Consider the following 144179-nt stretch of genomic DNA (forward strand, 5'->3'; position numbering starts at 1 on the left):
AGTCATGGTCTATGGCGCTCACTGTGAGTGCCAGGTGTAGCAGAGCTGGAAGCATCATGGGACATCTTGTCGATTACGTTGGACCTGGAGGGCTGTTATAAGGGGTTAATAAAGTGGTGAAAGAGGGGGCTTTTTGTATTTTATTTCAGATAAAGGATTTTTGGGGTGTTTGTGCTTATTAACTTTCACTTACAGTTTAGTGATGAGGGGGTGTCATATCCTGCCTGCCATCACTAAACTAGGACTTAGTGGCAGCTATGGGCTGCTGCCATTAACTCCTTTATTACCCCAATTGCCACCGCATCACAGCAATGGGAAGAGCCGGGAAAAGTCCGGGACTGTCGCATCTAATGGATGCGGCAATTCCGGGCGGCTGCTGGCTGATATTTTTAGGCTGGGCGGCTCCCCATAAGGTGGGGATGTCCAGCCTGAGAATACCAGCCCCCAGCTGTGAGGCTTTATCCTGGCTGGTTATCAAAATTGGGGGGGACCGCACGCCGGGTTTTCTTAATTATTTATTTATTTTACTGTACGCTATAGACCCGCCCACCGGCGGTTGTGATTGGTTGCACTGAGACAGCTGTCACTCAGCATGGGGGTGTGTCTGCCTGCAACCAATTACAGCCACCGGTGAGCAGGGAAGGAGTGAATATGAGATTGAATAATGAGCCGGCTCTGGAAGATGAAAGAGCCACTGCGGGAGCAGTGTGACAGCCGCCCGGTCAACGGTGAGTATGAAGCGCTTGCTACTACCCCTTTGGGCTAGATTCTGTTCCCCATAAACTTTATATGGGTAGCAGCATCTGGCCAGATACCGGCGATCAATCCTCCGCCGACCCAGAGTCAGCGGGTGATTGTTCTGCCAGCCCTCGAAACCGCAGGGACCTGCGGAAAAGAAGTGACATGCAATTGTTTTTGCTGCGGGAATCCCGCAGCAAAATATGCAGCTGTTAAAATCCGCATAGTGCGCACAGCATTTTTTTCCCATAGGATTTGCTGGTGAATCACTGCAGAGATGTTATGAACATTTTCTGCAGCGAAACATGCAGCAAATCCGCAGGAAATCCGCGGCAAAAAACAGCAAGTGTGCACAGGGCCTAAATATTACATACAATCATGTTTCTATTAAGAAAGATAAGGAGTAAATGGCATAACAAATGACAAAAAAAATAACAAACAACAGAAAACCAACGAAAACAACCGTTTTCCACCACTCTGAATCTCCGTATTGGTTATATCAATTAAGCATTTTATAATATATATATCCACTAATGAACATGGAGATTAGAGTATTGCAAAAGGGAATATCTTTTTTAAGAACCCTTTTTTTTTGGTCTATATGTATTAACTAGAAGAATTATATTCATTCTTAATACTATATATTCGAAATATATGTTCTTTCTCATGACAGCTCTTTTTCTCCTTATTGAACCAAACAGGCTAATCCGAGGGGGAATAAGACAGAACAAAGGCAAGAGAGGGAGGCGAGAAAAAGAGAACATGGAGGGCTAGAGTTAATTTTAATAATTTTCATTATATGAAATCTTTTCCTGAGGGACAGGCTGTTATTTCATTTTTTTAATGTTTTTATTTTTATAGGAAAACGGACATATTATTACGGTCATTAAGACCTAAGGGACCCATAGCTTTTACATCTATTATCAGACGTGATTCTTTTTGTAGTACTCTTTTGCACTCTTTATATGCTCTTAAGGATTGTATAGTCCAAAACTGTCCCACTTCTCTCTCTGCCAAGTGGTTGATTTTATGCTCAAGACTTTTGCTGCTCAAGATATCTGTATCCAATGCATTGCTCCAGATTGAAAAAAAGTCTCCGCATCCTCTCTCCCCGTTAAAATATTCGGGTTATCTAAGTCCATATTCATAGAGTCAGAGGCATCCATTAAATACAGCTATAACTGCCTGTGTTACGGGCTAAAAAGGAGGCTGCGTGCTCTACAACAAAAAGAATTCAGTGCACACAAAATAAAAAAATGAAATAACAGCCTGTCCCTCAGGAAAAGATTTCATATAATGAAAATTATTAAAATTAACTCTAGCCCTCCATGTTCTCTTTTTCTCGCCTCCCTCTCTTGCCTTTGTTCTGTCTTATTCCCCCTCGGATTAGCCTGTTTGGTTCAATAAGGAGAAAAAGAGCTATGTCATGAGAAAGAACATATATTTCAAATATATAGTATTAAGAATGAATATAATTCTTCTAGTTAATACATATAGACCAAAAAAAGGGTTCTTAAAAAAGATATTCCCTTTTGCAATACTCTAATCTCCATGTTCATTAGTGGATCACACATATTCATATATATAAAAAAATGCTTCATTGATAAAACCAATACGGAGATTCAGAGTGGTGGAAAACAGTTGTTTTCGTTGGTTTTCTGTTTTTTTTTTTTTGTCTTTTGTTATGCCATTTACTCCTTATCTTTGTTAATAGAATCATGATTGTATGTAATATTTAAGCTTTCAGCATAATAATGCTAATGTATCTAATCATGCATGTTTTGTTGCAGTCTTGTATAGATAATCTGCTTCGTAGCAGTTATTTTCTTTTAACTTCACTACGTCAGCACCTATGACTCACATAAAGGAAGTCAGCTGACGGTTCAGACTAGGACATGTTAAAGCGCTAGCCACAGCGCGAAACGGCTGTCGTCCGTCTGCCGCCCCCGCACTCCCCTCTCCCCCATTCCGTGATGTCTGTACTTACAGAAAAAATTCCACTATTCCCCAGAGTGAGCTGCTGCTTTCTTTCTTCATTTGGATACACTACACATATATACTGAGGCCAAGGGAGTAACAACTGCAGTAGCAGAGATCACAACTGCGACCGGGCCTGGTAGGGTTGGGGGCCTGGCGCTGCCCTGCATAGAAACAGCTGGTTCCTCTCAGTGAGAGAGGAGCTGCGCCGTTCCTTTACTTTCAATCTGAGGTGTGGTCGCTCCGGGCCCTGTGCTCAGAGGTGACCCACCCACAGCTACACTTCCGTTAACTATATCGGCGTGTGCAGTGTGCCGATATAGCTAACCTCTGCAGTAGTGCCGGGAGAACAGATCTCCCTACACTGCCGCTGATGACAGCGATGAGCACAGGACATCAGAATCCCAGTGTTGTGACGTCCTCGCAAAGTGCGGGACTCTGATGTCTTGTGCATGCAATGACAGCGCTGTGATCAGACCCTGCTGGAGCCAGCAGGACCCTGGAGTAGGTGAGTATGGTACTTTCTGTCTTTTTTTTTAATGCAGTATGGGGGACATATATATACTAGGATAGGGCCCAGGCTGGGGAACATCTATATGCCAGGATAGGGCCCAGGCTGGGGGACATATATATATATATATATATATATATATATATATATTACACCAAGATAGGACCCAGGCTGGGGGAAATAAATATATTAGGATGAGGATGTTCCCCAGCCTGGGTCCTATCCTGGTATATAGGGATAGAAATGTTCGCCTGAGGAACATCTATATCCCAGGATAGGACCCAGGCTGGGGAACATCTATCTACTAGTATAGGACCCAGGCTGGGGGCCATCTATATACCAGGATAGGACCCAGGCTCGGGAACATCTATATACCAGGAGAGGGCCTAGGCTGGGGGACATCTATATACTAGGATAGGGACCAGGCTGGGGGACAGCTATATACCAAAATATGGCCCAGGCTGGGGGAGATCTATATACCAGGATAGGACCCAGGCTGGGGAACATCTATATACAAGGATAGGACCCAGGCTGGGGAACATCTATATACCAGGAGAGGGCCTAGGCTGGGGGACATCTATATACCAGGATGGGGCCCAGACTGGAGGACATTTACACACCAGAATAGGGCCCAGGCTGGGGAACATCTATATATATATATATATATATTAATTATATATATACATATACATGTATCAGGATGAGGCCCAGGCTGGGGAATATACATACCGGGATAGGGCCCGTGCTGGGGGACAAAAATATACCAGAATAATGCCAACGCTAAGGGACATATGCAGTATATATATATATATATATATATATATATATGTGTGTGTGTGTGTGTGTGTATATAGTACCGACCAAAAGTTTGGACACAACTTCTCATCTCTAGAACAAATATTAAGAGGAGACTTTGTGCAGCAGGCCTTCATGGTAAAATAGCTCCTAGGAAACCACTGCTAAGGACAGGCAACAAGCAGAAGAGACTTGTTTTATGCTAAAGAACACAAGGATTGGACAATAGACCAGTGGAAATCTGTGCTTTGGTCTGATGAGTCCAAATTTGAGATCTTTGGATCCAATCTTTGTAGAAAAGGTGAACAGATGGACTCTACATGCCTGGTTTCCACCATGAAGCATGGAGGAGGAGGTGTGATAGTGTGGGGGTGCTTTGCTGGTGACACTGTTGGGGATTTATTCAAAATTGATGGCATACTGAACCAACATGGCTACCACAGCATCTTGCAGTGGCATGCTATTCCATCCGGTTTGCGTTTAGTTGGACCATCATTTATTTTTGAACAGGACAATGACCCCAAACACACCTCCAGGCTGTGTAAGGGCTATTTGAATAAGAAGGAGAGTGATGGGGTACTACGCCAGATGACCTGGTCTCCACAGTCACCAGACCTCAACCCAATCGAGATGGTTTGGGGTGAGCTGGACCACAGAGTGAAGGCAAAAGGGCCAACAAGTGCTAAGCATCTCTGGGAACTCCTTGAAGACTGTTGGAAAACCATTTCCGGTGACTACCTCTTGAAGCTCATCAAGAGAATACCAAGAGTGTGCAAAGTAGTAATCAAAGCAAAAGGTGGCTACTTTGAAGAACCTAGAATATAAGACATATTTTCAGTTGTTTCACACTTTTTTGTTCAGTATTTCATTCCACATGTGTTAATTCATAGTTTTGATGCCTTCAATGTGAATCTACAATTTTCAGAGTCATGAAAATAAAGACAACTCTTTGAATGAGAAGGTGTGTCTAAACTTTTGGACTGTACTGTATATATACCAGGATTGGGACATATATATATATATATATATCAGGATGGGGGAGATTACTACATAATAAAGGGGGAGCAATACGCTTGTCTTTATAGGATTTAGAAAGCTACAAGGGCACGTACATCTGACATCAACATGCAGGGGGTGGGAATGGGGGGGCAGATCCAAATCTGGCACCAGAGTCCAGCAGGCTATAGTTATGCCACTGGTGTTGGGGGCACTTATACAGTGTGGGAGATAATGGGGAGCATTATACAGTATAGGAGAGAATGTGGGGGCTGTCATATACTGTGGGGACTACTTTGGATGTTCTCATACAGTGTGGGGGCTACTATTGAAGCCATTATACAATGTGGGGACTGCTGTGGAGACATCCAATCAGTGTGTTGGCTACTGTGGTGGCCATTATACAGTGTGTGGGCCATTGTTTTGGGGGAGCTGTGAGCCCATCATACTGTCTATAGGGGAGGTATAGTTGCATCATACTGTGTATAGGGGAGGTGTACATGGGGAGACTTAGGAGACATTAGTAAGTGTTAAGAAGGCACTTAAGAGCCATTACTGCTATAGGGGCACTCAGGGTATTGTGATCATCAAAAGAGCACATGGGACATTATTACTTTCTAGGAGCAAAATGTGGACACTTTTCTAGGGCACTTGCACAGGGCATTAATATTTTTTACCATCTTGAGGGCACAAAGGAGGCATTTTACCATGTAAGGGGCACAGTGGTGGCATTAATATGTGTGGCAGTAAGAGGAGCACAGTTTTTGTACTGCACAGCAGGTGCAGTAATACGAACACATATGGCAGAACCGGCTCACTATTGGGGTATTAGGAGGATGAGGAGTTTTTGCAGGTTGGGAATAGATGGGGCGGGATCGGAAATGTGAGAAGTCAAATGTGTCTTTTTTGTAATCTCTACAGATGAGTCATGGCTGGAAAAAGTTGTCATGTCAGTCTGGGCCAGATGGAAAAACCGGGAAAAGTGAATGACTCCATCCGAAAAAACGTCAGCTGTAATTCACTATCTATACCTGCACTGTAATCTCTTGTATGTCCTGAGGACTGGACACCTGGATACCAGGATGGTGAACATATATATACCAGGATGGGAGACATACATACCACGATTGGCGACATTATAGCATAATGAAGGGGGGGGGGGCAATTCATATGTCTTTATATGATGTAGAACGATACAGGTGCCTATACATCTGACCAACGTCCGGAGGGGGCCCTGGTCCAAATTTCACACCGGGGCTCATCGTATTCTAGTTATGCCAGGCTATATATATGGTATGTATATATATATATTTATATAGAGTGCATATATATATATATATATATATATACTCACTAAAAATGCATTGTATAAACATATACACCATATATATAAGTACATATATGTCATACATGCTGCGTCTACAGTCTACACATACACTGTGTATTTGTGTGTGTATGCAAATATTTATTTCTATGTATATATATTGTGAGGTAGCGACCACCAATGTGGTAAATGGTCGCTATATGTCGCAGTGGAGAAGGTCGCTGCGATATTAAACTGAAGAGGTTGCTATGGGACTTGTAGTTCCACACAGGCTTGTTTCTGCATATAAGGGTCAGGTTCCCTTTAATAATGCCTGTGTGCTGTGCAGGTCTGGAGAATCCACATACCCTTGCCTATGGGTGTGTCTGACACAGGTCTTAATTAGCTTGTTTGGCACATGGAGTCAGTGTGTGTTTTGGAGCAGTGTATGAGAAGCCCTGCATGAGGAGCAGCCTCAGGCAGGTAAAGAGGCTGCTATTCTCAGAGAGGTTGGAGCCTCTGGAAGGAACCTGCCTAAGGAAGCGTGGGTTGCCTTCAACCTTCTGAAACTGAGTGTGTGGAGGCTAAAGGAGCTCCACTCTGACACTTGTAGTGTCCAAACCTGAGCGGGCGGTCCGCTACAAAGACTGACCAGAAATCCGTGTCTCCTGGGGAGACAGCCATACCTTCACTATGGACATTTAAATGGACTTGAAGCCCACGGTATGTGAAGGTGTTTAGTTTACCTTTTACTTTAAGCCAGGAGAGGCTTCATTGTGTTTTGGAAGGGCAGTTTATGTTGGTTACTAATAAACTGCTGCATTTTGAGAAAGACTGTGTATGCCTAAGCTACCCTGCATCGCTGCAAGCGAGTAAACCCCCCCCCCAGGTTGCGAGGTGCAACGTTACAATATATACATATATATACATACATACAGTGTATATGGATACGCGTTTCGGACGTATGTGTCCTTAGTCTAGATAACACTATGCAAAATGACATGTTACGATAAGGGTAAGAACAGGAAGTGGTGGAACAATCAAGTCAAGTGAGATACACATGTTTCACAGATTTACCACAAGAGGAGGGAAAAAAAAAAGAAAAAGGGGGGAGAGTGAAATAATTTAGAGGACATTAGCAATCTCATTTTTCACATTCATGTCATGTGGCATTCTTGTTTTAAGTAAGAACATCCATTTTGCCTCTCTACGCAATAAAGTTTCCCCCATGTCACCACCTCTCTTTGGTAAAACAATTTTTTCAGCTGCAACAACTTTTAAAGAATCCAGGTTGCCCACATGCTGGCTCTGAAAATGTCTAGATACCGCAGATAAAGTGCAAGTGGTAGTGTGACTGACATCATAAACATGCTCGCATGTGCGTCTTCTTAGTGCACGTGTTGTGGATCCCACATACTGAATATGGCACTGTGTGCAAGTTACAACATATATCACACCACTTGTGCCACAATTTATCAATGTGTGGATTTTAAATTCCTGTTCAGACACACTTGAAACAACTTTAGTAGTGCCTGTCATGAACTTGCACAGTCCACAATTTTTTTTTGTCCGCACTTGTAAGAGCCAACAGTGGGCAACCAACTTTGCTGGGCATTTTTATTTCTGTTTTTAGCATTTTTATTTTGGTGGTTGCTAGGGGCAACCATATTTGCAATAGTTTTATTGTGTTTAGAAACGAATTTTACACAGTCTTTTAGGATGGTTCTTAAAGTGTCATCCACATACAGAATTGGCAAATATTTCTTTATGACACTAACAATACTATAAAAACCACTGCTATAATCAGTGGAAAAAACCACAGGTGAACAGTCCATTGAACTTGAAGAAGATATTTTTTTCGTTTGCAAATGCTGTTCTCTGGTTTTTCCATCTGATTTTTTTTCTTGGCTGCACTGATGATTTTAGATGAATAACCATCATCTAATGCATATTAAAATCAATGTAAAATCATAGAAGGACGTTTTAAAAGGAGAGGTTATTCATCTAAAATCATCAGTGCAGACAAGAAAAAATCAGATGGAAAAACCAGAGAACAGTATTTGCAAACGAAAAAAATATCTTCAAGTTCAATGGACTGTTCACCTGTGGTTTTTTTCCACTGATTATAGCAGTGATTTTTATAGTATTGTTAGTGTCATAAAGAAATATTTGCCAATTCTGTATGTGGATGACACTTTAAGAACCATCCTAAAAGACGGTGTAAAATTTGTTTCTAAACACAATAAAACTATTGCAAATATGGTTGCCCCTAGCAACCACCAAAATAAAAATGCTAAAAACAGAAAAAAAAATGCCCAGCAAAGTTGGTTGCCCACTGTTGGCTCTTACAAGTGCGGACAAAAAACAAATTGTGGACTGTGCAAGTTCATGACAGGCACTACTAAAGTTGTTTCAAGTGTGTATGAACAGCAATTTAAAATCCACACATTGATAAATTGTGGCACAAGTGGTGTGATATATGTTGTAACTTGCACACAGTGCCATATTCAGTATGTGGGATCCACAACACGTGCACTAAGAAGACGCACATGCGAGCATGTTTATGATGTCAGTCACACTACCACTTGCACTTTATCTGCGGTATCTAGACATTTTCAGAGCCAGCATGTGGGCAACCTGGATTCTTTAAAAGTTGTTGCAGCTGAAAAAATTGTTTTACCAAAGAGAGGTGGTGACATGGGGGAAACTTTATTGCGTAGAGAGGCAAAATGGATGTATTTACTAAAAACAAGAATGCCACATGGCATGAATGTGAAAAATGAGATTGCAAATGTCCTCTAAATTATTTCACTCTCCCCCCTTTTTTTTTTTTTTTTTTTTTTTTTTCCCCTCCTCTTGTGGTAAATCTGTGAAACATGTGTATCTCACTTGACTTGATTGTCCCACCACTTCCTGTTCTTACCCTTAGGCTGTGTGCACATGTTGCGTTTTTTACCGCGGAAACGCTGCGTTTAGAACCGCAGCGTTTCAGTGGCAAATTGCATGCGTTCAGCTTTCCCATCAAAGTGTATGAGAAAGCCGAAAAATCAGTGCACACGCTGCGTTTCTAAACGCAGCGTTTTGGATGCCAAAAATCGGTGCGGAAAGAAAAGCAGCATGTCACTTCTTTTGTGCGTTGTGGCTGCGTTCTCTCCCCCATTGAATCAATAATGTGGGTCAGAACGCAGCTACACCGCAGTGAGCTTCTTTCTTGTTGCGGTCCGCATGCTTTGTCGGCATGCCAGAACGCAGGCATTTACCTGGAAGTGAGCTCAAGAGGTTTCCTGTTGACCTCACTTCCTGGCAAAGTCCTTGAAAGCCCCCGGTATCGCCAAAGTGACCGCCCCGACCCCCCCCCCCCCCCCTCCCGAAAATCCAACATGGCCGTGCGCACAGTAGCGCACCGGCCGCCCTGCTCCTATGATTTCTGTCGCATGTGCCTTGAGACATGCGACAGAAAAATGTCACCCCCTATTCCCCCGGTATTCCCCCTTACCTGTCCGGTCGCAGCGCTGATCCCCCGCGGCCCCCTCCTCCTTCACAGCAGACACCGGCCGGTCACATGTGCAGAGCAGCTGACAGCAAGCACTGTGTTCAGTGTGAGCTGTGCTGGCTGCTCGGCACTCTGCAGCTGTGACCCGGGGAGAGTGGGTGCAGATTTTTGGCACCCACTCTCCTCAAATGGAGGGTCTGCCCTCCTAGAAAATGGGGGATACGTTCCCTGGCATATTCTTGATGCCAGGTGACATTACACATCTGGTATCAACCCCATTTATTACCCCGTTTGCCAACGCACCAGGGCACGGGATGAGTTGGGGCGAAGCGCCAGGATTGGCGCATCTAATGGATGCGCCACTTCTGGGGCGGCTGCGGCCTGCTATTTTTAGGCTGGGAAGAGTCCAATAACCATGGCTCTTCCCACCCTGAGAATACCAGACCCCAGCTGTCAGCTTCGCCTTGGCTGGTGATCTAATTTGGGGGGACCCCACGTTATTTTTTTTTTTTAACTCTTTATTTATAAATAAAAAAAAAAAGCCTGGGGAGCCCTCCAAATTGATCACCAGCCAAGATGAAGCTGCCAGCTGTGGTTTGCAGGCTACAGCTGTCTGCTTTACCCTGACTGGCTATCAAAAATAGGGGGGACCCCACGCCATTTTTTTTTTTTATTTTTTTTTGGATAAATACTAAGCTAGGCACACTTTAGTGCCACATGAAAGGTACTAAAGGTGCCAGCTTAGAATATGCAGGCGGGGGTGGGACGTTATATATATTTGACATCCCTTCATCCATTGACGCTTTTTAGGCTGTGTGCCCACAATCAGGGTTTGCAGCGTTATGGGTGTTTTCCCTGCATCCATAACGCTGCGTTGTGCACGAGAAGCACAGTGGAAGGATTTTTGGAGATACAATGCCCACTGTGCTTCTTTTCTCCGCAGCATAAACTGAGCGGTGGCGTGGCTTCCCGAGCCTCAGCATGTCAATTTATGCTGCGGAGACGAGAGAGTTCTCTGCAGGTAGCATAGAGCTCCATAGCAGCCTGAACCCAAATCGTGGGCATGGGCAGCTGCAGGAAGGCTGACACTGTGTACTAGACGCCGTGTCGCTGGATCATGGCCACATAGCCTTAGGCCTGTTTAACACGTCAGTGATTCTGGGACGTTTGTGCTTTTTTTTTTAAACATACCAGAATCACTGACATACGCAGACCCATTATAATGAATGGGTCTGCTCACACGTCAGTGATTTTACACTGCATGTGTCTCCATGCGGCGTACCCGCGTGTGCGTGATTGCCGCACGGAGACATGTCCATTTTTTTTCTGGCATCACTGATGTTCCACGGACCACGCAGTGGTGTGGTCCGTGAAACACGTGCCAGAAAAAAACGTGCTTTTGAAATAAAAATCATTTTAACTCACCCGGCTCCAGCGATGTCCTCTGCAGCCCGTGCAGCTTGCTGCTTCTGAGCCGGCTCATTATTGTCGCGCATATTCATGATGCGCGACACAGCCGACCCGGAAGTAGCTGCTGCGGGGGTCAGCACTAGTCAGATGCTGCACCGCGGGAGCGATCAGCACCATGGAGAGCGGGAGCGAGCGTAGGTGAGATGATTACTGAGTGCAATCACGGGCCACGGAGAACGGAGCCCGGATTGCACTTAGACAACCCACGTGTGCCGTGATTCACGGCACACGGAGGGACATGTGCGTGTTTTACATGCCAGTGAAAAACGTCAGTGTTTTTCACTGGCGTGTGAAACGGGCCTAAAAGTGAGAATATTGTTGCTACAGCAACATTTTGGGGGAAGTAGCTGTGGATTCAAAATGCTTAATATACTCCTGAATAAAATCCTTGAGGGGTGCAGATTCCAAAATGGGGTCACTTGTGGGGGTTTTCTGACGTATAGGTACTCAAGGGGCCCTGCTAATGTGACATGGTGCACGAAGTTTATTTCAACTTTTCCAAAATTCAAATGGTGCTCCTTCCATTCCAAGCCCTCCCATTTATCCAAACAGAATGTGGAGAAGGAAATGACATCACAGGGTTTTTTTTCCAAAGGTCTGTGTTCAACCAACTTTATTAACACTGACAAGTCTTAAAAAACGCACCTAAAAACGCATGCGTTTTCGATGCGTTGTTTCTCAAAAAGCATTGTTTACAATTCTCCCCTCTGCCAGAGGGTGCGTTTTTTTTCCGCGCTGAAAAAAATGCAACGTGTGCACATAGCCTTATAGTAACATGTCATTTTGCATAGTGTTATCTAGACTAAGGACACATACGTCCGAAACGCGTATCCATTTTTACACCTGCTATGATGCGCTTTTAATGCAACTATGGAACATGGAATTTTAACTTTATTCTGAATAAAATTGATGTTTTAAATTTCTGGAACTGGATGCTGGATTATCTTCCTCTCCCTGAACCTCGTGGTAACAAGGTCTAACTACCAAAGGTCCGTGCACCGTTCTGGCTGATGCTCTAAACTCCTGAAAGGGTGAGCTGGTTTTTTCTTCTTCTTGTCTTCATACATACAGTGTGTGTATATGTGTGTGTGTGTATATATATATATATATATAATACTTTTCTGAGACTTTGTGATGAGCTTTTCCTAAGGAGTCTGAGAAGATTAAATCTTCCATCTTCGGCATGGAGAAAATGGTTGTCTTGTTCGGCATCTAAGGGAACATATCTGCTGGGAAGAAGACTGCACTGCTCAAGTTATCGCCCACAACTGGTGCATGTGGAGGATTGAGCTGTTTCATAGTATCATAGTTTTTAAGGTTGAAGGGAGACTCTAAGTCCATCTAGTTCAACCCGTAGCCTAACATGTTGATCCAGAAGAAGGCAAAAAAAAACCAATGTGTCAAATAAGCTCCAATGGGGAAAAAAATTCCTTCCTGACTCCACATACGGCAATCAGACTAGTTCCCTGGATCAATACCCTGTCATAAAATCTAATATACATAACTGGTAATATTACATTTTTCAAGAAAGGCGTCCAGGCTCTGCTTAAATGTTAGTAGTGAATCACTCATTACAACATCATGCGGCAGAGAGTTCCATAGTCTCACTGCCCGTACAGTAAAGAATCCTCGTCTGTGATTATGATTAAACCTTCTTTCCTCAAGACGTAGCGGATGCCCCCGTGTTCCAGTCGCAGGCCTAGGTGTAAAGAGATCTTTGGAAAGGTCTCTGTACTGTCCCCCTCATATGTTTATACATTGTGATTAGATCCCCCCCCTAAGCCTTTGTTTTTCCAAACTAAATAGCCCCAAGTTTAATAACCTGTCTTGGTGTTGCAGCCCACCCATTCCTCTAATAATCTAGGTCGCTCTTCTATCTACCTGTAAGATTATGCTATTTATAACCTTCTATACTTTTGCTATCAAGAAAAGCATCCATTCCTCTCTTAAATTCATTCAGTGAGTTGGCCATCACCACTTCCTCAGGAAGAGAGTTCCAGAGCCTCACTGCTCTTACCGTGAAGAACCCTCTTCTATGCTGATGTAGGAATTTTCTTTCCTCCAATCGAAGAGAATGCCCCCTTGTTCTTGTCATAGTCCTTGGTACAAACAGATCATGGGAGAGATCTCTATATGGCCCTCTGATATATTTGTACATATTTATTAGGTCTCCCCTAAGTCTTCTCTTTTCTAGAGTAAATAGAACTAATTTTGATAATCTTTCCGTGTATTGTAATGCACCCATTCCATTTATTTTAGTAGCCCGCCTCTGAACCCTTTTAAGTTCAGTAATGTCTTTCTTCAGCACCGGTGCCCAAAATTGCACACAATACTCCAAGTGTGGTCTGACGAGTGATTTGTACAGAGGGAGAATGATGTTTTCATCTCGTGCCCCCAGACCTCTTCTAATGCATCCCATCAACCTATTTGCTTTGGTGGCTGCTGCCTGACACTGGGCACTCCAATTTAGATTCTTATTGACTAAGATGCCTAAGTCTTTTTCCATGTCTGATTTCCCCAGCGGTTTCCCATTTAGTAAGTAATTGTAGCATCTGTTTCTCCTTCCCGTGTGCATAACCTTACACTTATCTGTGTTAAACCTCATTTGCCATTTTTCAGCCCAATTCTCCAATTTACTCAAATCCATCTGTAGTTGCAAACTGTCCTCCTTTGTGTTAACTACCTTACATAGTTTTGTATCATCTGCAAATACTGATATTTTACTCTGTAAACCATCCACCAGATCATTAATAAATATATTAAATAGTAGGGGGCCCAATACAGACCCCTGTGGCACCCCACTAGTAACCCTGGCCCAATCTGAGTCAGGGTTAGAGTGTCATAATGTAGAAGACGATGATGTCATAAAGAGAGAAGCCCAGGACATAGCAATACCCCCTACAACAATTCATTATCCCCTTCACGACCGCGGGCCGTAAAATTACGTCCCTGCGTTCATAACCTTACTGCCCGCGGTCTGCCGGCAGCATCATGCTGCGATCGGCACACATCTCAGCTGATTTTCACAGCTGAGATGTGTGCCTGCTAGGCACAAGCAGAATCGTTATCTGCTCGTGCCGTTTAACCCCTTATATGGCGGTGTCAATATGTGACAGCGCCATTATAAGCGTGATCGCGGTAAAATTTTACTTACCGCCCGATACCGGAAGTCACGTGACGCGATCACGTGACTCCCGATAGTTGTCATGGTAGCACAGGGCCATGTGATGACTCCTGTACTACACCTGACTTGCTTTCACAGCGGCACAGCAAAAGAGTGTATCTGCTGTTTACAGCCTTGTAGCTGTGATCAGCAGATACTGCAGAGCGATCGGATTGCTGATTGCAATAGCCCCCTAGGGGGACTAGTAAAATAAAAAAAAGTTAAAAAAAAGTTTTAAAAAATTAAAAAAAAAACCAAAAAAACCTAAAAGTTCAAATCACTCCCCATTCGCCCCATTGAAAATTAAAGGGTTAAAAAAATAAAAAATATACACACATTTGGTATTGCCGTGTTCAGAAACGCCCGATCTATCAAAATATAAAATCAATTAATCTGATCAGTATACAGCGTAGCGGCAAAAAATGACGTTTTTTTGTCACCACAACTTTTGCGCAAAATGCAATAAGAGGCGATCAAAACGTAGCATCTGCGCAAAAATGGTACCGTTAAAAACGTCAGCTCGAGACGCAAAAAATAAGCCGTCACTGAGCCATAGATCCCAAAAAATGAGACCGTTACGGGTCACGGAATATGGCGTAAAACGTGTGCCACTTTTTTCGGACAAACTTCAATTTTTTTTTTTATTTTTTTTTTTTTCTCAACCCCTTATATAAAAGTAAACCTATACATGTTTGGTGTCTACGAACTCGCACTGACCTGAGGCATCACACCCACACATCAGTTTTACCATATAGTGAACACAGTGAATAAAATATCTCAAAAACCATAGTGCTATTGCACTTTTTTTGCAATTTTTCTGCATTTGGAATTTTTTTGCCGTTTTCCAGTACACTATATGGTAAAACTGAGGGTTTCATTTAAAAGTACAGCTCATTCCGCAAAAAATGAGCCCTCACATGACCATATTGACTGAAAAAAAAAAAAAAGTTACGTCAGTCAGAAAAAGAATGGCGGAAAAAAAACGGAAAGCGAAAAATCGGCCGGTCGTGAAGGGGTTATTTTCAGTAATCTGGAATATTTATTTGGTGGTTTCTTTCTGTTCCACACCCCCCCCCCCCCCCATCACACACAATACTGTTGTGTATATGATAAAATCTATAAATATGAACATCCTCGTACAACCATTAACCCTGATTTTGCCTGAATCCATGAACACTCTATTCCATGCATATATCTGCAGCATACAGTAAAGTCGGTGCTGATCCATTTCTTCATACAAGATATCTTAGTCCAAGGCTCTTCTATCTGCTGCAGAGATCTGAACTCTATAGATGACATGACGACTACCTGCAGCCACCAGCAGAGGGAGCACGGGAGCTGCAGAATACCTTCCATGTACTCTATGATGCTGCGCGCCGGCGGGCCCTTCCTCCTGCCACACTCAGGCGGTCACCGCTCTCCTGCTCACGGCTGTAGTACATCCCTCCCTGCTCTGAGAGAGTCCCCGGTGACAGGAGCAGAGGAGCGGGATCAGCCTCCGATTCCGACGTTACTTCAGCACGACCGTTGGGGGCCAGCGCGCGCGGAGGACGTCGGTCAGCGTGATGACATCATTGCATCGCGCCAGACTGAGACACGTGATAGAAGAGGAGACGGAGACTGCGTTGCGTCTAGAATGGAGACGACTTGTTGAGGTCCTCACTGCAGCCACTCCATTCTAGACGGCCGCTAATGAGGTGACTAGATTAGAGATGATTTTTTGAAGATCTCCCTGCATTCTAGACAGTCCAGGGCTGGAGTGAGGTCCTCAAAAAATCAACTCCGATCTACACAGCTCATCATAGAAACCACTAGAATGGAGTTGCTTCCAGGAGCTCCTCATATATGGACACACACACACGCTATAAAGTATATGCAAACACAGGTATACACACATACGTATACACACACACATATATACACAGGCGGATTATAATGAGGGCAATCTGGGGTACCGCCCGAGGCTCCAGGGGGCCCGTGCTCAGAAAAGTAAATTGCCCCCATTATAATCCGCATGAAACATTAAGCTGCTGGGTCATCCGCCCGCCCTGCAGCACATCGGGGGCCGCCATCAGGGTATTACAATCATGACTCCTGTAGGGGCCCCGTGAGCAGAAGCCAGGAGGGGGCGGGGCCGCTGACAGCCCAGGCTCCTCCCCTTTCTTTTATTTTATGCTCACCGGGCCCCAGGGGAAAGGGCCGCAATCAGGGCAGTGAGGGGGCCCGGGTCGCTCATAGAGAGCTGCCCTCTCTCTTCCTGCACTGATCTATTCTATGTGGTGATCGGTGCAGGACAGGAAATGCACTGGAGCAGAACGGAGGCTGAAATGAAGGACCTTGCCTGATCACATGACCGGAGAACTAGCAGGTCCTGTTATTCAGCTGCTTCAGTCTCCGTGCAGCTCCCAGTGCACGATCAAGAGCTGCAAGATGAGGTAATGTATAGTGTGTGTAAGGAAATGTGCCTGTTGTAGAGCTGTGTGTGTATATGTGCATGTAATCTGTCTCTTTCCCTGTCTGTCTCTGTCTTTCCATCTCTTTCCCTGCCTGGCAGTCTCTGTCTGTCAGTCTCTGCTGGCAGTCTCTGTCTCTTTTCATTGCTGGCAGTCTCTGTCTGTCTCTTTCCCTGCCTGGCAGTCGCTGTCATGTCTCTTTTCCTGGCTGGCAGTCTCTGTCTCTTTCCCTGGCTGGCTGTCACTGTCTTTCTCTTCCCCTTGCTGTCTGTCTCTTTTCCTGGCTTGCTGTAGCTGTCTGTCTCTTTCCCTGCCTGGCAGTCTCTGTCTGTGGTGTCTCTTTCCCCGCCTGGCAGTCTCTGTGTCTCTCTCTTTTCCTGGCTGGCAGTCTCTGTCTCTTTCCCTGTCAGTCTCTGTCTGTCTCTTTCCCTGGCTGGCTGTCACTGTCTCTTTCCCTGGCTGGCTGTCACTGTCTGTCTCGTTCCCTTGCTGTCTGTCTCTTTTCCTGGCTGGCTGTAGCTGTCTGTCTCTTTCCCTAACTGTCACTCTCTGTCTGTCTCTTTCCCTGCCCGGCAGTCTGTCTGTCTCTTTCCCTGGCTGTCTCTGTCTCTTTCCCTTTCTCTCTTTCCTTTTCTGTCCATCTCTCCACTGATATCATATTACCTTACACACAAGCTTCTTATACTAACAATGTCCTTCGTTACCTATAGCAACCAATCACCGCTCCTATTAATGACCTGTGGCTTCCAGCTCCATTGACTTTAATGTAAGTTTTTTGACGAATAACTATAGCGCGGTGTTCAATTTCCCATCAAAACATAGTCTATGACGTTCCCTGAGTTAAATGGGAGTGTTTGTGCAAAATATCGTGATTGTAAATCTGGCGGTGCGGATTCCTTTAGTGGACATACATACATACATACATACATACATACATACATACATACATACATACATACATACATACATACATATACACAGAATACATATACACACACATATACACACTCAGATTTTTATATTAGATATACGTATATGGCTGACGATTCTGACTGGGGCTCATCATTTTAATGACCTGAGAAATGGTGCATGCAGCTTTTTTCGGGCTGTCAAAATGACAACTAGCGGTTCATGTTTGATTGGTGTTTGCAGAATTGGAGATTTTCCACTGATGGTGGGACTGTGGAAGGTTGGAGGTAAGTATGCAGAGGAGGATCTCCGCTCACCCGGTAAATGCATCACCTGGGTCCTCTCTCTGGGGGACGGTGCAGGGAGGTCAGCTCCGTGTTCAAAGAGGCAAAGTCCGGCAATAGAAAAAAGTTGTTTCCAGAATCACGTCCAAGAAATAAGGTTAAAAAACAATTTTATTCCATAACTTGTGCAAATCTAACAGGATATGTCTAAGGCCTCTGCCACACTGTAAGGTTTTTGTCACGTACGTGTTAAAGGGGTGGTTTGTTCCCCATGTGCCGTTTTTGTGGCACGTACTTGTTCTCCGTGTGTTATACGTAATAAAACACGGAGAACGGAAAGCCCCGCCTTACCTGCTTCTTCCGGTGCTGTCTGCGGTGCTGAATGTCAGTGTCCGCCCAAGGCCACGCCCCGCTGACGCTGCTTCCGGCCCCCAGTGAAGGAGAAGCGCTGTTCAAATTCACTGGGGGACGGATGCAGGGGACAGCCGCGACAGAGACTGCAGGACTCGTGGAGGTGAGTTTGTGTTTTGTTTTTTTTTACCTGACACGTGTTTCTCTGGCGCGTGTCACATGGGGTCGCATCCACACTACATCCGTGTGGTACGGGTGCGGGCCGTGTGACACCCGTGCTGCCGGAGCAACACTGACATGTCAGCGTTTTTAACACACAGACACGTAAGTACGGAACGGACACAAGTTCCGTTCCTAAATTCTTATGTGTCTCCTAACCATTGGGATTATCTACAGTTAGGGCCAGAAATATTTGGACAGTGACACAAGTTTTGTTATTTTAGCTGTTTACAAAAACATGTTCAGAAATACAATTATATATATAATATGGGCTGAAAGTGCACACTCCCAGCTGCAATATGAGAGTTTTCACATCCAAATCGGAGAAAAGGGTTTAGGAATCATAGCTCTGTAATGCATAGCCTCCTCTTTTTCAAGGGACCAAAAGTAATTGGACAAGGGACTCTAAGGGCTGCAATTAACTCTGAAGGCGTCTCCCTCGTTAACCTGTAATCAATGAAGTAGTTAAAATTTCTGGGGTTGATTACAGATGTGTGGTTTTGCATTTGGAAGCTGTTGCTGTGACCAGACAACATGCGGTCTAAGGAACTCTCAATTGAGGTGAAGCAGAACATCCTGAGGCTGAAAAAAAAGAAAAAATCCATCAGAGAGATAGCAGACATGCTTGGAGTAGCAAAATCAACAGTCGGGTACATTCTGAGAAAAAAGGAATTGACTGGTGAGCTTGGGAACTCAAAAAGGCCTGGGCGTCCACGGATGACAACAGTGTTGGATGATCGCCGCATACTTTCTTTGGTGAAGAAGAACCCGTTCACAACATCAACTGAAGTCCAGAACACTCTCAGTGAAGTAGGTGTATCTGTCTCTAAGTCAACAGTAAAGAGAAGACTCCATGAAAGTAAATACAAAGGGTTCACATCTAGATGCAAACCATTCATCAATTCCAAAAATAGACAGGCCAGAGTTAAATTTGCTGAAAAACACCTCATGAAGCCAGCTCAGTTCTGGAAAAGTATTCTATGGACAGATGAGACAAAGATCAACCTGTACCAGAATGATGGGAAGAAAAAAGTTTGGAGAAGAAAGGGAACGGCACATGATCCAAGGCACACCACATCCTCTGTAAAACATGGTGGAGGCAACGTGATGGCATGGGCATGCATGGCTTTCAATGGCACTGGGTCACTTGTGTTTATTGATGACATAACAGCAGACAAGAGTAGCTGGATGAATTCTGAAGTGTACCGGGATATACTTTCAGCCCAGATTCAGCCAAATGCCGCAAAGTTGATCGGACGGCGCTTCATAGTACAGATGGACAATGACCCCAAGCATACAGCCAAAGCTACCCAGGAGTTCATGAGTGCAAAAAAGTGGAACCTTCTGCAATGGCCAAGTCAATCACCAGATCTTAACCCAATTGAGCATGCATTTCACTTGCTCAAATCCAGACTTAAGACGGAAAGACCCACAAACAAGCAAGACCTGAAGGCTGCGGCTGTAAAGGCCTGGCAAAGCATTAAGAAGGAGGAAACCCAGCGTTTGGTGATGTCCATGGGTTCCAGACTTAAGGCAGTGATTGCCTCCAAAGGATTCGCAACAAAATATTGAAAATAAAAATATTTTGTTTGGGTTTGGTTTATTTGTCCAATTACTTTTGACCTCCTAAAATGTGGAGTGTTTGTAAAGAAATGTGTACAATTCCTACAATTTCTATCAGATATTTTTGTTCAAACCTTCAAATTAAACGTTACAATCTGCACTTGAATTCTGTTGTAGAGGTTTCATTTCAAATCCAATGTGGTGGCATGCAGAGCCCAACTCGCGAAAATTGTGTCACTGTCCAAATATTTCTGGACCTAACTGTAGGTCCCCGTGTGCACGTGTCTCGGGTACGTGTAAAAAATGGCAAACACGTACCGGCGGCACGGATGTGTGTCGCAGGCCTAAGGCTGTTTTCACACTACGTTTTTTTAACATGCGTCCTGAACGTTTTTTAAACGTAAAAACGGATCCAGTGCAAATGCGTTTTCATTTCATTGCATTTGCAATGGACTTGCGTCAACATGCGTTCACCTAAGTTTGCGTGCAGTTTAGTCAGGATCCAGCGACTTGCAGTTTTTTAACTTTTTTCAAAAACGCTACTTGTAGCGTTTTTGAGCTGCGTCCAAATACTGCAAGTCGCTGGATCCTGACTAAACAGCACGCAAACGCATTTGAACGGTGGTATGCTGATTAAACAGGATCCTGTTTGGCCAGAAACCAGCCTGGCGTGATCAGTCTCTCTCCTCTCTTTTCTCTCTTCTCTCTCCTCTCTCCCCTCCCCCTCTCCTCTCTCCCCTCCCCCTCTCCTCTCTCCCCTCCCCCTCTCCTCTCTCCCCTCCCCCTCTCCTCTCTCCCCTCTCTTTGCCTCTCTCCTCCCTTCTCCTCTCTCCTCCTCTCTCATCTCTCCTCTCTCTTTTCTCACTCTTCTTCCACTCTCACTCTTCTCTCTCCTCTCTCCTCTCTTCTCTCTTCTCTCTCCTCTTCTCTCTCCTCTTTTCTCTCTTCTCTCCCTCTCCCCTCCTCTCTCTCTCTCTCTCTCTCTCTCTCCTCTCTTTGCCTCTCTCCTCTCTTCCCCTCTCTGCTCTCTCTTCCCCTCTCTTCCCCTCTCTTCCCCTCTCTTCCCCTCTCTTCCCCTCTCTTCCCCTCTCTTCCCCTCTCTTCCCCTCTCTTCCCCTCTCTTCCCCTCTCTTCCCCTCTCTTCCCCTCTCTTCCCCTCTCTTCCCCTCTCTTCCCCTCTCTTCCCCTCTCTTCCCTTCCCCTCTCTTCCCTTCCCCTCTCTTCCCTTCCCCTCTCTTCTCTTCCCCTCTCTTCTCTTCCCCTCTCTTCTCTTCCCCTCTCTTCTCTTCCCCTCTCTTCTCTTCCCCTCTCTTCTCTTCCCCTCTCTTCTCTTCCCCTCTCTTCTCTTCCCCTCTCTTCTCTTCCCCTCTCTTCTCTTCCCCTCTCTTCTCTTCCCCTCTCTTCTCTTCCCCTCTCTTCTCTTCCCCTCTCTTCTCTTCCCCTCTCTTCTCTTCCCCTCTCTTCTCTTCCCCTCTCTTCTCTTCCCCTCTCTTCTCTTCCCCTCTCTTCTCTTCCCCTCTCTTCTCTTCCCCTCTCTTCTCTTCCCCTCTCTTCTCTTCCCCTCTCTTCTCTTCCCCTCTCTTCTCTTCCCCTCTCTTCTCTTCCCCTCTCTTCTCTTCCCCTCTCTTCTCTTCCCCTCTCTTCTCTTCCCCTCTCTTCTCTTCCCCTCTCTTCTCTTCCCCTCTCTTCTCTTCCCCTCTCTTCTCTTCCCCTCTCTTCTCTTCCCCTCTCTTCTCTTCCCCTCTCTTCTCTTCCCCTCTCTTCTCTTCCCCTCTCTTCTCTTCCCCTCTATTCATTCTCTCTCTCTCTCGTAAAATAACACTTGCGTTTGCATGCGTTTTTCTTTGCAAAAAAAGGATCCGCTTTTGCAGCAAAAAATCGTTCATGAGGCATGTTAAAAAAACCTTTTAACCTTATGGCATAAAATTGGTTTTTAACCTTATTTCTTGCAGTATCGGGCTCGAAAATTCCTGGTGGCAGCCCTAGGTAGGATGTACTAGCAACATACAGGGTGCGGCGCGGCTGAGTGAGTCCTGCCCACCTGTCTGCTGAAGAGGAGTGTCCTCTGTAAGGGTATGTGCGCACGTTGCTTTTTACCTGCTTTTTACCTGCTTTTTTGCTGCTTTTTCTTCTGCGCTGTTTAATGCCAAAATGGATGTGTTCTTCTATTCAAGCAAAGTCTATGGGAATTTGGGTTTCTTGTTCACACTATGTTGTTCAAAATGCTGCCTTTTTGTGGCAGAACTTTGGTCAAAAACTCAGCTTTTCAAAGAAGCAACATGTCAATTGTTTTTGCCATTTGGGTTTTGCACTGCAAAGCTGAGTTTTTGACCAAAGTTCTGCCACAAAAAGGCAGCATTTTGAACAACATAGTGTGAACAAGAAACCCAAATTCCCATAGACTTTGCTTGAATAGAAGAACACATCCATTTTGGCATTAAACAGCGCAGAAGAAAAAGCAGGTAAAAAGCAGGTAAAAAGCAACGTGCGCACATACCCTTATGGTGACGGCAGACTGCGTTCTTGCAGGCCATGCTGGAGTCCAGCAGCCTGAAGAATGGAGATGGACCAGTGACCTGTTCTTTGGAGGTGCCTGCCGACCTGTTCACTAGCAGCAGGCAACGGCGGCACACTATGTGAAAGGGGGGGGAAATGGCGACACACTATCTTAAAGGGGGGCAATGGTGGCACACTATGTGAAAGGGGGGAATTGTAATTTTCTATAAGGTGGGCACGAGGGTGTCTTCTATCAGTGTTCTGGGGCATCTGATCTATGTAGTATCAATCCTCCATCCCCAATCCATACACATTATATATCGCTACGGCAGCGTCACACGTACTTACCTGCTCGGCGACGTCGCTGTGACCGGCAAACCGCCTCCTTTCTAAGGGGGGGGGCGGTTCGCTCGGCGTCACAGCGACGTCACTAAGCGGCCGCCCAATCAAAGCGGAGGGGCGGAGATGAGAGGGACGAACATCTCACCCACCTTCTTCCTTCCTCATTGCTGGCGTGTGGCAGGTAAGGAGAGGTTCCTCGTTCCTGCGGCGTCACACGTAGCGATGTGTGCTGCCGCAGGGACGAGGATCAACTTCACCGAAGCGACAGCAGCAATAATTGGGAGAGGACCCCCATGTCAACGAGGAGCGATTTTGGATGTTTTTGCAACGATCCAAAATCGCTCCTTGGAGTCGCACACAACGAGATCGCTACAGCGGCCGGATGTGCGTCACAAAATCCGTGACCCCAACGAGATTGCTGTAGCGATCTCGTAGCGTGTAAAGCCCGCTTTAGTAGTTTGAATTGGATACGATGGAAGATTGGGAGCCAATGGAGGGATTTGAGAGAGGAGAAGCAGGGTGGTATTGAGGAGAGAGGTGGATCATTCGGGCAGCAGAATTAAGGATTGACTGGAGAGGGGTGAGCGTGTAGGCAGGGAGACCACAGAGGAGGATGTTGCAGTAGTCGCGGCGGGAGAATATGAGAGCATGCACTAGTATTTTTGTAGATTGAGAATTGAGGAAAGGACGGATTCTGGAAATATTTTTGAGTTGAAGACGGCAGGAGGTGTTGAGGGATTGAATGTGTGGAATGAAGGACAAGGCAGAGTCAAAGGTCACTCCGAGGCATCGAACTTTGGGTGCTGGGGAGAGCGTGATGTTATTTATTGTAATAGGTAGATTAGGTAGAGAGTGTAGGTGAGATGGAGGAAAGTTGATTCAGTTCAGTTGTGGCCACATTGAGCTTTAGGAGGCGAGAGGAGAAGGAAGATATAGCCGATAGGCACTCTGGGATTCTGGACAGCAGAGAAGTGACATCTGGACCAGAGAAGTAGATCTGAGTGTCATCGGCATATAGGTGGTACTGGAAGCCATGGGACTTTGAGTTGTCCCAGGCCAAATGTATAGATGGAAAAGAGTAAGGCGGGCTTTGCACGTTGCGACATCGCAAGCCGATGCTGCGATGTTGCACGCGATAATCCCCGCCCCCGTCGCAGGTACGATATCTTGTGATAGCTGGCGTAGCGAAAATTATCGCTTCACATGCACTCACCTGCCCTGCGACCGTCGCTCCGGCCGGCGACCCGCCTCCTTCCTAAGGGGGCGGGTCGTGCGGCGTCATAGCGACGTCACACAGCAGGCGGCCAATAGCGGCGGAAGGTCGGAGATGAGCAGGATGTAAACATCCTGCCCACCTCCTTCCTTCCGTATAGCCGCCGGCGGCAGGCAAGGTGATGTTCCTCGCTCCTGCGGCTTCTCACACAGCGATGTGTGCTGCCACAGGAACGAGGAACAACATCATACCTGTCGCGGCAGCGTAATTATGAAAAAGTCGGAGCCTGCACCAATGATACGATAATGACGCTTTTGCGCTCGTTAATCGTATCATCTAGGATTTACACACAACGATGTCGAAAGTGACGCCGGATGTGTGTCACTTTCGATTTGACCCCACCGACATCACACGTGCGATGTTGCAACGTGCAAAGCCGCCCTAAGGGTCCCAGGACAGAGCCTTGAGGGACGCCAACAGAGAGATGGCGGTATGAAGAGGTTGTGTGGGAGTGGGAGACACTAAAAGTACGGTTGGAGAGGTATGAAGAGATCCAAGAGAGGGCGAGGTCTCTGACACCAAGGGAAGAGAGGATCTGTAGTAGCAGGGAGTGGTCGACAGTGTCAAAGGATGAGGATAGGTCTAGACGTAGCAGTATAGAGAAGTGGTTGTTAGCTTTGGCAGTAAGTAAGTCATTTGTGATTTTAGTCAGGGCAGTTTCAGTGGAATGATGTAGATGGAAGCCGGACTGTAGGTTGTCAAAGTGAGAGTTAGAGGACAGATGGGAGGAAAGTTCAGTATGGACGTGCTGTTCCAGGAGTTTTGAGGCAAATGGGAGTAGTGATATGGGGCGATAGCTGGTAGTAGAGGTTGGGTCGAGGGAAGCTTTCTTTAGGATGGGTGTGACTGTTGCATGTTTAAAAGCAGAAGGGAAGGTACCAGTTGTTAAAGATAGGTTGAAGAGATGGGTTATGGCGGGAATAAGGATAGTGGTGAGCTTGGAGAGGAGGTGGGATGGGATCAAGTGCATAGGTAGTGAGGTGCACATTTGAGAGATGTGCAAGCTCTCCAGTGATGGTGGGGAGGAAGTTTATGGGGGAGGGGCAGTGGTCTGTTATATGAAGGGGTTGTGGTGGTTGAGCAGAAAAACCTTGTCTGGTTTGGTCAATCTTTTTTCTTTGAAATGTGTGGCAAATTCTTCTGCGGAGATGAGGGAGGTTGGAGAGGGTAGCGGTGGGCGAAGGAGGGAGGTAAAAGTATTAAATAGTACCAATTGCAATGGACAAATCTTAGCGCTTAACCACAAAACCAAGAGATCTGCAGCTAGGTTTATAGGCAAAAAAAACCCTTAATTTGCCTGGAACCAGAAAACAATTTTTGAGGGTTTTTTTTCTAAAGTAAAAAACCCCAATAAACCAGCGCTGATAAAGGTTTTTTTTATAATTGATGTTTTATTAAATTGCTATCCCTGTTTTAGACACAAATTTATTCAGCACAATACACACAACATACAACACATAAAAGGTTGATTAACACAGACAATTACCAGAAAGCTGGTTGAAATGCCCTGGCCGGTGGCAAAATCAACTACTACAAACTAATAAAATACTAAAACGTTTCAAGGTATAGGACTTGCAATACTAGTAAGATTAACGCTGCAACACACTTTTTTAGAGGCTCAGAGCAATTATTAATTGCCGTAGGAAAAGTATTAGTAATGGCTTTAAATTGCAAGCAGTGATTTCAACAGTCAAAGTACCATTATTATGTATAAAGATACTGCGCTCCAGAATTATAGTGGTAATAGGATAGAGCCACGGCTCAACAAGGTATGTCCCAATAGGAGTTTATCTGCAGTCAGGTTCAAGAGTCAGGTTTCCATAGTTTGGATAGCTGCACGATACTTTCTCCTTTTGGTGAATATCAGAACGTTCCCGTGCAGGGGTCCTTAGTTGACGCTCCTAGACCAAACAGAGTAGAGCCAACAGAGCACTAGCCTGTGCTGGATCCAAAGACGATAATATAGCAAGTACACCGCTTCTCCTGCTTCTGCAGGGGTCCTTAATTTGCGCTCTTAAAACAACCAGAGCAGAGCCAATAAAGCACTGCCTGAGCTGGCTCCAAGGACGGTAGTACAATAAGTATGTAGCTTCTCCTAATCCTTCTGTGACAGCCCTGGCGTTTGCCGCATACAGACTAATGAGCTCCACAAGGGGGAGAGAGGCTACCAGGTTGCAATACACCGGACCGATGAGCTGAGCGAGAATCCACATCCGACGCGTGTTTCGGGGGCGTTACCGGTCCACTTCCTCAAGGATAGCCGCGGGAGGTTGGAGAGGGTAGCGGTGGGCGAAGGAGGGAGGTAAAAGTATTAAATAGCTGTTTGGAGTTGTGTGTTAAAGAGGATATGAGAGCGCTAAAGTAATCCTGTTTAGCAGAGGTAAGGGCCAAGCGAAATGTGTGAATTGCATTTTTGAATGTGGTGAAGTCTTCCTGGGAGTGCGTTTTCTTCCAGCACCGCTCTGCAGCCCTAGACACTTGCCGAAGCTTTTTAGTGAGGCTGTTGTGCCAGGGCTGTCTATTGATTCGTCCCACTCTGCCATGCGCAAGAGGAGCGACTGAATCAATATCTGATGTGAGAGTGGCGTTGTAGAAAGTGGTGACACTGTTTCTGTCGTGGAGTGAAGATACGGAGGACAGTGGTAGGATAGAGTCAGAAAGGGTGTGTATGTTGATGTGTGCAAGGTTTCTGCTGGGGTATGCTGGGGGGGGCAGGTGAGGAGGACAGGGCTGAAAAGGTCTGTAGATGGTGGTCAGATAAGGGGAGAGGGTAGGTTGTGAGGTTAGATAGCGAGCAGAGACGGGTGAAGATAAGGTCTAATGTGTGTCCATCTTTATGGGTGGCAGAGGCGGACCACTGAGTTAGGCCAAAATATGAAGCGAGGGAGAGGAGTTTGGAAGCAGCTGACTGGCGGGTGTCAGTGGGGATGTTTAAGTCACCCATGATGATAGTGGGAAAGTCAGCAGAGAGAAAGTGTAGAAGCCAGGCAGAGAACTGGTCGATAAAGGCAGTGGTTGGGCCCGGGGGTCTGTATATGACGGCCACTTGGAGGTTAGAGGGAGAATAGATGCTGACAGAGTGCACTTCAAAGGAAGGCAGGACAAGGGAGGGAAGAGGTGGGATTGGGTTGAAGCTGCAGTTGTTAGAAAGAAGGAGGCCCACTCCTCCACCCTGTCTATTGCCAGGGCGAGGAGTGTGGGTGAAGTGGTGGCCGCCGTAGCACAGTGCAGCAGGGGAGGCAGTGTTGAAGGGTGTCAGCCATGTTTCGGTGAGGCCCAGAAAGGATAGATTGCTAGAGGTAAAGAGATCGTAAATGATGTGCAGTTTATTACAGACAGAACGGGCATTCCAGAGCGCTCCAGAGAAATGGAGCGGCAGAGTGGGTGAGAGGGGAATGGATTTTATATTGTAGAGGTTGCGGTAGTTATTAGTAGGTGGGGAGCAATAAGGGGATGATAAAGAGGAGTGTCCCATCTGTGTTGGTCCAGGATTGGGAGATATGTCACCAGCAGTGAGGAGAAGTAGAGAAAGGGAGAGCAGATGGGAGAAGGAGAGTGGACGGCATGGTCTGTGTGGTATTAGGAGACATCTGAGATATAGGAGCAGGTCAGCAGATGAGGACAGGTGGGGAGGTAAGAGGGAAGGGGAGATGAATATTTGTTTGCAGAGTGCTAGGGTTTGGGGATAGCGAAGGAGAGTGAGGAGGAGTGGAGCAAAGACTGAGGGCATTGGTGAACATGGTGAGAATAAGGTTTACAAATGTGAATAACTAAAATGAAGGGGAAAAATGCAAGCGACAGACGCGCAGGTATATATACAAACACACACATATACACACACACAAATATACACATGTATATACACACATATACTGGGTGTGTATGTGTGTGTATATATATATATATATATATATATATATATATATATATATATATATATATATATAATTATACACACACACGCAAGCGCCATGGCAGCAAAGTCAATGTAAATGCTGACGTGCTGTGTGCATGTTATTTTTTTGACAGATTTAGTGCAGAAAATAATTTACAGCTTGTGAATTGTTAGTGCATTTTTCCTACACTTTTTAGGCCTTCAACCCATTGGCTACATTAAGAAAAAGTGGGACACAAAAACGTACCACAACGCATGTGTTTTTTGGAGCATTTTGGTGCATTTTTCTGTCAGAAGGTGTGCAGATTTCATGTAGAACACTAAATCTGCAATGTGCACATAGCCTAACAGAGCACAGCCGACAGTCGTCATAATTTATGTTCAATCTATTTTATTGGAAATTATCAGAATTGCAAAACAACAAAGTAACGTCAAGTAATGACATATAACACGTTATGTAAATAAAGAAGCTTGCTGAAGTTACATATACGTAGCAAATCGAATCTTAGGCATATTCAAGACCATTGAAGTATGTGTAATGAACAATAAACAATAAACAACAAGTTCGTTAATGTGCAGGTCCATACCATGCCGGTGCAGGATCAGCTCATAATTTATAACATTGGATTGGAGTTCATTTTTTGGAGGACCTCATTTTAGCAACTCCATTCTAGATGATTCACTAGTGAGCTGTCTAGATTAGAGCGGATTTTTTGAGGATCTCCCTGTAGCTTCCACTCTGGACAGGTCGATGCTGAGGTGACAAGAATGGAGTTGTTTTTTTTTGAAGATTGGGCAGAGCCCCACAGGGAGCAGTGTAAAAAAGCGCAGCAGAGTCATAAAAATTTACAATATTGGATTGTAGTTGATTTTTTGAGGACCTCACGTTAGCAACTCCATACTAGATGATCCACTAGTGAGGTGTGTAGATTGGAATGTATTTTTTGAGGATCTCCCCGTTGCCTCCAATCTGAACAGGTCAGTGCTAAGATGACTAGAGTGGAGTTTTTTGAAAATTGGGCAGAGCCTCACAGGGAGAAGCATAACAGAGCGCAGCAGAGTCATAACAATCTGCAATATTGTCAGGGCGTCCATAAGGTTCTTAGTGCGCTTCCTTGTTTTCGTTTTCCGGGTACAAATTTCTCTAATATATATCCAACGGACAAATGCCTTCATAGTGTCCCACACAATATGTTTAGATGCCGTACCATCATTTGTCATGAACAATTCCTGTGTAGTGTCAGTTAGGGTGCATGCCCACTGTCATATGTATCCAGAAAGGGTTAAGCCGCCATGGTACACCTGTCAGCTGGCTTTGCTCCCAGAGCCTGAGATGGACTTGCAGTGGGGAGTAATCTGATACCCCCTGGCCAGATATGTGACGGAGGTTACATATGGCAACAGCCAGGCGTTACCAATGGCTAAATCTATCTGGGACTGTAAAATAGTGAGTTTATGGAGATTGATTCATAGACTGGATTACATATATTCATAAATATATGTATATTTCCCCATCCCTTTAAGGATGCCTGTGAGTTGGAAAATGCTAACCAAGGTTTTTGACATTGTAGAACCAAAGTCATCTGCTAGTTGTTCATCAAAGCCATCTGACATTGTTTGTCAAAGTTGTCAGCATATTGCTATATTCTGTTTGGAATGTTGGGCTAAGAGCTGAAATAGCTATGGGAACCTTCTTACTGTTACTTTAAGGTCAAAGTCCAGCGAGCTTCAAAGGAATTATAAATAAGTTGAAGTAGGTTTTGTTACAAGTCTCTAGTGCGCAAGTACACTTATTTCGCGGGTAAAACGTACCACGTGACATGATGTAATGCTCAACCTAAAATAAGGATAGTTAGTTTTTGTGTTACCATGTAAAGAGATAAGGGCTATCAGGAGGAGGGGTTTTGGGTTATAAAAGAAGCCCACACTTCAAAGGTTGAGAGGGAGAAGGAGGGAGGAGAAAGACGGACTCATCCGACCAGACCATCTACAGATCATCCCGAGACGGCTTACACACTACAGCGATGTAAGATATATGAACTGTTATTTTTTCTATCTGTCTCCATCTATTAACTCAAGCCAAGACAGTTATTTTTCTCTAATGACTGTAACCCTCCAACTCTTATCTGAATAAATTCATATGTTTTTGACCTATCTTCGCTCCAATCATTATATACTGGCTATGCAGTTGTCGCCGTAATCCCATTATTTAACATTTGGCGAGCACCAGCCTGAATGATTGTGATACACAGCTGTTTTCTGTGAGAGGTGATTTTTTTTCACGCTGCCTATTCTTGCAGTAGGACTCTTTTTTTTTTTTTTTTTTTTTTTTTCTTTCTCACGTCATTCCCTGCCCTTTGTCCGAGAGGGGGGGTCAGTGAGTAAAACTCTCTGTCCAAGCTGCAGGCGAACGACGATACACTGTGTCCACATCAGAACCTAAGAGAGGGTTAACGTGACAAGCTGCACGGAGGTCGTATGTGTCAAAGCCATTCCAGGACCATCCATCCATAAGACGGTTGAAGCCATCTCAGGACCATCCATCCATAAGACGGTTGAAGCCATTCAAGGACAAGCATCACATATTGGTGAGAAATGGATTTTATTCATGATTATTCTAGTAACTGTCATGTAGAGTATTCATTTGATCATACACATAGTGACGCACAGTTATGGTCAAATTTGTACCGGCAATGTGAACTTGAGAATACTAAGCTAGATAAAAAGTTTTTTACTGTGAATCGGTTGCAGAAAAAGATACAGAATGTATTGGGTATGGTATACACTTACAACTCCATGGTGGGTGGGGCACAGCCATATGCACACACTATCTGCATGGTGACTGACACACCCATAACAACAGGCACGCCCAATACAACAGACACACACGTCACAGATTCAGAAACAACAGATTGTCCAAATTGTTCGATATTAGCAGAACATATCGAACATCTGGAGGATCAGTTGGAAACAAGAGCAGATTTAATATCAAAACTACGGAAAGATATTAAATATGTATCTGTTAATACGAGACAGAACAAGACAGATGCTTCCGCATCACCTGGTTCAGGTTCAGACATTCCGGACAGGCTGGATACGGCCGAGGACGAGAGTCTGAATGAGGGGGAACTTCGGAAAAAGAAGTTACATGATAAGGCTGCCCGTCTTAACATTAAAATCCATGACCAATTAATGAAAATCATTAAAGACATACCGAAATATGATGATAAAATGGACGCCTTCCATAATGCGGACATTTTTGAGTCACATTCCGATAAATATAATCTAACAAATGAACAGAGAAACAAGATTTACAGGGTATGGCTTCCCTCCCACATGGCAAAAAGGTTACAAGCAACACCTAGGACTGACGAACACAATGACCTGATCCATGACACAAAGGAAGATAGGCTGAGACAGTTAATTCTCTTTACCACAGGAGAGACTACCCCAACAGTCGAATTGTTAGAAAACCTTAAGACACACATACAGGAGGATCCGTTTGTCTTCTTAGTGAAATTCGAGCAAGGATATCGTTTGATAATGGAAATCGGATCTGATCAAGAACCGCCTTCCATGATCAAGGCCTTTGTTAAAAAGTTTAAATATTTGGACCCTGCTTCATTCGAAATAGCTTCTAGGATGGAAAGTCTACAAGAGGTCACGTCATTTATTGATAGAATACGTAGACGAATGAAGCAAAATCAGGTAAAATCAAAAATAGCCATGATAGAAGGGAACACTGACACATTAGTATCCCAGGAAAAACAGATCAAAAACAACAAAAGACCGGTGTTGAATTCTAAAAACAAGAATTCAGGGGGGGGTAACAGGAAAAGCACAATTCATTGCTTTTTTTGCGGCCAACCCGGACACCTGAAGTGGGAATGCAAGAAATTCCTGAGGGCGGGAGCTGAGGAAAGGCTGGGTAAGGAAAATGGACTGATGCCAAACACATCCAGTGCACCTCCCCCATCTTCAGCACCCCCACCAATATACACGCCCACTCGTACTGACAACAGAAATAACCAATCACCATATGCACCACTGACCAGACAGATAAGGGAAATGACCATACAGGGATTGGATGGAAGGGGCAAGACACCTGCTGCTCTTCTCCCTTCTCCATCCTCCTGACTAGCAAAGCCGGTCCCCAGGCTCCATCCACTGGAATTCGTCACTCGAGTTTCAATGGATAGCTGTGGTCGACCATTTTTAAAGGTAAATCTTGACGGTCAGGAAGTAACATTTCTCCTTGATACAGGTGCGCAATTGAGTGTCACAAATGTTGATTTACATTTAAAGCCAGATGCACAATTGTTGGTTTCAGTGGTAAAAATGGAACAAAGGTGACTTTAGCGCAGGATGTTTCTTTGGAAATACCTGATTTTTTGAAAACGAAAATGGATATTTGGTGTTGTCAGGATACTGAGAATATAATTGGCACTGATTTTATGGAAAAGCATGGCTGGATTATTGATTTGGGTAACAAAACAGTATGGAAAGATTCTAACGGTTGTAAGGCGGTAGTTATTGATCCAAATGAATATAGTCATGTCGGGACCATTTGTTTGACCGATGTAGTGTCAGCAGATCATTTGTGGCCTGAAACTGATGGTGATGAAGTATTGACTGAGTTAGTACAGCGGTTTCCTTCTTTATGGGCTCAGTACAGGAATGAGGTTGGAACAATGAAGGATGTAGTTGTCAAAATTGAAGGCCGAGACCCACCTCCACAGCGTCAGTATAAGTTGCCTCCGGAGTCAGTTGCTCCGATGTCGAAGATTATACAGGAATTGTTGGCTCAAGGTGTAATACGTAAGGCAAATTCTGTCTGTAACAATCCATTGTGGTGTGTTCTGAAAAGCGATGGTAGCTATAGGATGTTGTTGGACTTGAGGATGTTCAATAAGTGTACTCCCAATGTAGCACCGATTGTAGCTGATACACATGACATGATGTCGAGATTGGATGCTAAGGCAAGGTATTTCTCAGTATTGGATATCAGTAATGGTTTTTTCAGTATACCGATTGAGCAAAGTTGCCAATATCGATTTGCATTCAACCACCTCGATCAGCAATATGTATGCTGTCGGCTTCCTCAGGGGGCTAGTATGTCGCCAAGTATTTTTCATCAGGCGCTAGCGAACGTTTTGTCGAAATTTTCTCGTCCGGAATGTTTATTGCAATATGTGGACGATATCTTGTTGAGCACGGAGGATGAGGAGTCGCACGTGATTTTGCTTGCAGAATTGTTTGAGCTGCTGCATGATGCAGGTTTAAAACTGAATACCAAAAAGGTCAAGCTGATGCAGACTGAGGTCAGGTTTTTAGGAGTTCTGCTAAGTCCAGGTAAACGGCGACCCCTACAGGACAGAATAGAGGCAATTGCATCTCTTCCAATTCCAACATCACACAAGGCACTAAGACATTTTTTAGGGCTTGTAAATTACTCAAGGGATTTCATTGAAAATTTTGCTGACAAAGCCAGACCTTTGTATGATCTTTTAAAAGGTGACAATGATGATTATTTTGGTCCCTGGAGTGTTGAACAGGAAAAAGCCTTCACACAATTGAAACATGATCTACAACACGCACCTGCGTTAAGTATGGTGGAAAAGAACGCACCTTTTGCGCTTCAAGCACACACTTCAGAGACAAGCATCTCTGTGGTTTTGCTGCAGCTGCAAGGGGGGGAATGGAGAATCTTGGGGTACTTCTCTAAGCTTCTCTCACCTGTTGAGAGGGGGTTTGAGGTGTGCGCAAGACACCTGGTGGGAGTGTATTTTGCAATAAAAATCACTCAACACATCATCGGGTTCCAAAAGGTTATTCTCCAAACGCCACATTCCACACTGAAACTTCTCTTTGAGAAAAACATCCCAGGTGTGTCAAATCAGAGATTTGCCCATTGGTTGCTCTCATTGTCTCCAAATCAAATTGAGGTAGATTATAAGGCCAAGTATGTTCTTCCTCAATTGATGCAGTATGAAGGACAAACCCATGATTGCATAGAAACGTTCCATGAACCAAGTCCATCTCTCTTCAGACGACAGTCGGAAGACGCAGATGAACCTGTGTTTGTAGACGGTTCTAGATTTTTTCTGGAAGGACACTATCACACAGGATATGGAATTTTCTATTCCAAGCGAGGACAAGTGGTAAAACACAAGTTACCAAGTCATTTCTCAGCTCAAAGGGCAGAGATAGAAGCGGTAAGAATGGTCCTACAGCTGAATGAAGCTGATGATCAAACTCCAATGGTAATCTACAGTGATAGCTCCTATGTTGTCAGATCCCTAACCGATTACCTGCCTGTTTGGGAAAGGAGAGGCTACGTGGACTCGTCCAACAAAGCCTTGTTGCACCGCGAAACTCTAGAATCAATTTTTGAGATGGCATCTAGGGCCCCAAATAGATTTGCTATAGTGAAAGTCGCTGCACATCAAAGATCTGATGATGAGTTATCTGTAGGAAATGCAACCGCAGATGCTCTAGCCAAAGAAGCTGCCCTGACAGGAGAGGAAGTGTTTGACTCTGAACCTTCTGAGATTTCAGCGGTTCAAAGAACAGACACGTACATACCTTCATTTGCAGAAGAACAGAGAAAAGATCCTTCTCTTGTTATTTTTCTGGATGATCCAAAGCCTCCTTTCATCTGTGAAAATGGGGTTTTGTGTCACAGTTCAAATGGAGAATTGCGTCCAGTTGTACCAAAACATCTACAGGTAGAATTCACTCGATACAACCATGAGAGTTTAGGTCACTTGGGACAACAGAAATTGTTAGTCATTCTCAAGGAGAAATTTTATTGGGAAAAAATGGACGAAACAGTTCAAAGTGTTGTACTATCATGTCTCATTTGTGCCCAAATAAATCCAAGACCTAAAGGACAGAAGCCACCACTTCTACGGATCGCACCTGCAGATGGTCCATGGTCTACACTGCAGATAGACTATATTGGTCCTTTACCCTCAGGTAAACATGGTCTCAGGTATGCATTGATTGTGGTAGATGTGTTCTCAAAATGGGTAGAAATATTACCTGTTAGGAAAGATGATGCTTTGTCCACAGCAAGGGAATTGGTACAACATGTCTTTTGTACTTGGGGGATCCCAAGGATGATTACCTCCGATCGAGGTAGCCACTTCACAGGTAAAATCATGCAAACTGCTTGTGCTATTCTAGGGGCGCGACAGCAATTTCATGTCTCCTATCATCCACAATCTGCGGGAATTGTGGAAAGAATGAATAGGACAATCAAGTCCAGAATTGCAAAGATGCTTTTGGACAAAGGTAACACTTGGGTTGACAAGGTTCCTTTCATACTGATGAGTATAAGAGGTTCAATCTCTTCTACAACTCAATTCACTCCGTTTGAGTTGATGACGGGAAGAAAAATGCCATTGTGGTTTCCACATGAGCCATTTTTATCCACTCCACAAAAAGATGCTATCTCAAGGTCCCAATGGTTGAGGTCGCTGCAGGAGAACCTGAAAGCGATTCTGCCATATGCGGCATCGAGAATGCAGAAAATGGAGCCACCCTATGAGTCCAAATTCAAGAAAGGTGCTCTAGTCATGATCAAAACCTTTCGCAAGAGTGGTCCATGGGAGTGTAATTGGGAAGGTCCTTTTGAAGTCCTTGAGACTATGGGACAAGTCATGATTCTTGTGCACCGAGTGTCAAATGTGGTAAAAAAGACCCGGAAAACACAAAGTGTGGGTTCACGTTGACCAGTGCAAAATATTTGTGACAAAATAATGATACTGCATTTCTTTCCAGGAAGAAATGGATTCCTATACGAACTGGAATAAAGAACCTAAAGACTGTGAAGGAAAGATGACATCAAGCCTTCTGGAGAAAGAACATCTTCCCAAGCTCAAGACAAGCTTCTACGTGATGGGATCTACGTTCCTGCTGCTTTGCTTTATTTTCGTCATTGTTTACATGTTACATCAAGGAACAATCGCCAATGATGTGAATGAACAGACTAGAGAGATTCAACATTCTCGAAGACCAAGAGGATCAGATACACGGAACTTACTGACAGAGGACATCACGGACGATTCTGTGGAGATAACAGGAAATATCTGCATGGGATATGGAACAAAATGTTGCATTGAATTACATTTCATACACGACACAGACATAATATTACATGCGGTTGCAGGACCTAAAACTAGATTCACACAATTACAAGGAGAATATGTACACAATAATAAAACTGGTACATGGGAATGTTTTCCTACAGATGTACTATACTGCAACATAGAGATCAGAGGTGATGAACCTGCTGTATGGTCCGGTGATATTACAAATGACATGATTGCAAAGGGAAAGGTTGGAAGATCCAAAACAGAAATTTTGTTAAAAACTCAGGTTTTTGGGAAAATTCTGGATCCTTCTTTACTCTCCATTTCAGAAGGAGATAAAGATTGGGTCAAAACATGGAATTTCCAGATAACACGGGAACCTGTGCAAGTTCAGGTATCTGTAGTGTTTACCGTTACTAACACTATAGTTCCGGAAATAAGGGTTTCACCACAGACAGTACATAATAAAGTAAATACATTACCCATAATGTTAAAATGTAACACAAGGTTGAAATTGCCTTCTGAGTCTTTGTTGACGTGGACCAAAAATTCATCGTTTTTGGGAAGTTTTTTAAACAGTCCAACTAATGTCATTCACAGAGGTCAGATTGGTAATATCAGGTGGATGGATGATACATTCATTTTTTCCATAGAAAATCCATCTTCCAGGGACTCTGGAATTTACCAGTGTTGCGTTGAAACAAAGACACATTACAGACATTGTAAAGACGTTAGTGTGAATATTTGGTCAGCAGCAGATAGTGCATGCACAAACACGAGGTTCATGCCGTCTACTCCTTTCCAAATTAATCAATTTCAGTCCAAGTCCTTATTAAGGGATGGAGAATTTATGACAATGGTGTGGACTTTCAATATGTCTCATTGGAAGATCTCTACCGGGTTTCCTCAGTGTCAATCACATCTCATAAACATGGAGATGGGGATAGAACAGTGGTTTGGGAAAAGAACTTGGTGGAAGAGTTTTAGTAAATCTGTACATTCCTGGTCTCAGTCATCTTTTCAGTCAGTGGTTGGTAATGTTTTATTTAATCCCATCATAATCATATTTTTATTAGTTTTGATGTGTATTATATATCAAGTTTTTGTGATGTGTAGAATTCAGAAGATATATAAGAATGTAAAAATAGAAATGAAAAAGGAAGATAACATTCTTAGAGGAATGTTAAATCGCAAGATGACTTTTTGACAGAAAGTTGCAGATTGGTTTATCAAGTCAAATATTGGTCTAGAATTTCCAACAAGAATGTATGTGATACGAATGATGACACGATTGAGTTAGGGTTTCCCGGGTTCATCAAACTTCCATATAAGGGGGGGACTGTAAAATAGTGAGTTTATGGAGATTGATTCATAGACTGGATTACATATATTCATAAATATATGTATATTTCCCCATCCCTTTAAGGATGCCTGTGAGTTGGAAAATGCTAACCAAGGTTTTTGACATTGTAGAACCAAAGTCATCTGCTAGTTGTTCATCAAAGCCATCTGACATTGTTTGTCAAAGTTGTCAGCATATTGCTATATTCTGTTTGGAATGTTGGGCTAAGAGCTGAAATAGCTATGAGAACCTTCTTACTGTTACTTTAAGGTCAAAGTCCAGCGAGCTTCAAAGGAATTATAAATAAGTTGAAGTAGGTTTTGTTACAAGTCTCTAGTGCGCAAGTACACTTATTTCGCGGGTAAAACGTACCACGTGACATGATGTAATGCTCAACCTAAAATAAGGATAGTTAGTTTTTGTGTTACCATGTAAAGAGATAAGGGCTATCAGGAGGAGGGGTTTTGGGTTATAAAAGAAGCCCACACTTCAAAGGTTGAGAGGGAGAAGGAGGGAGGAGAAAGACGGACTCATCCGACCAGACCATCTACAGATCATCCCGAGACGGCTTACACACTACAGCGATGTAAGATATATGAACTGTTATTTTTTCTATCTGTCTCCATCTATTAACTCAAGCCAAGACAGTTATTTTTCTCTAATGACTGTAACCCTCCAACTCTTATCTGAATAAATTCATAATATGTTTTTGACCTATCTTCGCTCCAATCATTATATACTGGCTATGCAGTTGTCGCCGTAATCCCATTATTTAACAGGGACAATGACCGATAAGAGCTGAAATAGCAGGAGAACAGTCCTGGCATCTCTGATTGGTTGCAATCAGAAAGCGCCCCAGCCTTTGTGACAGTGAGTCTGACTGCAACCAATCAGAGGCACTGTGTCTGCGTCTAGATTGTCAGGATAGTCGCATCCATTAGAAGCTTGTTTAACCTAATAAATAATTTAAAAACTGACTTGAGGTCCCCCTTATTTTTGATAATCCTCAAAGGTAAAGTAGACAGCTAATATTACCCAGCTGAGAAGATCCATGGTTATTAGGCCTTTCCCAGCCTAAAAATACCTTCCATCAGCCACTCCAGAAGTGGTGCATCACATTAGATGCGCCAATTCTCGCCTTTCACCTTGGCTCTTCCAAATTGTTATTTACACTGTCCCCTTATACTGCCCAGTCTTTATACTGTGCCTTCATCACACTCCCCCCTCCTTGCTATAACCTCACACTGTCCTCCCATTCTGCCCCCTCTCCATACCACCCCCTCCACTACCCAGTCTTTATTCTGTGGCCTCTCACATTCTTCTCATCCCTTCCTGTCTCCTCACTACCTCCTCTGTGTCCATATACTTTTCCACCTCACTCCCCATCCTGCCCACTTGCTCCTCATACCATGTCACTCTTTATTCTGTGTCCTCAAAATTTCTTTCCAGTTTGCTCCACATCCTCTCTGTCCCCATGCATCACCCCTTATCCTCTCTGCCCCATGCATGAAACCTCATCCTCTCTCTCCCCATACATCCCCCCCTCATCCTCTGTCCCCATGCATGAAACCTCATCCTCTCTCTCCCCATACATCACCCCTCATCCTCTCTACCCATGAATGAAACCTCATCCTCTCCTCATACATCACCCCGTATCCTCTCTGCCCCATGCATGAAACCTCATCCTCTCTCTCCCCATACATCACCCCTCATCCTCTCTCCCCATGAATGAAACCTCATCCTCTCTCTCCCCATACATCACCCCTCATCCTCTCTCCCCATGAATTAAACCTCATCCTCTCTCTCCTCATACATCACCCGTCATCCTCTCTCCCCATGAATGAAACCTCATCCTCTCTCTCCCCATACTCTGTCCACAGATAGTTCCCTCCCCCATCCATACTGTGTATATACATATTGCCCCCTCCCACCCTCTGTCCCCCCCCATAGTATGTCCACAAATAGTTCCCTCCTCCACCCTCTCCCCCATACTGTTTCATAAATACTCCCCTCTTACCCCATAATGTTCCTCCGTCCGTGTCTTCTTCAGCTCCACAGTGGAGCACTTCTCAGCATTTCTCTGCCGCCTCTGCGCTGGCTTCCGGGTCAGCAGTCTGATCAGCTGACCTGATCACATGACAGCCGCCGCGCTGACCCGGAAGTCAGTGCCGGCGTCACCTCTCCAATTTTCCTCGCGTCTGACAGATGCAAGGACAATTGAGCAGAGCCGCTCGCTGTACTTTCTATGAGTGCGGCTGTCAGCGTGACAGCTGCGCTCAGAGAATAGCAGCTCCCACCCGGCAGACTCCCACACCGCCGCATCAGGCAGCCCGACAGCGCCCCGTGGAGACGCCTCTGGCTTGTGCCTTCACTCCACATGGCTAATTTGTATAGTTTGCAAATTAGCTATCTGGACAGAGCCAGAGGCGCTCTTCAGATTTTCCGGTACGGCGTACCGGCGCGTACCACCGCAAAAAAAGCACTGGTCTGTGTAGTTCTATAAAAAAAAAAATGGCATACTCCATTGTACAGAATCACTCTACACCAACATGCGCAATAATTCTGCAGTGTAAGTTGTATTGTAGAGGATTTTTTTTATTATTGATCAACTAACTATGTTCTCAATCAACCCAAAAGACTCATAAATATCAAAGCTTAATATTATTGGAAGGTGGAGTGTTTTTTTTTTTAGATTTGGCTATCTTAGGAGGATATCTGTTTGTGCAGGTAACTATGTGCAGAATTATTAGGCAACTTAATAAAAAAACAATTATATTCCCATCTCACGTGTTTATTTTCACCAGGTAAACCAATATAACTGCACAAAATTTAGAAATAAACATTTCTGACATGCAAAAACAAAACCCCCAAAAATTAGTGACCAATATAGCCACCTTTCTTTATGATGACACTCAACAGCCTACCATCCATAGATTCTGTCAGTTGCTTGATCTCTTTTACGATCAACATTGCATGCAGCAGCCACTACAGCCTCCCAGACACTGTTCCGAGAGGTGTACTGGTTTCCCTCCCTGTAGATCTCACATTTTATGAGGGACCACAGATTCTCTATGGGGTTCAGATAAAGTGAACAATGGGGCCATGTCATTATTTTTCATCTTTTAGACCTTTACTGGCCAGCCACGCTGTGGTGTATTTGGATGCATGTGATGGAGCATTGTCCTGCATGAAAATCATGTTTTTCTTGAACAATACCGACTTCTTCCTGTACCACTGCTTGAAAAAGTTGTCTTCCAGAAACTGGCAGTAGGTCTGGGAGTTGAGCTTCACTCCATCCTCAACCCAAAAAGGTCCCACAAGTTCATCTTTGATGATACCACTACTCCACCTCCACCTTGCTGGCGTCTGAGTCAGAGTGGAGCTCTCTGCCCTTTACTGATCCAGCTTCTGGCCCATCCATCTGGCCCATCAAGAGTCACTCTCATTTCATCAGTCCATAAAACCTTTGAAAAATCAGTCAAGATATTTCTTGGCCCAGTCTTGACGTTTTATCTTATATTTCTTCTTGAAAGGTGGTCGTTTTTCAGCCTTCCTTACCTTGGTTATGTCCCCGAGTATGGCACACCTTGTGCTTTTTGATACTCCAGTAACGTTGCAGCTCTGAAATATGGCCAAACTGGTGGCAAATGGCATCTTGGCAGCTTCATGCTTGATTTTCCTCAATTCATGGGCAGTTATTTTGGACCTTTTTTTTTCCAACATGCTTCTTGCGACCCTGTTGGCTATTTGCCATGAAATGCTTGATTGTCCGGTGATCACGCTTCAAAAGTTTAGCAATTTCAAGACTGCTGCATCCATCTGCAAGACATCTCGCAATTTTCAGAGCCCGTCAAATCTCTCTTCTGACTCATTTTGCCAAAGAAAAGGAAGTTGCCTAAGGCTATGTGCGCACGTTGCGTAAATACATGCAGTTACGCTGCGCTTTGTAGCGCAGCGTAACTGCATGCGTCCTGCGTCCCCTGCACAGTCTATGGAGATTGTGCAGGGGCTGTGCGCATGTGGCGTTTTAGAGCGCAGCGCTTCGGCTTCTGGGCTGCAGTGCTGGGGCCGCCGCTGCGGTCTTGTAGGCTGCCGTCCCTTTAAATCACATGTGCTGTTTGGGCAAACCAATGGGCTCTCCCGCTGTCCAGTGTCAGCATGCTCAGCGGTGTGTGCCCGCCCCTCTGCCCTCTGGAGCGGTATCCCCACCCTACTGAAGGTCTATTTGAAGGTTTAGCTCCACTTTCTCCATGTGACCAGTTAGTGCTCATTGTACTCCTTTTTTTGTCCTATGATGAGTATGCTGGATTAATGTTGCCAGATCTATTTGACTGGTTGTTTGTGGTCATAATTGTAATAAAGACCCCCATCTAGGCAAGTAAGTAGTAAGTATGTGTGTAGGGAGGGGGGCAGCATATCTGCAATTGTTTTTTGACAGCATGTAATAAAAACCATTGAGGTTTTTATTACAAATATAGTCCTGCCTCTTGCCAGAGTTCCTTTAAGAACAATCTACATTTTTTGTAGGGCGACTTAAATTACATATAGTGTAATTCTGCCTTTACAGCAGTTTGGACTCTGTAATTGTGCTATAGACCTCAAGCAACCCGCAAACAAACAAATATACTTCACATTCACTTCATAGTAGGTGGGCCTGTCTGCTCTCAAATGCCAGGGATGATTTTCAGTCCCAGTCCGGCCCTGTCTGGTGCTCTACGGTGGTAAAGGAGTTAATAAACATCCAGTGGTTGTCTAAGCTGGTTATGGGTAGCACCCAATATTTCTGGTGGTTAAGGGGGCTGAAAAAAACCTATTGTGCCATATTTGGCAATACTGTTTAATTCGTATTCCCTAAATCTTATGGACACTGACCCTCAATAGACAGACTTGTTTTGCCACTCAAGGATAGTGAAAGAAATGCAGACAGACACCAGCAGCAGTTCAAGTGAATTTTACTCACTAGAAGGCGTCAAGCTTGATTTACAATTTTTTTTTTTTAAGAGGCTCGAACAAAAGTAAAAAGTTGGTGTACATTAAATAGAGACACTTTTGCTCGTACTTGCAATATACTGTAGGCAATCATGTTGCCAGCAATTTCTTCACATAGATACAATCTTTTTGTTTCCTTCACAGTGCTGCACAAAATACACACATGGTGTTGGTCCCAGTTCCCTCTCATGGTCCCCTCTTTTGGTAGTGGCTCACTGTAGTAGTTCTTCACTGGCACCTTGAATGCTTGTGACCTAGTCAATCAGTTATCACATCATAACTCCTCACACACTGGTACTTTTATCTGTCTGTCTCTGATGTAGTAATTCTCTTCACACTTTAGCTCAAGACACTTTATGTCTGGCCAACCTCACAGTCAGGAATAAGCCTTGATTTATCTTCTGTATACTCTCTGATGTATCTAATTTTCACTTTAATGGCTGCTATCTTCGCTTTGTCAGTAGACTCAAGGGTGCTTTACACGCTGCGACATCGCTAACGATATATCGTCGGGGTCACTGTGTTTGATGCACATCTGGCGTCGTTAGCGACATCGTGTGTAACACCAAGGAGCGACCTTAAACTATCGCAAAAGAGTTAAAAATCCTTGGTCTGTGACACGTTGTTCATTTACCAAAAATCGTCTGGTCAGTAGCGAGGTTGTTCGTTGTTCCTGCGGCACCACACATCGCTACGTGTGACACCGCAGGAACAACGAACATCTTCTTATCTGCCGTCCACCAGCAATGAGGAACAAAGGAGGTGGGTGGCATGGTCCGGCCGCTCATCTCCTCCCCTCCTCTGCTATTGGGCGGCCGCTTAGTGACGCCGCAGTGACGTCGCTATGACGCCGAACGCACCTCCCTCTCGAAGAAGAGATTCTTCAGCGGTCGCAGTGACGTCGCTGAAAGGGTATGTGCGTGTGACGCTGCTGTAGCGATAATGTTCGCTACGGCAGCAATCACCAAATGTCGCACGAACGACATGGCGGGTGCTATCGCGCACGACATCGCTAGCTATCGCTAGTGATGTCGCAGCATGTAAAGCACCCTTCACTCTACACATTAGAATAAGACTTTTTTTTCCCAGTGTGCTAACAATCCTCACCATATATCTCTAATGGTGGCTCCCTTATCCGGGATGGTTTATTTTTACCTCTTGGAGTGGACTGCAGCCAATTTAGCACAGAAGGGAATATTTTACATGTAGCAGTAACTTATTCCATGGAGTGTACACCATTTGGCAAGTGTTACATACCCCTACACCTCTTCGCCTTTTAAAGTGACTGGTGCCTAGGATCTACATAAACTATGTATAATTTATTATTGTTCACTTTGATCTATGAATTACTTTTAGCCAACTGGAATGATATTGCTGTACTGTAAGAGAATCTCTACTAATAAGCCACGCATCATTTTCCCGAATTTTAAGCCTATGGTATGGGCTTGGAGTGACCCAGCAGTCTAGTGTAACCTGTCTATTTAAGTATCTCCTGCTCGTTCATATAGTTTCTGCCTCTACGCATTTCAACTCATTTATAGCACTGAGACGCATCAGGAGGCTAACTTGGACACCCTACTACCTATGATTTTCAGGAGCACATAATTTCTCGAGGCACAGGTATGCCTCAGTAAGTTTGCATTGTCAGTCGCGTGGCTGAAAATGATGCGTGGCTTATTAGTAGAGATTCTCTGACAGTACAGCAATAACATTACAGCTGGCTAAAAGTAATTCATGGACCAAAGTGAATACTAATAAATTATCCACAGTTAATGTAGATCCTAGGCACCTTTTATAAGGAGAAGAGGTGAGGGATGTATGTATATAATGAACTGATGGGGTGGATGAGTGGTTATACTGCAGTGGCGAAGTGAAACCAATATTAAAACACTGCAGTACTTTATAAGAAAATATTATATTTTATAGTGTTTGGTCCTGATAATAGGTATTATAATTAGTATCTGAGCCCCTGTTCTTGAAGATATTCTGTGGGACTCAGATACGCTTCAGAAATACAGTCAATTAGTTCTGCAAAAAAATTAAATGTAGTTAAATAAAAGTTATTTTTTAACCTTGTAGTTCACGTAAGCCCATGAATTATCAAATTAATGTTTGCAAATGCAAACAGGAACAAAGACCTTAATTTTTGGAGACATGTCCTGTGGTCTGACGAAACTAAAATTAAACTGTTTGGCCATAATGACCATCATTACGTTTAGAGGAAAAAGTGAAAAGCTTTAAAGCCTAAGAACACCATCCCAACTGTGCAACACAGGGGGTGGCAGCATCATGATGTGGGGTTGTTTTGCTGCAGGGGCGACTGGTGCACTTCACAAAATAGATGGCATCATGAGGAAAGAAGATTATGTGGCAATACTGAAGGAACATCTCAAGACATCAGCAATGAACTTAAAGCTGAAGCGGAAATGGGTCTTCCAAATATACAATAACCCGAAGCATACTGCCAAGCTGGTTACAAAGTGGCTTAAGAATAACAAAGTCTATGTTTTGGAGCAGCCATCACAAAGTCCTATGATGAAAAAAGTATTAGCAAAGCTGAAAAAGCAGGTGCGAGCAAGTTGACCTACAAACACAGCTCAGTTACACCAGTTCTGTCAGGAGGAATGGGCCCAAATTCTTACCAACTATTGTGAGAAGCTTGCAGATGGAGATTCAAAACGTTTGACCCAAGTCATACAGTTTAAGGGCAATGGTATCAAATACTAATGAAATGTATGTAAACCTTTCACTTTGCAGAAAGTAATAAAAATGCCTTAAAACATATTCTCGCTCTCATTATTCTAGTATTTGGTAATTATAAATAATTTTGGTTTCTAATTGACCTAAAACAGGAAAGGTTTATTCTGATTTCATGTCAGATGGTGAGAAAAACAGGCCTATATGTCCTTTTAGATAGTGGATGGAAACTTCTGGTTTCAACTGTACATATAAACACATGATATAGTGCAAAACACTGTATTATACATAACACCATATCGTAACATCACCATGGCATTAGAACAGTCTCAACAAGTCAACGAGTAGGAATGGTTATATACTGTATATCACAACCATCTGTGGTATTTAGAATTTGGCAGCAAACCCATATTCAATCCTCATACATTCCCAAGACTGGCAAAAGTCAAGGCCGTAGATTAAGATTCTTTACCTTTTTTATACATATATAATTTAGCCTACTGTAGACATTGAGGTGGCAAGAGCTAATGGGAGATTTCAGCTCTCAAGGTTGCAGAATTTTGAATGCAGACCTGGGTTGTATTAAAAGCTGCATCACATAATTACTACAATATATATATATTTAAACATTTAGTATGAATTTGTGCCATCACATCCAAGTTAGTGACTATTGTAAAGTTTAGTTTGTATTCTTGTGACTTGGAATGCTGCTACCGTAGTGCTGCACTGTTTGAGGGAACTTTGTAAAGTCTTTGAGGTCAGAGGTGGGTGGAACAAGCCCTGTAAAAGTAAGACAGCATCTATCCTCTGAACACTGCCTTTTCCAGTGCATCTTTCTCATTCATGTATTCCAGGACTGAAGGATAATTTGTGCAGTCATATCGTCCACATGTTCGCACATATTCCAGGAAATCTGGGGCACCTGGAACGATGACATTGTCTGCGAGAAGAACTGAGCCCTTTCTTAGTAGGTTGCACTTCTGCAGAAAAAAACAAACAAACAATGATCATGAGAGAATCCTAATTAAAGCATCTATTGTTTAAACATAAAACCGCAGCTTAATTGTTCACAGGATTGATAGACATGTTATTGATATGCAAACATTCATAGTTATGATATATTGATAGTTTTAAAAATATATTTGCCAATCCATTGGAAACTAGGAAGTGTCAAAATATGAATGTAATCTTTAGTTTGCCATAAATTGAAAATGTCAATGGATTGATGGTTTAGGCCAATCCTCAGATCCTACAATGGCAAAGTCAGTTTTCAAAAATGACTCCTACAACTACAACAAATAGTGTATATCTTTGCTACTCATCATATGGAAATTGCTGGTGTTCATCTTTTTTTCTCTCAGGAGGAGTGTGTAAATTTAATTCCAAATATTAAAAACCATAAACAGAAAAGCATTTTTATCATTACATCTTAGAGGCATTTGTGGCGCCCCTGAGGCTTCAGTCGCCACAGGGTACTGCACCTCACTTAAGGTGCAGTACTTATCCCGGGTCCAGAGGAGGTCGGTGCAGGTTTCATACACATTACATTCAATACATACAGTAGGCTGCCCTCCCCACCGGGAACCGGGCTAGGGTCGGTTCTTAAGGTTGCTAACCAAGTACTGGGGCATCCACCAACTAGCGATAGGGACCCAGGGGAGGAGGAGCCACCAAGGGGAGGTAGGAGCCACACATGCTGGAGGAGTTGCGTTCCGGGAGGGAACAGGACAGGAGCTGTCGACCGGTAGCTCCTGTAGGACAAAGAACAAATCGGTTGCTGAGGTGAGAGCTTCATTGCTCCCTCAGAAGCGGCGCTGTGCAGAGTGCAGAGCCCTAGGGTGGAACATACTACACATTGGACCACCAGAATCTGCCGGACAGTGGGATTCCACGTCTCCCTGACCACTTTTCCCCAGAGCACAGTGGCACATAGGGTCTGAAGTCACGATTACAGTCAGACCCCATAGCGGATCCGCTGAATTACATGGACCGAAGTCCCCAAGTAGCTTCAGGCCATGGGTTTCCAACACGAAAGGTGCTCCATGAAGCTCCACAGGACTTATGCGGGTGTCACACGGTACGATCTATTGTGCGATTGCATGAGTGATCGTACCCGCCCACGTCGTTTGTGCGTCACGGGCAAATCGCTGCCCGTGTCGCACAAAGTTGTTGTGCTGAGCGACCTCGCTGTGGGCGGCGAACATCCACTTCCTGAAAGGGGTGGGACGTTCGGCGTCACAGCGACGTCACACAGCGGCCGGCCAATAGAAGCGGAGATGAGCGGGACGTAAATATTTGGCCGGCGGGAGCCGCGGTACGCATGTAAGCTGTGTTCATCGTTCCTGGGGTGTCACACACAGTGATGTGTGCGACCCCGGGTACGATGAACAACCGGCGCCATGAAAAATAAACGATTTTTTAAAAATAAGCGACGTGTACACGACTCACGATTTGTGACCAATTCAGCGTCGCTCGGAGGTGTCACACGAAACGACGTCGCAAACTATGCAGGATGTGCGTCACGAAAACCGTGACCCCGACGATGCATCGTAAGATAGATCGTCTCGTGTGATGCCCGCATTAGAGCTACATGAGGGATATCTACTACCAGTAAGCTGGCCTTTTTACTTTTTATAATTTTTTTGTTAGAAAGCTTAAAAGTTTATCACCAATTACTAATTTTTCCGACAAAATTTACAAAACCAATTTTTTTGGGACCATTTCACATTTGAAGTGACTTTGAAGGGCCAATGTGACAGAAAACATCCAAAAGTGACACCATTTTAAAAACTGCTCCCCTCAAAGAGCTCAAATTCGCATTCAATAAGTTTAACCCCTTAAGGACGAAGCCAGTTTTGTACTTAATGCCCAGGCCATTTTTTGCAATTTTGACCAGTGTCACTTTATAAGGTTATAACTCTGGAACGCTTCAATGGATCCCGGTGATTCTGAGATTGTTTTTTCGTGACATATTAGGCTTCATGTTAGAGGTAAATTTAGGATGATATTTTTTTTATTTTATTTGTGAAAAAATCTGAAATTTGACAAAAAAATTAAAAATTTTGCAAGTTTCAAACTTTTTAATTTTTATGCCCATAAACCGGAGAGTTATGTCACACAAAATAGTTACGGTAATAAATAACATTTCCCACTTGTCTACTTTAGATCAGCGCAATTTTTGAAACAAATTTTTTTGGGGTTAGGAAGTTAGAAGGGTTCAAAGTTCATCAGCAATTTCCCATTTTTTTCAACAAAATTTACAAAACCATTTTTTTAGGGACCACATCCCATTTGATGTGACTTTGAGAGGCCTGGGTGACAGAAAATACCCAAAAGTGACACCATTCAACCTGCACCCCTCAAGGTACTCAAAACCACATTCAAGAAGTTTAGTTCCTGTGAAGCACCTGAAGGGTTAATAAAGTAATGTGGAATGAAAAAAAATAAAAATTAACATTTTACCTAAAAATGTTACTTTAGCACTAATTTACTTACTTTTTCAAGAGGTAACACCAAAAATTGGACCTCACACTTTGTTACCCACTTTCTTATGAGCGCGCCAATACCCCACATGTGGTCAGAAACCTTTGTTTGGGTAAATGGGAGAGCTCGGAATGAAAGGAGCAATATTTGAATTTTGGAAAGCAAAGTTGGCTGAAACAGATTGCGGGCACCATGTTGCTTTTACAGATCCCCTAAGGTACATAAACAGCAGGAACCCCCCTCAAGTGACCCCATTTTGGAAACTAAACCCCTTAAGGCTTCTATCGAGGGGTATACTGAGCATTTTGGACCCACAGGTACTTCACAGATTTTGATAACGTTACTTTGTCATATTGAAAATTGTAATTTTTTTCTCAAATGTTGCTTTCGCATCAATTCTCTCACTTTTTCAAGAGGTAATTCCAAAAATTTGACCCAAATGTTTGTTACCCACTTTTTTATGAGCGCGGTGATACCTCACATGTGGTCTGAAACCTTTGTTTGGACAAATGGGAGGGCTTGGAACGAAAGGAGCAATATTTGAATTTTGGAAAGGAAATTTGGCTGAAAAAGATTGCGGGCACCATGTTGCATTTGGAGGACCCCTAAGGTACGTAAACAGCAAAAAACCACCACAAGTGACCCCATATTGGAAACTAGGCCTCTCAAGGAATTTATCTAGATGTTTGGTGAGTACCCTGAACCCCCAGGTGCTTCACAGAAGTTTATAACGTTGAGCCATGAAAATAAAAAAATAAAATTTTACCACAAAATTGTTACTTCAACCAGGTAGCTTTTTTTTTCACAAGGGTAACAGGAAAAAAATCACCATGAAATGTATTCTGCAATTTCTCCTGAGTTTGGTGATATCTTATATGTGGTGGAAATCAACTGTTTGGGCACACGGCAGGTCTTGGAAGGGAAGGAGTGCAATTTGACTGAACATTTGGCTGGAATAATTAGTGGACGCTATGTCGCATTTGGAAAGCCCCTAAAGTGCCTAAACAGTGGAGGCCCCCCACAAGTGACCCCATTCTGGAATCAAGACACCTCAAGGCTTTTATCTAGGTGTATATTGAGCATTTTGAATCCACGAATACTTCACAGAATTTGATAAGCTTAGGTTGCCATATTTAAAATTTTCATTTTTTTCACAAAAATGTTTCTTTAGCATCACATTTCTCACTTTTTCAAGAGGCAACAACAAAACGTGGACCCGACAGGTTGTTATCCAATTTCTTGTGAGCGCAGGGATACCCCATATGTGGCCAAAATCCTCTGTTTGGATATGTGGGAGGGCTTGGAATGGAAGGAGCACCATTTGAATTTTGGAAAAGTTGAAATAAATTGCGCGCACCATGTCACATTAGCAGGGCCTCTTGGTTACCTATACATTAGAAACCCCCCACAAGTGACTCCATTTTGGAAACTGGACCCCTCAAGGATTTTATTCAGGAGTATAGTAAGCATTTTGAATCCACAGGTACTTCACAAAAATGTTGCTGTAGCAACAAATTTCTCACTTTTAGGCTATGTGGCCATGTTCCAGCGACACGGCGTCCAGTACATAGTGTCAGCCTTCCTACAGAGATGTGAGTGTTGTCCACGGGAGAACGCAGCTGCCCATGCCCAGGATTTGGGTTCAGGCTGCTGTGGTCTTTAGTTCTATGCTACCTGCAGAGCACACTCATCTCCGCAGCATAAATTGACATGCTGAGGCTCGGGAAGCTGCGCCAGAGGTCGGTTTATGCTGCGGAGAAAAGAAGCACAGTGGGCACGGGATTTCTAAAAATCCTTCCACTGTGCTTCTACTGCACAACGCAGCGTTATGGACGCAGGGAAAACACTCTGCGCCCAAAACGCTGCAAACCCTGATTGTGGGCACATAGCCTAAAATGCTACAATGGATGAATGGATAGATGTCAAACATATATAACGTCCCACCCCCCTGCATATTCTAAGCTGGCGCCCTTTAGTGCCTTTCATGTGGCACTAAAGGGTGCCTAGCCTTGTATTTAGCCCAAAAAGAAAAAAAAATAATTAAAATAAATGACGTGGGGTCCCCCCTATTTTTGATAGCCAGCTAGGGTAAAGCAGACAGCTGTAGCCTGCAAACCACAGCTGACAGCTTCACCTTGGCTGGTGATCAATTTGGAGGGCTCCCCAAGCTGTTTATTTATAAATAATTAAAAAAAAAAAATTAAAAAAACAAAACAAACGTAGGGTCCCCCCAAATTAGATCACCAGTCAAGGTGAAGCTGACAGCTGGGGTCTGGTATTCTCAGGGTGGGAAGAGCCATGGTTATTGGACTCTTCCCAGCCTAAAAATAGCAGGCCGCAGCCGCCCCAGAAGTGGCGCATCCATCAGATGCACCAATCCTGGCGCTTCGCCCCAACTCATCCCGCGCCCTGGTGCGGTGGCTAACGGGGTAATAAATGGGGTTGATACCAGATGTGTAATGTCACCTGGCATCAAGCCCAGCAATTAGTTATGTCACAGCGTCTATTTGATACCAGACATAACTAATTGACAGTAATAATAAAAAAAATTGACAACAAAAAAAAAATTTATTTGAAAAAACACTCCCCAAAAAACTTTCCCTCTTTGGCCAATTTATTGAAAAGAAAAAAAAAAAAAAATCAAGTCCCTGCTGTAATCCATTGTGAAAGTCCCGCGGCGATTCTGGACCTTCTAGAATATGGGGGTCACGTTCAGGGAACGTATCCCCCATTTTCTAGGAGTGCAGACCATCCATTTGAGGAGAGTGGGTGCAAAGAATTTGCACCCACCCTCCCCGGGTCACAGCTACAGACTCTGTGCAAGCAGCAGCCAGCGTCTGAGTCACAGACACAGGAAGCTGACAGCCGCGCTCTGCACGTGTGACCGGCGTGCATTGTGAAGGAGGAGGGGGCCGCGGGGGATCAGAGCTAACAGGTACGGGGGACACCGGGGAACACCGGGGTGGGGATAGGGGGTGACTTGGCAGGGCCTGGGGAGCAGGTTTCTGTCGTATGTGTCATAGCACATGCGACAGAAACCATAGGAAAGGGGGAAATGCGGCCGGCGCGCTGCTGTGCGCGCCGGTATGTGCAGCGCCATGTTAGATTTTCGGGAGGAAAGGGGGGTGGGAGGACACTTTAGCGACACCGGGGGACCGGAGAGGACCGGGGGATGAGATTTATCTCCCATCTGACATGTTTGTTTATGCCAGATGGGAAATAAATGATTTTTTACCGGCGCGGTCATTTACTGTAACCTGATCATCGGTATACGGTGTATAACGGTCATCAGGTGAGCGGGGACCAGAAAAACCGGCCAGAATCATGATCTCCAGGGTCTCAGCTACCCCCGGCAGCTGAGACCCCGGAAATTTTCTGACTCTGGGGGGCGCTAGACCCTTTTTTCCGACCGCCGTTAAAAAGCGGCGGATCAGAAGAAGTACCCTAATTTGTCGCCGTTAAAAGGCGTATCGGCGGTCGTTAAGGGGTTAATAACCCTTTAGGTGATTCACATCAATTAAAGCCAAGTGGAAAGAAAGCAAAAAAAAATTTACTTCCGCAAAAATATTGCTTTAACCCCAGATTTTTTCATTTTCACAAGGGTAACAGGAATAAATGCACCATATAATTTGTTGTCCAATTTCTCCTGAGTATGCCAATTCCCCATATGTGATGAAAAACTACTGTTTGAGTGCACTGCAGGGCTCGAAAGGGAAGGATCACCATTCAACTTTAGGATCGCATATAGACGCCTGGCTTGTTTGCAGAGCCCCTTATGTGCCTAAACAGCAGAAACCCACCATAAGTGATACATTTTGGAAACTACATCCCTCAGCATCTTGAAGAGTTCTGAGCACCTTGAATCCACAAGTGCTTCACAGCAAAACTAAAATTGGGAGCAGAAGGGATGGTTCACCATTTGACTTTTGGAGTGCAAAATTGTCTGGAGTAGATAGCGGACGCCACGTTGCATTTGCAGAACCCCTGATGTACCTAAATAGTGGAAACCACCCATGGTTTGGAAACTACACCCCTCAAGGAATTTAGTTAGAGGTGTGGTACGCACCTTGAACCCACGGGTGCTTCACAGAATTTTATAACATGAATATGAAAAAAATACATTTTTTTCCCACAAACGTTAGTTTTGCCCCAAATTTTTAAAGTTTCCAAGGGTAACAGGAGAAAATGAATGGTACAATTTGTGCAATTTCTACTGAATATGCCGATTCACCATATGTGGTTGAAAAATACTTTAAGGCCCTGTGCGCACAATGCGTTTTTGCCGCGGATTTGCCATGGTTTTTGCTGCAAAAAAGGTGCAGTTTTTGTTCATAACCATCCTGCAGTAGTTCCCCAGAAAAATCTATGAGAAATTCAAAATGCTGTGCGCACACTGCGTTTTTTCCCCTCAAGGTTTTGCTGCAGAATTTGTGCAGAGAAAAGAAGTAGCATGTAGCATGCCACTTCCTTTCCACAGGTACCTGTGGTTTAGCCATTAAATAATGGTTAAAAACCGCAAGGACCAACCCGCGGAAAAACCGCAACAAAACCGCAACAAACTGCGGTAAAACCGCATGCAGATTTTGAGTGCGTTTTTGGTGCATTTTTTGTTGCAGGTGCGGAATTTTGCCAGAGGGTGCGGATTTTACTTAAGAAACACATTTTCCCAGTGCGCACAGACCCTAAAGGCACAGTACAAAGCTAGTAAGGGAGAGAGTGACATATTGGAGTGCAGATTTTGCTGGAATGGTTTGGGAGGCCATGTCACATTGGCAGAGCCCTTGAGGTGCTAGAAAAGAAGCAGAACTCCCCCCCCCCCCCTTGACCCCACTTTACAAAATATACCAGTCAATGAATTCATCAAGAGGTACAGTGATCATACTGACACCACAGTTGTGTCACAGAATTTTATACCATTGGGCGGTGAAGAAATAATTACATTTTAACACAATATTTTTGTTTTAGCCATAGATTTTACATTTTTATATGGAGAAGTGGGTAAAAATTGCACCAAGATTTGTCACACAATTTCTGCTGAACATGGCAATAGATCAAACATGGCTGTACTGTACTGATTAGCCACACAGCGAGACTTGTGAGGTAAGGAGCGCTATTTGACTCTTGGAGCACAGATTTTTTTAGAAGAATTTGCGGACTACATATACAGAGCGTCTAAGTTCCAGAAAAGCAGAATCCTGGCCTTAAAGTGACCCCATTTTGGAAATTGCATCCCTCTGGGAATTTATCTACAGGTGTAGTAACGATTTTGACTCTGAGTATAAGTGATAAGATGGCTTTATTCTTCTGGTCTATATGATTACAGTGGTACTAGATTCATATAGTTTTTTATGTTTAGCTATCATGTACAATCAGCATAAGGCATCACTGAGCAAGCGGCACTTGTCGATGGCAAACATGGAAATTGGTTTAATTAACATAATACAAGCAAGCCCATGGATCCTCACAACTGAGCATCCACGATGAAGAGTCCTACTTCACTATCCACAAACATAGAAATTCTCTCAGTCCTGCTCTCTAGCACTATCTCTGCTGTCAGGACAAACTGAGAATTACATGTAGAAGACAAATACACACCACAATTGTCCACCCCCAGACCACCAAAGGTAAGCCGTGTCCCAGATTTTCCTTTCTGCTTAGGAACCGAGTGGCAGAGTCCAATAAAATTACCTTTTTTACCACAAAAAAACTCATTTTTTTGCGATCTCAGTGGAAACATGTGAAGTAGTGGCTCTCCGTAGCTGCCTGGGCCCCTCCAAACCCATGAGTGATGGTTCACCCTCTGATTGCGCCCCGTTGTCCCCCAGCAATGGTCTCATTAAGCTATCTCGGAAGCCTTAAGCCACACGTCTAGCCAAGGACATTAGGGACTCAGGGGTCTCATGAATAACCAAAGCATCTTCCAACCTTTCTGACAGTACCTGAGAAAATTGGCTTCTAAGGGCTAGATCACTTAATTTGTTGTCAGTTGCCCATCTGCACAATTCAGAACAATAAGTCTCTGCTAACTAATTTCCCTGCTGATGGTGACGTAGCTTGGATTCAGCCAAGGAGGCTTGGTCAGGATCATCATAGATGACCTAAGGCCTCAAAAAATCCATCCAAATACAGGAGACAACCATAGCCAGGTGGCAGGGAAAAAACTCAGGATTGGGGACCCCTTTGCAGTAGTGAGATCACAATCCCCACCTGCTGCTCCTCATCCCCAGAGTCAGGGCTGGCGTCAGCACCCGGCACACCTGTGAAAGTGTTCCGGTGCCCTGTACAGACGGACAGGACAATTAGCCATTGGCAAATGAAAAAACAGTCATCTGAAAGAGGCCTAAAAGATTTTATTTTCAGGACAGGAACAAGTGGGCTAGTAAGTATATAATAATTCTTATTTCTATAGCACCAACATATTCTGCAGCACTTTACACTTCAGTCTGATAACATAAGTTGATATATCATCTTTGCAACCTATGCTGTTTCATGGTGGCTATGTGGGCAAAGGGGTGAACTTTTACTTAAAAAGATAATAGTGCTTCCTACAGTGTCAAGTGGGTTTCCAGAGAGCCATGAATGACGTGACTTATGGTTACTACTCCTCTCCCCTGTTATATAAGTATAAATGAACCATCCTGATTGGGTACATAATGTCTCATTAAGATGATGATTTCCATTTTTTTTCATCGAAAAAAGCATAAGTAAGTACGTTTGTTTTTTTTTGCATGTGTTACTATTTATTTATTGACTACTGACTGTTTCTACAGTATGTTGTCACGCTCCCCGGCTCCTCTGCCATGCTCACCGGCTCCCCTTCCACGCTCTCCGGCTCCCCAGCCACGCTCCCCGGCTCCCCTGCCACGCTCCCCGGCTCCTTTGCTAGGCGTCCCCCGCTCCACGGCCTCCATGCATACTCACCTGCGTCCTCCAGGCAACCCGATCCTCGGTCCCGGCGCCCATCTGCGATGCTGAACGCTCCTGCCTCCTGTGCACCGCTCCCTGCTCTGGCTTCTGGCACCCGGGCCTCGCGCATGCGCATTAGGGCGCACGCGCGGTCATTGACCCTCTCTTAAAGGGCCAGCGTCCTCCAAACAGGATATTGCAGATTCAGGTGCAGGGTATATAGGGGGTTCCTTTCCAAGTGGGCGGGGCCTGTTCTTCGTGTTTCCTAAGCTAGGAGTCAGGTCCCCTTGTGTCTGTGATATACTTACCTATCTCTCTTCTAGAGCCGCTCCTGCCTCGCCATCCGGTCCTGCCGATTCCCGAACCCCGAACGCTGACTATCTGCCATCTCGTCAGTCCGTACCATCTCTGATCCCTGTGGTGATCCGTCCTCTCGCTCCATCGGTTCCGGACTCTGCCTGACAACATCTCGGCCTCTGAACCTGAGCTCCGTCACCCGGACTACCATCAGTGACTCCGTGGTCCCAGGGACTTCTCCATTCCACTCATTTGAACGGACTGTCCTGCTACGTGTAGTGCTCCGGCTACCGGACCCCTTGCCTTCAGTAAGGTGTTCGGCCCAGTGGATCCACCTCCTGGGTCTGCCCGTCCACCTGGCCCTAACATATGTATTGTTTTAATTCTAGTTTATATTTGTCTGTTATTGCCACAGTGCATTTGGGCACCTACATGTTACCCTTATACTAACAGATGTGCTGGTCCTTGTTTTTGGTTTAACATTTATGAAAAGACTATATGCTTATTGAATGCGAAGAATTAGGTAAACCTTAAGATATCTTAAATCATATCTGAAGAACTAGTAAATACACAATAATGCAGTGCACCGCTTACCTCCAAAAGCTTAGTATCTTCTGCATATTTCTCCTTCCAATGATCCACAAACACAAAGTCCAGTGTTTCTATTTCATATTTCTTCTTCAGCTGAGGAATAATGTCTTGTGTACTCCCCTCTATTAATTGTACCTGGAAAAAAATTGATTACTTTTTTTTTTTTTTAAATTTAATAAATGGCCACTGATGACTTTTGTTATCTATTGGCAGAGTGCAGTGGACAAGCTGTATGACATGCATCTGTTCTGAACAGCTTCTTTAGACTGTGGGTTACATGTACTAAGACAGTTGTGTTGAGGTCAGTGAAAGTGTGTTAAAGGGTGTTTCTGAGCTTCAGCTAAATTTCTGCAGTCGCTCTGTATGACAGCAGATTGCTGAATCCTGACAGTGTGCAATGTGCACAATATCAGGATTTTCACTGTGTTGCCAGCTCAAGCAGGCAGTCATGTGGACACAAGTATGTGATCTGCATAGTTGTGGTCACATGATGACTAGCTTCTCATCTGATTCTCTCAATGGAACAATGGCGAATTAAAAGAATATACTGAGTGAAGCCTGAAAAGTTGATAGTCGCTCAAGCAGGTAATGGAGCAGAATCCTTACAGTGTGCTGGCTATCTGCAGTCACAAAGAAGAATGTTGAAATTCTGGAAAAAAACTTAATTGATACTTATTCTAACATCAACTTACGCAATGTCCTAACAAAAATGAAATTACTTTTGCAATGTATCAATCGTAACACTTTAAGAAAAATGCATATGCTACTTTCATGCTTTTTCCTAGCTTTCAATGTCTACCCTTTGAATTGTATATGATTATGTCTATCTTGGCATTTAGTTAATACTAGTTGTATCACCCGGCGTTGCCCGGGATAGTACCTGTATTTCTGTCTCTCTCCCACTCTCCCTCTCTGTCTGTCTCCCTTCCTCTGACTGTCTGTCTGTCTGTCTCTCTATTCGTCTCTCTCCCTGTCTGCCTCTGTCTCTCTCCCTGCCTGCTTCTGTCTCTCTTTTTCTCTTTCTCTCTCTCTGTCTCTATCATTCTGTCGGTCTCTGTTTGTATCTCTGTCTGTCTCTCTCTATCTGTCTCCCTCTGTCTAGCTCTCTTTGTCGTTGCCTGTCTCTTTCTATCTGACTCTCTACCGAAATCATATTACCTCACACATAAGCTGTCTTATACTAAGAATGCCTTTGTTGCCTTCAGCAACCAATCAAAGCTCCTATTAATGACCTGTAGCTCCCAGCTCCATTGACCAATTTAAGAAGGTTTTTTGCCGAATAACTGTAAAATGCGGGGTTAACGTTTCCCCTCAAAACATAGTCTGTGACGTTCCCTGAGTCAAATGAGGTGTCTGTGCAAAATTTCGTGATTGTAAAAGCAATGGTGCGGATTCCTTTAGCGGACATATACGCACACATACACACACACATACACATATACATACACACATACATACATACATACGCTCAGATTTCTATATTAGATGTCTGTGTTTTTATTTCAGAACAGAATCGAGCTGGATGCTATATGAGAACAGTTGTTTTTTCTTCATTGAATTGGTCGGTGGTTGACCCCCACCTTGCCGTGCACCCCAATTTGGGTTGTATTCCACCTGTCTTGATTTTGGCAATTGGTGGCTGTTCACATTCAGTCGTCAAGGCCTGCCCACAGGCAATTTACTTCAAGCAGCATTTGCTTGGGCCTGTCCCACCCACAGCCATGATTCACTCATGGGTACAGGATTGAAAAGCACCAGGTAAATCCTGCTAAGAACAATTCTACTTTTTCCATATGTGAGGCAATATGGCACATTTTAAATAAAAATAATTTAGAGTAGGACTGCCCCAAAGAGATTTGCCGTGACGTGGCGGGGTAGCTCAAGAAATGTCATTTTTTTGCCAAAAATCCCAAATTTTAATAATAAGTACAGTTTGGAATTTTTAGTGCACTAGTGAAAAAAAAAATGTTTAAAAGAACGGAGAGTCCTCAGTGGTTGATACCTTTTAATGGCTAACTGAAAAGATGGTAATAATTGCACTAGTGCACATTTAGTGCTTGCTATCTGTCATGATCCAGGCCGGCTTTTTCCTGCTGCTGGTTACACCCAGCACTGACCTGGTCATGTCAGGGGTTAACTTCCCTTACCTCGTTCTGGATCCCAGAACGCTATATATTGCCTCTCTACCTATGGCTCAGTGCCAGTGATATTTCTGCCTTGCAGCTTGTATACTGGTTCTGGTGAGTGTTCCTGATCTCTTCTACTCTTCTACCTCCCTGCTACTGTGTCCTGACTTTGACCCTCCCCCGTTTGTCTGCCTGTTCTGCTCCCTGATTTCCCTCTCCTGTCTGTTGTTTGTGTTTCCCTCTGCATACCTGATCTCCCGCCTTCTGACTTGGTTCTGCTTTCAGACTTTGATATTGATCCTCCTTTTGCAGTGACTCGACTTTCCTGGCTAGACCCTGACTGTTTGACTACTCTTTTGTCCCCCGATGATTCGCCTGTTAACATTGCTGAAGTTACTCTGCTATACTTCAGCTGCCTTTCCGTTAGTGTTTCTTTGTCTCTCCTTCACTACTTTGCTGCCACCTAGTGGGGATTACGCTGTACTGCCTCTTACTAGCCTTTGTACAGCGTGACACTATCTTGTTTTTTCTTCATGAGAACAGTTGTTGTGCATCTGGTCTGGTAAAATGTGCATGCCATTGAGGAGATTGGCCATTCTAATGTATTGGCAGAGCCATCTTCATAAAGTGAACAGCTTGGGTTTAGAGAAAACAAATTTTCCAGATAAAATATATAGAAATACCTTGTCATTAACACCTGCAAATGCTATAATCTGTTTAGCTATTGCAGCATATGTTGGATTAAATTCCACAGTAAATAAATGGGCTCCAGGCTTTAATAGCCGTGCAATGCGGACAGCTGAGTAGCCACAATATGTACCCAATTCCAGGACTAGATTTGGATTAGTCTCTTTCACAACATTATCGAGGATCAGCCCTGTAACAGAAAACATATATATGAATAGAATATATAGAAAAGTAAAAAAAATGCTCAAGCTTTTCAGTGTATATGAATAATGCAAATCTTATAGGCCTAATGCCGGCAGCTCCATATCTACTACTCATTATTTTCCATGACAACACTTCGGATAATATCCATACCATTAGTTGCATAGCAACCATTAAGAAAAGATGATGACTTAAATCAACAGACTTTCCATTGACTAGCCTGAACTTCCAGTACCAAGAAGAAGCTGGTGTCTTAGGGACAATGGAGGACTTTCGGCTTATAATTTCATAAAATAATATGGTGAAGAAGTGAGCTATTAACGACTGTGTGCAAGTGATTTGTTAAAGCATCACTCCAGCGTTTTGTTTTATTTTTACTGCACCTCTGGAGTGGCGCGTTAAATGTAAGTCCCCTGCCACCTGTCTTATACGCACCTTCCGGGGCCTTCATCTTCAATCACCGCTGCTCGGGTCAGTCTCCGGCGATTTGTGACCTGCCGGCAACTCCAGTGTTTCATGGAGCACGCCAGAGATCACAACTCAATGTATCTCTATAAGAGTCTTGTTCTGGCCTTGTTCTGGCTTTCATAGGGCTGCATTGGGAGCTTATGATGTAACTTCTGACTTTCGGCCAGTTAGAAGTTAGACACAAGATGGCACCGTGGGACCAGAGAGGTGTCGGTAAAAGGTTAAGCTAGAGGGTGAATATAAGACAGGGGGGCAGACAGCTCAAACTTAAGGCGCCACTCCAGCCCTGAACGCCCTCGGTGGAGTAGTACTCTGAGGGTATACTTTTTTTATTCTTTGCCAGCATTTTATTTTTTTTTACAGAGAGGGCTTTAAAGAGAAAATAACTAGTGACTAGCAAACAATGGGAAAATGCTAATCTCCTTCTTTCTTTGTTGTAATTCAACATACTTGGGTCACGCAAACAAATTTTTGCCTCCAGATACACCGCACATTTATAACGTGTAGCCAGCGTTCCCCCTTGAAGACACTACTATGTTATGTTATTGTTAGGATATGTAATGTATAATGTGATAAGTGTCAATGATGTATAATGTGAATTGTGACATTTGTTAGTGATCCACACACAAAATCATGAAAAAAACAGATATGATAAAATATTCTAATATTTATTGTAAACATTTTAAAAAAATAAGATTAAAATAGTGGGGAGTGCACAAACAATAGGTAAATTACGAAAGTAAATCTGGATAATGGTGAACATGAAGTCCTATATACAGTATATAAATAATGGTGTAATAACATTTTATAGAAATAAATGAATGAGATACATCTAAAACAGCCAAATGCAATAATAGATAAAGTACAATAGTAAAAATGTATCACATACCATAAATAATCTAGACTTTCACCAATTGAAGGCCCACAGACTTTGACGCACGTTTTGCACAGTGCTTTTTCCCTGTAGTGACTAAGGTATCCAGACAGGGAGTATATAAAGGATGTACCAACCAAAGAGATTAGTGTAATCAAGAGATAAAGTACAGCTGTCTGAACCGCGGATTCTGTTTATTGAGAAGTTCGATTGTTGAGCGCGCGCAGGCGCCGTATTTACCCCTTGTGGCCATGGTGCCTGGCGTGCATTCCACAATGGAACACAATACTGCTCTGCACACACTCCTTCCATGACACGGCCACTCTTTATGGAACCTTTTATGGTCATTTTCGCACACACATGACTATTTTACTATTTATTATTAAATCATTAAAATGTATGTATTTCTGTGTGATTTTTATGGTTTATGTATATGACATATATATATATATATATGACTCTCACCAATTCAAGGGGTCGTTTATATTATGTGGTCACAACATATATTTCCTCCTTATGTGTTTATCCAATCCATGCTTTTTTAGACAGCTGTACTTTATGTCTTGATTACACTAATCTCCTTAGTTTTTACATTCTTTAAAAAACGTACTTTTTGTTTTATAAGATGCACAGGATAATAAGATGGACCTCAAATTTAGAGAGAAAAAGAGGGAAAAGGGTCCGTCTTCTAATCCGGTGCTGTCTTACCGGAGGGGGGGCAGCAGTGGTGGAGCTGGGTCACAGGAGGCAGGGGCAGTGGTGGAGTAGGGCGATACTGCGGGTGGTGCAGCGGGTGTCTCAGATTCTCGCTGCAGGCACTGTGAGGCTGAATGAGCATCCAGAAACTATCGGCGGTGCGGGCTTTAAAGAAATCGTGCCCGAACAATGAGAAGCCGAGATCTTATCTGCGCATGCGCCACCTTCGGGGTCCACATTTTCCTTAAGTCCACTGCAGGCAATCGATGGGCCAGACGCTCAGATCTTGAGGCGAGAGCTCCATCTGCGCCGACTCCGGGTGCCATTATTTGAAGCCCGCAACGCCGACATTTTTAGAATGGTGGCCCCTGCTTCACCACTCGCAGCACAACACAGCACAGCAGCACAGCACAGCACCCAGCACTGCCCGCAGTAAGCCCGCAGCACAGTGCCTGCGGCCCGCAGCATCTCCCCTGCCTCCTGTGACCCCTCTCCATCACCCCTGGGAGGCTACATTCGGATTATAAGATGCACCCTTCATTTTCCTATCAAATTTTTGAGAGAAAAAGTGCATCTTATAATCTAAAAAATACGGTACTTCTTCTCTAGATACCTTAGTCACATCTGTGAAACAGCTCTGTGCGAAATGTGCATCAGGGTCTGTTGGCCTTCAATTGATGAAAGTCTTGATTATATATGGTATGTGATACATTTTTACTATTGCACTTTATGTACTTTATAAAATGTTATTACACCATTATGTATATACTGTATATATGACGTCATTTTTACAATTATCCAGATTTACTTTCGTTATTTACCTGTGTTTGTGTACTCCCCACTATTTTAATCTTATTTTTTAATTTATTTTCATTGTTTTATTTCTATATGACATTACTAGACCATTATTTACATAGATGAAATAATTTTCACCATTATGCCCATATCCAGATTTATCTTCGTTACTTACCTATTGTTTGTCCACTATTTTAGTTTTATTTTTTTAAAATGTTTACAATAAATATTGGAATATTTTATTGTATCTTTGGGTATCTTTCATAATTTCGTGTGTGGGTTAGTTTATTAAGGTGAAGGTCCCTACATTATTTTGGGTAAAACTATTATTATCTGTGTAGTCTATGTGTTAGTGATGTTGTATGGTGTTGTGCCAGATAGTAGGGTAATAAGGAGTTAATTTAGGGAACTAGCCCAGAGTAAGAGGGGCTAGATTGAAGGGACAAAGATGGTTTCCTGTTACAAGAGCAGATAGAGCCCAGCATGCAGTAGTGACCGACCTAAGGTCTGGCTATTGAGCGGAACCACATACCTTGGGTGTCCCAGGTTTGAGTGGAGACCGAGGAGGTGCCTAGCGTTATCCAGAGAGCAGAGAGAGAGAGGATAGACAGGATACAGATGATAGACGAGATACAGAGTGATTGAGAGGAGTCGGGTCAGAGCAATTGGTTGAAAGACCAATTGAGCAACTGGAGACGGGTCTTGGGACAGTATGCCTATCAGTATGGCCCCGAGTTGATAACTCTTAAAGTTAAACAGGCCAGGACAACAGAAATGTGAGATAAAGTTTACATCAGCATCAGGAAGCTTGAAGCTAAATTCGACCATATTGGCAAATCTGCTTCGTTAAGATGAGAAAAAGAAGCGATCCAGCCGGTGGAGAAAATTACTTTTACGGACTGTATGGTAGTGCTAAGGTGGGTGATGGTAAAGCAAGCTAGACTATTGGTGGCAAGCAAAAGTGAGGTTGAAGATGTAAAGAATCTGTGTGTAAAGATGTACTGTATAGAAAAGAAATATGTGAGAAGTTGTGTGCATTGCTGTCTACTGTACATAGTTGGCATCCAATGGCTGTTTAGTAAAACATAATTTATTTAAAACTGGTGGTCTCCCTCATTGAACTGGTTAACATCGGATCCTGACCAGCTGAGGTCAACCGCATCATGCGGCCTGTAAAGGCATATTGCCTCCATATCTGGACATAAGAGATGACTCTCTCACCCTCAGCTAAAGCCCTACGCCACGATGTCCTGTAACAAAACCAAATTTATGTACTTTCTCCAACTCATATCATCTCTGTAATGCTCATGTGGTGCACAAGGAAATCATTTAAAAAAAAATGCACTGAATAAATATAACAGGATCTGGGAGGCATGGTTGGAAACCCCCTGGTCTAAAGCTCGCTTTACACACTGCAGTGTATCTTACAATGTGTCGGCGGGGTCACGTCGTAAGTGACGCATATCTGGCATTGTAAGGTACATTGCAGTGTGTGACAGGTACGTGCGATTGCGATTGAACGGTAAAACGTTCATCGCATACACATCGTACCTGTCTCTGGAATTGCACGTCAGATTGTTCATCGTACCCGGGGTAGCACACATTGTAGTGTGTGATACCCCGGGAACGATGAACAGATCTTACCAGCGTCCTGCGGCTCCCGGCCCACAATGCGGAAGGAGGTGGGCGGGATGTTTACGTCCCGCTCAGCTCCGCCCCTCCGCTTCTATTGGCCGGCTGCTGCGTGACATCGCTGTGACTCCGAACGTCCCTCCCACTCCAGGAAGTGGACGTTCGCCGCCCACAGCGAGGTCGTATTCAAGGTAAGTATGTGTGACGGGGGTTACTCGTATGTGCGGCACATTCAACAAATTGAACGTGCCACACATACGATGGGGGCGTTGCAAATCGCATACAAGATTGTATGCGAAATTGCAACGTGTAAAGCGGGCTTAACATCTTCCGTTCTGCTTTACGATAGAATGATAGACAAACTCTCTGTCTTTTTACATTTTGTTCCTCAGTTCTACATGGGGAAAGTCTGTTGACTTGTTCTAATTACACTCCTTTCCACTAACACTAGAAGTTAGCAATGTTGCTGAAACTTAATCTACCTGTACTCTCTGATCTCAGGATGAATATGAATGTGTGATGCCATAACTGACCTGTCTATCATTATAAGGGTTTTGGGGAGGGGAGGGTTGTTTGGATTCTGTTATATACTTAAATGCAAATTAGTTATTTTAAATTACCCTAATGCACATCTCCCAATACACTGTACCTGATTCTATATAGTTAGGTCCAGAAATATTTGGACAGTGACACAAGTTTTGGCATTTTAGCTGTTTACTAAAACATATTCAAGATATACCTTAAGCTCAATCAATATGGGCTTAAGGTGCATAGTCTCAGCTTTAATTTAATGGTATTCACATCCTAATTGAAATAATGGTTTAGGAATTACTCTTTAATATGCAGCTTCCTATTTTTCAAGGGTCCAAAAGAAATTGGACATTTATCATAAAAGCTCTTTAATTGGCTGCATGGACTATTACCTCGTTAATCCAGCGTCTACTAAGCTGGTAAAAGGTCTGGAGCTCATTCCAGGTTTGGCATTTGTGTTTTTAAGCTGTTTATCTGAACCACAACATGTGGTCAAACAAGCGCTCAATGGAAGAGAACAGACCATCATTAGACTGGAAAAAAGGAGACATATCAGAAATCTAAGGAGTGGCCAAAACAACAGTTTTGTACATTCTTAAACAAAAAATAAAAAAGCACACAGGTGAGTCTGGAAACTTGAAAAAAAAACTTTGCTAAAAAACATCTAAAGAAGCCAACCCAGTTCTGGAAAAGCTGTGGTCAGATGAAGTTAAGATCAACCTGTTCCAGAATGATGGGAAGATAAAAGAATGTATAAGGCATGGGACGACTCAAACTAAGTGAATCTGGACTGTAAAAGTTTCAAAGATGCCCGGTTGCCAGACCCGGATCTGGGATGCCAGGTGCACGATCCGGATCTGGCACTGATGAAAATAATTGAAAAATAAAGAAAAACAGAAAAAAAACAGCGTTTCATACTTACTGAGACTCTGTGTCATGGCGGCACACTGCTTCCGGGTCGTGCATTCACTTCTTATAGTGTGCACCGTATACACACAGCTTTCCTGTTTTCCTCGCCCACCGGCCATCCTCTCATTGGTGATTGGTTGCAGACAGACGCGCACCCATCCTGTTACAGTATCTGACTGCCGTGCAGTCATCGCGGCTCAGTCATTGTCTGCACAGCCAGCGGTCGCGCTCTATGTTATGTAGCACAGCTGAAGCAGCGTGGGACCTCGTGTGGATTACGCCAGACCTGCAGGGTGCTGGGGGTTAATATTAATAAAGAGGTGAAGGAGGGTGTGTGTCTTGTACTTTATTCAAAATAAAGGATTTTTCTCTATGTCTGTGTTTATTTACTTTCATTTGCAGGTTAGTGTGATGCAGGTATCTCATAGACGCCTGTGCTATCACTAACCTAGGGTTTAGTAGCAGCTGTGCGATGCTAGTAACCCGTTATTACCCCGATTTGCACCGCTCCAGGCCAACTGGAAGAGCCGGTAAAGCCCCGGGATTGTCATATCTAATAGATGCGGCAATACCCGGTGGCTGCGGGCTGAAAATACCAGCCCCCAGCTGGCTTTATCATGGCTGGCTATCAAAATTGAGGGGACCGCACGTGTTTTGTTTTTTTTAAATGTTTTATTTAAATAATAAAAAAAGCTGCATGCAGTTTCTTTTAGGTCAGAGTCACACTTGCGAAGGACTCCCGCGAGTCTGACATCGCAGCATAGCTGCGCACACTTCTGACAGGAGCGTGCATGCATTTCTAGGTACATGCACGCTCATGTTCAGAGAGCGGCAGGCTGTGCCGGGTGCTGTCATGCCTGACTTGCACGAGTCTGACATCGCATCACTGGCACAGCCGCACACACTTCTGACAGGAACGTGCATGTGTTTCTGAAACTCCTACCCCCCTATCCCCTCCACAAACATTTTTAATCTCAAGATTCTGGTCCCCATAGACTTAAACGGGCACCGGAATCCGGAGCGGATCCAAACTTTTCAATCCGGCAGTGATCCGCCCGTCCTGGATTTTGGCAGGTTCGATCAACCCTACTCATGATCCAAATCACACCACATTCTATATAAACATAGTGGAGGTAGTGTGATGGCATGGGCATTTATGGCTTCCAACAGCACTGGGTCACTAGTGTAATTGATGACGTGACTTGGGACAGAAGCAGCCCGATTAATTCTTAGGTGTACTGGGCTATACTTTCTGCTCAGATTCATTCAGATGCAGCAAGGTTTATTGGATAGCGCTTCACAGTACAGATGGACAATGACCCAATACATACTGTAAAAGTAAACCAAGAGTTTTTTTGAAAGCAAAGAAGTAGAATATTCTGTAATGGTCAAGTCAGTCACCAGATCTCAACCTCTTAAGCCAGCTTTACACCTTACAATTAGGTATGCGATCTCGTATGCGATGTGACACGCCCAGGTCGCATATGCGATCTTATGAGATTGCACGTAGGTCGTTCATTTGCTGTCACACGTGCGTTAGTAGTCTATGTTAAATTGATCAATTTTGTGTGCGATCCTTTAGATCATGTGTTCTGTGACGTATGCATTGGGCACCTTTTTTTTTTTTTTATTTATTGACTTGCCAAGCGTGTGTAATGTGTAGGGATGCGTTTTTACTATGTCATCTGCCATTCAGCTCTGCTACATGGCCGCTGACAGCAGACACAGACAGCCATGTAGCAGAGCTGAATGGCAGATGACAGCAGACACAGACAGAGCCGCACTGTCAGAATGAACTCGGGTGAACCTCACCCGACTTCATTGTCATGCTGCGGCTCTGTCTGTGTCGCGTCCTGATTAGCGGTCACCTGTGAAGGACTAACCGGTGACCGCTAAACTCCTGAGTAACTGAATTGAGCAGCCCTCTCTCATATACTCACCGATCCCCGGCGCTGCACGGCGTTCACACTGCTCCGGCGGCTTTTACTGTTTTGAAAAAGCCGGCCGCCCATTAAACAATCTCGTATTCCCTGCTTACCCCGCCTACCGGCGCCTATGATTGGTTACAGTGAGACACGCCCCCCACGCTGAGTGACAGGTGTCACACTGCACCCAATCACAGCAGCCGGTGGGCGTGTCTATACTGTGTAGTGAAATAAATAATTAAATAATAAAAAAAAACGGCGTGCGGTCCCCCCCTAATTTTAAAACCAGCCAGATAAAGCCATACGGCTGAAGGCTGGTATTCTCAGGATGGGGAGCTCCACGTTATGGGGAGCCCCCCAGCCTAACAATATCAGCCAACAGCCGCCCAGAATTGCCGCATACATTATATGCGACAGTTCTGGGACTGTACCCGGCTCTTCCCGATTTGCCCTGGTGCGTTGGCAAATCGGGGTAATAAGGAGTTATTGGCAGCCCATAGCTGCCACTAAATCCTAGATTAATCATGTCAGGCGTCTATGAGTCACCCTCCATGATTAATCTGTAAATTACAGTAAATAAACACACACACATGAAAAAATCCTTTATTAGAAATAAAACACACAAACATATTCCCTGGTTCACCACTTTAATCAGCCCCAAAAAGCCCTCCTGGTCCGGCGTACTCCACAGTCCTCCAGCGTCACATCCAGCGCTGCTGCATGGAGGTGACCGGAGCTGCAGAATACACAGCCACTCCGGTCACCTCCACACAGCTAATGAAGACAGCCGCGCTATCGGCTGAGCTGTCAGTGAGGTTACCCGCTGTCACTGGATCCAGCGGTGGATGCAGCGGTGGCCGCGGGTAACCTCAGTGACAGCCCAGCTGATTGTGCTACTCACCTCAGTTGCTGACTGGAGCTGACCGGAGCGGCGGTGAGTAGCGCGATCAGCTGAGCTGTCACTGAGGTTACCCGCGGCCACCGCTGCATCCACCGCTGGATCCAGTGACAGCGGGTAACCTCACTGACAGCTCAGCCGATAGCGCGGCTGTCTTCATTTGCTGTGTGGAGGTGACCGGAGCGGCTGTGTATTCTGCAGCTCCGGTCACCTCCATGCAGCAGCGCTGGATGCGACGCTGGAGGACTGTGGAGTACGCCGGACAAGGAGGGTTTTTTGGGGCTGATTAAAGTGGTGAACCAGGGAATGTGTTTGTGTGTTTTATTTCTAATAAAGGATTTTTTCGGGCGTGTGTGTGTTTATTTACTGTAATTTACAGATTAATCATGGAGGGTGTCTCATAGACGCCTGACATGATTAATCTAGGACTTATTGGCAGCTATGGGCTGCCAATAACTCCTTATTACCCCGATTTGCCAACGCACCAGGGCAAATCGGGAAGAGCCGGGTACAGTCCCAGAACTGTCGCATATAATGTATGCGGCAATTCTGGGCGGCTGTTGGCTGATATTGTTAGGCTGGGGGGCTCCCCATAACGTGGAGCTCCCCATCCTGAGAATACCAGCCTTCAGCCGTATGGCTTTATCTGGCTGGTTTTAAAATTGGGGGGGACCGCACGCGGTTTTTTTTTAATTATTTAATTATTTATTTCACTACACAGTATAGACACGCCCACCGGCTGCTGTGATTGGGTGCAGTGTGACACCTGTCACTCAGCGTGGGGGCGTGTCTCACTGTAACCAATCATAGGCGCCGGTGGGCGGGGAAAGCAGGGAATAGGAGATTGTTTAATGGGCGGCCGGCTTTTTCAAAACAGTAAAAGCCGCCGCAGCAGTGTGAATGCCGTGCAGCGCCGGGGAACGGGGATCGGTGAGTATGAGAGAGGGGGTAAGAAGGATAGACTGACATGGACAGAGAGAGGGACAGAGATAGTGACGGACTGACAGAGATTAGTGATTGACAGATATTGTGAGGCGCTTCAGAACGCAGCTTTTCAGCTGCGCTCTGAAGCAGACCTTTTTTAAGCTGCGGTGCAGAGCGCACACCTGCGCACATAGCCTCAGACACCGAAATCGTATGAGGGATGTCACACGTTACAATTCACTAGTTTCGTACTACCAAACGTCCAATGTATGAGGAATAAACGACGTGTATGCGATCACCGTATTTTCGTTCAATCTTGATCGCACGTAGGTGTCACACGCAAATACGTCACGAACGATGCCGGATGTGCGTCACTTACAACTTGACCCCGACGACGGATTGAAAGATCTATTGAAGTGTGTAAAGCAGGCTATAGAGCTGCATTTCACAAGACAAAATTTAAGGAGAGTCTCACAAACATGACTTTAGGCAGTCATTGCTTGCAAAGTTTTTTCTACAAAGTATATTTATGGTAAAGTTACTTTGTCCAATTACCTTTGAGCCCCTGAAATGAGGAGGATTCATAGAAAAATGGTTGAAATACCTAAACATTTCACAGTATTTTTGATCAACCCCTTCAATTGAACCTGAAAGTCTCCACTTCAATTACATCTCAGTTGTTTCATTTTAAATATAAAATAGTGGTATGGACAACCAAAATTACGAAGATTCAGTCACTGACTAAATATTTCTGGGCCTAGTTGTATATGTATCTTGTTTTGTACTACTATTTTGTCTCGGGGAAAAAAATGGGTGTTGAATTAAAATTGACCTGATTGAAAAAGGAAAAATGACAATGTATATTTATGTTCTAGCTGTATGTGACATGAACTCCTGGAATGGAAATATAGATATCGTGGGCATCTGGATATTTAATATTTGAAGCATATACTGAACAATCACAAACTTCCAAGATAGCTGCAAGGTACTCTGTCCTAGAACGGGCATGCAAAAATACAGTGTTTTGTAATATAGAATATTTTATCACGATTAATCATTAGGAAATGCACATGGAATGTGTAATCAACCATGATACTAGCTTATCTTTACAGCTTCATGTGAGCAAATATCACTAATGAAAAGACCACTTGTAGCGCTGGCGTGCCTGCAGGGACCCCAACTTACCGCCCCAGCCGGGTTGCTTCCTCACCCGCTGCCCAGTGGCTGTCCACATGTGCTCCTGCTTCCTCCTCCTCCCAGGGCCTGTGCACACAGCTTAGGTCTTCTGGGAGTATGCTTAGGGCACACACGTGTGCACCGGCCCACCTCTTAAAGGGCCAGACCACTAATTCCAGGAAATGCCTCTCAGGCTATGGCTAAGAGGCACTATGTATTTAAGGCAGACGGGAGAGGAGGTGCCTACGCAATGCCTTTAATTAGTCAGTATTCAGTCTGCTAGCTAGTTAGTTGTCAGGTCCCGAGCTCCTGTCTCACTATCCCTGTGTCAGTCACCTGCACATGCCTCCCCATACCTATCTGTCCCAGCCGTGCCCACCATATCTGTCTATACCCGCCTGCCTGTCTGCCTCAGTCATCCCAACTGTACCTGCCTGCATCTGTGTTGGTACCTAAGTCCATCTCCTGTCCTAGGAGTCAGCTGCCACAATCCGGTCACTGCCCTGGGAGTGGTACCTGGCTTCTGCCTTGCGGTACACAGTTAGTTAAGCCCCTCTCAATAAAGGGTAAGCTTAGGTCCCTCCTGTGGTCCAGTGAATCTACTAACCCTGCTCACTGCCCCTACACCGGCCGTAAGCGTTACACCACCTTTTAGTAAGACCATATTTTCTGTGACAAATGTGACAAATGTTCAGCATATCATATATCTCATGGTCATTTTCGTTGAGAGGACCAACTCTCTATAAACCAATTTCAATGCAATTTTATACAGTTGTTTCATAGAAGATTCACTATGTGTACCACATAGTAAAATCCCTTAAAGAGAACTTATTAGCCACCCTATTTCTGAAGCCACAAAATCAGGAAAAATCAATTTTTAAAATGATGCACAATTTATGCTAATTACCAATGACTAGTCATCTGGGTTTTTACAAAACCTGGAAAGTTGGACTGTATGGTCTCCAAACTATCCCCTTCTGGCTTGAAACCTGCAGCATGAGTGGAACCAAACTGCCTGATAGTTTAAGGGGTTAAAACAAGGCAGGGGCGTATCTAGGGGGGGGCTGGCGAGGCATCTGCCCCGGGCGCAACTGTGAGGGGGGCGCGGTCGGGAGCCTGATGCAGCGCTGTGAAAGTCTCCACGTGAGCTGCGGTTGCAGCTCTGCAGTCACACTGACAGCCGCACTCATAGAATCTGCAGCGCGCGGCTCCCACTGCTCAATTGTCCTCGTATCTGTCAGACGCGAGGACAAGTGAAGCGGTGATGCCAGGCGCTGACTTCCGGGTCAGAGCGACGGCTTTCATGTGATCATGTCAGCTGATCACACTGCTGACCCGGAAGTCAGGCCCACAACGCAGAGGCGGCAGAGAAACGCTGATAAGTGCTCCAGTGTGGAGCTGAAGACATGGACGGAGGAATATTGTGGGGTGAGGGGGGAGGTATCTATGCACACGGAATGAGGGGACAGAGGGTGGGGAGAGGGAACTATCAGTGGACACATTATGAGGGGATAGAGGGTGGGAAGGGGGCAGTATCTAAAGACAGTATGGAGGAGAGAGGATGGGAAGGGAGCAGTATCTATAGATACAGTAAGGGTAAGGGGGAACGATCTTTTGACAGTATGGTGGGAAGAGAGGTTGGGGAGGGGGAAGCATCTTTGGCCACAGTATGGGGAGAGAGATGATGAGGGATGATGTATGGGGAGAGATATGATGAGGGTTGATGTATGGGGAGAGAGATGATGAGGGATGATGTATGGGGAGAGAGATGATGAGGGATGATGTATGGGGAGAGAGATGATGAGGGATGATGTATGGGGAGAGAAATGATGGGTGATGTATGGGGAGAGAGATGAGGGATGATGTATGGGGAGAGAAATGATGAGGGGTGATGTATGGGGAGAAAAATGATGAGGGATGATGTATGGAGACAAAAATGATGAGGGATGATATATGGAGAAAGAAATTATGAGGGATGATGTATGGGGAGAGAAATGATGAGGGATGATGTATGGGGAGAGAAATGATGAGGGGTGATGTATAGGGAGAGAAATGTTGAGGGATGATGTATGGGGAGAGAAATGATGAGGGATGATGTATAGGGAGAGAAATGATGAGGGATGATGTATGGGGAGAAATATGATGAGGGATGATGTATGGGGAGAGAGATGATGAGGGGTGATGTATGGGGAGAGAAATGATGAGGGGTGATGTATGGGGAGAGAGATGATGAGGGGTGATGTATGGGGAGAGACAGGATGCGGGGTGATGTATGGGGAGAGGGAGGATGCGGGGTGATGTATGGGGAGAGGGAGGATGCGGGGTGATGTATGGGGAGAGGGAGGATGCGGGAGATGTATGGGGAGAGGGAGGGGTGAGGGGTGACGTATATAGACATGGTATGGGGAGCAAATGAGAGGGAGTGTGTGGGGCATGTAAGATAAGAGGGACAGTGTGGGTCATATTTTGTGCAGAGAACACAGTGAGGGGCCATTATTTATTCTGGGGCACAGCGTAGGGCAGATATTTTTAAATAGAAGTATTATAATTATTCTACTATTTTAGGGGCATCGTGATGAGATGTGCTGCAGAAGACCGGAGAAGATTTAAATCTGCAGAGATGAGATGTGAATGTGAAAAGTCATCATGGCGTCAGGACAAGGTGAATAGAAAGAAACGACTCAGAGACAACATCATCTATAAGGTACCTGAATGTAAATGTTTATTTGTGATACTGACTATGTCCCATCATTAGGCCTTAGTCCCACTTGCGCATTGCTTCTGATGTGAGCACAATGGGACCCCCACTGATCAGCTGCTCTTGATGCAGGTGGCCAGAAATGCTTATTTCTGTATCTGCTCCGTCCTCTGATGGTGTCCGCAGCCGGGTACTCCACATCCACCTCATTGATTTTAATAGGAACCTGCTGCCACTATCAGAAGACGGAGCAGATCCAGAACTGAGCACTTCCGGCCACCTGCCACCACCTGCACCTAGTGTTGGGAATTGGCGGGGGTGCCAGGTGCTGGATCCCGACCAATCAGACATTGGTGACCTATCCTAAGGAAAGGTCTTCAGTGTTAAAGTAGTGGACAATCTCTTTAATAAGTCTTGTGCCGTCTGACAAGTTAAGGGTTACTATGTTTTTATTTATGTTGTTAGGAGCATTAAAGGGGTTGTCCAAGTTTGTGATGAGCCTGGAGTCACTCTGTGTGTAAATCTATGTGACTGCAGACTTCTGAATTCTCACAGTGTGCACACTGCACGCTGTCAGGATTCTCTGATGCCGGCAGTGACAGTTGGAGGTTATGAAGCTGCAAGGATGCGATTTACATAGATGTGGTCACGTGCTGAACAGACATGCTCAATGAAAATGAATTGACTGAGGCTGGACACATCAAATCAGAATGTGGCCAGAAGTCTACAAATCTCATACTTGTGCTCACATGATCGTCCATTGTCGTGTCACTGGCACCGGAGAATCCTAAAAGTGTGCAGAGCATGCATTGTAAGAATTCAGAAGCCTGAAGTCACGAATAGAGTCACTGCAGATTTTCATCTCTAATCTGTACAATCCGTTTAATTACAAAATTAAGTAGTGCAGTATCCTCAGTTCTAACAGCGTGTAATATACCCACTGTCACAATTCAGCTCTGCTCGCTGGTCACCACATGGCCACTCCACTCATGTGATTTTCATACTTGCATGTGACAATTAGCTTTTCTTCATACGTTTCTCATTGAACATTGAGAGAATTATTAAGAGAAGCTCATTACCACATGACTGTAAGTGTGCAAATCACATATGAGTGATTGGTCACATGATGACCACCCAAATTGCTTGGTGAGGGGGGGGAGCGCCAAACTGAATTCTTGCCCCGGGTGCTGGAAAGCCTAGATACACCTCTGAACAAGGTTCTCTTTAAAAGGTGTCAAATTATTTATCAAATAGTACAAAATGAAAATTTAATCAACTACCGTATGTAGGCGACATGTAGAGTATCATGTAGGTTACATAGTACATAGCATTTAACATTGTATTACTCTGTGTTGCATTTTTTTTATATTACATTGAGACTTGGAGCTAAGGCTAGTTTCACACTTGCGTTGAACGGTATCCGTTGCATTGCGTTGTGTGACGGATGCAACGGATGTGTTGCATATAGTGGCACAACGGATGCAACGGATGCTTCAAAACAACGGAATTCCTTTTTAATTTTTTTTTTTTTACAGTTTACCGGCGGCAGACTATTGTGAACGATCAACCGGTTGATCAGCTGATCGCTCCCAGTAGCCGGCCGCCGGGTGATCAGCTGATCGCTCCCAGTGTCGGTCGCCGTGTGATGAGGTGATCGCTCCCAGTAGCCGGCCTCCAGGTGATCAGCTGATCGCTCACAGCAGCCAGTTGCCGGATGATCAGCTGATCGCTCCCAGTAGCCGGCCGCCGGGTGATCAGCTGATCGCTCACAGCAGCCAGTTGCCGGATGATCAGCTGATCGCTCCCAGTAGCCAGCCGCCGGGTGATCAGCTGATCGCTCCCAGTAGCCGGCCGCCGGGTGATCAGCTGATCGCTCGGCCGCCGAGAATGTGTGCGGGGGGCGGAGTGAGGAGTGGGTGGAGCCGAGCGGGGCCATGGCGCTGAGGACAGGTGAGTGTGCGTGTGTGTATGTATATGTATGTGTGTATTTGTGTGTGTATGTACATACATGCGGAGTGGAGTCCGGGAGGGGACGGAGCCAAGCGGGGAAGTGTCGGGCTCCCTGCACATGTAGTGAGGATAAATTTCGGCAAAGCACTTTGCTTGGTTACCCGATATTTACCTTGGTTACGGATGCAGGGAGCCAGAGAGGGCATGCGCAGTGAAATCCAACGGATTGCGCTGCTCAAAAAAACGTTACATGCTGCGTTTCTCCCGCCCGGCGCAGCATCAAAATAACGACGCTGCGTCGTCCAGCGGATGCAACGCTGACACTTGCGTTACAGTGCGTCGTCCATACAAGTCTATGGAGAATAGCGCAGTGCGTTAACGGACTGCCCTATTCTCCATAGTGACGGACTCCACTGAACCCAAGTGTGAAAGTACCCTTACATGGGTTTTAGTGTTTTGAAATGCGATGCAACTTTTGAGTTTGGACTATATATATACATGGAAAAAAGGCAATGATATTTACCAGCCAAGGTAACAGAAACAAATGTGCAAACAGGATGCAGCAGACCTCCATAATAAAGGGGGTTACACATGCAAGATACTGATGAAACAAGTACTTTGAAACATGTGAAGCACAGTGCCTAGCCAACAGTCTATTACACTAAACTACTATTTGATTATGAATCTGCCAGGCAAAGTTATTATAGTCACTTTTTTGCTTGACTATACTTCTTATTTATACATATACATGAATGCATTTAATTTATTTACATAATCTTACCCTTTTGGTCCCCCACATTCATGGCCCATTCCTTTTGGTTACAGTATAAATCAATATTGTCTACGACAGTCTGGGGGTCTCCACGCGTTGCATTATCCAGCACATACTGTAAAACTCTTTGTTCCTTGGTCTGATTTATGAAAAAGATTTTGACTCCTTCTATTACTTCGTGTAAGACAATTCTAGCAAAGGCTCGTCGTGGACCATGTAGAACTATGTACAAAGTGAAAAAGAGCAAGATACTTGCTGCAAATAGGAACAGTAGGCTGAGATCTATCATCTGCATGAGAAAAAAAGACAGTAAATTACTAAGCAAGCTATTTACTTACTCTAAACGGGCAGGCTCATCATAACAATTTTCTATATACTATATACTAGGTTAAAATTCAAACTAGACAATTATTTATATACTAGAAGGTGTCCCGATTCTAACGTATCGGTTAGTCTAGAATGTGTATGTAGGTTAGCAGATTGAATAATAATATAATGAGTAAGTCTTGAATAATGATGGTTCATTTTTTCCTCGTTGGTCTCCTGCTGTGCAGCACACATCTGCATGTTTGACAGTGGGAGACCAACAATCTGAATGGGCAGGCAGCCGGGGTAAGCTAGTAACCATGGTACACATCGGGTAACTATGCAAAGCGGTTTCCATAGTTACCCAATGTGTACGCTGGTTAACAGCCTCTGGCACACGTGTGCCAAGAGCCGGGGTAAGCTAGTAACTATGCTACACATTGGGTAAATAAGCAAAGCGGTTTCTATAGTTACCAGATGTGTACCATGGTTACCAGCCTACGCCGGCTCCGGCACACGTGTGTAGGCTAAAAGTCACTGCATATCACCCCAAAAATACCATATCAACACTGATGTTTGAACATAGGAACATGTTGTGGAGCTGTTGTTAAGCATATGGCACTGGCAAACTTCATATAACTGAATGAAGGAAGGATGAATGGATAAATGTACTCAGACATTCTTGATTAAAATCTGTTGTCATCTACCAGAATGATGAAGATGCAACAGGGGTGGACATGTAATCAAAACAAATGATTCCAAACATAAAACCAATGAAACTCTCAATTAGTTTCAGAGAAAGGAAATAAAGCTGATAGAAAGGCCCAGCAAATCACCTGACCTGAATCCAATAGAAAATTGAGGGAAGGAACTAAAGCTCAGAGTTCATAGAAACCTCAGGATTTGAAGTGTGTTTGTGTGGAATAATGACCCTAAATCACATCTGAGCAATGCATGTGACTAGTATATCCATACAGGAGGTGTCACTGCATTGGTACTGCTTTGCTCCTGGTGTTTGAAGTGTTTTTTTCCCCTGTATACTACAAATTAAAACCTGTTCTCACATTCCCTACTAGTTTAGTGTGTTATTAGGGTGATTCCCCAGCGAAAGGTCACTGGTTCAAATTGAGGTGCAGCCATCAAGAAGTTTTCCTAATAAACGAAAAACAGCATTATCCAGATTATCGATGGCGGTCTCTCAGCAAAGAAAATTGCAAACATGCAATGAAGTCCGTCCTTACATTCAAAAGCCAAGAAGTGGACAACTAGGCAAAATATCAGAGTTAACAAGTCGGCTCATCACAAGAACTATAAGTTCTGGCACAGCAGGTGGAGGTGGCTCATATGCTTCTAATAGTGAGATCATAGACATCTATTTAAGTACCGTGTGATGTACATTATGAAAAGTGGACAGTAGACAATTGGAAACTGGTGATTTGGAGTGATGAAATGAAAGTCAATAGACTAGGCTCTGATGGGTGCAAATAGGTCTGGAAGAAACAAGGGAAAAAGGGGCTAATGGATGGAGAAATTGAAGAAACTGTCAACTTCAGTTGAAGAAACTTGTTGATATGGCGTTGTTTCACAGCAAAAGGCATTGGATACTTCACCAGGATCGATGGTGGTCTCAGTGTTGAGCTATATGTGAGTATCTAACAAGGCAAGTTACTTTGTATACTTGAGTACTTTGGGTATGAAAAGGACAATATAGTGTTCCAGTAGGCGCTGGATTGGCCCCACAGTCCCTAGACCTCAAGCCAAAGGAATACTTGTGGGTAGAGTTGAAGAAAAAGCTGCATACATATTTAAGTGAGTTGAACAGTATGCACCAACATTGGCAACGTGTAGAAGAAATCTTGGATGAGATTTTGGTTGAGACATGCTTGAATCTAATACAGAGAATGCCCACAAATGATCAGGAAGTGATAAAAGCCAAAAGTGGACTTACAAAATACTAACTAAATAATGAAAATTTAAATTTTTAGGAGCAAAACAGTAACAATGCAGTGACATGACAAGAATCTGCATAAGTAATCATATGCTAATGTCCTTGGGTGGCCATTGCCCAGTTCCGTGACACTGGGGTCGCTCCAAAAAGGGGGTATTTACAGGGGAGATAAAATAAAAGTTTTTGTCGTGACAACACTTGCGGGTTGCGGCTATTTAAGTGGAGCCGCCGCTGCACAGTTCTCAGTACTGGGGCTGGTGTTGGTGGCAGCCTGGATGTTGGGCCCTCCGCAAGTAGGGCCAAGCCCCAGGGGATAAATAGTGTTGTTGGGCGGTAGAAGGTAGACCACACAAGGGATTGCAGTATCACTGGTTCCTTTACTCACAGCGTTGTTATGGCTGGTAACCCGAGGAAGGCTGGTCCTTAGTCCCAGTGCCAGTTTGGTAACCTGGTGGCTTCTTTCCCCTTCACCTGTCTCTGGTTGGTGGGTCCCCGTGGCTTGAAGCGTCTGGGGGTCCCCTCCAGGTTCTTGTTCAGTCTTAGTCCATATAACAGGTAGCTTGAACCCTGTGGGGACGGTTTCTCTGGTCCTGTCCCCGGTTCTCCCGTTGCTACTGTGTCCCGAACTTTACGATTAGTGAGGTCCTGGATGGTCCCCTTACTGTGCAGATTTTATCAGGTCTGCCTGGAGCGTTTGCCTGACCTAGGATTCTGTACCCCATTGGTGCTACGGTTCCGGGAGTACTCCACCGTACTCCATCGGCAACCGCACGCCTGGGCCATCAGGTCACCGTTACACTCTCCTCTCAGTGCGGTTACATCCGGTTCCTCTCAATTCCACTTACTGACCGTCTGACCCCTCCTCACTGGTTGTCGTCTAGTGGACTGGATCGGCTCCACCCCTAGGTGGCCATCCATTAGGTCCAACCCTAGCCTGTCACCAGTCTTTGGAAAGGGAAAAACAGGGATTATAATGTGTTTTGCTGTTCCTGGCACTGGTCTTCTGGGTCCCTTGGGGTAAGCCCTGCATCTTTGACAGGATGCAGTACCTTGTAGCTCCTGATGGCTTCAGGGGCACTACATTCTCTGGTTGAAATTCATCTGACACTGGAATTGACAGGAAGAGAAGCTGATTTTTATAAAACTGTGCAGTGATCTCTTAATTTTTTCCAGAGCTATATATTGTATATAGAGTATATATGGTAAATACAATACAGACATCACATCTACACTTACAGTAAGTCACATGCAGACGAGTAGGTACGGGGAAATACAGAGCGAATAGCAAAATGGAAGGGGAGGGAAAAAGGAAACCTTGCGTCTAGGGTTAGGGGAGATGGTGACCCCTGATCAAATCTTCTGCTGGCCCCTGGCTCCCCTGATGTTCCTCAATAGGTTCTGCACCAATGCGCCAAGCAGGATACCTGACCCTAGCTGACCCTGAACTGGACCCTGGGTAATGAACGGGCAGGATGAGCAGTAGCAAACCCCACTTAAGCTGGTGTCACACATAACGACGACGACGACAACGACGTCGCTGCAACGTCACCATATTCGGTGACGTTGCAGCGACCTCAACAGCGACGTCGCTGTGTGTGACACATAACAACGATCAGACCCCTGCTGCGAAATCGTTGCTCGCTCCTGAATGCTCAAAGTCATTTTTTGATCGCTGCTATCCCGCTGCGCCATGCTGATAAGCTGATAATCCTTGTGTTTGACACCGCAGCAGCGACGCTACGCTACGTCTGAAACCACACAACGACAGTCGACGTCGCTATGATCGCTGCTCCGTCGCTGCTTTTTCTAACATGTTTGACAGCTTACTAACGGTCATCTATGGTCGCTGCTACGTCACAGAATATGGTGACGTTGCAGCGACGTCGTTGTCGTCGTCGTTATGTGTGACACTAGCTTAAGTCCTAAAGAACACACACAGGAAAAACAAACAGGGGAAAGCAAACAAACAATGTATCTCCAAGATGACTTAGGGATAAGAACAACAACATACAACGTTTCTCCAGATGATTACAAACCGACTGCTGGTATAGAAACTAACTTTATCGCCAGCCAAGGGGAAATGCAGGTATAAAAAGACACAGAGGGTGAAGGATAATGATTAGCAGCTGAAAGGTTAAGATCTCCACAGGGTCCTAAGGTGGAAGAGTAAACCCTGACACAGAAGACGCACAAAACACCATTCACATCACAGAGGAAAGGCTGGAATATCAAGAAACAGTCTTTTACAAGTGGTCTCTGGACACTCAGGGCCAGGTTTTTCTGGATAGGAAGCATGAAATGAACAAACTAATCTTGTGGCATTCACATCACATCCTCTCTGTAACTCCAGATGAAATGTTAATGGATTATTGACGGCGATTACTTTATAGGGACCAATAAACCTTGCTTCCAGCTTCTGGACCAATAAACCTAGGTCCCAGCTTCTAGAAAGGAACTTTCCACTTAAGATTCCTGGTAGACAACAACTCATAATCATTCCACTTAGGTCCAGAACTGGTAAGCGTCCTACAGGGGAAAGAGTAAACCCTAACAGAGAAGACACACAAAATTCCATTCACACCACAGAGGAAATGATAGAATATCAAGGAGCAGTTTATGCAACCAAATGTATTGACCTTCTGCAACCGGACACCACAGGGTTGTCTGTCAACTGTGATACACCTGTGACAGTTTACCTCAATATTTGTAATACAAAACCAGAAGTGAACCAATCAGAAGAAAAGTATAATACAAACACGAGCACCATTTCTACATTTTTTTTTTACCCATTCCTGGTTTTGGTTTACAAATACTGAGGTAAAAAACTCATCAAATACTCAACGTGTGTACGTGGCCTTACAGTTTCTGTCATGCATGAAACCAGTGTAGTAAAGCCACTGAACCCTCACTAAATTCTCTATGTGCAAGTATCTTCACATCAGCTGATAGAAAAGACATCTCTATGTATAATCACAGATCTTTTTGTATACTTGAAATGTCCCTCCTCCTTACAGCTGATTGGACAACTCAGTCCAGTCATCATTCGCTCAGACCTGCAATGAAGTCTCTAGCCCAGCGCTCCCTGGCACTTGCACAGTAGGTTGGCAGCAGGAAAATGATAAAGCTTACTGCGCAAGTGCTGTAATCACTTCTAGCACTTGCAAAGAAATTGAAGGAGGAGAAGGGCCTACTGGAGACTGGGCGTGGCATCAGTTATGAAGTTATCACTAAACTCCAGACATTAAAACACCACTAGTCGGGGTGTGACCAGCTCCTCTAGAATCAGGAGTGAGGCTGGTCACACATTAATGTTTAGTATCTAGGCAACGGTGCAGAATGCTGACAGTGAGTATATTACAAACTGTAAGCATTCTTTACCCTAGTTCCAAACATAAATTATAAAGAACGCCTGGACAACCTAAGTCTGTCATAATCATTGGAAAGGAAGAGGGGAGAGAAACATATCCAGCACATCTTTAAAAAAACTAAAAAAACTTCAAATTATTAATTCCAAGTAAAAAAAAAATTCTTATATGGACTAAAACAATCTCTCCATATGCCTTATAGCGCCTTACATGTTTCAGAGAAGAACTCCTTAATCATTCTGGGTTCTTATTATGAGGGATTTCAACTATCCAGACATTCAGTGTAAAGGCCCCGTCACACTAAGCAAAATCGCTAGCAACATCGCTGCTAACGAACAACTTTTGTGACGTTGCTAGCGATGTTGCTGTGTGTGACATCCAGCAACAACCTGGCCCCTGCTGTGAGGTCGTTGGTTGTTGCTGAATGTCCTGGGCCATTTTTTAGTTGTTGCTGTCCCGCTGTGAAGCACAGATCGCTGTGTGTGACAGCGAGACAGCAACAACTAAATGTGCAGGCAGCAGGAGCCGGCTTCTGCGGAGGCTGGTAACCACAGTAAACATCGGATAACCAAGAAGCCCTGTCCTTGGTTACCCGATATTTACCTTTGTTACCAGCCTCCGCCGCTCTCACTGTCAGTGCCGGCTCCTGCTCTGTGCACATGTAGCTGCAGGACACATCGGGTTAATTAACCCGATGTGTGCTGTAGCTAGGAGAGCAGGGTGCCAGCGCTAAGCATTGTGTGCTGCTCCCTGCTCTCTGCACTTGTAGCTGCAGCACACATCGGGTAATTAACCCGATGTGTGCTGTAACTAGGAGAGCAAGGAGCCAGCGCCAAGCGGTGTGCGCTGCTCCCTGCTCTGTGCACATGTAGCTGCAGCACACATCGGGTAATTAACCCGATGTGTGCTGTAACTAGGAGAGCAGGGAGCCAGCGCTCAGTGTGCGCTGCTCCCTGCTCTCTGCACGTGTAGCTCCGTGCGCTGGTAACCAAGGTAAATATCGGGTTGGTTACCCGATATTTACCTTAGTTACCAAGCGCAGCATCTTCCACGCGGCGCTGGGGGCTGGTCACTGGTTGCTGGTGAGCTCACCAGCAACTCGTGTAGCGACGCTCCAGCGATCCCTGCCAGGTCAGGTTGCTGGTGGGATCGCTGGAGCGTCGCAGCGTGACATCTCACCAGCAACCTCCTAGCAACTTACCAGCGATCCCTATCGTTGTTGGGATCGCTGGTAAGTTGCTTAGTGTGACTGGACCTTAACATAGAATCATCTGGTTGTGCTAAAAGCTGCAAGTTCTTATATACAATCCAAGACAATTACCTTTCTCAGATGGTAGATGAACCAACCAGGGGAGATAATTTGCTAGATCTGGTACTGTCAAATAGACCGGATACAATTTCAGATCTACGGGTCTGGGAGCACTTGGGCACCAGCGATCATAATATGGTAAGCTTCAAAGTAATATTCAATAGAACATTTCAAAGGGGAAATGCTAAAACCTGGAATTTTAGGAAAGCTGATTTCAACAAATTGAGGGAAGAGCTTAAATGTGTAGATTGGGACAATGTTATGGTAACTGGGGATACTGAACATAAATGGGGTAAGTTTAATGATATACTGCTAGAGTCCTGTAGAAAAAACTCATACCCTCTGGTAATAAAATGTCCAGGAATAAAAAGAAACCACTATGGATAAATACAGTGCCTACAAGTCTACAAGTAGTATTCAACCCCCTGCATATATAGCAGGTTTACACATTCGGAATTAACTTGCCATTGTGACATTTGGACTGTAGATCAGCCTGGAAGTGTGAAATGCACTGCAGCAAAAAAGAATGTTATTTCTTTTTTTGTTTTTTTGTTGTTTTTTTTTAAATTGTGAAAAGTTTATTCAGAGGGTCATTTATTATTCAACCCCTCAAACCACAATAATTCTGTTTGGTTCCCCTAAAGTATTAAGAAGTATTTCAGGCACAAAGAACAATGAGCTTCACATGTTTGGATTAATTATCTCTTTTTCCAGCCTTTTCTGACTAATTAAGACCCTCCCCAAACTTGTGAACAGCACTCATACTTGGTCAACATGGGAAAGACAAAGGAGCATTCCAAGGCCATCGGAGACAAGATCGTGGAGGGTCACAAGGCTGGCAAGGGGTACAAAACCCTTTCCAAGGAGTTGGGCCTACCTGTCTCCACTGTTGGGAGCATCATCCGGAAGTGGAAGGCTTATGGAACTACTGTTAGCCTTCCACGGCCTGGACAGCCTTTGAAAGTTTCCACCTGTGCCGAGGCCAGGCTTGTCCGAAGAGTCAACGCTAACCCAAGGACAACAAGGAAGGAGCTCCGGGAAGATCTCATGGCAGTGGGGACATTGGTTTCAGTCAATACCATAAGTAACGTACTCCACCGCAATGGTCTCCGTTCCAGACGAGCCCGTAAGGTACCTTTACTTTCAAAGCGTCATGTAAAGGCTCGTCTACAGTTTGCTCATGATCACTTGGAGGACTCTGAGACAGACTGATTCAAGGTTCTCTGGTCTGATGAGACCAAGATCGAGATCTTTGGTGCCAACCACACACGTGACGTTTGGAGACTGGATGGCACTGCATACGACCCCAAGAATACCATCCCTACAGTCAAGCATGGTGGTGGCAGCATCATGCTGTGGGGCTGTTTCTCAGCCAAGGGGCCTGGCCATCTGGTCCGCATCCATGGGAAGATGGATAGCACGGCCTACCTGGAGATTTTGGCCAAGAACCTCCGCTCCTCCATCAAGGATCTTAAGATGGGTCGTCATTTCATCTTCCAACAAGACAACGACCCAAAGCACACAGCCAAGAAAACCAAGGCCTGGTTCAAGAGGGAAAAAATCAAGCTGTTGCAGTGGCCTAGTCAGTCTCCTGACCTTAACCCAATTGAAAACTTGTGGAAGGAGCTCAAGATTAAAGTCCACATGAGACACCCAAAGAACCTAGATAACTTGGAGAAGATCTGCATGGAGGAGTGGGCCAAGATAACTCCAGAGACCTGTGCCGGCCTGATCAGGTCTTATAAAAGACGATTATTAGCTGTAATTGCAAACAAGGGTTATTCCACAAAATATTTATCCTAGGGGTTGAATAATAATTGACCCACACTTTTATGTTTAAAATTTATTAAAATTTAACTGAGCAACATAACTTGTTGGTTTGTAAGATTTATGCATCTGTTAATAAATCCTGCTCTTGTTTGAAGTTTGCAGGCTCTAACTTATTTGCATCTTATCAAACCTGCTAAATCTGCAGGGGGTTGAATACTACTTGTAGGCACTGTAAGACTGTACAAAGTATAGTAAAAAAAAACAAAGGGCGTTTAAAATCTTAAAGGCTGAGAATACAGAAATAGCATTTCAGGAGTATAAAGATATCAATAGGAAATGTAAAAAAGAAATCAAGCAAGCAAAATTAGCTACTGAAGCAAAAATCGCTAAGAACATTAAAATAAATCCCAAAATCTTTTATAAATACATTAACTCCAAAAGGAAAATAAAGGATAGTATTTGCCCCTTAAAATATAATAACATGTTAGTTATAGAGGACAAACAAAAGACTGAGATATTAAATAGGCATTTCTCATCTGTGTTCACCAAGGAACTGACTGTACCAGGGATCATTCAACAAGTGAAAAATCAAAGTTCCCCACCCAATATAATTAATTTAACACAAGAAGAAGTACGCCTACGTCTGAGTAAATTAAAAATTGACAAATCCCCAGGGCCAGATGGCATTCATCACCGAATATTGAGGGAATTGAGCTCCGTAATCAACAGACCGCTGTATCTCATCTTTTTAGACTCGCCTGTAACAGGTCTGGTGCCTCAGGATTGGAGGATTGCTGATGCGGTACCGATATTTAAGAAAGGTAAGAGGGTAGATCCAGGCAACTACCGTCCAGTAAGACTGACATCAGTAGTATGCAAAGTTTTTGAGGGAATTTTAAGGCATGACATGCAAAAATATATTGCAGAAAATAATATAATAACTGACAAACAGCATGGATTCATGACAGATAAGTCATGTCTAACTAACCTGTGGGGTTCTATGAGGGGGTAAGTGCAAACCTGGATATTGGTAATGCAGCTGATGTGATTTATTTGGACTTTGCAAAGGCATTTGATACTGTACTACATAATAGCCTTTTACTAAAGCTCCAAAAGCAAGGACTAGGGGGAACTATATGCAACTGGGTAAGGAACCGGCTAAAAGATAGGAAACAAAGAGTAGTCAGATATGGTACATTCTCTAAATGGGCAATAGTCAGCAGTGGGGTACCGCAGGGATCTGTGCCAGGACCGATTCTTTTTAATCTCTTTATTAATGACCTTGTGGATTGATTGATAGTAAAGTGTCAGTCTTTGCTGATGACACCAAACTATGTTGGATATTAAAAACTGACCTTGATAGTACCATATTACAAAAAGATCTGGATAAGATGTCAGAATGGGCAGATACTTGGCAAATGAGATTTAATGTTGATAAATGTAAAGTAATGCACCTAGGACGGAGTAATCCTATAGCTGCGTATACATTAAATGGAAGTAAACTCGGGACTACAGAACAGGAGAAGGACTTGGGTATTCTTATTACAAATAAGCTGAGCAGCAGCACTCAATGTCAAGCAGCAGCTGATAAAGCAAACAAGATTTTAGGGTGTATAAAAAGAGAGATTAGATCCCGTGATCCCAACGTATTGTTTCCCCTCTATAAATCACTTGTAAGGCCACATCTGAAATATGGCATCCAGTTTTGGGCTCCACATTTTAAAAAGGACATTCAGAAGTTAGAGTCAGTTCAAAGGCGGGCAACTAGACTACTACAAGGAATGGAAGGCCTCCCATATGATGAGAGGTTGAATAAATTAGATATGTTTAGCTTAGAAAAAAGATGTCTCAGAGGAGATCTCATTTATTTGTATAAATACATGTGTGGTCAATATAAAGGGCTGACATATGACTTATTCCTACCAAAGACAATACTAAGGACCAGGCGGGCATACACTGCGAGTGGAAGAAAAGCGATTCCGGCAGCTTAATAGAAAAGGGTTCTTTTAATGGCAGATACTATAACAGCTTTTAAAAAAGGGCTGGATGATTTCCTCAGTACACACAACATTGTTGGTTATAAATGACTTAGGGGTACTTTGCACGTTGCGACATCGCTACTGCGATATCGTCGGGGTCAAATCGAAAGTGATGCACATACGGCGCCGGTAACGACGTCGCAACGTGTAAAGCCTAGGAGAGAAGATGAACGAGCATGAAACAGTAAAAAATCGGTGATCTGTGTCATGTCGTTCATTTTCATAATGTCTGTGCATCCGCAGGTACGATGTTGTTTGTCGTTCCTGCAGCTCCACACATCGCTGTGTGTGAAGCCACAGGAGCGACAAACATCTCCTTACCTGCGCCCGCCGTCCATCGGCAATGCGGAAGGGAGAAGGAGGGCGGGATGTTTACATCCCACTCATCTCCGCCCCTCCGCTTCTATTGGCCATCTGCTGTGTGATGTCGCTGTGACGCCCTTTAGGAAGGAGGCGGGTTGCCGGCCAGAGCGACGTCGCAGGCCAGGTAAGTGCGTGTGAAGCTGCTATAGCGATAATGTTCGCTACGGCAGCTATCACAAGATATCGCATGTGCGACGGGGGTGGGTACTATCGCGCTCGGCATCGCTATCATCGGCTAGCGATGTTGCAGCGTGCAAAGTACCCCTTAGTGACCAAATGTAGAACTGGTGGAGGAAGGTTGAACTAGATGGACCTAGGTCTTTTTTCAACCTAAGTAACTATGTAACTGTAACTATAGGCCAATATGGCAAATATGAGTCCTGAAGTTTTATTAAAGACATGGTGCTGGATATGTTTCCCTCCCCTCTTCCTTTCCAATGATTGTAACAGCTGTGGACGCCAGCCATGGATACCGTGCACCGACCCAGGAGGAATCTAGACACAGAGACTGGTGAGCTGGATATATTGTATTTTTGTTATTTTTACTAAGTCTGTCATAGACCATCAGATCAAAAATGCTACCTCAGACAGACTGCCACTCCGTCTAGCAGGTTCTAGGGGATGCGTCCCGTCCCCACTCTTCATTCTATACAGAAATATAGACTTACTATGGGCCCCATTGGGCTGCGTCCATGGAGTAGCTGCTGGGGAGGAGCAAGACAGAGGCAAAAAATGGTCACACAAATCCAAGTCGGTAAATCAGGAAAGACTGAACTTGGAAGAGAATAAGAATACAAAACCACAGTCAGAGGAGTAGATTGGGGTTAGTTACAATGAGATCAGTCCATAAAAAGAATCAGTCAAGCCAGGGTGAAAATTAGGAGGAATTACAGAGACAGATATTGTCAAGGTGCAAGCGGAGTCCATATTTGGATAAACACAATACATTAGGATAAACACAATAGGGAACAGCAACAGACTACAAGGATAAATCCAAGCACATTAACAGGCAACTTCCTGCACTATGCCAGAAGTTTAGGTAGAAGGTGGTACAATCCCATTGGCCACCATAGGGAGTTGAATACACCTGTTGACCTGCTAGACGGCACAGATACCAATTTTGTTTAAGAGAGTTGCACCTGGTCCCAGAAACATCAGTTTTTTATAACTAGACGTTTGTGAAATCCAGTAATATAGGTCTCGATTAGAGATGAGCAGACCTGTGGTTGTTCAGGTTTGCCGAGTTTCGACTCGGGAACCAGACTTGATCTAAACTTGACCCCAGACTCCGAACCCCAAACAAGTCAACGGGGACCTGAATTTCTGTGCTGATAAATGGCTGCAAAATGGTTGTATTAAAGGCTAGGGGACTGGAAAAGAAAGGAAAAATGGGGGTACGAGCATGACAATTGCCCTGCAAACAAATGTGCATAGGAAAAGAACTTAAAGGGGTTCTGTCACCATAGCAATAATTGTTACATAGGAAGTAAATGAATAAACTAAAAATTTTAATAGTAATGCAGGCGTCACACGGTACGATCTATCGTGCTATCGCATGAGAGATCGTACCCGCCCCCGTTGTTTGTGTGTCACGGGCAAATCGTTGCCCTTGTCGCACAAAGTCGTTAAACCACCGTCACACGTACTTACCTGCTGAGCGACCTCGCTGTGGGCGTCAAACATCCTCTTCCTGAAGGGGGAGGGACGTTCGGTGTCACAGCGACGTCACACAGCCGCCGGCCAATAGAAGCGGAGGGGCGGAGATGAGTGGGACGTAAACATCCCGCCCACCTCCTTCCTTCCGCATAGCCGTCGGGTGCCGCGGGACGCAGGTAAGCTGTGTTCATCGTTCCCGGGGTGTCACAATGCAATGTGTGCTGTCCCGGGTACAATGAACAACCGGCACCATGAAAACTAAATGATTTTTTAAAAATAAGCGACATGTACATGACTCACGATCTGTGACTGATTCAGCGTCGCTCGGAGGTGTCACACGAAACGACGTCGCAAACGATGCCGGATGTGCGTCCCGAAAACCGTGACCCCGACGATGTATCGCATGATAGATCGTCTCGTGTGATGCCCGCATAACCCCAAGGAGACAGATTCCAGATTTTCTCCACACAACAACAATTTAAAAAAAAAAGGCACTTATAATGTGACGCCCCTGCACTAGTCAGGGTGTCACAGGGAACTGCACTCCTTTCCTTATAGTGCAGAACCCACCCTCCTTGGTTCCACGTTCCACCCAGTGGTATTGCTACCAACCACATTCAAACCCCCAATCCACACTCACACTAGTACAGGACAGACAAGCCAGTCGGTAGGTCTAGAGAGGAAAGGGCCGCCCACCGAAGGGTTAAGCAGACTGGTGGGAGGTGACAAGTCAGTGAGCTCCAGGGGAGCAAAGGGAGAAGTGCAGTAGAAACTCTCAAATGGAGAGGGAACCGGGGGTTGAAGCCCCCAGGAAAAGTGAAGTAGTGCCCCTCATAGTGTGAGGGGCTGGGGAGTTGAAGCTCCGGAGAAGTCGGACTAAATTGGGACATAAATCCGGACATAGCAAAAGCAATACTATTGGGAGCGTATACCTGGACGTGCTCTCCTTCCCAAGCAGCAGTGGTGCACTGGGACTTTTGGTTCATCTGCAGCATGTGTGTGTAATGACTTTACAAAATATCATCCAGCACCACGATAACCGTCCTGAGTGAGTACATGGTCATACCCTGCTTCCAGCAAGCCTGCGCTCCCCTGCACCCCACCATCCAGAGCCCTGGGGCCTTCCCTACCCATGGAGAAAAAACATCATCTAGCTGCCTCCATTCCATCAACCCAAGTACTCCCATCGGCAGTGGCGGTACTCTCCATTACCGCACACTACGGGTGGCATCACGAACTATATCTCCCCTGTAAGTAGCCCCTTCTTCATTTGAGTGTGGCCCCTGGCCCCCGGTTCCGGAGACCCTCGAGCCACGAGTAACCATCCTGGACCCAAGCAGTTCAGCCGCTGCAGGGGAGGCACACCTCAAATTTGGCATCACGAACAGGATTCGGACAGGAACCACTAACCTGGGTGACGTGCGTCTTGAAAATCCAAGCTGCGGTGTCAAGATCCCGGTCCCGCCATTTTCCGCCATCTTTGGCGCCAAAACGGCATCTTTTAGACCAAAAGCACGCAAAGCCGAAGCCCCGCCCTTCGTCCTGAGAGTGTGGCCAGAACCGGAAGTTCCCAGGGGTCCCCAGCGTGAAAGTCAGTGGCTGGCAAAAAACCAAGGGAGCGTGACGGGAAGTGGAGAAGGATGCCAGGACTCTGCCATAACGTTCCTAGACACCACAGAGGCAAGATAGCAGCAGCAAGGGACTGGGCACCGGAGCGCGCTGCTCCTGGGACCACGGCCTAGATAGAGCAGGAGACCGAGCAGCTCTGCAGGAGGATGCAGATGCAGTTCCTCTTCATTCGTAATCATTGGAGGGAAGAGATGAGGAGCCTGGCTGTGGCGGTACGAGCCCGTGAGATAAAAGTCCCACGCGAGGAGCGGGTAAGCAGCTACCCAGTCCCGGTTGATCCGGCCTACCTGGCTGTTGGATCCGGTCTGCCCCCCGCCCATTGCAAGCATCCAGCCACCGTCACCCTCGGCGGATGCCGAGCCACTATCCCCAACACTGGCAGCGGAACCTTCAGCCCCAGTCTACGAAGAGCAGGCTGCGACACCTCCGGCCTCACCACCAGCCCGACCAGACCCGGCCGCATCACTGGGCCCGTACCCCGATACGGAGCACCCGGACTCTGAAATCCCGGCGGCAGAACAGCCGGTTTCTTCATTCACCACAGCGGAGGTGAAGCCTGCCTGTTAAGATGCCGGTTCCACCGCCGCGCGGCCGCCCGGTAGTTGCCGGAGCTGCAGGAATCCGTATGCAGTAGCGGTAGCTGAACCAGGATGCCTATCCACCAATTTTTTTGAAAGTTTGAAAAATGACTGTTCAGGACTTGTCACCCTTGTTGAACCTTTCCGTGTTAATTGGAGAAGGCCATCTGGACCCCCAGGTGGGGGGTGGAAAAGGAGTTAATGTTTCAAGAGGCGCCATCCTTGTTGAACCTTTTTATAATGCTTTGTTAAAAATAAAAAGGCCTCAGGGCCCGGAGAGGTGTGCCATGAGGAGGTGGCACCAGAGGCCCTTGGTGGGGGATGGTGCAAAGGGCAATGGCTGTACGGGTTTACTCAGTTCGTCTGAAGGACTGAAAGCAGCTGCACCCGTCACCACGGACAACTACAAGGAACTCCAGACAGTGCAGCACCGTGAGTGAAGGTGGCACTGGGGATATGGGTGGTTGGGGTGGCGGGTTGAGGGAAGGAAAGCTGCAAGAGGAGGTTGCCCCAGCAGCTGTTGCTTAAAGTTGTTGACTGTTCTTGTTTCTGCCCAGACTTCAACTCCATCACAAAACCCAAGTAGGAAGTGTACCGCCCCGCAGGCTCGGCTGCGACCGCCAATCCGCTCAGATGTGCTCGTACGGTGGGTGGTGGCTCGAGCCTCTCACGGACCTGGGGGTCACGTCGCTCTGCAAGGAAGTTGGCGCTACATGCAAGGACTTGACGCGGAGTTCCACGGCCGGGGCCGCGGTGGTTTAGTTTGGGATATAAGTTCATGACGCCACCCACGGGTTGTGGTGAATAGATGGACACCACCACTGCCATTAACTAGGCCTCCCGGGGACGGTGTTGCACAGCTTGGTGTTGACCCCTCAGTGGGTAGGGGAGCGATGGTCCCGGGGGCCCGAGGGAGGTGCTGAGGCGTGGGAGCGGGTGCGTGCTGGGTGCTGATGCTGTGCGGTGCGCAGCCCGTAGGCACTGGTGTACTCACTATGACACAATACACTGGAGTCTCCGGTAAACCAAATGGGGTGATGAACGGGGCCTGCAGCCGGCTGCAGCTTCTCCCAGAATAGGTTGGTGATTTCTGCCTTTCTCCTGCACCTCTTTGTATGAATGTTTGACTCCTATGCCTAAGCAACGGTAGTCCGCTCCCCAACTGGTATATGCCGTAGGAGCCTGTTTGCTCGCAGACGCTGGCCCTTTGGGTCTCTATGCCTTGGCGGTGGCTTTACCCTGTATGGTTGGACTGTTGTCTTCTAACAGGTCTTGTGTGGGATAGGTCCTTAAGTCCAGTCCTCAATCAGTTGATTTGACTCGTCCCTGTCGGTTCAGGGCTTTGTACTGGGTCTGAGTACCCCTCCTGGTGCTCTGGTTTCCAATCGGTTCCCCGGTTCGGTACCGGCGGGCCACCGTCCGACCCCGGTCCCTACGGTTCCACCTGCTGTAATCCCAGCTCCTGCAGGCGGCCACCACCGTCTGCCTCCTTGCCAAAGGTGACTGGGCTCCAACCCAGCCACCGGAGTAGTCTGTTGGCAGGCCTGGTCACAGGTCTGCCCTTGAACTCGTCCTCCCTCCTTCACTGTCAAGGTTACTCCTCACACTCTGCTCTAGAACTTCTGTCTGAACTGTGTCTTTCCCGCCTCCAGGCCTGTGAACTCCTCGGTGGGTGGAGCCAACCGCCTGGCTCCGCACCCCTGGTGTGGACATCAAACTTGGAGGGTGGTGACAAGGGTTACTTGGTTGGCTGCTGTCACCTACTCGGGGAGGGGGTGGTGTGTGTGTGTGACTACCTGGGACGACCTGGCTAGTCCAGGGCGTCACAGAAGCAGCGGGTTTAGGTTGTTTGGGTGGCGGGATCCGGGACACAGGGAATGTGGACTCCGTGAGTTTTCTTTTGCAAGGTTTAAGAATATGCCCCTCTGTGTGGGATGAGAAACTGTTATTAAAATGTTACCCCATTTTCTCCTTACAGGAGCAGTTTTAATAAACCTCAGTGTGTCCTGTAGCTCGGGTACCAGACTTGATCTAAACTTGACCCCAGACTCCGAACCCCAAACAAGTCAATGGGGACCTGAACTTCTGTGCTGATAAATGGCTGTAAAATAGTTGTAGTAAGGGCTAGAGGACTGGAAAAAAAAGAAAAAATGGGAGTATGAGCATGACAATTGCCCTGCAAACAAAGGTGCATAGGAAAAGAACTTAAAGGGGTTCTGTCACCATAGCAATCATTGTTACATAGCAAGTAAATGAATAAACTAAAAATTTTATCAGTAACCCCTCGACAGATTTCAGAGTTTCTCCGCACACCAACAATTTAAAAAAAAAAAAGGCACTTACAATGTGACGCCCCTGCACTAAGTCAGGGTGTCACAGGGAACTGCACTCCTGTCCTTATAGTGCAGAACCCACCCTCCTTTGTTCCAGGTTCCACCCAGTGGTATTGCTTCCAATCACATTCAAACCCCCAATCCACACTCACAGCAGTACAGGACAGACAAGCCAGTGGGTAGGTATAGAGAGGAAAGGGCCACCCACCAAAGGGTTAAGCAGACTGGTGGGAGGTGACAAGTCAGTGAGCTCCAGGGGAGCAAAGGGAGAGGAAGTGCAGTAGAAACTCGGAAAGGGAGAGGGAACCGGGGGTTGGAGCCCCCAGGAAAAGTGAAGTAGTGCCCCTCATAGTGTGAGGGGCTGAGGATTCGAAGCTCCGGAGAAGTCGGACTAAATTGGGACATAGCAAAATCAATACTATTGAGAGCGGATACCTGGACGTGCTCTCCTTCCCAAGCAGCAGTGGTGCACTGGGACGTTTGGTTCACCTGCAGCATGTGTGCGTAATAACTTTACAAAACATCATCCAGCACCATGATAACTGGCCTGAGTGAGTACATGGTCATCCCTTGCTTCCAGCAGGCCTGCACTCCCCTGCACCCCACCATCCAGAGCCCCGGGGCCTTCCCTACCCGTGGAGGGAAAACGTCATCTAGCTGCCTCCATTCCATCCACCCCGGTACTCCCATCGGCAGCGGCCGTACTCTCCGTTACAGCACACCACGGGTGGCATCACGAACTATATCTCCCCTGTAAATAGCCCCTTCTTCATTTGAGTGTGGCCCCCAGCCCCCGAGTCCGGAGACCCTCGAGCCACGAGTAATCATCCCGGACCCAAGCGGTTTGGCCGCTGCAGGGGTGGCCCAACAAGATAGTTCCTCTTAAGAACAAGTTTAACAAAAATCCCCCACATAGCTTGTTTTCAGACCTGACCCACACAGATAAGATTGGCAGAGTTCCTTCATAAAGCAACAAGTTTAACAAAAGGCTCATATATAGGCTTTATTACAAGTTCATCCCCACAGCCAAGATTGGCAGAGTTCCCTGACAGAGCAACAATTTATAAAAAGGCCCTTACAGAGCCTGTATTCCCAGTTCATCCGCACAGTCAAGATTCGCAGTTTCCCCACAGAGCAACACATTTTAAAAAAGCCCCTACAGAACCTGTATTTCCAGTGCACCCACACAGTCAAGTCAGTCAGAGTTCTCCCACAATACAATAAGTTTAACAATAATCCCCAACAGAGCCTGTATTCCCAGTGCACTCACACAGTCAAGAATGGAAAAGTTCCCCCACAGAGCAACCATTTTAACAAAAGGCCCCTACATAGCCTGTTGTTACATTTGACCATCTCAGCCAAGATTGGAAGAGTACCCTCACAGATCAACAATTTAAAAAAAAGGCCTCTGGGGAGCCTGTTTTCCAATTTCCCTCTACAGAGCCTAATATTCAGCTCCTGTTGGGTACACTATAGAGGTTCCAGTTAAAAAGCTTGTCATTGTATTTTGAATTGAGCTGGTGGTTCGCCAGATAGCCTTGCTACTGGTAATCCCATCCCCTTTGCCTTTGTGCACCTTCCCAATGCTGATGCGTTGAGTGTCTCCCAAAGCATTTCCGTTGAAAAAATTGTTGTTCAAAGCAGGCAGCCATGCCTAAATACGACAGCTATGAATAATGGAATAGCACTCTGTTTTGATTGATGTTGGTAATGGGGCCATGATTAAGGCAGGTGGAAGACAAAGTGAAGGAACTGTAACTACATTAGGAAGACCCATCACTCAGTACATTCAGGCCGGGTCATGTGGTGGGCTGGCCATTCACAGCAATGACTCCAGATACCTTATTCAGATGTGTATGCTATAGCTCAATAAAGATCTTATAGCGGCAGCAGAAGACTACATTTCTGTGGCAGAATACAAATTTCCCCCCAAAAAACCCTTTCTGAACACTTGCTCTTCATTCCCATGACATGATCTCATGTTTCCTTTGGTGCTGAATATACTGCATTGTGCCTGAGTGATAAACCCAACACTTTTGTCAAACTTCACCCTAAAGATCTACAATTCAGCTCAGACTTGTTGCGGCTACAAGACGAGATATAAACTGCTGCAGAATTCTTGGAATTATGGAATGTATGGAAAACCAGGTCTAAAGTAGCATAAATACAGCTGCTCATTTGTCAGGGTCTTATTTTCAGGAAAAAAAAAAAAACATTATGAAGCCAAACGAACATTCCACACAGCTATGTAAGACGGTTAGGGAAATGTAGGAGTCATGGACTTCAAGTTTCCATCTACTGAATATCTTTTAGAATATATTCATTGGGATTTTCACAGATATTTATGACATCCCTGGAGTATAAGCCATAAATGTCTTAAAGGGATTGTCCAATACGTATAATGCCCTATAAAAATATCTATTTTTAAAGGTTTTTCCCCACAAACATATGTAATTAATTTTAAAGTTGATTTTAATCAATAGATCTTAGAATAATAATTATTTCCACAATTGGATGTGTTTAAAAATGTTTCCGTGCTGAGATGATCTTATGTATATATGTCCCTGCTATGTACTGTATAATGGCCGTGTCTGACTGTACAGGGACATGGTCTAATCATACACATCTCCTGGGCCGGGGAGGAAGCAAAAGAGTATGTAGATAGAAAAGCATAGGATCATATCTGATTCTTTTTTTTTAAGGTAAAGCATTTCCCTGCCTCTTATTTAAAAACTACTTTACCTCATAGAAAGAATAACTTGCAATCCCAAACTGTAATGTCTGTATACTTTATTACTTACTCCCCTGCCCAGTAGCTGTGGTATGATCAGACCATATCCCTGTACGGTCAGAAACAGCCATTACACAGCACATAGCAAGGACACATACTGTATATAAGATTATCTCAGCACAGGAACTTTTTTTAAACACATCTAATTGTACAAATTATTATTATTGTTATTATTATAATAATTATTATTATTGTTATTATTATAAAGATCTATTGATTAAAATAACTTTAAAATGAATGATGTTTATGGAAAAAAACCTTTAAGCCCTAAGCACTTTTGTAATGTGCTTTATGAAAAAAATTACCTACTATTCTCCCTATACAGCTATTCCCTATACATGTTTTTTTAATTTACTTCCTATAATGTTTCGTTTGAATGGAAAATGAAATAGGATGTCACATGCTCACATCTTCCGTGTCCGCCACCCGCATCTTCAGTGGTCACTGCCACAGTCCCTGTTTCTGACACCACAGCCTCTTTCTCTGAAATGCATCGTCATCAGGGAAGGTGATAGAAGCAGTATGAGCGACAGCAGATCTGATTGACAAATCTCTCACGATGTACATACATTGGAGCGACCTGTCAATCCCATGAAGCAACTTGTGGCGGCGTCAGACTGGTCGCTTCTTTGCTTACGGTACATACCTTTTCTTCTAGCTATATGTTTCTCCCAAACACCGAAGAATTTGAGAGAAAAATATACCTGGCTGCAATTGTGCCTCCAGGCCGTGAATCATGCTGCCTGTGGTTTGGCCAGCATGAATCAGCTAACAGGTTTCCTTAAAAAATTGAATTCAGGCTTTTCAATGATTCCTTATGTCACAGCCTGGTGTACAACATTAAAGGGAACCTGTCAGATGGAAAAATGCTATTAACCTACAGATGTGGGGTTAGTCTGCAAGTTATTAGCATTCTAAATCTCCAGGACGAATTTTTGGCGAAACGCGTCGAGGTGCAGGGCGGTGTGATCCATATACTAATATGACGACAGTTGGTGGGTAATCTACTGAGAAATATTGTAAACCTCAACCACTGTCAGATAACCTTCGTGAGCTCTGCTATACTGATCCTTTGCATTATTTATGATGATACACGGTGATAAATGAAGATAATTATGTATGTCATTCATCTGCACTATGCTAAGCACTTTAATACATGAATTTTTATGCAATTGATTACTAAGTTAACTTATGTGTGAAATACAGTGGAAATTTTGCATATAATTGCTGTTATGGTTAATATTTTATATTAAGTTTGATTATCATTTAAGCAATTTATATATCTATATATCTTTGATAATTTTGTACTTTTATATTAGCTTCATAAGTGTTATTCATAAAAGCAATAACACAGGGTGTACTCTTTGTTATAAAGATGCTTTTGTCTCAAATGTCTTTGTTAATGAAGGTCCAGAAAACTGGACAGAACTAGATTTTTAGGAATGCAGCAGGATCCATAATTTACGATTTTATTTCCAACTTTCATTCCATTTTTGGTCATGTACTAAGCCGTCCCCTTATCTTTTGTGGTTGTAATAAACTACTGTTTGGGCATCTGAGATTCAGACAAAGCCTGGTACACGGACATTGACTGTGTTCTTGTGTTTGTCTCCGATGCATCGCTATTAATTGGACCAACATTGGCAGATCTGGAGATCCCTTGCATCTCACCCTAAATTAGCTCTCCCAAGAAAGGGGTTTCCACGACAGAACATGGTGCAGAAACCTGGGATGGTTAACTGGACCTCTCTGTGACCCGACTACAAAGACCTTCCCAGGAACCACTGAACAAAATCTGCGGTGAGTAACCCATTATGTTACAAATGTTTCAGTGCTTTCTGGAGGTCCGAGACGGGTACGTAGTGGTCCAACAAGACCATTCTTATCAAACCTCTGCCAGTGTTTGGATTTTGTGTGTATGATTGAAATAATAGAGATATGCCATCTGTGATCTGTTATATGTATCAATGTGTTTTTAAATGTGCGAATGATTGTTGAAGGAAATTGAATGAAGAGTATATCATCTCAGCAGTTGAAAGATTATATGTTGTCCTGTGTTTTCTATATGACTGTTATGTCTGGAATTATATTTTAAGCTATGAGGATCCTTTAATGTGGGACTGATTGATCTTTGAGTGACGGATGTATTGTAAAAAATCTGATAAACCATTGTGCTGGTGTTTATGTTCTCTTGCATTTGCATTTAAGATAGGAATTGGCTTAATAGGAGGTGTAGTTTTTAATCGTCCAGTTTATCCAGACAAAGAAACATATAGCCATAGAGGGAAAACTTATTGTAGATTTTATTTTTGGAGCTGCGCTCTCTACAGGACAAGAAAGGGAACTTGTTTGAGTAGTTGAAATCTGATATGCTCTGGTCTGGATACACTGTCTCTTTTGTGTTTGATGTAATCTGTTTGAGTCAGAGGTAGATGGAGATTTTGTAGGAAATTAGCTTAGTCTCCCATGATATATTATATTGAGAAGTAGAAGTAATCCCAATAACTGTTGGTAGTAGAGTTTATGAATTGTTATTTGTTTGGTTCTGTCTCAGAATTGTACGGGTACAGAGGGCTGGTAACCTGATGCTTCCTAGAAATTCTTCTCTTGCGAGAACAGTGGTTCTGAGAGTAGAAATCCTTCTCTTGCGAGCAAATTGGTGCTGGGAGAAGAGTAGAGTCTTCTGCGGTTAAGACTCTGTGGCCCATTTAAGTTCTACAGTTAACTGTGGGCATTGAAGTTACAGTCAGAGGACTGGCAGCTATAGGATGTAATCAGCCTCAGAGGTACCACCCATGTCCCTACAAAGGATATAGAAGAAAGACGAAAAGGGAATGAAGCAATGGATTGATGCAAAATGTTATTGGAATTTTTTTTATTTGGGAGATGTTTTTTTCTGCAAATGTGAAGACTGTTTGAAAGATAAAAACAAACAGGTTAGAATGTGGTAAAGTATCCAAGCATCTCTCACTGAGTGACCATAAATCAGATTAAACCATTCATGGTGGTGTATATGTAAGCTGTGATAGTATAAAGGCCCAGGGAACGCTGCAGTCTCTATAACTGATGTAAAACCTGCGCTGCCTCCCCCCTTCAGCACCCCTGCCATATGCAGGATCATTGGGATAGACCTGCAGACACTGTGGCCAACACAGTCCCTCTGGAGCTAATATTGCGTGTCCTGTGTTTCCCCATGCCCAGGTATATTGCCCTTGCTACCTAGATCCTGAATCTCCTGTAAAATTACCCTTACATTTAGAACATATCTCCAGGATATTCAGGAGGTATATCTGGCCACATAGGAAAACCTAATCTTGGTAACTTTCCAGAGAATGGAGTTTAACAGAGGATTAGACACTGGTTTTAGGCAGAATAAGCGACAAGATCTGTTGCAGATTGTAGCATGGGACCATACTCAGTTTTGGGTATGAACATAATGATAAGAATCATGGACTATTGCTGCGGTGTGTTATAAATGCCCATAGACCTGCAGTCCAGGGCGCTGTACCAGTCTCCCAAAGTGGAGCAATATGAAATGGATGTATTTGAGGGAAATATCCCCTGGGGAGCTGAACTAGAAAGGAAAGCGTTAATTTGGCCCCCCTGCAGCCAAGTAGAAGAAAAGGGAGACGTAGAGGGGGAATCCACCACAAGAAGGAGATAAGAGACTAAACTACAGGAATACACAAAAGAGTGAGGAGAAAAAAAAAATAGCCTATATGTAACCATTATAGAGGAGAAATAACACAATAATGTTTATTGATAACAAGTAAAATGGTGCAGTGGGTACAACCGAGAAAGGGCAGCATCACAACAATCAAAATACGTAAAAGGAATATTTATAATGTTGTATTATAAAGGAATGTTTATAATGATGACCACAATGTGAATAGACCCGTATTGACCTATAATGATACAAAAAGCAGCATGAGTTATAAAAAGTAACATGCTGCGTGTGTATGTAAGGCAATGCGTTTATAGAACAGAATGGAATGATGGTGAAGTATATTACAGCAGCAATGTATGAAGAACCATACAAAAGTGAATGGTGTAAATGTAAGGTGCTTAAAAAAAAAACCCACCAAAATATAATGAGAAAATGTGCAAGCAGTAGCAATGGTAAATGTGTCAGCTAACAAGACTGAAGGTATGTCAGCCATGCTGAATAGGAAGATAGCACAATGTGTGAGAGGATGGTACCTCGCTACGGACATCTTGTTAGTGTGTGATGTCCAGAACCAATGTGTGGTTTTGTGATTAGTGTCACCTTCATCAGGGTGTGGGGTTGTCGCAGCCCTAGAGGCTTTAAAGGCTTAGACTACAGCAATGTAAAAGGTTGGGCTTGTGGGCAAAAAGGGTTTGTTTGTTTTATTGAGGGGACAAATGTCCCAAAAATGCAACAACTACTATCATGACCCCCACCACCATAGGAAACTGACAATTTAGATGTCTCCCACAACCCCATTGTCATCCCCCGGGGACTACATTCACTGTTCCTATTTTGTGACCCAGGTTTTAGTTTTCTCATATTCACTTATTAATTTAAGGACAGACGTGTTGCAGAAAATTGGGACCTGCATAGAATTTACCCTAATTGGGCCCAAGGTGACCACCCCCCTTAAAAGAAGGCGCCCTGTGTAGTCTCCGAATCCTGACTGACAATTCCCAAAGCTAGTTGTTTGACTCGAGAATAAACCCAGACAGTTGTGGTCACATAAGCAAAATAGACGTGGGAAAAACCTTTAACCCTTTACCGCCACAAGCAGGTTGGACATATAGCCGGCGTCCTCACCCAAGAACACGGTGTCAGACAGCACCCTCCAGAGTATTACTCTGGGATACTACATTCAGTTATTACAGTGACCCCTGCTTGTGTAAGAGCTGGGCAGCTGTTTCAGGACTCTATTAGAAAGACAGAGGACATAGTGTTAAGCTGCCCCCTCACTCCAATCTCCTCATGCTGTATCTGAAAGACTCCAAGAGGCTCAGACCCACCATCTTTCAGTATAAAGGCCGAACAAATATTAAGCTTTTCCCTCTTTACATTCCCCCATAATGCTCTCAAACTGTAATGGTCTAAATCCAGCTGCATGATTAACAGTGGATTGTAGAAAAGGGAGGAGAATATTTGGATGGGGAAGTGGGAGGGACCGTGAGCCAAGACCTGCCCCTGAGGGAGGGACCATGAGACAAGACATGTCCCTGTGGGAGAGACCGTGAGACAAGACTTGCCCCTGTTTTTCAAACTAGCAGATAAAGAAGTTCAGTTTGATATGACACATGACTGTCAGGCATTGGTGGAGGCAGAAAAAGAGGACTTGACAAATATCACTGATGTACCACTCACTAACCCCTCTGCTGAGTATTTTATAGATGGTTCCAGAGCTTTGGACAATGATCAAGGACTGTTCATCACCGGGTATGCAGTAGTCCACAATGGTAAGGCAGTAAGAACCACACCCCTCGAGCTACTCTGCGCAAGAGGTTGAGCTGAAGGCATTCGCTGTAATGTGCTGTCTGGGAAAAGGTAAGAAGAGTAATGTATTTTCTGACTCACAATACGCTTTTGGGGTAGCACACGACTTTGGCGTCATTTGGCGGAGCCGTAATTTCCTGAAGTATGCGCAGGCGGTAGAGCAGTTACTCGCAGCACTCACCATTTCCCAAAGGGCAGCCATAGTCAAAGTATCGGCACACGCACGGGAACAAACTCCCCTTGCAGTAGGGAATGCACTGGCCGATAAGCCGGCTAAAGAAGCAGCAAGACTACCTCTGACAGGAATACTGGCCATAACAGACATAGCCCTCTAAGGGAGCTTAGTGACCGAGAGTGCGGGGCGCCACCTTTCAGCAAAGGAGGCTGGCACCGTACCGGCCCCAGTGGCCGTTGATCGTGAACTGTTTCGGGTCTTCCAGACCCAGGCCCCCTCAAACGAACAGAATGCAATGCGCTGTACGGTCAGAGTCAGTGGTATGGCAGGTAAACACCCGGATTTGCCTCCCTCGCTGCCTGTTCCCCATGATGGCTGCCCTGGCACATTCTCCGGTGCAAAGGTGTGACGTGTGCGGTAGTGCTGCAAAACTGATGTGCCCAAGGGTTCCCGAATATGGCTGCAAAGTATGTCTTGTTTGTGCAAAACACAGCCCCGGTAGGCCTATTTGAGTTCCGCAGAAATTCAGCACCAAAACCAGATTACTCATTTCAGAGACTGCAGGTGGACTACATACTGCTACCTAAGGTGGGTACTTATGAATATGTCCTGGTATGTCTGAAGCTTAGACCGTGATGAAAGATAACACAAAGACCACAATTACCATCAAGAAAGTAATAAGTAAGGTGGTTTGCAGATATGGGTTTCCCAAAACTATAGAAAGTAACAGAGGTGCTTACTTCAATGGAGAATTAAATGAAACAGATCGTGGCTACTTTGGGAATAGAACATGCTTTCCACGTTCCCTATGACCCACAAAGTAGTGGGAAGGTGGAACGCTTTAACGGTACTCTTAAATTAAAGTGCATGGAGGAAACACACTTGTCCTGGGTAGATTGCTTGCCCATCGCATTGCTTTCAGTGAGAACTGCCCGAAGAGGTATAAAGAAGCTGTCCCCATATGAATTAATGTTTGGTAGTATTCCTGAGACAGAATTATATTTCCCACAGCAATTGCAGGCCTCGTATGCTTTTCTCACTGAATATGTCGCTGAGTTGCACAAACATCTGACTGTTACTCATAACTGTGTTTTTTCCTCCATCCCAGACCCCATGTTTATAAGCGGCACACACACACCGGCACCAGGCGACTGGGTCGTGGTCAAGAGACACATAAGGAGACCATTGGAGCCTAGATCCAGGGAGCCATTCTAAGTGATGCTAACCACTGCCACTTCTGTCAAGATCCAAGGCAAAGATACAAAGATAACCACTCTGCCTTTTGGATTATGCTGATGGCAACTGTACCTCTTGTCCTATCAATGAGGCACTAAAAGAGGACTGTGATAACAAACTGATAAAGCATCACCAAGTTCTGTTCCAAGATATGGACTCTAAAGCACTAAGAACTGTTGGATATGCAGTCCGAGCCCAATATCTTCTAATTCTATGCCATATCTTGCAGATCCCCTGATCCTATATGAGGACTATAAGTTAAGCCTGTGATGCTCACACTCTTAGGACTGGAAAAACTGTAAGAGTACTTCAATTACTCGTGATTATTTGTAATGATAGTTGTTTCCAGAAAAGTGACCATGGATGTTTTGAGCAATAGTGAACTGTGGTTTACACATTCTGTGTAGACTTGTGAACAACTTTACCAATTTAACTAACATTTTGAGTCTAAGACATTCTGAAGGAATGAGGTCTGTCTCAAAAACTGCTGAAATTGGTGTGCCAAACCTTCGAGGCAAAGGACGTTTGACTGATATGTGTTGTGTTGGGAGAACCACTGACATAATACACTGCACAATTCCTAAGGATTTATGTCTAGTATGTGGTCACCAGGCCTATAAATGACTTTCCCGGGGCGCAGAGGGGATCGACACCTCTGCACGCCTTATACCGTTACCTTTATATTTCCTCATGGTGTTCTAGATATAAGTGCTTTATCCAAACATTCCCTATATAACCGAGCTGCAGACAAATATCTCCGACAATTTGGTTCTCAGGTATCCCTGGGTGGCTGATGGGCATTCTACACATGGGAATGTTGGTACTATTAGTGTATGTAGCTGCTAGAATTGGTATATTTGTAATGACAACACTATGAAAAGAGACACTTAAGATCAAGTATCACAGGCCGTCAGTTACAACATGTGAAAAATACCTCAGTGCTCCCTTAGTAAATATATATATGATGAAATTTACAAACAAGATATCTATCGGTGAATGGGGTTGGCCCCTCCATGCTGTCACAGCATGGGGATATAGCTGGTGGATAAATTGTCTGTAAATAATAAAAAGGGAGGAATTGTTATGGTTAATATTTTATATTAAGTTTGATTATCATTTAAGCAATTTATATATCTATATATCTTTGATAATTTTGTACTTTTATATTAGCTTCATAAGTGTTATTCATAAAAGCAATAAAACAGGGTGTACTCTTTGTTATAAAGATGCTTTTGTCTCAAATGTCTTTGTTAATGAAGGTCCAGAAAACTGGACAGAACTAGATTTTTAGGAATGCAGCAGGATCCATAATTTACGATTTTGTTATTTCCAACTTTCATTCCATTTTTGGTCATGTACTAAGCCGTCCCCTTATCTTTTGTGGTTGTAATTAACTACTGTTTGGGCATCTGAGATTCAGACAAAGCCTGGTACACGGACATTGACTGTGTTCTTGTGTTTGTCTCCGATGCATCGCTATTAATTGGACCAACATTGGCAGATCTGGAGATCCCTTGCATCTCACCCTAAATTAGCTCTCCCAAGAAAGGGGTTTCCACGACATTGCCTAGCATTGTATATACAGTCATATGAAAAAGTTTGGGCACCCCTATTAATGTTAACCTTTTTTCTTTATAACAATTTGGGCTTTTGCAACAGCTATTTCAGTTTCATATATCTAATAACTGATGGAGTCAGTAATATTTCTGGATTTAAATGAGGTTTATTGTACTAACAGAAAATGTGCAATCCGCATTTAAACAAAATTTGACCGGTGCAAAAGTATGGGCACCTCAACATAAAAGTGACATTAATATTTTGTAGATCCTCCTTTTGCAAAAATCACAGCCTCTAGTCGCTTCCTGTAGCTTTTAATGAGTTCCTGGATCCTGGATGAAGGTATATTTGACCATTCCTGTTTACAAAACAATTCCAGTTCAGTTAAGTTTGATGGTCGCCGAGCATGGACAGCACGCTTCAAATCATCCCACAGATTTTCAATGATATTCAGGTCTGGGGACTGGGATGGCCATTCCAGAACATTGTAATTGTTCCTCTGCATGAATGCCTGAGTAGATTTGGAGCCATGTTTTGGATCATTGTCTTGCTGAAATATCCATCCCCTACGTAACTTCAACTTCGTCACTGATTCTTGCACATTATTGTCACGAATCTGCTGATACTGAGTTTAATCCATGCGACCCTCAACTTTAACAAGATTCCCGGGGCCGGCATTGGCCACACAGCCCCAAAGCATGATGGAACCTCCACCAAATTTTACTGTGGGTAGCAAGTGCTTGGAATGCTGTGTTTTTTTTGCCTCCATGCATAACGCCTTTTTGTATGACCAAACAACTGAATCTTTGTTTCATCAGTCCACAGAACCTTCTTTAAAAATGTAACTGGCTTGTCCAAATGTGCTTTTGCATGCCTCAGGTGACTCTGTTTGTGGCATGCTTGCAGAAACGGCTTCTTTCGCATCACTCTCCCGTACAGCTTCTCCTTGTGCAAAGTGCGCTGTATTGTTGACCGATGCACATTGACACCATCTGCAGCAAGATGATGCTGCAGGTCTTTGGAGGTGGTCTGTGGATTGTCCTTGACTGTTCTAACCATTCTTCTTCTCTGCCTTTCTGATATTTTTCTTGGCCTGCCACTTCTGGGCTTAACAAGAACTGTACCTGTGTTCTTCCATTTCCTTACTATGTTCCTCACAGTGGAAACTGACAGTTTAAATCTCTGAGACAAATTTTTGTATCCTTCCCCTGAACACTATGTTGAATAATCTTTGTTTTCAGATCATTTGAGAGTTGTTTTGAGGAGCCCATGATGCCACTCTTCATAGGAGATTCAAATAGGAGAACAACTTGCAAGTGGCCACCTTAAATACCTTTTCTCATGATTGGATACACCTGCCTATGAAGTACAAAGCTCAATGAGGTTACAAAACCAATTTAGTGCTTTAGTAAGTCAGTAAAAATTAGTTAGGAGTGTTCAAATCAAGAAATTGATAAGGGTGCCCATACTTTTGCACCGGTCAAATTTTGTTTAAATGCGGATTGCACATTTTCTGTTAGTACAATAAACCTCATTACAATCCAGAAATATTACTGAGTCCATCGGTTATTTTATATATGACACTGAATTAGCTGTTGCAAAAACCCAAATTGTTATAAAGAAAAAAGGTTAACATTAATAGGGGTGCACAAACTTTTTCATATGACTGTAATAGTTGTATATGGATCATGCTACCCTGTGTCAGTGTTTCCCTTGAATTGTTTTATACAATAATATTTAAAAAATGTACACCATTTTGCACTGTGTGAAACCTATATTTATATTTAATAAAAGTAAAATATATCTTTGTACCGTGTTAGCCAGTAGAGATAAAAAAATTGTTTAAAAGAACTGAGAGTCCTCAGTGGTTGATACCTTTTAATGGCTAACTGAAAAGATGGTAATAATTGCAAGCTTTCGAGACTACTCAGGTCTCTTCATCAGGCATGGTATAACACACAATCTGAAGAGTCACATATTTATACACATTAGCACTATTGCATAATAGTAGCATAATATAGTGTGCTATAGGCAGAGAAATAACAGATTGTGCTATAGGCAGAGAAATAACCGACTGTGCTATAGGTAGAGAGATAACAGATTGTGCTATTGGTAGAGAGATAACAGATTGTGCTATAGGTAGAGAGATAACAGATTGTGCTATAGGCAGAGAAATAACCGACCTATTGAAAAAACTATCAGCAATAGGTCCTCTTCCAGAGGGAACCATCCTTGCTACCATGGATGTGGAATTCTTGTACTCGAATATTCCACACCAGGATGGATTAAATGCTTGCAAAATTTTCCTGGAAAATACAGGAACTGATGCCAATTCTGTGGTGAAGCTTACAAAATTCATCCTCACCCATAATTACTTTGCATTTGACAATGACATATATCTACAGGAGACTGAGACTGCAATGGGAAGCAAAATGGCACCACAATATGCAAATCTTTTCATGGCCAAGCTTGAGAGTGACTTTTTATCCTCTTGTCCTATCAGGCCTCTGGCCTACTACCGTTACATTGATGATATTTTAATTATCTGGACAGAGTCTGAGCAGTAGCTGAAGACCTTCCATGAACAATTTAATCAGTTTCATCCCACCATCAACCTAACACTCAACTACTCCTGCACGGAAATCAACTTCTTGGACACCATCATTAAACTACGGAACAATGAAATACAGAAATCCCTGTACAAGAAGCCAATTGACCGTCCAAAATACCTGAAATGGGACACTTTTCATCCAAAACACATAAAAAACTCTATTGTATACAGCCAGGCTATCAGGTACAATCGGATATGTTCCAACAGTACAGATAGAGACAATCACCTTGAGGGCCTCAGAAAAACCTTTCTGAATCAAGGCTACCACCCAAGAACAATTGAAAATCAGATTATAAGAGCCACCAGAATATCAAGAAACCATCTCCTACATTATAAAACTAAAGAAGAAAACAACCGGGTCCCTCTTGTAGTCACCTACAATCCACATCTGGAGGTGTTTAGAGGAGCTGCACAGAAACTACAACCATTACTGCAAAAAGATGCCCGGTTAAAATCTATTTTTCCAGACCCCCCACTTCTGTGTTTTAGACAGCCCCCAAATCTAAGAAGCATCATTGTCAGAAGCTCCCTGTCCTCTCCAACACCAACAGGAACACTTTCCTGCAACCAGAAAAAATGTAAGACCTGTCCATTTATATTGACAACGGACAAGATAAAGATTCCAAGATCACATCAGGACTACAAGATCCCAGGTACCTTCAGCTGCACTACAACCAATGTGGTGTACTTAATTATATGTACCAAATGTCCAACTGGGGGTCTGTATGTAGGGGAGACAGGACAACAGCTCAGGACAAGGATGAATTCTCACCGCCACACAATTAGAGAAACAAGGATGGATCTACCTGTGGCCAAACATTTTTGTAACTCAGACCACAGCATCATGGACATGAAATTGCTGGTATTGAAAGGAAACTTCAAGTCCCGGAGAGATAGGAGACTATGGGAGTACAAACTTATGATGACCTTTGACACATTCAGAGAAGGAATGAATGCGTCTCATGGATTCATGTCTTTTTACATCAGTTAAAAGATGTGCTCCTCTGACCATCCGAGCGTGTCACAGGCCAGACCCTTATCAGAGGACAATAAAACTTTCACACTGAACTGCAGCAGTATTTATGGCCACAACAGTTTGCCCCCCTGCCATAGTGATAGTTCTGTTTCATATAACGTTTTTTTTTTACTGCACTATTCTAAGTCTTGTTGTGAATAAATATGTGACTCTTCAGATTGTGTGTTATACCATGCCTGATGAAGAGACCTGAGTAGTCTCGAAAGCTTGCAATTATTACCATCTTTTCAGTTAGCCATTAGAAGGTATCAACCACTGAGGACTCTCAGTTCTTTTAAACAATTTTTTTATTTAATAAAAGAAATTTATAGATTATACTGTCTATTTGGAATGACTATTTGGAAAGATGTATGACTACAGGTCAATTATAGGTATTATATGTTATTAGGGATCTAGTTGAAAAAATATATGATTAATATGAACTTATATATCCTAATTACAATGAAAGCATTCTAAATCTGCCTGCACATTAAACCCTGCTGTTGGGAGAAAATGAACAGTAATCCTCCTGGCAGCATTCGAGGTTCAGTTACTAGGGCAGCGCAGGCGCGGGTTCAGTCACCGCTCTGTGTATGGGGAGCAGAGGCTGTAACTATGTTCCCCCTGCACTGACTGACAACTGGTTCTAATGCTGAGCGGCTGTCAGTCAGTGCAGAGGTCGCAGTTACAGCCGCTGCTCTCCATACACAGAGCGGTGACTAAACCCGCGCTGGCACCATCTTCGTAACTGAAACCCAAATGCTGCCAGGAGGATTAAAGTTCATTTCCTCCTGGCAGCAGGGTTTAATGTACAGATTCAGATTGCTATTAACCTGCAGATTAAAGGTGGTGTCATACATAGCGACGCAGCAGCGATCACGACCAGCGATCTGACTTTATCAGGATCGCTGCTGCGTCATTACATGGTTGCTGGAGAGCTGTCAAACAGGCAGATCTCACCAGCGACCAGTGACCAGCCCCCAGCCAGCAGCGACGTGTGGAAGTGTAACTAAGGTAAATATCGGGTAACCAAGGAAAGCACTTCTCTTGGTTACCCGATATTTACCTTAGTTACTAGCGTCCGCCGCTCTCACGCTGCCAGTGCCGGTTCCCTGTTTCCTGCACTCCTAGCCAGAGTACACATCGGGTTAATTACCCGATGTGTACTCCAGCTACGTGTGCAGGGAGCAGGGAGCCGGCACTGGCAGCGTGAGAGCGGCGGACACTAGTAACTAAGGTAAATATCGGGTAACCAAGGAAAGGGCTTCTTGGTTACCCGATGTTTACCGTGGTTACAGCTTACCGCAGGCTGCCAGACGCCGGCTCCCTGCTCCCTGCTCTCTTCAGTTCGTCGCTCTCTCGCTGTCACACACAGCGATGTGTGCTTCACAGCGGGAGAGCAACGTCCAAAAAATGAAGCAGGACATTCAGCAACGACAGGCGACCTCACAGCAGGGGCCAGGTCGTTGCTGGATGCCACACACAGCGACAGCGACGGGACGTCGCTGCTACGTCACAGAAAATGGTGACTTACAGCGACGTCGTTGTCGTCGTCGCTATGTGTGACACCACCTTAACCCTATGGCTGTAGGTTAAGAGCATTTTTTCACATGACAGGGTCCCTTTAAGCACTGAGACATGCAGTCTGCTTTTACAAACATTTGTGAAACAATGGGTCATTCTAAAGAGCTTAAGGCTATGTGCACACAGTGCGTTTTTCGCTGCGTTTTTGCGCGTTTTTCGGGTGTGTTTTTGGCCTCAAAACTGCAGGACTTTGCTTCCCCAGCAAAGTCTATGAGTTTTAATTTTTGCTGTCCCCACACATCTGTTTTTTTTCAGCTGCGTTTTTGTGGTGCCACAAAAACGCAGCATGTCAATTATTCCCGCGTTTTTCACTGCGCTTTTCATCCATTGAGTTCAATGGGATGTTGAAAGACGCAATGAGAAACGCAAATAGCTGCGTTTTGGTGCGTTTCTAAGACCAAAAACGCAGCTATAAACGCAGGAGGTGGGTAGTAAAGTGACGTGTACAGGAAGAGGATTCCTTCTGTCAGTATATACAGAAGCGTGAATCCTCCCGGTACCGTCACCGTCGCTTCCATCTCCCGTCCTGTGCATGTATGCTGCCGTGCGATGCCATGTACAGGCAGGAGGTGGAAGCGGCTGCGAAAAACAAAAGTTAACAGTAGAAAAAAAAAAAAAAAAAAAAGTTATACTCACCTGTCTGCAGACTCCCGGTGCCATGCCCGCTCCCATCTCCTCTCACGGTATCGCCACCCCCGCTCCGGCTGTGTGCAGACGGCCGGGAAAGCTCCGATGGATGCAGGACCTGGCGATGGATCACCTGATGCAGTCACCTGACGCATCAGGTGATCGTAAGTATCGCAGTGACGCGGGCGCCCGGCCGGTATCAGCGGATTCGTCAGGAGACTTCATCCCTGATTACCGGCAGCTGCTGCAGCGATCGGACAGGATCAGACTCCCGCCCCATCGCTGCAGGAGCTGCCGGTAATCAGCACATAAGTGAGTATTAATTTTTTTTTTTTTTGCACCGATGCATCAGCTGATTGTATAAACGGCTTTTATACAATCAGCCGATGTGTGATGTGATTCAGGCACTTGATCCTGACACATCATCTGATCGCTTTGCCTTCCAGCAAACCGATCAGATGATATTGGATCCGGATTGGACGGCGCGGGACCCTGACCCAGGAGGGGGGTTTATTTCAATAAAGATGGAGTCACTAATTGTGTTGTGTTTTATTTCTAATAAAAATATTTTTCTGTGTGTTGTGTTTTTTTTTTATCTTTACTAGAAATTCATGGTGGCCATGTCTAATATTGGCGTGACACCATGAATTTCGGGCTTAGGGCTAGCTGATAATATACAGCTAGCCCTAACGCCATTATTATAACCCAGCTAGCCACCCGGGTGGCTTCAGGGCAGCTGGAAGAGTTGGATACAGCGCCAGAAGATGGCGCTTCTATGAAAGCGCCATTTTCTGGGGTGGCTGCGGGACTGCAATTCACAGCGGGGGTGCCCAGAAAGCTTGGGCACCCTGCACTGTGGATTCCAATCCCCAGCTGCCTAGTTGTACCCGGCTGGACTCAAAAATTGGGCGAAGCTCACGTCATTTTTTTTTTAAATTATTTCATGAAATTCATGAAATAATTTAAAAAAAAAGGGCTTCCCTATATTTTTGGTTCCCAGCCGGGTACAAATAGGCAGCTGGGGGTTGGGGGCAGCCCGTACCTGCCTGCTGTACCCGGCTAGCATACAAAAATATGGCGAAGCCCACGTCATTTTTTTTGTTTGGGGGGGCAAAGAAATCCTGCATAGAGTCCTGGAAGGAGGATGCTGAGCCTTGTAGTTCGACAGCTGCTGTCTGCTCTCCTGCATACACTATTGGATGGAGGATGCTGAGCCTTGTAGTTCTGCAGCTGTCTGCTCTTCTGCATACACTAGTGGAGAATGAAGAACACATTGAAGAAGGAAATGACATCAGACCTTTTTTTTTTGTTCACTGATAAAAAACGCATAAAGACGCAGTGAGCAAAAACGCAGCAAAACGCAGCAAAAAAACGCACCAAATCGCGGCAAAACGCGTGCGTTTTTTGCCGCGTTTTTTCGACGCAGGTGCGTTTTTGTGCGTTTTTAGCGGCCAAAAACGCACAAAAACGCAGCGTCAAAAAGACGCACTGTGTGCACATAGCCTAATGAATTTGAATGTGGCACTGTAATAGGATGCCACCTTTACAACAAGTCAGTTTGTGAAATTTGTCACGCCTAAATATTCTACAATCAACTGTAAGTGGCTTTATTGAAAAGTGTAATGCGGGCGTCACACGATACGATCTATCGTGCGATTGCACGAGCAATCGTACCCGCTCCCGTCGTTTGTGCGTCACGGGCAGTTAGTTGCCCGTGGCACACAAAGTCGTTAAACCCCTGTCACACGTACTTACCTCCCGGACGACCTCGCTGTGGGCGGCGAATGTCCATTTCCTGAAGGGGGAGGGACGTTCGGCGTCACAGCGACGTCACACAGCGGACGGCCAATAGAAGTGGAGGGGTGAAGATGAGCAGGACGTAAACATCCCGCCCACCTCCTTCATTCCGCATTGCCGGCGGGACGCAGGTAAGCTGTGTTCATTGTACCCTGGGTGTCACACGGAGCGATGTTTGCTACCCCGGGTACGATGAACAACCAGCGCAAAGTAGAATAAACAATTTTTTAAAAATTAGCAACGTGTAAACGATTCGCGATTTGTAACCGATTTGCGATCGTTTACAGACGCTCGTAGGTGTCACACGGGACGACGTCACAAACGATGCCGGATGTGCGTCACGAAAACCATGACCCCAACGACATATCGCAGAACTGATTGTCTCGTGTGATGCCCGCATAAGAGTTAAAAACTACAGAAACTCAGTTACAAAGTGACAGACCAAGTAAAGTTACAAAACAGAGTCACGAATGCTCAGGTCCACTTGTTGCTGATTCAACTGGAAAATCTCATCTGCATTGACAACAGCACAAAACTGTTCCTTACATCACCAATCACAATGATAAGCATCAGATGGAGTGGTGTAAAGGACTTAACTGGAGCAGTGGAAACATATTCTGTGGAATGAAAAATCACACTTTTCTATCTAACAGTCCTGATCAACGAGTCTGGGTTTGGTTAATCTAGGGAGAATATTACCTGCTTGATTGTACTGTGCCAATTGAAAAGCTTGGGGTAGATGAAATAATGCCATTGGGATGGTTTTAATGAGTTGGCCTAGGTCCCCTAGTTTCAGTGAAAGGAAAGCTTAAAGAGGTGTTCCTGCTCAGCTCACTTCCACATCTAGCAGAGACAGTGGTTTCATACCTTTGGATGGATATCTACCACCTTGTGTGATGGATCTGCAGGAATCATGCACCTGTCCTATTCATGAGAAAGCACACAAACCAACAGATATCTGTAGACATGATATCACCGGCTGACCTTCCGATGTGAGTGTAAACGATTCAAGATTATAGCTTTAGCATACCATGACATTTTGAACAACTGTAGCTTCCAACTTTATGGAAACAGTTTGGGGAAGAGCTTTTTCTGTTCCAACATGATTGTGCCCCTGCTCACAAAGCAAGATCAATAAAGGCATGGTTGGGTGTGTTTGTTGTGGATGACTTGGACTGGCCGCACAGAGCCATGAAGTCAACACCTTTATCATAAACAAGATAGGAAAATGTGAGCCAGGTCCTCTCCGCAAAACAGTGTCTGAGCTCACCTTTAAGAATGGGCAAAAATTCCTACAAAATGTTATAAAATGTCTTCCCAGAAGAGAAATAGCTGTTATAGCTGCTAAAGAGGGAAAAACTCTATATTAATGCCTATGGCTTTCGAATGGATGTCATAAAAGCTCCTGTTAGTGAAAAGTGTAGATATCCATATGGTGAATGTTTCTGAAGAGAAGACTGTGAAACAGCAGGGTCAACCTATTCCTACTTGAAAAACAGAATAGTTATCCATTTTATATCTTGTAGAAAATCTTAATCTAATCCTGAGAGGAGCAGGATAACCAGGTGGATCTAGGAAACGAAGCAGGCAGATCACCCATTTCTTGCAATCATCTTGGTAATAATCTGCAGGCCAAGGTTTAACTTACAGTATAGTATGTGTATGTCTGACTCTATTTCTATATTTATGGGCACATTTGGAGGAGATTGACCATAGGTGGCCTCTGGGGATGTCCTCACTGGGGATGTCCTCACTGGGGATGTTCTCCTTTGCCACCTTGCGTATGGAATGTAGAGATTATCAGGGATATAATTAACAGTCTTAGTAACCAGAAGCACACAAATACCAGTGCTGGAGGAACAGCTGACAGTCACTACTATTACTACATCCAATTGAAGAAAACAAACAAAAGCAACATTTTTCTACCATTATGCCTACGGGAGTTGTGCAATAGTCCAAGCTGTGCCACTATAGAGATACAAATGCAGTAGCACAGGATGTCAGCTGTTCTACCAAGAGCAGAGGACCTCTGAGCCAGCATTGCTATACAAATCCAGGAGCACAGGATGCCAGCTCCTCTACCAAGAGCAGAGGACCCCTGTGCCACAATGGAGATACAAATCCAGGAGCACAGAATGCCAGCTCCTCTACCAAGAGCAGAGGACCCCTGTGCCACCATGGAGATATAAATCCAGGAGCACAGGATGCCAGGTCCTCTACCAAGAGCAGAGGACCCCTGTGCCACCATGGAGATATAAATCCAGGAGCACAGGATGCCAGGTCCTCTACCAAGAGCAGAGGACCCCTGTGCCACCATTGAGATACAAATCCAGGAGCACAGAATGCCAGCTCCTCTACCAAGAGCAGAGGACCCCTGTGCCACAATGGAGATATAAATGCAGGAGCACAGGATGCCAGCTCCTCTACCAAGAGTAGAGGACCCCTGTGCCACCATCGAGATATAAATCCAGGAGCACAGGATGCCAGGTCCTCTACCAAGAGCAGAGGACCCCTGTGCCACCATGGAGATATAAATCCAGGAGCACAGGATGCCAGGTCCTCTACCAAGAGCAGAGGACCCCTGTGCCACCATGGAGATACAAATCCAGGAGCACAGGATGCCAGGTCCTCTACCAAGAGAAGAGGACCTCTGTGCCACACAGAGATACACATCCAGGAGCGCAGAGTGCTCTACCAAGAGTAGATGACACCTGTGCCACCATGGAGATACAATTGAGGAGCACAGGATGCCTGCTCCTCTACCAAGAGTAGAGGACCCCTGTGCCACCATGGAGATACACATCCAGGAGCACAGAGTGCTCTACCAAGAGTATAAGATCCCTGTGCCACCATGGAGATACAAATGCAGGATCACAGGATGCCAGCTCCTCTACCAAGAGCAGAGGATCCCTGTGCCACACGAGATACACATTCAGGAGCACAGTGTGCCAGCTGTTCTACCAAGAATAGAGGACCTCCGTGCCACAAAAAGATACACATGATACTGGAGCACAGGATGCCAGCTGTTCTACCAAGAGCAGAGGACCTCCGTCCCACCGGGCATCCTGCAGAGCTGGGTCCCATCCCTCTATCCCCCATGCAGCGCAGATCGGGATCCCTGCTTGTTAAGTGCAAGCTCTGCAGACTAGTGCAGAGAAGACATGCAGCTACCTTGCGTGCCGGGAGCTCCTCCGTCCTCTGCTCGGCTCTCAGCGCTGTGAACTTTCTACAGCTGCAGCCTCCAATCAGATGGCATCACATCATCCGCTGCCCCATTCCCCACCCCCCGGCAGCTGTACCCTGAGCCCCCGCTCCTGGGCGCATCTCTTATAGGTTACCGCAGACGAGCAGTAATGCAGGGTGACAGCCTCCATGGCCGGCGTGGCTCTGCACCGTCTTCTCGGCTTCTTCCTTGAGATCGTCACATTCTTACATATCAGTGAGAGTACAAGTGCTAGAACTTTCAATACATGCAAAATGTCAATTTATAAAATTCCCTGTATCCATAAAATGACTAAACTGACAACCATAAATGCAAGTTATTACACATGTAATAGTAATGATACCATATCTGTTATAGAGTGTTATGCATCCTCAGTAATGCAATGCTGTTGGGTATCAGTAATGGCAGGTGACACTAATCTCCAGACAGCGCAGATATTTTTTTTTTTACTGCTTTTTTTGTCCTTTTTTTAAAGTCACCAGATCAAAAGGGGCATTTTTTCACATATTTTATTCTCGAGCCGCAGAGTATTCATTTATTTATTTTTTTTATAAACACCATGTGGTTCCACAGATAACTGGCTTTCTTCTTTAAGGCTAATATTTAAGGTGTTAATAAGGGGGCGTTCCTCACAGAGTAATTATGCAAATCAGCCTAAAGCCACGCCCCATATAAGCCTGTGAGCCACGCCCCCTAGTAAAGGCCTAAAAAATAATCACTAAACAAAAATAAGCTCATATCTCTCCAACTGTATGGTGGATTTAAAATAAAATAATAAAAAAAACTAAACAAATACTTAGGAGTAACAGGAATAAAATCAGAGGAAAAAGTGGCCAACTTTTGCCTTGGTGACAGGACCTCATTAAAGCCTACAGTGATTTTTTTTTTTTTTGCACCTCTATATCTAATATATAAAGCTAAATGTATGTATGTGTGTGTGTCCGGGATTGGCATCTGCACCGTCGCACCTACATCCACAAAATTTTGCACACTCACACGTCTGGACCCCAAGAGCGTCATAGGGTATGTCGTGAGGCGAAATTTTAACCCCGCGCGTTCCAATTTACCAATCAATTTTGCCCCTATCTACATAATGGGGAAAAAGGGAAACGAAAAGTGTATCCGCACCGTCGCATTTACAATCACAAAATTTTGCACAGACACCTCATGTGACCCAGGGAACGTCGTAGACTATGTTTTGACAGGAAAATTTAACCCCGCGCTTTACAGTTACTCTCCAAAAAACATGCCTTCATTAAAGTAAATGGAGCCTGGAACTACAGTTTATTAGTAGGAGCTATGAGTGGTTGCTATAGGAACAAAAGACATTCATAGTATAAGAAGTTTATATGTGAGGTAATAAGATGGGTCGGTGGGGAGACGGATAGAGACAGAGATAGACAGACAGACAGGGAAAGAGACAGAGAGATAGAAACAGACAGGGAAAGAGACAGACAGAGACAAACGGTGAAAGAGACAGACATGGAAAGAGAGAGATAGAGACAGACAGGGAAAGAGACAGACAGAGACAAACGGTGAAAGAGACAAACAGATACAGACGGTGAAAAAGACAGACAGAGACAGACGGGGAAAGAGACAGACAGAGACAGACCTGGAAAGAGACAGACCAGGAAAGAGACAGACAGACATGCAGACAGGGACAGAGACAGGCAGACAGGGAAGGAGGAGACAGCTAGAGAAACAGACAAAGATAGATGGGGAAAGATACAGACCTTGATAGAGACAGACGGGGAAAGAGACAGAGAAATAGAGACAGACAAAGACAGGCAGACGGGGAAAGAGACAGACAGGAAAAGACACAGACAAAGAGACGGGAGACAGACGGGGAAAGAGACAGACCTGGGAAAGAGACAGACCTGGAAAGAGACAGATGGGGAAAGAAAGAGAGAGATAGAGACAAACAAAGAAAAAGAAAGAGACAGAGACAGGCATATGAGGAAAGAGGCAGACCTGGAAAGAGACAGACCTGGAAAGAGACAGACCTGGAAAGAGACAGACAGAGACAGACGTGGAAAGAGACAGCCGGGGAAAGAGACAGATCTGGAAAGAGACAGACGGAGCACATTACTTGGCCAATTTAGTTAAATCTGTGTGGAATATCTGTGGTGTTGAAATATATGTTGTGAAATGCTTCTATTAGCATAGTTTTTGCCTTTTAATAATTACATTTATATCTATTTGTTTTGTGGTTTTTGTGTGCAGAATACATTTTTGTTAATACATTCTATTTTGTTAATAGCAGTTATTAACCCGGGCGAAGCCGGGTAGTACAGCTAGTAGTGAATAAAAATGCCAAAATGAATAGTTGTTACAAGGGTACAAATCAAACAAAGCTACACAATATGCCTGCGAGAACACATCACACTAAAAAAAGGTCAGTGTGAATGAGGTCCAAACCAGTGATTGGATGGCAAAGGTAAGTCTCACACTCCAATGGTGGTTGTGTGCAAGAGTTAATGTAGGGATTCATCTCTGGTATTCTGTACAGTGGTATCACAAAGGTTGTCTAGAGACGTATAGAAATTTCACATACAGCCATTCACATGAAAGCGCAGGCCATTACACGTTCACAAGCTCGTATGAGATGCAGTTCTCATAGGAATCACCAGCTGTTACCATAGAGATTAAACATTTAATACCCATTTTTATCAGGTGTTATGTTCACACTTTAGGTAAATATCCCTAGTGTTAAAAATAGGACTTCTCACAGGGTCATGTGTATAACGGTTTGTATATGAGAGCTCAGCTACAAGCACAGTAGTAAAAGTCCGCCCCAGAACCAAGATCTCTGGGCCACCTCTGTCTGCTCAGTCTTGTGCCTCACCTATTGAAGTGACTATACACCCCAGCCCTGACAGTGACTATACATTTGAAAATGGCGCTCTGCCTGCATCCCAGATGGCAGCTGCATTTGTCTAGGTGGCAGTGCTAAGTCTATGTTCACACAGAGCGTTTTTGCATCATTTTTTTTTTCTGCAGCAAAACCTTATCTTGTGGCAAGAAGTCTCCTGGTGGTTTTCTACGTTTTTAGCATGGTTTTTGGCCAGGCTTTTGGTGCGTTTTTTTATGGCGGTTTTGCAGCGTTTTTTTTTTACTGTAGTTTTTGCACTTCCTTTGGTAGTGATGGCCGGACCAAGTCCAGAACCGCGAGGGTTTAAAAGGGCCCAAGCCAGGATTGATCTGGATCTGGCACTTGAGTAATAAAAATAAAGTAAGTAAAAATAAAGAAAAAAAAAAGAAAGCAAGCGGGCTATACTTACCAGTCTCCAGCGTGGCTGTACCTGTTCCCGCAGCCCCTCCTCCTACTTCCTGGGCTGCTCATTAGTCTCATGCATATTTACTGCCTTCTCCGCCCACCGGCATCTGTGATTGGTTGCAGTCAGGCGCGCCCTCACCCTGAGTGACAGCGTGTCTGACGGCTTCCAATCTTAGATGCTATGCCATCTAATTGTGGTATAAAAATAAATAAATAAATTATTAGGGTTCCCCCATATTATGATACGCAGCACAGATAAAACCTATGGCTACAGGCTGCAGCCCCAAACTGTGTGCTTAGAATGGCTGTGTATCAAAATAAGAGTGTAACGCCACAAACTCAGACAGGCTGTAAAAGGAGGCTAGAGGAAAGCCGCTCACAAAGCAGGACCCCGAGAACTCTGCAACCGTTTAACCCCTACACAGGGATTTGGAATTACACAGAGCCCCAGAGATCCCACCTGTGGTAGGCTGTAGTCCGTGGTAGGCAGGCAGGGTCTAAAAGGTACAAAAACGTCAAGACAGGAGGGTAGTCCGAAAACAAGCAGAGGTCAGCGCACGGGAATCACTATACAAACAAAACAGGAACCAGCAATACAGAACGATCTCTGGCGATGGTCAGCAGACAGCAGACAGGGGGAATAAGACGGGTGTGGTGTCTTCCAATTGGTTGTAGCTAAATGATGGTAACTTCAGCTGGAAGACACATGCCACCTACAGTTAGCCAATAGTACTACAGATCCCATGGAAACCCATACCAGTGGAAGAGCCGAGCCTGCGCCTTCCAGCGCCACTGGCATTGACTCCTCTCTCCCACCACGATCACTTTCCACTGCAGGAACACGGCGTCACCTGCTGATCGAAGCAGAAGTAGCTGGAGCAGACTCCGGTGGGGACGTAACAAAGAGGAACCACATGCAGATTTTTAAAAATTTATTTAAATATTTAGAAAAATCAACACGTGGTCTACCCCAATTTTGATACCCAGCCAAGATAAAGTCTGACAGCTGGGGGCTGGTATTCTCAGGCTGGAGAGACCAATGCTTATTGGGGCCCCCCAGCCTAAAAATAGCAGCCTGCTGCTGCCCAGGATTTAGTGCTGAAACATGTAGTCCTTGGGTGGCTAATGGTGTGAAGACATTTTTTCTTGTATGTCTACAATAATTTTAACTGATGAAAATAAAAATTCATGTTTTATCCTACCGATGAACTAGATGGAGAACCTTGTTTTCTTTTGGATTTTGGCTGGAGCGTACTCCCCTCCTTCTCAATGCTTACTTTTGGGTTCGACGTCTAATATTTCGTAGACTACTTATCTAGTGAGCTGACTTTCTCATAGTTTTGTACAGTATATATATAAATATATATATGTATGTATATATATATATATATATATATATATATACCGTAGTATACTTTACAAAGGTAAAGAAAATTAGGTTGTTGTAGCTTTAAACTTTATGGATGCACAATCCTGCTTTTCCCAAATTCAGATCAGATGCCCCCCATGGGCCTCAAACATCCGCAGCAATGAGAACGCTTCACATTCCTAAAAAGCAGTCAGTAATGCGCTATGTATAGCAGCCAGATCCTGCTCATTTATTGCTTGTTACTAACTGCTTTATCATTTACTATGTCATATTCTGCATTTATCTATCCACTTACTACCATCATCCACATTGGCTTCCAGCCAACAACGACTGATGGGAAAATTCCTACAGAGATCGTAGGCGTGACAGCTAAGAAAACAATCTGCTCATTACATGCTAGTCACCAGTGGGGTTGTCAATAGTGGATTTAATGGGAAGAAAAAGGAAAGAATTGAATGAGGACTCTTTAGTATGTATATCACGAGCGCAGGCTAAAGAAGTATCGGTGTTGCTTGCGTTAGTTTAGATGCACTATACATGTTTGTGAATAAATCAGCAAAGCATAAAAAGACAATTTTATTATTATTATTATTATTATTATTTATTTATAGAGCACCATTGATTCCATGGTGCTGTACATGAGAAATGGGTTACATACAGAATACATGCACAAGTTACAATAGACAGACTAATACAGAGGGAAGAGGACCCTGCCCTTGCGGGCTTACATTCTAAAGGGTTTTGGGGAGGAGATAGTAGGTGGGGTGTAGGTGATAAAAGGGTGATAAAATGCTAGAGTGAAAATCCCGTAATCTGGCCCTTACAGGGATAATCGTACGTGTGTATAAAGGTAAGATACTGTTTCTATGTGCAGTTGCCCTATATACAGACTCATATGCTCGCGCCACACAGGACAAAGTGTAACTAAGTTAAATAAAGTGAAGTAAACCTAAAGTGAAAGCCAACATTCACCATGTTCATGTATATTTATGTCAGTTGATGGATGATCAGCGAGACAGTCTGAATTTCATTTTTCTTGATAAGAGCATCTGTTTCGATCTGGTTTAATGAAAATCCGCTTTTCCTCAGGATAGACGGATGTGATAGACCCAAAGGGATATTGCTTTAGTTCCATCTTCCATGCTGACGTCTGCCTGTGTGCTGATGCCGCTGGCTTCGCAACGGAAAAATGTGCCAAGACAGCTGTGATGACCGACAGTATCATCTTTAGCAAATGAACTGTGAATTTATGTATCCTGTATACAAAGCAGGCAGAGCGCCAGGCAGAAGCTTAAAGACAACTTAAAGGAGTATTTGGGTTACAAAAAGTTATCCCCTAGATAATAACTTCTATATTTGTGGGGGTCCAGAGAAACTGCCAGAGAAAGCAGAGTACACAGCCCAACTTATTATGACAGTCCCATAAAGAATGAATAATGGCACTGTCGAGCAGGCACATTGCCACCTCATTCACAGACAACAGTTTTAGCAGTCATTTCCACACCAATCTAGATAAGCAAGGATGGTTGACCTTAGGGAGATCAACATCCAACACCGCGGAGACACCATCACTTGTTTGTCAACGCAGTGATTCTAGAGCAATGCCCCCTGGGAATCAATGCCACACCAATCTAGAAGCTGTCCTATAGATAGATGACAACTTCTAGATTGGTGGGAGTACAATGAGGCTGCAGGAGAAACCAGATACAGCAGATACTTTCTCTGACAGTCTCATATAGAATGAATAGTGCGACAGTCTAGCAGGCATACAGTATTACCCACCCATTCAGAAAAGGATAATGTTTTAATTACCATAGGAAAGTTCACATGTGTAGTATCATACATTACAAAAGATCCAGCAGCAATACATTGGCAAAAAAGTTCATCTGGATCCATTTTAACATTGGAGTCTATGGAAAACGGAGCTGTTAATTAGCCATCCATTTTTTTTTTCATTTGTAAACAATTTGTTTTATACTTACTGGATCATTGTCAAATGGAAGATAAATAGCAATCAGCTAACAGATCCATTTTCCATAGACCCCAATGTTAAAAAACAGATCCAGCTGAAATCAGTTATTTAAAAATGGACAAGAATGTTGTGTCTGCACAACTTTTTTGAAGGTATTACAAATGATGATTGATACTCGAGTCGAGCCCGTTGGAGCTTCTGACCTGCTTGATTTGAGTAATGAGCACTCAAGCATCGTAGTGTTCACTCATCATTATGAGTACCGAGCACAGAACACTGTACTGTTCGCCCATCACTAGTTATCACCTGTCCTGTAGATAGATAACTTCTTATCAGAATACCCCTTTACATTATGTTCCCATGATGAGCTTTTGGTGAGTTTTGATGTTGCAGAATTTCTGCACCTATTTTGCAAATTAGGTTACTTGCGTTTTTTCATTGCATTTATTATTTGCTTTTTTAATATTTTTTCATCATGTTTTTGACAATGCAGTTTTTGTCTCTTTTTGGTATGTCATGCTTTAAATAAAGCTACTTTGTTTTTGATACTTTCTAATATTTACCGTTTGCAAAACTTTATTGTAACAGTTATATGTGGATTACATGTATTTTTTGTGCAGTTTCACACATGCATTTTTTACCAGGAGTCTTCTTCATCTAATGCAATGCTATGAGGGAATACCTGCACATACAGTAAAACTATAACTTTAAAGGGGTAACCGCTTTTTATTTAGTGATAGCATATTTGCCATGATATGCCATCACTATCCGATCTGTGGGTATTTGGCTTCTGGGCATCCCTTTGTAGGGGTGTAACCCCTACTAAAGACTTAAATGTACGTACTGTGTCTTTAAAGGAACAGGGCTCCCCTGTTGTGTGAACTAGATTGGCGATGCCTCCGTTCTTGGTCGGCATGTGTGGTTTTTCCTGTAGTAAAAAGTGGGGGAAGATTGGCCTGAGGAGGAGAAGTAAGGGAAGTGGTGTGCCAGAGGTACAGAGGGAAATGCCAAGACGTTGCCTGAGGAGCATCCGTCGAGCACGTGGTGGAAAAGAGCTACGTTGCCGGCTGCAAGAGGTCAGTGAACCAGAACGTGAGAAAACCTAGACATTGCCTGGACAAGTTCAGCTGCCCCGTTACCCAAGCAAAGAAAAGCTGCCTCCGTTCAGCGCCAGAGAAGTGCGCACCAACGGATTTTGTACCCTGTGAGAGGACCGGTTCCCCCTACAGTACAGTGAGTTTATGCTAGTGCACACTGGTTAAGATTTTGTGCAGGCCTCTGTAGTTAGAGTGCGGTGTCCGCACAGTCCCACTAGAGAAGGCCAGATAGGTTAAAACACAGAGTAGCGAAGTATTCGTATACTATCTGCAATTGTTTGTGCTGTTAGTCATTGTAATAGTTGAGGTGATGTTGTAGTTCATTCCAGTTAAATAACTCAATATTGTATTAGCCCCCTGTTTCAAAATACCCCTTCCCCTGTTGCCCACCAGCCTTAAGGTGTTATCTCCCTGCAATAAAGTACCCCGTTTTGTCTGTCGACTCGTTTGGTACTGTAGCTTACTCTGCACTGCAGTGGTCCTCCAGCCATTGATTCAAGTTGCATTGAGAGTAGGCTTACAGTTATCAAGATGGAAGCTGCAGATAGCCGTCGGTGAAATATTGCAGTTAATGCTGACGCTAATGTTGTAGAAGCTGCTGCGGTGAATTGTGAAACCTCTGCAAGGATCCTTCCGATTGCCACTATATTTAATGCTCTATCCAAGTTTGACAGTAAAAACATGCTGCTGTCGGATTAGGTATCCCACATCTAAGGCGTATTGAAAGTCTATAGGTTTGGCCCCGATTTGGAAGTAGAAATTACATTGACCGCCCTAGAAGGGGAAGCCCGTAGAAGTGTCTGCCTACAACCAGAGAATACGCGAAGTACGCTGAAAGAATTAGTGACCTTCCTAGGGGAGATCTATGGAGGGACTGCAAGCTCGGGGCACCTCTGAGCAAAGTTTTTCTCTAGGCTGCAGCAAGAGGGAGAAGATGTCTCCCAGTATGTGACAGCACTACAAGAGATGATGGCTGAGATACAGAAGAAGGAAAATTAGAAGGTGAAAAATTCCAGCACCAGCAAATAAAATATAAAAATTTTATTGAAACATAATTAACAAGCACATAACAAAAATTGTTAGGGCGGGTACAGAGCAAAGAAATGTCAACGTGTTTCAAGCTAAAAGAGGTTCTTGATTAAGAGCCTTTTTTTGCTGGTGCTGGAATTTTTCACCTTCTAATTTTGCTCTTCACCTGCTAGCTGAAGTAGGTTGTCCATTCACCACCACCACCAGTGAGCTGTGCATTTCTCCTTTTTCTGCACCAGAAAAAGGAAGCAGATGGGGCTGCTGGCTTAGGGTCCGTCAAACAGATACTCCAAGAACAGTTCATACTGGGACTTTATAACAACTCCTTACGGCGAGACCTGTTGGAATGTGTCCGGTAGACCCGACCCTCTCATTCCGAAAAATTCTGGCAGAGGCGGTGCCCTGAAGTAAGGAGGAGGCCTACACCTCCGAGGTGGTACGCTAACATTCTGCCAGCCTTAGTGGGGGCGCCACTCAGAAAGCAGTCCTCATTCAGCTGGTATAGAATCTGCAGAACTCCCTGACCAACATGCAGGAAAAACTGACTTGGATGGAACAGGAGATGAGACCCTCTCTGTCTCTGAAGTCCCCTATCCGGTTCCACACTATCCCTATCAGACCTATCCACCGCCTCCGGCCATGGAGTCATCCCATCTGGGGCCTCAGTGGTCGTATAACCCTCTCTGACAACCCGTGGTGACCATACCCAAAAGTCAGAATAGGGTCTGGAGTGAAGATGTCTGTAGGTGAAGAGGACCCCCATTCGAGCAGGAGCTGCCGTTAAACTGCCAACCCCCGCAGTACTGCGTGCACTGCGGGGGAAGTGCAAAGAAGGACCGCCCCTTACTGGAATGAGCATCTTGTAGCAGAAAATCCCATCCTGCATGATCATGTTGAAAGGATTCCTGTGGACTGCTTGATTGATACCGGGTTACAAGTGATGACTATGCCGGAAGTCTTTTTCAATCAACATTTCCAGGCCTTTGCTAGACCCAAACAACAAGCCATGATCCATGTAACGGCCGCCAAGCTCCAGCCAATCCAAGTTGTGTGGCTTCATATCTATGGGCAGGCGGTAGGGAGCAAAGGAATCCTGTTGGTACCAGAGCCCATCAGAGAAGATGCGCCTGTAGTCTTGGGCATGAATTTCCTGCAGGAGCTGTACCAGATATTGTTCACTAAGAGGGGCCCTGGCTACTGGAAGCATGCGACCCCGCACAAGGCGACCCAAATGGCTCTCCAGCACCTGATCCACATCTGTGGGACCCAGAAGAGTGTACCAATCCACCGGACAGTGGGAACCATCAGAAGCCCCATGAAGGAGTCTGTAGTGGGGAAGAAAGTGTAATTCCCCTGCCGGTTGGGACTTACCGAAATCTAGAAGAAATAGAGGTACCTGTCGAGCTGGTAAATACAGGAAGAGCTGGTCAGGAGGTGATGATAGCCTGGTTCCTAGCGGTGGTCCAACAAGGACGAGTCCCGTTCCAAGCTGTGAATGTGGGTCACAGAGAAGTCTTCCTACCAGTGGGGGTGAAACTAGCCCATGTGTATCTACATCGAGGTGAGGTGATAAACAGAAAGGAGGTGTCTTTTTCACCAGTGGAGGACGCAGACTGGATTCTAGAAGTCTTGGAGGGCACTGAAGAGAAGCTGACCCCAGAATGGAGTGGGTGATCCTGGAGCAGATGGGGGTGGACACGAAGTCTCTTGATCTTGAGTGCATGCAGGCGAGACAAGAGATGTTATGGAAGAATCAGGCTTCATTTGCCCGCCGTGCTGAAGACTCCGGGTGTACTACGTCCACTGTATGAGTTCAATCGGATGCCATTCGGCCTGTTCAATACTCCAGTTCCTTCTAACGGCTGATGGACGACATTATCGTCTACACTGTGTGCAGAATTATTAGGCAAATGAGTATTCTGATTACATGATACTTTCTATACATGTTGTCCTACTCCGAGCTGTATAGACTTGAGAGTCAACTACCAATTAAGTAAATCAGGTGATGTACATCTCTGTAATGAGGAGGGGTGTGGTGTAATGACATCAACACCCTATATAAGGTGTGCTTAATTATTAGGCAACTTCCTTTCCTTTGGCAAGATGGGTCAGAAGAGAGATTTGACGGGCTCTAGAAGTCCAAAATTGTGGGATGTCTTGCAGAGGGATGCAGCAGTCTTGAAATTGCCAAACCTTTGAAGCGTGATCACAATCAAGCGTTTTATGGCAAATAGCCAACAGGGTCGCAAGAAGCGTGTTGGGCAAAAAAGGCGCAAAATAACTGCCCATGAATTGAGGAAAATCAAGCATGAAGCTGACAAGATGCCATTTGCCACCAGTTTGGCCATATTTCAGAGCTACAACGTTACTAGAGTATCAAAAAGCACAAGGTGTGCCATACTCAGAGACATGGCCAAGGTAAGGAAGGCTGAAAAACGATCACCTTTGAACAAGAAACATAAGATAAAACATCAAGACTGGGCCAAGAAATATCTTAAGACTGATTTTTCAAAGGTTTTATGGACTGATGAAATGAGAGTGACTCTTGATGGGCCAGATGGATGGGCCAGAAGCTGGAGCAGTAAAGGGCAGAGAGCTCCACTCCGACTCAGATGCCAGCAAGGTGGAGGTGGGGTACTGGTATGGGCTGGTATCATCAAAGATGAACTTGTGGGACCTTTTCGGGTTGAGGATGGAGTGAAGCTCAACTCCCAGATTTACTGCCAGTTTCTGGGAGACAACGTCTTCAAGCAGTGGTACAGGAAGAAGTCGGTATCGTTCAAGAAAAACATAATTTTCATGCAGGACAATGCTCCATCACATGCATCCAACTGCTCCACAGTGTGGCTGGCCAGTAAAGGTCTAAAAAATCAAAAAATAATGACATGGCCCCCTTGTTCACCTGATCTAAACCCCATAGAGAACCCGTGGTCACTCATAAAATGTGAGATGTACAGGGAGGGAAACCAGTACACCTCTCGGAACAGTGTCTGGGAGGCTGTAGTGGCTGCTGCATGCAATGTTGATCGTAAACAGTTCAAGCAACTGACAGAATTTATGGATGGTACGCTGTTGCGTGTCATCATAAAGAAAGGTGGCTATATTGGTCACTAATTTTTTGGGGTTTTGTTTTTGCATGTCAGAAATGTTTATTTCTAAATTTTGTGCAGTTATATTGGTTTACCTTGTGAAAATAAACAAGTGAGATGGGAATATATTTGTTTTTTATTAAGTTGCCTAATAATTCTGCACAGTAATAGTTACCTGCAAAAACAGATATCCTCCTAAGATAGCCAAATCTAAAAAAAAAAAACACTCCAACTTCGAAAAGTATTAAGCTTTGATATTTATGAGTCTTTTGGGTTGATTGAGAACATAGTTGTTGATCAATAAAAAAAAAATCCCCTAAAATACAACTTGCCTAATAATTCTGCACATGGTGTATTCCAACTCATTTCAAAAACATCTCAATTGTCTGGGACAGGTACTTGGCCGCTTACAGGCTCACAGCCTGAAGGTGAAACCAAAGAAGTGTCCATCTCTTTAAGATGGAGATTGAGTATCTAGGCCACACCATGTCATGAGATGGAGTATTACTGTCCTAAGAAATGGTGGCTGCTATCCAGCAGTAGCCAACCCCCAAACCTTGAGAGAGCTAAAGGCCTTCCTAGGGCTACCCAGGTATTACCGCCGCTTTGTGAAGAACTTCGTCCAGATGTCCCACCTGACCGACTTACAGTGGGGAGGGTTAGAGTGCCAAAAAATAGGGCCAGTCCCTGGTCCCAGAATCAACATGAGGCCTTCTAGGCCCTGAAAGATGCTCTGTTGATGGCACCGATATTGGCCTATGTGGATTTCAACAAACCCTTCCTACTCTACACCAATGGCTGCCTCCATGGCCTGGGGCTATCCTGTCACAAGAGCGAGATGGCCAGGAAAGAGTGATAGTGTATGAATGCTGGGACACAGAAAGAAATCCCCGTAACTACAGTTCCTTCCGCCTGGAGCTGTTGGCCCTACTGTGGGCCATGACCAAAGAATTTGCAGGCTTCCTGATAGGGACCAAGATCCAGGTTTGAACAGATAACAACCACCTGGCTCACTTAGAGAACACCAAATTGGGGGGCCTCGAACAGTAGTTGGTTGCCCGCCTAGTGACATTCTACTTCAGTATTTGGTATCATGCTGCCGTTGAAAATGCTAATGCAGATGGTCTGTCGACAGTAACCATTGGGGTTGCCTCAGTGGTCCGTGATGAAGCTCTGGAAGAAAAAGAGACTCCTGATTTCCAAAAATTCATGCTGGCAGCATTGTCAGTTGGAGAAGCACGTGTACTAACTAAATAACTGGGGCAAATAAAATAAGAGTGGGGGCTTGCTAAAGATAAAGACGAAGGTTTGAGACAGATGAAACAATGGGTAGCCTAGCAGCAAATCCCAAATAAAGAGGAGAGGAATAGCCTCGACGCTGACTTGACACCATAATCTAATCTTAGGTGTTTATTGCTAGGGGTCCAATCTACCATATATGGCTTGGTCAGCCACATGGGATGTTATTTTCTATCTTGACCCCCAATTTCTTGCTATGCTGTTATTGTTTTCATGGGCCTGTTGTTTGTGATTTTCTTTTTCCAACAGCATTTAAGGACCTTTCTTTATGTGTTGATGGTACAACATATTTGTGATATTTGTTTACTTACCGCAATACTATTTATCCTATTGTGAATTTAGTGCATGTTGGGGGATGGTGTGATTCCATAGAGTAACACACATACTGGAATTTTACCCTGTTTGTGTTTTTTTAAATGTTTTTATATGTTCGTGTTATCTTGAATTTTGGTGTTTTTTGAATAAAGTATTTCATGATCTCATACATTTGTGGTGATCCCAACTGCTATACACATCGTCTTTTGCTTCCTCTATAGGTGTTACCTACGAATTGCGTGCTCCGGTATTGTTGTGTGGATCCGCTGGAGATGACGAGAGGGTCAAACACCCTTCATAGACTGAGGAACCTGGAAAAGTGAACGCCTCCTGAGTGATTGGTATTTTCACGTCATCTGGCTGAGGACAGCCATAGTTAAGAAAGGAGGCATGTAGGGGTGCAACCTCTATGAGATTTGAATGTACTGTGTCTTTAAGGGAACAGGGCTCTCCTGTTGTGTGTACTGGACTGGCCCATGCTTCCCTTCCTGGTTGGCGTGTGTGGTTTTGCCCTGGAGTTAAAAGTGCGGGAAGATTGGCCTGAGAAAGAGGAGTTACGGAAGTCTTTGTGCCATAGGTGTGGAGGGAAAAGTCAGGACATTGCCTGAGGAGAATATGTGGAGCTCGGGGTGACAGAAAGATGCGTTGCCAGCCGCGAGAGTTCAGTGAATCATACCATGAGAAAACCCAGAGTATCGCTTAGTCGGTACACAACCCAGGAGAAGATGTCGCCCATACAAGCCCAGCTGCCCTGTGACCCAAGTGAAGAAAAGCTGCCTGCATTAGGCCCCAGGGAAGTGCTTTGTACCTTGTATTTTGTTCCGTGAGAGGACCGGTTCCCTGTATGGTACAGTGAGTTCGTACTAATGTGGAAAGAGAAATTTGTCAGCTCACCCCTCTTCACTCCTGGACTCTGCACCGATGCACGGAACGCCCTGGCCTGGGCGGGAATGAAGGCAGCAAGAATCAAATGTCCAGCATCAAGGAGGATAAAAATAAAACTTGTATTTATTTGTATGATTATAAAAACATACAGACTGTGCAGTGGACACAGAGGCACAAGTGCAAAAAGTGGATCTATCCGACGCGTTTCGACCAGAGAGTCTTATTCATGGCATGTGTTGTAACCAAACTGGTTCAGTATTTAAAAGTTACACATAACACGTAGAAGGGTGGGATTAGTGATCAATTTGGACTAAAAACGTGCAGGTGTGAGATTCCCAAACCACACTATCATCAGTCACGTAAAAAGTAAAAACATGCATGTGGGTATCCACAATATGAAATCCAAAAAATATTTATCCTATCAAAGATGAAATAACAAGACACTGGATACAATTTTCACTAAAAAATAGTATATTAAGTTAATGAGACCAAGTATAGGAGAGAATTTGTTAAAAAAAAAAAAAAAAAAATTATTTTTTGAAAAAAAATTTATTTATGTGTAACTTTCTTCCGCTGAACATTCATTCAAAAAACATGAGGAAATACATAAACAGGTATGAAAACCACACATAGCTTACAAAACAAATTTATTCCTTATTTCCTGTGTGATCATTTTGAACTAAAATCAAACCAAACAGAATACACAAGATTCCCTTAAGTTTTTATAGTGTATATAGTTCTGGACAAAATAGAGAACTATTTATCTTGTTTCCCCATGTTTATTTGAACCACAGAGAAGAAGCAAGTAGGGAACTGATTATATATACTGAATAATTAAATCCTGTCGGGTATTCAGACTATGCGGCTTCTAGTGCCGAGTCTTGATATTTATAGAATAGTGCCGAGTCTGAATATCCAAAGTGATTCTGAATAGAGTAAAAGACTATTTGTCTTGTTTTCCTAAGCTTGTCAGGACCACAGAGGAGAAGCACAGGAGGGACTGTTCGTGAGTACTAAATAATTAAATCCTGTCGGGTATTCAGACTATGCGGCACCTAGTGCTGAGCCTGTAAAGTCAGAGGGATTTTCTGTTTGAAAGTTTTCCTCCCACTAAACAAGCTTGTTCTTTATTTTTTTGTAAATGTGTTAAATTTATATTCAAAATAAACCGAAAAAGATGTAGGGGAATTTTCTAAGTTTGTAATGGGAAATTCCAATCTAAATAGAGAAAAAACTATTTAATTTAGCTTCTCTATATTAATTTGGATCCCAGAAGGGAAGCAAGAAAAAGGGGATGTTTTTGTGTACTGAAGAAATAAATGTTGTCAGTTATTCAGACCGTACGGTACTCTGGTACCGAGCCTGAATATAAAGAATATATCTCTGTTTAGGGGAATTCTTCTAACAAAACAAATTTGTTTTATTATTGTTTGTGAATATTTTAAATTATCATTCAAAATGAACCACAGAAAATGCAGAAGTTTTTTCACCAAACAATTCCAAATAGAATGGAAAATGTTAGTCTTACTACTTTGTGTTTATTTGAGCCACAAAAGAGGAGCAAAAAGAAAAATATTTATGTGTATTGAAGGATTAAATCCTGTCTGGTATTCAGACCGTGCGGCACCCTGGTGCCGAGCCTGAATATCCAGAGGGATTCTCTGTTTAAGAGTTTTCTTCTATGGTCGCCACCCCTGTGAGGCTTATTAACTCTTTCAATGCCCATGAATGTGAAGCAGTCAGTGTTTCTCCCATGTATAGTGGCAAAATGCCGTGAAACCGCAGAGATGTTGAGTGCATTCACATTCAGGGCATCTGACAGGTGGCGTCTGATTCTTTTCTTCAAAGAATTCCCAGTGCAGCCAACATATTGAATCTTGCACGCTGTGCATTCAATCAAATACACAACATATGATGTATTGCAATTGATATAATTTTTTACATCATAAGAAAGACCCGTGTGGGTGGAAATAAACTGCTTGCTGATTTTTGCAAAATTGCATGCTGTGCATTGATTGTGTCCACAGCGGTAAAAGCCTGAACAAGAAAGCCAGTTTTTGTTTGTAACTGGAGCCGAAATCACACTTGGGGCAAGTATATTAGCAAGACTCAATGCACGTTTTGCTACAAAATTGATTTGGTATTGATTAAGAACCTTGGAAAGATTTTTATCTTGATATAATAATGGAATGTGTTTTTTAATGATATTAATGATGCAACCATATTGTGGTGAAAAGGCCGTGCTAAATGTAATTTTCTTTAGATATTGATTCCTTTGCTTGTTTTTATTTTTTAAAAGATCTGCCCTGTTCATGTTATATACAATTTTTTGGGCTCTATGCAAGCTCCAAGTAGGATAACCCCGATCTCTTAATTTCTCAATAACTTTATTGGATTCCTGTGGGAAGAGATCTGGTCTGGAGCAATTTCTTTTGGTCCTGATCAGCTCTCCCACAGGAATGTTTTTGATAGTGTGTGTCGGATGACATGAGGTAGCCAATAGAATTGAGTTACAGTCTGTTTCTTTGCTATATGGTATAGCATCTATACGGTTCGCATTCCCCATCAATGTTACATCTAAATAGTTAATTTTATCTGAATTGAAGAAAAATGTAAATTTAAGATTAAAGGGGTTGTTATTAATGTAATTTATGAATTCTGGAATAATCTGGGGATCCCCCTTCCATATAATCAATAAGTCATCTATATATCTTGTATAAAAAATAAGATGGTCTGAAAAAATATTGTTGATGGGATCAAAAATATACATTTCTTCAAAAACCGCGACTACAATGTTTGCTAAAGAAGGTGAAAATTTGCCTCCCATGCTGACTCCACATTTCTGTAAATAAAATTCTTTATTGAATGAAAAATAATTATGTGTGAGAAGGAAATTAACTGCTGTCACAATGTAAGTTCGAATGTCAGATGGATAGGGGCTGTGCTTGAAAAGGAATAATTCCAAACACTCCAAAGCAATATGATGGGGAATCGAAGGGTACAAGCTTACTATATCACAAGTAATCCAAACATAATGTGGTTGCCAATCAAGAGAGTCAAGATTAAACAAGAGAGCCTTGGTGTCTCTCAGGAATCCAGGGAGTTCCTTAACCAGAGGTTGTAAAAAGTGGTCGACCCAGGACCCCAATTTTTCTCCCAATGAACCTATCCCCGAAATGATAGGTCTAAAAGGGGGGGGAAAAATCCCCTTATGTATTTTAGGGAGAGCGTGATATATGGGAGTCACTGGGAAGTCAACTTTTAAGAAATCAAACATTTGTTGTGTTAGTATACCTTGTGTGAAACCATCTTCCAATAATTTATCCATTTTTTTCTTAAAAAGAAAGGTAGGATCACCTTTAAGGTGAATGTACGTTTGTTGATCCTCTAATATCTCACTGTTGATTTTAATGTACAGTGAGAGATCAAGGATCACAATTCCTCCCCCCTTGTCAGCTTGTCTGAAGACAAGAGTATCATTGTCCTGCAGAGTCTGAAGAGCAGTTCTTTCAGTTGGTGATAAATTGCAAGATATTTTTTCATGGGCTTTATCCAATTGGAAGTGAGTTCGTACTAGTGCACACTAGTTAAGTTAGTACAGGACTCCGTAGTTAGAGTGCGGTGTCTGCACGGTCTCACTAGTGGAGGCCAGTTAAGTTAGAACACAGAGTAGCGAAGTATACGTATATTATCTGCAGCTGTTTGTGCTGTTAGTCATTGTAATAGCTGATGCAATAATTGTAGTTCGTTCCAGCTATATAACTCAATTGTGTATTATCCCCCTGTTCCAAAATACCCCTTTCCCTGTTGTCCAGGAGCCTTTACATGTTATTTCACAGCAATAAAGTACTCCGTTTTGTCTGTCAACGTGTCTGGTACCGTAACTTACTCTGCACCCCGATGGTCCTCCGGCCATCTCTTCACCAGCAATAACCAGTACAGGAAACTGTAGCATTGCACGATTAACCCCTTCACGAACTAGTACGTAATGGTATGTTCTAAATCATGAAGGGGTGATCACCACCGGCTGCTGGGGTGAGCCGATGGTGATCCCCACACGTCTGCTGATTTGAACTGCAGACGTGTGCCTCGCAGGTGCAGGTGGATCCACCAGCGCCTGTTAACCCCTTAAATTGAGCTGTCAAATTGTGACAGCACAATTTAAAGCACCACAGCAGAGTACGTGCCTTTCCCTGCCGCCATTGGAGGCCCCATGATGCGATCACAGAGAGCCAATGGTTGTCATGGTAGCAATGGGTCATGTGATGACTCCTATCGCTATCATGGCGTAGTACCTGTTACAGCCGGCAAAGTAGCTGCTGTAACAAGAACGAAACATTTCTCCTGATCAGAAAGATGCTGCTCTGATCAGGAGAAATGAATGAACGATCAGACTGCTGATCCTTATAGCCCCCTAGGGTGACTAGTAACATAAAAAAAAGTAAAACAATTTTTTTTACAAATTAAAAAAACCTAAAAGTTCACATGAACCCCGCATTCGCCCCATTGAAAATGAAAGGGTTAAAAAAATAAAAAATATACACATATTTGGTATCGCCGAGTTCATAAATGCTCGATTTATAAAAATATAAAATCATTAATCTGATTGGTAAAAGGCGTAGTAACAAAAAAATTCCAAACGCCTTTGGTTGTCGCAAATTTTGTCCAAAATGTAATAACAGGCGATTAAAACGTAGCATCTGCGCAAAAGTGGTACCGTTAAAAATGTCAGTATGAAAAAAATAAGCCATCAATGAACCCTATATCCCGTAAAATAAGAATGGTACAGGTGGTAGAAAATGGCGCAAAAAGTGCGCCACTTTTTTGGACAAACTTCTGAATTTTTTTTAACCCCATAGATAAAAGTAAATATATACATGTTTGGTGTCTACAAACGCGTACTGACCTGAGGCATCACATTGACACATCAGTTTTACCATATAGCGAACACGATGAATAAAATACCCCCATAACAATTGTGCAATTGCACTTTTTTTTGCAATTTTTCCGCACTTCTAATTTTTTTGCCGTGATGGTAAAACTTATTTTCTCATGTAAAATTACAACTTGTCCCTCAAGAATACAAGCCCTCATATGGCAACATTGACAGAAAAATAAACAAGTTACGGCTCTTGGAAAAAGGGGAGCAAAAAAAAAAAGAAAGAAAGAAAAATGGAGAATTGCATCACCCAGAGGTGAAGGAGTTTAAAAGGAACCTGACACCAGGATTTTTCCTTATGAGCTGTACAGTGGGGAAAAAAGTATTTAGTCAGCCACCAATTGTGTAAGTTCTCCCACTTAAAAAGATGAGAGGCCTGTAATTGACATAATAGGTAGACAACAACTATGAAAGACAAAATGAGAAAACAAATCCAGAAAATCACCACGTCTGATTTGGCAAGAATTGTTTTACAAATCATGGTGGAAAATAAGTATTTGGTCAATAACAAAAGTTAATCTCAATATTTTGTTATATATCCTTTGTTTGAAATGACAGAAGTCAAACGTTTTCTGTAAGTCTTCATAAGGTTGGCAAAACTGTTCGTGGTATGTTGGCCCATTCCTCCATGCAGATATCCTCTAGAGTAGTGATGTTTTGGCTTTTTGCTGGGCAACACAGACTTTCATCTCCCTCCAAAGGTTTTCAATGGGTTTGAGATCTGGAGACTGGCTAGGCCACTCCAGGACCTTCAAATGCTTCTAACGAAGCCACTCCTTTGTTGCCCTGGCAGTGTGCTTGGGATCATAATTATGCTGAAAGACGCAGCCACGTTTCATCTTCAATGCCCTTGCTCATAGAAGGAGGTTTGCACTCAAAATCTCACAATACATGGCTCCATTCATTCTTTCATGTACACAGAGCAGTTGTCCTAGTCCCTTTGCAGAGAAACAGCCCCAATGTATGATGTTGCCACTCTCATGCTTCACAGTAGGTATAGTGTTCTTTGGATGCAACTCAGCATTCTGTCTCCTCCAAACACAAGTTATGTTTCTACCAAACAGTTCTACTTTGGTTTCATCAGACCGTATGACATTCTCCCAATACTCTTCTGGATAATCCAAATGCTCTCCAGGAAATTTCAGACAGGCCCAGACATGTACTGGCTTAAGCAAGGGAACATGTCTGGCACTGTAGGATCTGAGTCCCTGGCAGCGTAGTGTGTTACTAATGGTAGCCTTTCTTACGGTGGTCCCAGCTCTATGCAGGTCATTCACTAGGTCCTCCTTGTGGTTCTGGGATTTTTGCTCACCGTTCTTGTGATCATTTTGACCCCAAGGAGTGAAATCTTGCGTGTAGCCCCAGATTGAGAGAGATTATCAGTGGTCTTGTATGTCTTCCATTTTCTTATTATTGCTCCCACAGTTGATTTCATCACTCCAAGCTGCTTGCCTATTTGAGATTCAGTCTTCCCAGCCTGGTGCAGGGCTGCAATTTTGATTCTGGTGTCCTTTGACAGCTCTTTGGTCTTCACCATAGTTAAGTTTGGAGTGTGACTGTTTGAGGTTGTGGACAGGTTTCTTTTATACTGATAAGTTCAAACAGGTGCCATTACTAGAGGTAATGAGTGGAGCACAGAGGAGCCTCTTAAAGAAGAAGTTACAGGTCTGCGAGAGCCAGAAATCTTCCATTTTTTAGATGACTAAATACTTGTTTTCCACCATAATTTGTAAAAAAATCTTGCCAAATCAGACAAGGTGATTTTTCTGGATTTGTTTTCTACTTTTTTTGTCATAGTTGTGGTCAACCTGTGATGTGAATTACAGGCCTCTCGCATCTTTTTAAGTGGGAGAACTTGCACAATTGCTGGCTGGCTAAATACTTTTTTTTCCCCACTGTATATAAGAGACCAGGCTGATCTGAAGAATGTAATAGTCACCTAGGGGTGGCCCGGTCTGATGGGTGTTGCTGTTCTCCGTCTGGCGCCTCCTCTATATTGTGCAATTGCCATCCTCTTGCCCAGCCCCATGCGCATGACGTGACCTGCATTATCTACACAGAGGCCGCTATTGCACTCCATCACATACGCACTTTGATCTGCCCGGCTGAGGATAGAGCAATGTACTGTAATGCGTATGCATGGGGACAGGTCAAAGACCACCCGTTTATGCACACTACAGTACTTTGATCTGCCCTAAGCCGGGCAGAAGGAAGTGCACATGAGCAGGAGCGCACTGGTGGCATCTGTGTGAATGACACAGGGCGCGTCATTCCCACGGGGCTAGGCAGGAGGATGTTGATCGCACAGGATGGAGGAGGCACCAGACTTAGAGCAGCGACACCCATCAGACCGGACCACTCCCTGGGTGAGTATTATAAAGGTGTTTTTTATGTTCTACAGATCGGCCTGGGCTTTTATATACAGCATTCTGGAATGCTGCATATAAGGGCTCACTGGTGCTGGACGCAGCTCAAGGGAAAAACTGGTGACAGGTTCCCTTTAAACCCATTCAACCCTGGACAATTTTCCGTTTTTCTTTTTTTTTTTTTTTTTGCTGTACCTCTTCCAAGAACCCTTTAAATTTAATAAAGACAGCTGCAGCTATCAGGTGTTGGATCTAGGAATATCTAACTGTAATAAAGAAATAACAAATGTGTAGAGGGGATCCAGGTGATGCCCGACAGCGCTCCCCTCAACTTCATCAAATGGGTGTTGTGCATGTGTTCCGCCCCGGTTGGGGGTGTGACACTTACTTGCGCCTTCGATGGCTCATCCGCCACCCCTTCGCCGGTCACCGTCAAATGCGGGTGTCACACAAGACGATCTATCGTGCAATGTGTCGTTGGGGTCACGGTTTTCGTGATGCACATCCGGCATTGTTCACGACGTCGTCTCATGTGACACCTACGTGCGACTCCAAATCGGTAATAAATCGTGGATCGTGTACTCGTCGCTCATTTTTAAAAAATTGTTTAATCTTATTTGCGCAGGTTGTTCATCGTTCCCGGGGCAGCACACGATGCTCCGTGGGACACCCCGGGAATGATCAACACAGCTTACCTGCGTCCCGCGGCACCCGCCGGCAATGCGGAAGGAAGGAGGTGGGCGGGATGTTTACGTCCCGCTCATCTCCGCCCCTCCGCTTCTATTGGCAGGCGGCTGTGACGTCGCTGTGACGCCGAACGTCCCTCCCCCTTCAGGAAGAGGATGTTCGCACAGTGAGGTTGCTCAGCAGGTAAGTACGTGTGACGGCGGTTTAACGACTTTGTGCGACACGGGCAGCGATTTGCCCGTGACGCACAAACGACGGGGGCGGGTACGATCGCTCGTGCAATTGCACGATAGATCGTACCGTGTGAAGCCCGCAATAGACATCATACTTGGGCAATACATCACAGAAAACAGTTTCTTTTTAACTCAAATTTTAACTTCTTTTATTTTGCATTTGTTCTTCATAAAAGACTCCCCAAACTGTGCCTCCCACCTGACAAAGCTCATTGAGTCAACACATATTATACATCTTATATCATACATTACACATTACTGTAAATCGCACACTAGCAATACACTTAGGGGTACTTTGCACGCTGCGACATCGCTACTGCGATATCGTCGTGGTCAAATCAAAAGTGATGCACATCCGGCGCCGGTAATGACATCACAACGTGTAAAGTCTAGATGCGCTGATAAACGATTGCAAAAGCGTCGAAAATCGGTGATCTGTGTAGTGTCGGTCATTTATATAATGTCGCACCAATAAAAGACACGATGTTGTTCCTCGTTCCTGCGGCAGCACACATCGCTGTGTGTGAAGCCGCAGGAGCGAGGAACATCTCCTTACCTGCCTCCACCGGCTATGCGGAAGGAAGGAGGTGGGCGGGATGTTTAAGTCCCGCTCATCTCCGCCCCTCCGCTTCTTTTGGCCGCAGGCCACGTGACGTCGCTGTGACGCCGTACGACCCACCCCCTTAGGAAGGAGGCGGGTCGCCGGCCAGAGCGACGTCGCAGGGCAGGTAAGTATAGTGTGAAGCTGCCGTAGCGATAATATTCGCTACGGCAGCTATCACAAGATATCGCATGTGCGACTGGGGCGGGTACTATCGTGCTCGGCATCGCTATCATCGGCTAGCGATGTCGCAGCGTGCAAAGTACCCCTTAGAATTCAGTAAAACACTATAACTTATCGTCCGTTAGATGGTGCCGACGGCTGCGCTGCTACAGCTCTGCTACATCGCCGGCAGCCGCACTAATGTACATTCAGCATTAAACATTTTTATATCCCAGCACTGTATAGTAGGAGGGGGAGAGAAAGTACCATCTCCTACAATTGTAAAGCAAAACCACTCCCATATTTCAGAATAAAAAACAAAAATATTGAATAAGTCACAATATGCAGTTCTTTTTTAGGCAGCTAAATACGAGTAATAAATCAGATGCAGAGTAAATGTGCCAAAAGTATTCTGCTAACACCATGTATTTTCATTCCTGGCATTCAAAATGTAAGTTTATGGTACATTGTTGACTTTCATAGATTGTTAGCTTTCAAGCAGGGCCCTCATTCCTACTGTAGCTGTTGAATTATGTACTATTTTGTTTTGTTTTTGTCTATACAACCCCCCACCGGATTGTAAAGTGCTGCAGAATATGTTGGCGCTATATAAGTAAACTTTATTATTATTATATATTTGTTTTATTTCCCATTGTTTGTAATATACTTTTTTTTACACCAGGCTCAGTGTGGTTGTGGTATCTTTTCTTCTTCTTGCAGTAATAATATAATATGACTACCAAGGCAGCCACATGCACATCCTTATGACCAGACCAGGATGTACAGAAACTTATTCACAGTTTAGTTGTGGTCTGGAGAATAGTAGGGCACAGGTCTCCAGCATCTCTACCATCAGGGGTAATCTGGAGGTTAGGGATAGTCTAGGGTCCCCGAGCATAAGGGACAGTATAGGAGCCTCGTTTCCCTCGCTAAAGGGAACCTGTCACCACTTTTTTTGGTTATAAGCTGCGGCCACCACCGGACTCTTATATACAGCATTCTAACATGCTGTATATAAGAGCCCAGGCCGGGGGTATAACATAAAAAAACAGTTTATAATACTTACCTAATGTTCGTGCTGTGGGCCTTATTGGCGTCTCCATTGTCCGGTGCTGGTGCCGCCTCTTTCGGCCATCTTTGTCCTCCTTCTGAGGCCGTGGTGCCTGACACGTCAACGTCATACACACTCGCCGGTCATGCGCAGGCGTACTACAATACTTTGATCTGCCCTTCTCAGGGCAGATTAAAGTGCACCTGCTCAGGACCTGAATGCCGGCAAGTGTGTATGACGTCGGACCCGTTATGCACCGCGGCTAGAGAAGGAGCACAAAGATGGACAAAAGAGACGGCGCTGGCACTGGACAACGGAGACGCCCATAAGGCCCTCCGTGCGACCGTTAGGTAAGTATTATAAAGTGTTTTTTATGGTATACCCCCAGCCTGGGCTCTTATATACAGCATGTTAGAATGCTGTATATAAGAGCCCGATGGTGGTGGCCGCAGCTTATAACCCAAAAAAGTGGTGACAGGTTCCCTTTAACCTACAGTCACATCGTGACCTTGGCTGCAGTGGTCATGCACTGTCAGTGCTGGATGAGAATGCAAGGAGACAGCAGGGTACTCAAGAGCACTGCAGAGTTGAGAGAGGCTGAAGTAATAGCTAAAACCTCATTTTGATAGATTATGGTCAGACTACCTTCATACACCCTGAAATGATGGTAATGGCTAACAATCTACTGTCATTTATCGAATGTCTGTGGCCTGCTTTACACCTATATAGCTTAGCGCAGTACTTTGTCTTTTTTTGTATACTGCTTTTTATGCAAACAATATTTAATTTTTATTTAAAATAAATTACTGTAATTATTTAAAAAAAAAAAAAATCAGTCTATATTCAATAAATTTAGCTTTGGAACTGATTATGTACTGGTGTTACTTTTGATAGAAGTAATAAGGGACTCAGTAGCTAATTAGTGAAGCAGTTATAAAGCACAGAACTATTTTTTGGCTTCATACATACTTGCATAAACTAAAATCTACAAACTTGGCAGGATGCTTCAAGCTACTGTTAAAAAGAGCTGGCACACGCTCCAAGGCACAGTGCCATACATTTTTTAGATTGGAATTCTAACAACTGGCAAGCTACACTGAAAAAGGCATTGTTATTTTTCAGAGCATATTAAAACATAAAAAAAGCATCTGCCACAAAAAAGTACACTAATAAAATGGGCTTAACTCTATAATGGCCAGCATCATAATAGTATGTGTAAGGTACAGTGTATGTGGATTTTATTATACAGACAATCCTTATAAAATATAAAAACAAAATCCTTATATTCAGTTTTGGTGTGCCAAGTTCTCTTGTATCTAATGACGGGTTTGAACCCTTCTAAAGCACCCATAATTCCAAGTGTGCCATAAACCTTATTCTAAAAGTCCAGTGTAGCCAGAGGTGTATTTTATTTGTCTTCAATAAATCAATACTACAAGTGATGACTACCATGTTTTTCCAAAAATAAGACACTGTCTTACACTTTTTTTGCCCCCAAAAAAGCACTAGGGCTTATTTTTGGAGGAGTTCTTATTCCTGGAAAAACATGGTTTGGATGTAAGTTTATCCCCCAAAAAAGCAGACCCCCCCTTCCCAGGAGACTCATACTTACCAGACCCAGACGTCTGCGTGCCTCCCAGATCCTCCCGGTGGGTGCTGCACGCCGTCCTCCCCTGCTTCTGGCCAATGCACTCATGCCCATCAGATCACACACATCAGATCACAGACAGACTCACTCACTCATCACATCCAGCGTTAAAGAATGCTTCCATCCGCAGAGAATGATGGGAGGAAGTCACGTGTGTCCGCACGCGGCATGCGGCAGGTCCTTGCGCTCCACTTCACAGCCTCTCAGGATTCTGCTGGCGAGAAGAAATCGGTGTCGCTGGATGTGGTGAGTATGTGTGTGATCTGATGTGTTTGTGATTCGATGTTTGTGTGTGTGATCTGATTGTGTGCGTGTGTGAGATCGGATGTGTGTGGGGGTGCGATCACTGCAGGTCCTGCTGCTCGGTGTCTGGTGAGTGTGATTGTGAGGTGTCCGCTGTCTATAATGAGGTGTCCTGCAGTATTCTTTAACTTTTTTAGCTGCACAGACACTTAATTATTGAACCGCGGCTAGAGCTTATTTTCGGGGGAGGCTTATATTTAAACCTTGCTCTGAAAATGCTGAAAATCCCTGCTAGGGCTTATTTTTGGGGGAGGTCTTATTTTTGGAAAAACACAGTACAAATATTGTGATACCAATACACAAGATATTGATCAAGGTACAGCGCTACAAAACTTTTATATTCATGTGCTCTTCATAAGGTCTGAAAGCCCAACCAAAAATCATCCGATGGGTCCCTGCTCCATCCCATTGTAATAGAGCCCAAAGGTGAAGCAGAACACAAGCTGTGGATGACCTTGGATCTAATCATTTTCACTACAATCTACTTATTATAAGTTGCTTAATAATTAACCTATACATTTTTATTGAGGATACATCCTGTGTGTGTAAAGATCACATGATTATTAAGTAAATGTGTCCTTGATGAACCTTTCAATTATCTCAAATAATGCTGGTCATAGTCTACAGATAACAGTCAGCATTATTTTAGCAGTCTAATTTGTATGTGGGCCACTTGATTGTTCCATCAGCGTTTTCTATTAGGGTATGTGTGAAAGATGACATTGGTACATTGGAAGCTTTAAGGGAATATTATGCTGATTTATACAAGTCCACATTTAATGGTACCATGGATGATATAGATGCACATCTTGGGGCATTGCCATATCTAGTCTGTCTGTAGACGTTGGTGAGGCTCTAGATTTACCTTTATGCCTTGAAGAAGTAGAAGAAGCTTTACAATCTATTTCTAACATAAAATCACCAGGATCTGATGGTCTCTACGTGGGAAATTTTCTAAAACATACTCAGAGATATTATTACCTCAACAGTTATCAGTTTTTCAAACAGCAGAAAAGGAGGAACAGCTAACAAAGTCTATGTGTGAGGCCATAATTGTTGTCTTGCCAGGACTACAGTATCTGTCTTTCCAGTGGGCACAATCTGCAGAGAAAATGAGTGTTTAGTCTTTTGCATCCGTTGAAATGGATGGTTTTATGCCTTCAACCAGTGGCGTAACTAGAGTTCGATGGGCCCAGATGCAAAATTTGGACCTAGGCCCCACCACTGTACACCAACATTCGGGGTGCAGGATAATGGCACTGACACCCGGTGTATTTGTGCACACAGAGTATGTGCATGGCAAATCATATGCATATACACACACACACACACGCACACACATATGCAGTTTTTTCACATGCACTCATATACCCCCACTGAAAAACACGCTGTATACTGTGCTTACAGAATAATACATTTAGTGTATACTATATACACACATATATTAGTTTGTAGTGTATATTCATTATATGCTCACTTCTATACACTACCTGCAGTACAGACCAAAAGTTTGGACACACCTTCTTGTTCAAAGAGTTTTCTTTATTTTCATGACTCTGAAAATTGTAGATTCACATCAAAGGCATCAAAACTATGAATTAACACATGTGGAATGAAATACTTAACAAAAAAGTGTGAAAGAACTGAAAATATGTCTTATATTGTAGGTTCTTCAAAGTAGCCACCTTTTGCTTTAATTACTGCTTTGCACACTCTTGACATTCTCTTGATGAGCTTCAAGAGGTAGTCACCGAAAATGGTTTTCACTTCACAGGTGTGCCCTGTCAGGTTTAATAAGTGGGATTTCCTGCCTTACAAATGGGATAGGGCCATCAGTTGTGTTGTGCAGAAGTCTGGTGGATACACAGCTGATAGTCCTACTGAGTAGACTGTTAGAATTTGTATTATGGCAAGAAAAAAAGAAGTTAAGTAAAGAAAAGCGAGTGGCCATCATTACTTTAAGAAATGAAGGTCAGTCAGTCCGAAAAATTAGGAAAACTTTGAAAGTGTCCCCAAGTGCAGTGGCAAAAACCATCAAACGCTAAAAAAAAAACTGGCTCACATGAGGACCGCTCCAGGAAAGGAAGACCAAGAGTCACCTCTACTGCAAAGGAAAAGTTTATCCGAGTCACCAGCCTCAGAAATTGCAGGTTAACAGCAGCTCAGATTAGAGACCAGGTCAATGCCACACAGAGTTCTAGCAGCAGACACATCTCTAGAACAACTATTAAGAGGAGACTTTGTGCAGCAGGCCTTCATGGTAAAATAGCTGCTAGGAAACCACTGCTTAGGACAGGCAACAAGCAGAAGAGACTTGTTTGGGCTAACGAACACAAGGAATGGACATTAGACCAGTGGAAATCTGTGCTTTGGTCTGATGAGTCCAAATTTGAGATCTTTGGATCCACACACTGTGTCTTTGTGCGACGCAGAAAAGGTGAACCGATGGACTCTACATGCCTGGTTCCCACTGTGAAGCATGGAGGAGGAAGTGTGATGGTGTGGGGGTGCTTTGCAGGTGACACTGATGGGGATTTATTCAAAATTGAAGGCATACAGAACCAGCATGGCTACC

The 144179-nt window shown here is 44.2% G+C and overlaps 1 protein-coding gene across 1 annotated transcript; it reads right to left on the reverse strand.

Annotated features, from left to right (window-relative positions):
* Positions 1–44037: 44037 nt before the first annotated feature.
* Positions 44038–115280, reverse strand: LOC142298520 (catechol O-methyltransferase-like). Its single transcript, XM_075341770.1, has 5 exons — positions 115231–115280; positions 75904–76183; positions 59442–59635; positions 56636–56767; positions 44038–46335 (listed from the first exon to the last, which is right to left on the reverse strand). The coding sequence occupies exons 2-5, from the start codon at positions 76181–76183 to the stop codon at positions 46156–46158; spliced, it is 786 nt and encodes a 261-aa protein (XP_075197885.1). The 5' UTR covers positions 115231–115280; the 3' UTR covers positions 44038–46155.
* Between the last annotated feature and the right edge of the window lie 28899 nt (positions 115281–144179).

The sequence above is a fragment of the Anomaloglossus baeobatrachus genome, chromosome 1 (assembly GCF_048569485.1).
Source record: "Anomaloglossus baeobatrachus isolate aAnoBae1 chromosome 1, aAnoBae1.hap1, whole genome shotgun sequence".
Taxonomy (NCBI): Eukaryota; Metazoa; Chordata; class Amphibia; order Anura; family Aromobatidae; genus Anomaloglossus; species Anomaloglossus baeobatrachus.

What these genes read in the sequence shown, in the direction of transcription:
- LOC142298520 (XM_075341770.1), bottom strand. Translation starts at nt 76,183, where the DNA reads ATGATAGATCTCAGCCTACTGTTCCTATTTGCAGCAAGTATCTTGCTC. An exon ending in GAATGTGGGGGACCAAAAGG is followed by an intron (nt 59,636 to 75,903) that starts GTAAGATTATGT and finishes TTTCTGTTACAG; the next exon opens with GGCTGATCCTCGATAATGTT. An exon ending in AAGATACTAAGCTTTTGGAG is followed by an intron (nt 46,336 to 56,635) that starts GTAAGCGGTGCA and finishes TTTTTTCTGCAG; the next exon opens with AAGTGCAACCTACTAAGAAA.